Raw genomic sequence first — 144,179 nt, forward strand, 5'->3', positions numbered from 1 at the left:
TTCTTCCTCTATTATATAGGATTTTTTGTTTCTTTGTATCTCTTGTGATATTTTGTTGAACACTGGGCATTTGAAGAAAATAACCCTCTCTCCCAGGGTTTTCACTGCTGCACGCCGGGGAAGACCTTCACTGATGTGTAAGGCGTTTGAGCCTTGGGATCAGCCTGAGGTGGAAATTTCTCTCAGGTGTTTTTCTGAACACATGTCCTGTCTGGGGCTGTGTACCCTTGAGTCCTCCTTATATGTGATTGTTTTTACGTCGTAATTTTTCAGAGTTTCCCTTTAGCTTCTTCTCAGGACCTTAGATACTCTTGTTTTACCTGTAATTTCTCGCCCAGGCATCTCCATGTCTGTAGTCTCACTATAGCCATTCTGTTGTTTTTTAAATACTGGAGTAGAGCACACACACACACACACACCCCTATTCCTTTTCCTACCTAGATTGCTACAGAACATCTAGTGGAGTTCCCTGTGCTATACAGTAGGTCTTTGTTGATTATTTTATATATATTAATGCATATATTCCAATCCCAAACCCCACTCTCCACCTTTATCCTGCCCCACCTTCCCCCTTTCATAACCATAAACTAATTTTTAAGTCTGTGAGTCTGTTTTGTAAGTTTACTTATGTCAGTTTTTTTTAGATTCCACTTAAGTACTATCATATGGTATTTCTCTTATTTAACTTATTAGTATGATAATCTCCAGGCACATCCATGTTTCTGCAAATGGCATTATTTGAACCATTCCATTGTGTATATATACCCATCTTTATCCATTCATTTGTTGGACATTCAGATTGCTTCCATATCTTGGCTATTGTAATCAGGGCTGCAGTGAACGCTGGGGTGCGTGTGCTGTTGAGTTATGGTTTCCTCTGGATATACGCCCAGGAGGAGGATTTCTGGATCATATGGTACTTTTCAGTTTTTTAAGGAACTTCATACTGTTCTCCATAGTGGTTGTACCAATTTACATTCCCTCCAACAGTGTAGAAGAGTTCCCTTTTCTCCATGCCCTCTTCAGCATTTATTATTGTAGACTTTTTGATGGTCTCTCACTGTAATTTTGAGTATGTTTCCATGGGCCTCCTGGAGAAATGTCTAGTTCTTCTGCCCTCTTTTTGACTGGGTTTTGGTTTTTCTACTGAGCTGCATGAGCTGTTTGTAGATTTTGTAGATTAATCCCTTGTTGGTTGTATTATTTGCAAATATTTTTTTCCTCATTCTGTGGACTTTTTCACTTTGTTTATGGTTTCCTTCACTGTGCAAAAGCTTTTGAGTTTACCTAAGTCCTATTTATTTCCATTGCAATGGCAACCCACTCCAGTACTCTTGCTTGGAAAATCCCATGAACAGAGCCTGGTAGGCTGCAGTCCATGGGGTCACGAACAGTCGGACACAACTGAGCAAAACACATTCACTTTTCACTTTCCTGCATTGGAGAAGGAAATGGCAGCCCACTCCAGTGTTCTTGCCTGGAGAATCCCAGGGACGGGGGAGCCTGGTGGGCTGCCATCTACGGGGTCGCACAGAGTCGGACACGACTGAAGCGTCTTAGCAGCAGTATCAGCAGCAGGGGACAGCTTGAAAAAGATACTGTTATAATTTATGTGAGTGTTCTTCCCCAGGTTTTCCTGTTTTATAATTAGGTTCTTACATTTAGATAATTATTGTGTATAATGTTAAAGAATGTCCTAATTTGTTTTACACATAAGATATCTAGTTTTCTCAGCACCATTTATTGAAGAGACTGCCTTTCTTCCATTGTATAGTCTCCCCTCCTTTATCATAGCTCGACCATAGTTGTGTGGGTCATTTCTGGGCTTTCTACCCTGTTCTGATGATCTATATTGCTGTTTTTGTGCTAGTACCACACTATGTGACTGTAGCTATGTAATACAGTTGAAGTCAGGGAACCTGATTCCTCCAGGTCTGTTTTTCTTTCTCAAGCTTTCTTTGGGTGTTCAGAGTATTTTGTGTTTCTATAAAAAACAATAAGTTTTATGAGCAGTGTCTGCCTTTCTTCAGCTTTCCCAGCCTGAGATCCGAGCCATACCACTTTTCTCTAACAAGAGTGAAAAATACTTTTTCTTCAGGTAAGATACATCAGACTGTTGCACGTAAGTCCTATTCTTTTCCCTCCTATTTGAGAGGGGACGCTGAAGTATATGCCCAGTAGTCGGATTGCTGGGTCATGGGGTAATTCTATTTTTAGTATTTTATAAAACCTCTAGACTGTTCCCCATAGTGGCTGTATCAGTTTACAGTCCCACTAACAGTGCAAGGGTCCCCTTTTTTCCAGAGCCTCTCCAGCATTTATTGTTGTAGATTTTTTGATAGGGGCCATTTCTGACATGTCTGCATTTTTGTAATAGTGATGTTGGGCATCTTTTCATGTGCCTCTTGGCCATCTGTTTATGTTTGTTGGAGAAATGTCTATTTAGATCTTCTGTCCATTTGTGATTGAGTTGTTTATATATTCTGGAGATGAATCCTTTGTTTATTGCTTCATTTGCAGCTATTTTCTCCCATTCTGAGGGCTGTCTTTTTGTCTTGTTTATGGTTTCCTTTGCTGTGCAAAAGCTTTTAATTAGGTCCCATTTTTTTTCTTTAAAAATTTTCATTACTCTTAAAGGTGGGTCAAAAACTACAAAGCTACAGTAATTAAGACAGTATGGTTTTGATATAAAAACAAACATGAATCAGTGATATAGGACAAAAAGTCCAGAGCTAAACTCATACAGTTATGGTCACCTACTGAGTGACAAAGGTGGCAAAAACACACAGTGAAGAAAAGACAGCCTCTTCAATAAGTGGTGCTGGGAAACAGGACAGTTCCATGTAAAAGGATGAAATCAGAACACTTCCAAACACAGTACTATTTTTAACATGACTTTTCCATGATTGGGCATGTGTTCAGTGCTGTAGACCAATGACCATTTTCCAGTTTCTCGTTTTTTCTTATTTTAAATGTCTCATGAAGCATCAAGGGGCTTGGTCTTGTGTGTGCTAAAATCAAGTGCACAGTGTAAAGGAGCAGCAGACACATGTAATCACAATCCAACTCAAGTGAAACATGCCATCACTCACTCCAGAGCCTTTTTCTAAAATCATTGTCCCCCAACTCTCCTCCCCCAGAGTTGACCTATAATCCAACTTTGTGAGTAAACCACATCCTGCTTTATAGCTTTAATACTATGTACACATTCCTAAATGATACATAGTTTGCCTGCTTTGAACTGTATATAAATGGAATCGTATAATCTTTTGACTTGTAAACTCAAATTTTTTATGATCATCAATGTTATTCCTTATCAATGTAGTGCACTTTTTCCTTCTATACTGTTCCTTTATAAGAATATGTTACTATCAACTTAGCTACTTTTGACAGACTTTAGAATTGCAGGGATATGGGATATATATCTTCAGTGTGCATCAGCTAACTCCTGAGTCGTCTTAAATTTTAAGTTCCCATCAGCAATGCATATGTTTGTATTTTGGCTAACCTAATGGGTATGTTTCTTTTATTTCTCATTTGGATTTCTTCTGTTAAGGACTAATCAAAAATCATCATCTGTTTTCCCCCTAAGCATTCTTTACAGAGTCTGGACATTAATCCTACATCTGCTGCAGGATGGGCAACAACACGTCCTCGAGGCCTGCAGCCTCGGTCAATATTTAAAGGTCACTGAACAAAGGTAGAGAGCTCACATTACCCAAGTTCAAGACTTACTGAAAAGCTGTAGTTATCAGTGTATCAAGAGTATAACACACAGACTGATGAAACATTAAGAATGTTGGTCAGTTTTCAAGTCTTTTCAACAAATGATGTTGGCTCAACTGAAAAAACTCACACCTCAAGTCATATACAAAAACTAATTCAACAGATCTAAAAGTTAATTCTACGTTGGCCAAAAAGGTACGAAATGGGAGGTTAACTAATGAGTCTGTTTTTCTATTCCTGGACAAAGGCAGCTAAGATAAACTTATCTACCTTCTATACTATCTGTTGCCTCAAATAGCTAGAGCCATAAAAACATTAAAAAATAGATCATATTTATCAAAAGACAAAGAGGATTATATATTTCCTTCAGCAGGGTACAGGCCTGAGCTCTGATTCATGTTAATCTAAGTTTGTCAAAGAACAGATCTTGCTTTATCTATTTGGCCTGTTTGAATAATTACCACAATGTGCTGAGGTTAAGAGAATGCACTGTTATCACAGTCAGTCTGGCTGCCATTGACCTTGAGTTTTCATTCATTCAATCTTGTATCTCCAGCTTTTATTGAAACCCCATTCAACAAAAGTACACAGTTGGTACTCTAATCAAAATGCCTCCAAGATCTTAGAAATAAGACAACTCACCAAGAATATTCCATATTCTCCAAGTAAATAAAGAGCTAGATTTTGTCCCTAATATTCTGCTTCTGACAATAGTGAACTGGGGGAGTTTGGACCAACTCTTTAGCTAAAGCCAAGTAGTAAAGCTAGACAAGGGAAAATTGCTTAATCGTGTCCAACTCTTTGCGATCCCATGGACTATATAGTCCATGGAATTTTCCAGGCCAGAATACTGGAGTGGGTAGCCTTTCCCTTCTCTGGGTGACTCATCCCAACTCAGGGATCGAACCCAGGTCTCCCTTTTTGCAGGTGGATTCTTTACCAGCTGAGCCACCAGGGAAGTGGACAAGAAAATAATATACCTGTTTTAAGACTTCACAGAACCAAGACTGCATCACCACACAGAATCCAGAAGATGGAAATCTTGAGACAGAAGGCCTGGCATTTGAGGCTATTTCCCCCTGGAAACTGGCAGAGACTTCATAGAACTAAGAGGACAAAGGCTGGTATTAAAACCTGCATGGATGAGGTCCTTGCAGGGTTTCTAGTCTGGGAATCATGAACCAGCCCTCAGAGAGATGGCAGGCTAACTCTGTGATTACACAGCATCCCTTGAACTGGATGAATGTGATTACAGCTTGCTATGAATCATGAGGTACCTGGCAGAAACAAAATCTTCTATTAAGGAAAATCTCTTAGACCTAAAGTTACTTGTACAATTTCTTATGTATGTTCAGGGCACACCATCTGCCCCCTCTCCTCCACACATTAAGAGGAAACACACCAGAAACAAGACCCACAAGAACTCCAGTGAATTAATGGGCTAATCAGACACGCTTTATGTTCACTAGATCAAAGACTGTCAGTAGTAAGCTTTTTATAAACCATAAAAAGAAACAGTAGATTTGGCATGAGGAGGAATTCTAAAATTGAAAATAATAACTCAATGGACGGCCAGCCTTAAAACATCAGATTAGTTATAACTGACGAGAGAAGCAAATCAAGAGAAAATACACAGAATGGAGAAGGAAAAGGAGACAGCCAATACAGAAGGCTTAATTATATGTTCAGCTGGAATCTTGGAGAGCAAAGAGAATGGGGCAGAAGCAATATTCCAAGTGATGATTGGGAACTTAAGCCAACAAGCTACAAAGCTAAATGCTGAACAAATCCAGAGTAGGATACATTGAAGGATGAAATACATACATCATGCGGTCATCTGAAGAAAGCTGACATAACAATCAGACAAAATAGGCTTTAACAAAAGGCATTACTGAAAATAAATCCTGGTAGTCCCCAGAAACTGAAGGTTCAATTTACCAATAAAATTGTAAGTGTAAATACACCTAATAATCTGGGTCCAAACATATAAAAAAGGTTCAAATAGGAACAAGCAAACCTGCAACAGTTTACAGTGTCAATATATCCTTCTCAGCAAACCGAACAAGCTTCAAGGAAATTTTATACACACAAATTGGACCACAGAAAAAATTTCAAACATCTTCAAAGGAGTAAAATTTAGAGTATCTGATTACAGTGCAGTTAAGGTAGAAACTGATAATAAAAGGATAACCAGAAAACCACTACATCTGAAAAATCAAGAAATGTACATCTAAATAAACAACCCAAGGTTCAAAGAAGAAAGTACACAAAGTATGCATTAAACTCCATGACAGTTCACATGAAAACTTTGAGAATGAAGCAGACTATGCTTGGAATAAATTTAGAACTTCAAAATCATGTATCACACTAAGATAAAAAGAATACCACTCCTTTAAGGAAACAATTAACACAAATTAATGAAATTAAAACATACTGTAGAAAATGTCAACAAAGCCATAAATAAGCTGGTCTTTGATAAAAACTGAAGGGTAATGAGGGAGAGACAAACGGAGAAGAAAACCAACCTCAGAAATGACAAGGACATCACTATAGAATCTGTGGACAGTAAAATAACTGTTAAAGTGATATTAGCAACAATTTTACATTCACCTATTTGAAAATTTAGACAATGGACAAATTCCTTGAAAACTTTACCAAATCTGACAAAAATTTTAAAAATCCAACTGTGTAATAAGATTATTAAATCTATTCAATTTAATTCAGAATACCAGAGTGGGTAGCCATTCCTTCCCATATTTAGTTTTATATTCAAAGAGAAATATACGCCCAAATGTTTGCACCAGCAAATTCTTTGAAACACTGATTGTTATCCCAGGAAGGCAAATTTAACAATGTTAACAAAAAATCTCTATAATTCATTCACTGTGTTAACAGAATAAAGGAGAAAAACCAAAATCATCTCAATAAACCAAAAAAAACCACACCAACTTCACGTGTAATAAACTCAGGAAACTGGGAAAAATATGTACTCAATCCAAAGATACCAACAGAAAGTCTAGAGTAAACACACTTAAGGGCTTCCCTGACAGCTTAGATGGTAAAGAATCCACCTGCAATGCGAGAGACCAGAGTTCGATCCCTGTGTCGGGAAGATCCCTTGGAGAAGGGAATGGCTACCCACTCTAGTATTCTGGCTGGGAGAATCCCCGTGGACAGAGGAGCCTGGTGGACTACAGTGCATGGGGTCACACAGTTGGACATGACTGAGTGACTAACACTTAACATATTTAAAGAAGAAACACTGATAACTTCCTGTGTGAGACAGGAACAAGATAAAGATGTTACCTGTTCTATGCAATACTAGACTCGTCCTGACCAGTGCAGCAAAAACAAAGTCAAATATATAACCACTACGAGAGAGAGAAAACTGCCGTATATTAACAATCTAAAATTATTACAGTGATTTTTAACAGGTTGTTTAGTATGATTTTAACACATAAAACCACACATTTTATATCCTGACAGTTGGAAAATAAATTTTTAGGACGTACTGCAATACAACTTATGAAAATGAGTAACACCTATTTAAAAATAATACAGAAATTAAAGATGACCTGACTTCTATAAATAGTAGGATATGCCATATTCACAGTTATTAGACTCAATATTAGAAGACTCAAAGGTGCTAATTTTTCCTAATCTATAGTTTCAATGCTCAATGCCCAGTCAAAAGCTCAACAAGTTTTTTCTTTCTTTTCTGCTATCACTTTATAAACTGGTTCTAAAATTTACGTGGAGAAACAAAGGACTGGAAATAGCCAAGCTAGGTCTAAGAAGATGGAGTGGGACTTACATCACCATCTGAAATATGTTAAAGCACATTAAGTCAATACAGAAAACTAAGAACTCTATGGAATACAACAGTTCAGACAGATTCATGTACAGATTTCCTTCAAAAGGAGAACTGCAGAGCTGCAGGAAAAGGATAGTTCTTCAATAAATGCAAAAATTAGACTCACATATGGAGAAAAAACATAACCAACCCAAAACAAAACCCAAACTATTCACACTGCACTCAACTGAATTCCAGGCAGGCTGTAAAGCTAAATATAAAAGATAAAATAATAAATTTCCCAGAAAAGACCACAAGAAACTATCTTCACACCACAGGTAAGGAAAAGATTACTAAATGGCACAGAAAGCTACAGGCAGGTAAGACTGAAAAATACAACATTAGAATACTAACTAGGTGGTTTGTAACACAATGATGAAGAGCTTATATATAGGATATATTAAGAACCCCTGCTAATACAATGAAAAAATAAAAATCAACAGAACACCCAAAACCTTGTAAAAAGCGGATTTCCAAATGACCAACCTCACTAGTAACCTAGAAATGGCAACTAGACAACAAAAAACCGTCATTCACCTACTGGAAAGAAAATTATAAAGCTTGACAAGGGCTGATTAGGATGTGGGAGTAAACAAGAACCTTTATACCTTTCCCAGTAATTCTACTTTATTCTGCTAAGTCACGTCAGTTGTGTCCGACTTTGTGCGACCCCATAGATAGCAGCCTACCAGGCTTCCCCATCCCTGGGATTCTCCAGGCAAGAACCCTGGAGTGGGTTGCCATTTCTTTCTCCAGTGCATGAAAGTGAGAAGTGAAAGTGAAGTCGCTCAGTCGTGTCCGACTCAGCCACCCCATGGAGTGCAGCCCACCAGGCTTCTCCATCCATGGGATTTTCCATTAGGTAAATACAAAAATGTGTGCATACAGTCTCTGAGAGAGAGATAATAGAAACTGCGATAGCCTTAACTATAATATCTTCAAACTGGAAATGCAAATATTCATCAACAATAGAATGGTATGTGAGACAAAAAAATACTATACATCAATGAAAATAAACCCATAGCTGCATGCAACATTCTGAAGTTCATCAAAATTAAGCTAAAGTAGCTATAGATACAAAAAAATATCTATTTTGATTGCATTTTGTGTTCAAAGAATGGGTACAATTAAATATGTTTACAAAGAGTAATTATTATAAAAGCTAGGAGACCAATTACCTTCTGCAGGGGCGAGGGAAACTTCCAAGGCCCCAGCTGTGCTGTGGTCTTGATCTGAATTGTGGTTACAGAGTTGCTCGTCTGGTGGTAACTTGCTAAGGCAGACATTTGTCTTCTCTCTGTTATACTTCACACTAAAAAAGACTTACCTTTTCATTTCAGACACCTGCCATTTCTTACAGGCTGCTGTTTCTACGTTCACTCATGATTCCACCTACCTGGGTAACAAGGTGGAGGTCTGACAGTCCCCACTTCAACAGCGGCTGTTCCAGCAAGAGGACGAGCTTCTGGAGAGGGTCGCACAACAATGTGAACGCACTCAACACAACTCAACTGTAATTTTACAGTGGTCAGGATGTTAAATCTTCTGTTTTATATTTTACTACCATTAAAAAAAATGTGTAGTAGCTCCAGATTTCACAATCCTCTGACCCCTGAGTATAGAAACAGTAACACTCTATAGAATGCTTTTATACTCTTCAGTCCTCTGGCCTTTTGGTCATGGCCTGGGGACTGAGTAAAATTCTACAAATGCACTCTCCAGTAGGTAACAATGTGAGTTTGCAAAAAGAATTTTTATCTTTGGATTTGCAGCCTAATGTGTTTTTTTTACTACAAACCACTCAGTTTGCTCAATTCTAAGATGCTGAATAAAACAAAAGCTATTTAATATATTGATAATTTCACTTTTCTGTTATAATAAAACCACAAGTGTCATTACAATATAGTTTTTACTGAGATAATCCCCTGAACCAGAACTGGAGGTGAGAGGTCATTCCTGCTCTTAATGAGAAAATTAAATAAGACTTCAGTGATGTTTAACTAGAACTTTACAGAGAAGAGCTTTTGTTAAGAGTTCTGCCCTCATTTACGTGGAGATAAACTCCTTTTTGGTTAGGTGTCTTCCCCTCACCCATAAAAAGTCAAAATGAAATTTTCACTCTGGGCGGGGTGGGTGGGGGAAGGCATAACACAATAGTAGGTCTCAGTTGAACTAGTTTTGGGGAACCCCATTTTGGTTCCATGAACTGCATCAGTAAAAGCTATATTGTAATGACACTTGAGGTCTTAATGTAGCAGAAACGTGAAATTAGAGATATATAAAAGTGAAATTATAGTAACTGCCTTTGTTTGTTTGTTTTTGATTCTCCACATGGGTTCTCTCAAACCTTTGTCAACGCGAACAAGAAGACAGCGTGTGCTCAAGACCCTGTAAAGAAAATATCTGTAAAAACACAACACTTAACACAAAATTTGAATTAACTTTATTTTCCCTACAGTCAACAACTTCTCTGCATTAAATTTTAAAGCAACAAAGTAAGATAAAATCCCCCAAATGACAAGGTATCAGAAATCCAGATTCAGTTACACTTCATTTGTGAAAATGTTGGACCATTTTATTTGTCTGTAAAAGAACCATCATCTGGGTCAAAAATGAATTCTATAAATCAAAGAGTATTCTACACTTTGGAAAAAGAAAATTGGCAGTAACATTCTCACTGAATATTGTAAATTACACTTTTCTCCATAAAAGGTACATACTATTCTGCATTTTCCCACCAAAAACAGTGGTGTAAGTTATGCTTGTTTATATTAAAAAAAAAGAAAAAAAAAGGAAAGATATCCTGTGGCAGGAAAAACCTTTCTCTTTCACTTTTACTAAACAGGAGAAAAATTTCAAGTCTATATAAAGTTGCCTATGAGCTGGAAAGTGAACATGTTCAATCTCCATTGACATTTTAGTGCATTTTTTGACAACGGTCACATTTTTAATAAAAGTAAGAAAATGCACATAGCATTAAAGAGTGTTTCATCAAATGCTTAAGGGATTAACAAAATATGGAGCAAAGGACAAAAGTCACTGTGATGGATGAAACTGTTGTAAAAATGAGAGAAAGCCAGAATTTTACAAATCCTTTGTCATTTTGAAGAGTCACACAAAACAAACTCTGGATACCTGTCCACTTTAAGGGTTTCTTCCTTAATCTTTTGTATGTAAACATAGTGCTCAACTCAGGAGTAGGACGCCAAACCCCAGCCTGCTAACAAGCAACATTCTGTGCGTTGCCATGATTGCCAAAGGATATAAATTTAGCCCTTGAATGAACCATGTATGGTATCTGCTCTGTAAGTACCTGGTGAAAACAACTGCTAACAGCAGCAATAATATTTCAACATAAAAAAAAAAACCAACTACTTGAATCAATGAGTTAGAGGTCCATCTTTAAAACAGCAGCTTCTTCTCAGAGCAAACAGTAAGCAATAGAAAATGTACATTTGATGAAACATTCTTTGCACTGGAGAAACATGAAAATAAATACAGTTCAAGGAAGTGTCCTCCTCATACCTCTTGCTCAGACCTGCACTAGCTTTACTGGTTCAAGAAGCTTGCATCACATTGTGTCATTTGTATTTTACATATTGCTATCTGGGTCATTCAAATAAAATGCAGGTCTTGTAAAAGAATAAAAAACCTTGACAAGTATGCATGTGCCAGGGACCAAATTAGAGGGTTCTTTGGTGCGATTTGTCCAAATTTTCAGATTTGAAGGATAATATGTACCAATAAAAAAAAAACCCTGCTGTTAAGACATGTACAGCAGTGCTCTGTCTTGCTTCACATTACAAATCGAAAACAGCTGTTCTCAATAAGCCAATTTTATTTTTTAAATCAGGTGTTGCCAGAGTTTTGTATGTTAACCTGGACCAGTGATGGTTCTGTACCCTCCGCTGCTGTGAAACACGACATGAGCTAAAGGCAAAGACCGGTTCTCACAAAGACATCTGCTTCAAGTTAGGAACCAGAACAGTGTTTTTAAACAGTCTTCTTAGATATTTTCTTGCCTTTCTTAAAAACTAGCTTATTTTTAATGTAGCCACGCTTCCTTTTCGCAGTCTAAAAAGAAAACAGAATACCTAGTGTTAGTGCAGGTTTCTTATGGATTAAAAATACGGATACACACATGGTTTACTGCAGAGTGGTGAAGACTGTCTTAATAAGCACTCAGCTCTTCCTGGGTCCAGTCTCCCTGAATTGTCAACGAGCACTCCCTGCTGCTCTACACCGAGGATGTAGAGACCCAGGATGAGCGGGACAAGGTCCTCAGCTTTATGAGGAAAGGACCACCACAGTGCTCCTCCAAAGCCTGTCATATGTCTTCGTCATCAAGTGAATGGACCCCGACCTGCCTTCTCAACCACGAAATGCTTAGCTATAATGACTCACATTTCTAAGCATGCTACAGTATGCCTAGACTAAGGATTCAGAAACCGTTACTGGTGCTGATTTAGGCTCCAAGAATTAGCTATGTCAGAAATCCTAATGAACTTGGTAACTTTTGGAGCCCCAATTCTCTTATCTGTAAAAATGAAGATGACCTATACCTATCCACAAAAATAGAAGAGAATAAAGTTACCTGGCACATTCTCCAGCACTTAAATATTCAAAACGAAACAAAACGCAAACACCAAGGGGAAAAAAACAAAACCGTAACATCCTTTGAGTTTCATACATGTTTAAAAAAATACTGTCAAACTGATGTCTGTGGTGTAAGAAACAAATTACTGCAAAAATGTTTGCTATCTTAGAGTCTCACAAGATAAATCATATAGGACATGTGTCTGACAGTCTGACATTTTTGTAGACACTGAGAAAAAGCAACACTTTTTATCATAATTCAATTCAACGCACCATCAAAGCACTGGGTTAGCAGTGGGTGAAGATTCAAGAGATTGATCCCTCGATTCAATTCTCATATTTAAATATAACTATGGAGGTGGTTTCAGAAACTTTGGTAGCTCAGATGGTAAAGAATCTGCCTGCAATGTGGGAGACCCGGCTTCAATCCCTGGCTCAGGAAGATCCCCTGGAGAAGGGAATGGCAACCTACTCCAGTGTCTTCTCCGGAAAATCCCCTGGACAGGAAAGCCTGGCAAACTTTAGTCCATGGGGTCGCAAAAGAGTCGGACACAAGTGAGCGACTAACACTTTCATTTTTCAGAAACTTTGGCAAATGCTTATCGTGTACGTACCTATTAGGATGCTCACATTAAAACAATTTAAAATTTTTCCAACCGGAACAAAAATATGGGGCAAAATTCAATCCTTAAGATCACAAAAATTAACTACTGCTAACTTGTCCACAACATATATTACCTTATTATTAGGACAAAAAGTAAAAAAAAAAAAAAAAAATTCAGAGGGTACAATTTGTAAAACTTTAAACCAGGCCAAGAGTTTATTATCATTACCCCCAGATTTCTAACCTGAAACCTCTTCTAGGAGCTCCTGTAAGATGTCCCAGGTCTCTCTCCAAGCGTGAACTAGGCCCTCAGGGTGCTGGCTCTCTCGGAGCACTGAGCAGGCAGTCCTGGACTACCACTCCCAGGGCCTCAGCCCTGCTGGCACGGCAGTGGCCGGACAGCTCTCACAGTGGCTGCTGTACTCACCCCCTCAAAAGCAGAAACTGGGATGGGGACAGGAAAGCATAACAAAAAGCATTCCTGCTGGTACAAACTACTTATAAAGCCATGGAAATCAGAAATACAAGCTTCACATTGGTGGCAACTAGAATACATGTTTGGGGCATACAAGACAGATGGATTTTTATTTATCCATTCACTTGTCTATTTGGGAGAAATGATGGGAAGACAACAGAGGTCAGATTAGGATCAGTAGGACCGCTAGTTCAACGGCTATGTTTCTCAGAAGAGGGGGACCTTAACGGGGCTGAGATGTCTGAGGAGGGACTGACTGCCTTGGGCCCGGCAGCACGCGCTCTGGCCTCTGCACTGATGTGACCCAAGTTTCCCCCACCGTGTGTTCACGAGACACCGATCACTTGACACGACTGACACAGCTGAGTTCCAGCTCTCTGACACTCTTCAATACATTAGTTAAGACACGGTAACCTATTCCTGGCACAGGAAGGATTCATTTAAAGTTTCCATTTACATATCATACAGTTAATAGTTAGCACTTTTATAGTATAAACTGAATTTGTATTCTGAGCATATCTGAAGTATATTTTAAGTAATACAAAGTGAAAAGTGTTAGTTGTTCAGTCATGTCTGACTCTTTGCGACCGCCATTCCCTTCTCCAGGGGATCTTCCTGACCCAGGGATTGAACCCTGGTCTCCTGCATTGGAGGCAGATCCTTTACCGGCTAGGACACCAGGGAAGCCCCTTCAATGATTTAAAATAACTGATCTGGACAATGTAAACACAAGCATCTTTCAAGACTTAAGACTAAAATCAGTCTAATAACAACTAGTATTATTAAGGGTTGTACTTTAAAATACAATCTTCATATTTCATCTGACTGCTCATTATTTTCCATCTCCCACAGAGGGCAAACCATACAAATACTCATTTTCAATAGCTTTTATAGCAAAGATCAGACCTATTTGGTTTAAGTGAGCCATAATGACCTCTAATAAAAGGCTTCATGTCTTATTAAGTATTACAAAAGGACTGCAATGGTCTCATCATCATAATTCTGCCTACAAGCTTTTTCGTGACAATTATACTTAATAATTATCTAAAGATAAATTTTTGGAGGATTCAGGACTCAATTCAACTTGAGCTTTTTTTAAAATTCAATGAATAATATAGTAACATTGTACTGAGACTGGAACGTGAAAATGCTATATAAATTTGCTCTGACCAAACGATCATGAATGAATCACAACTGTTAGTGTTTGGCATTTTTACTTTCACAAAGGTTCAGAAACTGATGGCCACAGACACATCTTACTTTACAAACTAGTCTTTGTAATGGGAATGGCACAAATTAAAGCTAGAATGTCTCCGAAAACTCTTGGCTCAGTTCACGGATAACCATTCTTCCCATGAAGAACTCTCTAGAAGCAGTTGCTTCCTGGGGTAGCTTGAGTGCTCAGTTTGTAAGGACTGCCCTCAGCAGGCTGGCACTTGATATCTACTTTGTATTTAAGCCTTGGTCTTTACAAATCTGGCAAATGAAAACCTATTAGCAATTTTTAATAATTTTTCAGACAAACTGACTGATCTTGAGTTACTCTTTTATAGACCTGACTTCATTTGGTACCCACCTTCTTTGACAAATACTTCTGTTTGGGGAAAATGTTGGTTACTCGAGGTTTGTGGTCTAGTGTCTCCCTGTTATCAGGGGCTTTCACTTTATATATTCTTACAAGCCAGTGCTCTGACGTGAAGGCTTCCTCCAAATGCTTGAATTTAATGTCCTTGTTTCCAATCTCAGCATTACGTGTCCGATCAAAACCTGGAGGTGTACGGAAATCCAGCTGCAAAAGTGACATGAGTACTGGATGTTAAACATACTGGAAACATTCAGAATTAGAAGGGAGTGTTATCAGCAGAGTACAACTCTCCCTTTTAAACTAGGGAAACAGAATCAGAGTGATATACTGTTAACAGTCCTCATATGCTGCTCACCAGACAGGAAGAAATCAGCAAGAGAGAAACTCAATGTAAGAATTAGAATGGACGAGCAGCCTGCAGGCACAAAAAACCCAAAATAGCAAAATGAAATCCATGAAACCCTTCTTACAGGTTTTCAGAGCAAACACACAGAAGGGCCTCCCTGCTTGGACCTTGCACTACCAGATTACTTTGTCAGCCTCAAAGTTCTTCATCTGGCAATTCTGCATGACTGGCTCTTTTCTATTCTCTGGTCTCAGCCCAAATACCACCACTTCAGGGAAATCTTTTCTTTAGATTGATGACTGAGAAGTCTCCTCCACTGATTCTTTTATTCTTTTACTCTATAGTGTTTGTTGCTAAAATTTTTATTTTCAAAATTATCTGCATCCTCCACTAGGCGGTAAGGTGCACGATGACTTTACCTTATTCAGTGTGGCTCTATCTCACCAGTGCTACTTGTGAAATCAGAGCACAAGTAAGCCTGATGCTAACCATCCTGAAAGTGGCAACTAAAAAGGACATTAAACCAAACCAAGGGAAGATTAACCAGGGATGAGAAGAGCAAAAAATGGAGGAAAGGGAGAGGATTTTAACAAATTCTCCGAGTAGGTTTATGCTGTCACACAGAAACTAAGTGAATCCAATTTAAAAATAAGACCAGAAAACAAATCTTGTCCCATGAGGGAATAACTTGTTATTACGCATCTTACAACAGGAAAGGTGTACTTCACATCTTGAACACATTCTTGAGGAGGGGAAGCATCAAAATGAATGCATGCTGGATGCACGGCTTAGAGCTCTTGGTTAGACAGGAACAACAAAGGTCCTTTAATGCTATTACTAGTCAACAGAGAAACTAATCTTCTACCCATTTTCTGGGGCAGCTAATTATTGTGCCCTTAGTGCTTCTCTCTTAGCATAGCATGAGTTTAGAGACCAGGCAGTTTGCCTTCCAAAGAAATCAAAACACAAACAAAAACTTAAACCTAGTAGTAAAATTATTATTTTTTAAAGCTACTTGCAGAGTAATTCCAAATGAGTAATGCAGAAACATTATCTTGATCCATGGTATTTGTACAAAATTAAACAAGCAACTTTCCCTCTGCCTTCTAGTATCAACCAGAAAGCAGCATGGAACCACAAAGTTTTCAATATAACCTTAAGCACAAAGGTGTAACTTGGTATGACAGTCATGCAATATAAAGGTTAGGAAGAACAGCAGAGACCACCAGGAGCCCCATTACATACAGATAAGGAAAAAACCAAGCCCAGGGAGAATGTGACTCATCCAAGGATTACACGACATGATAGAGCCCGATCTGGACCCCAGGTTTGTGATAGTTGCTGTTTGTTCCTTCTGCCACAATGCTTCCCTGTCCATTCATTCCTTTCATTGACTAAATCTTTTGTAGCACATCATTCTAATTTTCTGAGAAACGCTGACCTAGAGAGTCCCAGCTATTTGAGGTAATGGAGAACAGGGATAGTGAAGTGACTAAATAATCCAACCCTTTAATTTCTGGCTTTCCCTCACCAGGCAGTAGATCACACTGCTTCCCAACTGGAAGACCTCTCCCTGGGAGAGCAATGTTTTCCAAAAACATGAAGTCAAAAAAAAAAACAGGATGGCAGGCAAGGGTTGGATTTAAGCCTCTATTAATTAACCTTCTGGAAAGAAACCTCTGCTCTAAAAAATATTTCCTCATTTTTCACACAGAAGTTTCAGAAAGTAAATTTAATAGAGTAGAAAAAATTTTAGATGAGCACATTTTTCTTTAGAGCACAACCAAAATATTATCCTGCTTTTTAGAGTCAAACAAGACTATTGTTAAAATATTCCTGTGAATAAAGATTACAGAAAAAATCTAGAATAAAGCTTATAAAATAAAGATTATAGAAAAAACCAAGGATTATAACTAACCTGCATTTCTCCAAATCTGTAGTATGACATTTTATACATAAGGCAATTCAACAAAGTAGGGGATCCTGCTTTGTCTACGCGGAATTCTCCTTGTGAGGTGAAATAGTCACTTTCCTATAGGAAAGAATCCAGAAGTTTCTGTGTCAGTTTAATATGACATATTCACAATTAGAGGTTCCCCTTTACATTTCCCCATAAGAGCTAGCTTTTGAGGTTATCTTCATAAAGCCGTATTTAGTTAAATCTCAAAAAAAACACAGTATCAGAAGACAAACTTATAAATTTAATGTGATCTCTTAAAAACCCACAAAACTATCATGGGTGTTTAACACTCAGTCCAGAAATTATTTATTAACAGAAAAAAAGTATCCAAGAAAACATAAAGAGAACAATAGTTTGCTGGATGATGGAGAGTAATTAATTTTACCAGATTTTAAACCATGTTATAATAAAACCTCAATAATTATTTAAAAAAGTGGTACCAACACCATGAATTAATACTAGGTATGCTGACTCTCCAATTGTGTCCCCTTCCCCAGCCATTCATTATTCCTTTCCAGAGTTTTCCTAAATTTGTTTTATTTTTCCACATGACCATCAAAACAATTTTTTTAGTTGGGAGAGGAACATTTAGAAAACTCTTACAGCAATTTTTATTGTGAGCTCATCAAATTTATAAATTAACCTCTGAGAGGGCCAATCTGATACTACTGACAGAAATTTCTTTTCTAGGAATTTACCCTACAGAGATACTAAAATGTGGGCAAAATGATGAGAGTTACTTATTGCACCACTGTTTTCAGATTTAAAAACTAGAAAAACCTTAATATCCATTAACGGGGACAGGTTAAATAAATCATAGTGCACACATGCAACGGAACACACTCAGTTCAGTTCAGTTGCTCAGTCGTGTCCAACTCTTTGCGACCCCATGAATCACAGCACACCAGGCCTTACTACACAGGTGTAAAAAAACAGAAATGAAGAAGGATTCCCATATTTTAATATGTGAAGATCTCCACAGAATATTGTGAAGTTAAAAAAAAAAGGCAAGAACAATGTGTATACTTTTCTACTAGTTATCTGCTTCAATTAGAATAAGAAAATAACAAGAGATTACCATGGACTTTTTTCTTTTTTTGGGGGGGGGGGGATAAACTTTTACTGTATGTCCCTATATATTTCATTTTTTGAACCATGTGAATGTATAAATTACCTCACAAAGCACAGAAAACTAGGATTTTTCTCTACACAAATGTTCAAAACATACCTCAATCTATCATGTCACAATTTTAACATTGCTAAAAGCAAATCCACAAGTGAAAACACTCACATACTTGGAAGATTAAGACCAATGTAAATACAAGGAAATACTATTTATTAATGGTAGTTAAGGGATAATGTCGGGTAGTTAAGCATTTATGTTTAAATAGGAAATCTGGGGTTTTACTCAACTTTACCCCTGTCACACAAAACACATTCCCATGTTTTCCCAAAAGGTCCTTTTATTCTGGATCAGCAGTGAATCCTACTCTCCTCTTTTATGCCTTCATCATGTAACCTCACTGCTGGGTGCCCATCCTCTCTGAGCTCATAGCTGAGTGGGAGGATACAACAGAGTCTACCTACAAAACAGGCTGGACATGACCTGATGAGTAGAGACATGGATGTACCGCAGAAGGACCTCTGCCAAGGGGACAGAACTGCTGTAGGGAAGGTACCCCAAGAAGAGAAGATTATAACATGAACGTCAGATGAGCCAAGGAAAGAAAACACAAAGCAAGTTTCATGGGCTAGGGGAGAGTGACAGAGTGGGAAACGCTGCTCGAAGGACAAGGAGCCAGCAAAGGGAAGTATTAAGGGGTTGCATTCTGAGCTGACCGGTTTTGATTTTGTACCAATGTTTTCCTATTTCAATCATCATTCTGATTATTCTAAACGAGTCCATGAGGCTGAGGGTTCATCTACATTACCAGAAAATCTTGTAACAGCACTACAAGTGAATTATTCCTGGCATCTCTATTAGTTATCAACTGAAATGGCCCTAATCACCACCATTAATACTAGAACCTAGAACAAGACCTACTGCTCGAACCATATAATGCTGACTGGCTGAAAAACAACTTCCCCACAGCACCAAGCTGACAGCAGCAGGGTTTAGTTGCAACTCTTATCTGTCTTCTTTTTTTTCCGAGGCTCCTTTCCTTAAACTAATGGAGGCTTAAACAAAAAAAAGCTGTCAAGTAACATGATCAATGTCATGTTAGATTGGGAGAGGAAACAGACTAAGGCAAAGGCAGCAATTTGAAGGCTACTATCCTATTTCAGGTTTATGAGCACTGGGGTCAATACCAGAGTGGAAGCAACAAAAATGAAAGGAAAGGGTAGGCTGCAGGAGTAAAAGCAAGAATCTTGAAAAGAAATTGTTTCCTAGAGGAGAATGGGAGTACCAGATTTCAAAAGTTTTAAACCTGGGAAAATGCTTATGCTGTCTTTAGTAAACAGTAGAGTGAGGGACTGCTCTGGAGACAGGATGATGATAACAAATACAATGCAGTCAGAAAGAGAAGAGGGTTACCTACACTCTGGGAACGGTCCTTCACACACCAAGAACGACCTAATTTCTTACCCGAATATCTTTTGGATGTTCCCCTTCAGCTATCCTAACCATCCAGAGAAACTTGTTGATGTCATCACCAGAATAGCCAATAACCCCTCCAAAAATAATCAAAACATAATCTACGTCCAGACTCCTCATGATTTTATAGGCTGCTGTTTCATTTGAAGACATAGCTTTTCCCACCTAAAGAATAAAAAAAAAGTGAGAATATGTGTTCTTAGTCCCCGAATAACACTACACTACAAACAAACATGAATGCACATTTTTACCTTAAAATAGAATGCATCTCAAAAGTTTGATTTACCTGGAATTCCTTTTATAGAAACAATCTATGAATTCAACAAATTCATGAGATTTATAAGCACCTCCCTTACTATAACCAACTACAGCATAAATGTCAAAATCAGGATATGTGCTCTTATATTTTCCTAATAATTTGGTCGCATTAAATTAACATTTTAATATGAAAGCAAACAAGCTTAAAAGAAGTAGAATTTCTCAAAATCCCAGGCTGGGGATGACCATCCATCTAGCTAGAACAATTATATCCTTTTCTTCAGTCTACCAAACATCTAATCATTAGCCACAACACTAATACAAACAAAAGTCATTTGGCTAACACTTAGCTATCTATTTAAAATCTTTAGAGAACACAGAGGTGATTACTTTAATTAACATAGATTAGTTATTTAATAGCTAGAGAACATAATGTGCATGTTCATAAAACACAGTGCACTTGCCTTACACATCTGGAAATAATTTTAACTTACGAAAAGGAAAATATAAGACAAATACAGTAAGTTTCAGATTTTGCCTCATTCTCCAGCATACAGCCTCTGATTCTGAATGATATGTAAACAAATTCTAGTCTTAAAAACCAAATAAGTAAGCATACCTTGAATCACTTTACTGAACAAATATATAGAGAAGTATGTTGAAAATTCAGCAAACAAAAAGCACTTTCCCCCCCCGTTTTCCTACTTAATCACAAGTGAAGTCTGATGTCTAAGTAGTGAATAAAGGGTTGTAACTTTCGGTCTTTTGCTGGTCAAGCTCTTACCAGTGCTATGTGGCTGTTATTCCAGGTGTTGTTATCCACCAGAGTGGTTCTGTTAGCCATCCCAGCAATCTGATAGCCGTAATCCCACCAGGACATCACTCGGGCATGCTCATCTGTATTCTGCCTTAGCCAAAAGTAAGCTTCTCTGAAATCATCTAAAATATTCCTGGTTCTGAAAAGAATCACAATATTCATTTAAATAAGACCTTGTAAATGTGAAGATGGTTTCTTAAAATCTTGGGGTGCCAGGCCACTAAATAATTTCATATTTTAAGGATGGTAGTTAAAAAGCCTCCAGGGTAGGGAAAAAGGAAAAAAAAAAAAAAGAAGAAGAGCTAGACTAGCGCTGCTTCTACTTTCACAGGCATACAAACCACCAGGCTATCATGTAAAAAAGCAAATTCTGATTTAGTAGTTCTGAAATGGAGCCTGACATTGCACAAGTCGGAAGAACACCCACGTGAAGCAGAAGCTGGGGTGGGAATGTAGGGGCAGTACAGAAACCACCTGTTGTTAAATTTCAGCTACATCAGAATCCCTGGGGCACTCCTTAAAACAGATTTCTGAGTCTCACCCCCAGGTTTCTAACTCTACATGCTTAGGTGGGGTCAAGAATGTACATGTCTAATGGGTTTCCTGGTAATGATGCTGTGTCCAAGCACGACACTTTGAGAAAGACTAATGTGTATGTTATACATGCAAAGATATTCAGATAGACCTCTGAATTCTATCTTTTGAGACAAGAGAAAAGAGCAGGTGTGGAATCCTTTCGTAGTCAAGCCAACTTCTTACCCATCATGATTGTAGGAAGCCAGGACCACGCTTGGGCTGGAGTAAGCATTGCTTGTGACCCAGGTGCAGTGGACTGCAAACATCATCAACAGCATCAGCATCAACATGGTGACAATACTTTTTATATTAGGGCCTAATCCCTCTTCCGTTTTTTCCTGCTCAGTTACATGCTTCCTCACTTTGCCTGCCTGAAAATACAGAAAACTGATGAGACAAATTCATCATCTGACTTGCTTTCATTAAGACATTACATGGAGAAGTTGGGAGAATGTCATCTATCAATTTAATTCTTTTAAGAGGAGAATGTATAACCATTAGGAATTCTTGTGTGGGTCATACAATGTTTTCTAAAAAATTATCAAGGTAGATTTTCAACGAGAAGACTTCCTGGAACTAAACCCAATCCAGGAACTGGTTGCAGAGCAAAATATCTCCAGTAAGAAGTTGCTTCGGAACTCAATTGACCTTATGTTTACACAAATACAAAGGGGAGAACCAAATGGTCTCATCCTGGCAACCTTTCCTTATAAAAAAAATTGAATTCCTCATCCTGAAAAAAGCAAAGTTCAGTTATAATCCAGGACTTTGTAGGACTTTAGTACAGGAAAAAAAAAAAAGTTATCAGAATGAGTTTTCCAATTTCCAAACCCTAAATCAACAGGCTTGTTAAAATCAAGATTGTATTTTTGAAAACAAAACAATAAACCTCATCAAAAACCAGGATAGAACAGGACAGAGTCATAGGGTCTAAACTGCAGGTTAATTATTAAGAAACCACAAAACAAAAATAACCACAACAGCAGGCATGTGCTTTAATAGCACTAATCTGTATGAATGATATTGGACCTATCATAATAAGGAAAGAAAAATTTTAAACTGCTACTTAAACACCTAGTTAATATAGTAAAGTTTGTTGTTCAAGTCTTTCCACACTTCCACCAAATCTAATTCTGCTCTGTTTCCTGAGATCTTAAAAGTGAATTACATTATATGGGCCCAGCACCTAGTACTAATGAACTGGACACTTTTTTTAAAAGGCATTTAATACCCTTCATATGGGGTTTCCTAGGTGGTGCAGTGGGTAAAGAATCCACCTGCCAATGCAGGAGACGTGGGAAGATCCCCTGGAGGAGGAAATGGCGACCTACTCCAGTATTCTTGCCTGAAAAATCCCATGGACAGAGGACCTTGGCGGGCTACAGTCAATGGGGTCACAAAGTGTCAGACAAAACTGAGCATACACAATATCCTTCATTTACTATTCAGTCTACCAAATATTTAAAAAGTTTACACTGAATATGGACTTCAAGGATAAACCCTTGTGCACATGGTTTCAGAAAGAATTATAGTGTTAAATTTTATGTAATTTAGTAAGAACATCAGCTTTTTGCTCTCAAAATAGGGTTTTAGTTTAAAAACCTGACCCAAAAGGTGATTATATACTCTGGTGACATTCTATTTTCTTATTCGGAGTAAAAAGACAAAGTAGAAGTGTCAGTCCATCTAGATTCTTGTTTAACCACACTTAACATGTATGGTTCTTACTATGGTGGAAAAACAAAACACATAAAACTTTTAAAAGCCTTACTTTAGATTTCCCACCTTATCATACAAATTTCCTGGGTTTCTCTTGTCATCCTCATCACTGCTGTCCTCCACAGGCGGGTTTTCCCTTTTCATGTCATCCCCCAAATAGTGCTCAAAAACATTTGAGAAGGCAATTGCAGACAGCATGCAGACGACTGGAGTCAAGGTCAACATCAGCCGCACCATCACGCCCGCAAAGTAGACGGCACTGATGGCATACAGTGCAACTGCAAAGACAAGTTCTCTTGTAATACTTCAGGAAAGAAAGGGTCCCAGGAAGACCCACTGAATATTCAAAACTACTTCAAAGGACAATCGAAACACTGACAAACATCTCACAAAAGGGCTGTTTTTAAACTGATAATCTGAACCAATTTCAAAGTCATATTTAGAGATTATAACTAGTATTGACCAAATAAACACTGCATATCAATAGTTGAGAGAAATGTATCAAGATTCAAATTAATTATAGCTATTATGGGGAATGAGACAATTTGTTATTTGTCAACAGCGTCACATATTAGAAAAATCCATAACAGAAAAATGTGTTTGGTGAATTATATTATTAGGCACAGTAAGTTTATAGAATCAAATAGTCTATGAAAAGCTCATGCCAATATTTGGCATAAAGCCTGCTTTAAAGTAAGAACAGGATGAGAAGAAAATAATTTATTAACCAAAGGAGGAACTTATGAAGCTATTGCCAAGAAACTTTAAAATTCTGGAAGTACTTTCCAACAGTCAAACCGTTCCAGATAATGTGCTCACCATGGGGAAAGGCTCTATTCATTTCTGGCTAGAGGCTGTAACTTTACAAAGTTACTGAGTCATCTGAGTGTCCATCTCACTTGAAACGAATTCATATTTTTTCCTGACTAAAAAATAAATTTACTATACAATATTGTTTATCTCAGTGAATTTTTACATGCACACACCTATGTAATTGCCACCCATACACAAAACATCTGTATCCCTCCTCAGGAGAAGCCCTCATGCCTCTTCCTAGTCAATAACCACTACACTCTCCCATGAAACAGGTAATCACTATTTGAACTTTTAAAGCAATAATTTAACTTTCCTTATTGTTAGTTCAGTTCAGTTGCTCAGTCATGTCCGAATCTTTGTGACCTCATGGACTGCAGCAAGCCAGCCTTCCCTATCCATCACCAACTCCCACAGCTTGCTGAAACTCCTATCCATCAAGTCAGTGACGCCATCCAACCATCTCGTCCTCTGTCATCACCTTCTCTTCCCACCTTCAATCTTTCCCAGCATCAGGTCTTTTCCAATGAGTCAGTCCTTCACATCATGTGGCCAAAGTGCTGGAGCTTAAGCTTCAGCATCAGTCCTTCCAATGAATATTCAAGATTTATTTCCTTTAAGGATTGACTGGTTTGATCTCCTTGCAGTCCAAAGGATTTTCAGGAGTCTTCTCTAACACCACAGCTTGAAAACATCAATTCAACACTCAGCTTTCTTTACGGCCCAACTCTCACATCCATACATGACTACTGGAAGAACCATAGCTTTGACTAGATGGGCCTTTGCCAGCAAAGGAATGTCTCTGCTTTTTAATATGCTGTCTAGGTTTGTCACAGCTTTCCTTCCAAGGAGCAAGTGCCTTTTACAAAACTAACATGGCTGAAGTCACCATCTGCAGAGATTTTGAAGCCAACTGTTTCCCCATCTATTTGACATGAAGTGATGGGACTGGATGCCATGATCTTTGTTTTTTGAATGTTGAGTTTTAAACCAGATTTTTCGCTCTTCTCTTTCACCAAGAGGCTCTTTAGTTCCTTGCTTTCAGCCAAAAGGGTGCTATCATCTGCCTCTCTGAGGTTATTGATATTTCTCCCAGCAATCTTGATTCCAGCTTGCACTTCATCCAGTCTGGCATTTCTCATGATGTACTCTGCATACAAGTTAAATAAGCAAGGTGACAATGTACACCCTGGACGTACTCCTTTCTCAATTTGGAACCAGTCCATTGTTCCACATCTGGTTCTAACTGTTGCTTCTTGACCTGCATACAGATTTCTCAGGAGGCAGGTCAGGTGGTCTGGTATTCCCATCTCTTTAAGAAGTTTCCACAGTTTGTTATAATCCACACAGTCAAAGGCTTGAGCAAAGTCAACGAAGCAGATATTTTTCTGGGATTCTCTTGCTTTTTCTATGATCCAACAAATGTTGGCAATTTGATCTGGTTGTACCTTTTCTAAATTCAGCTTGAACATCTGGAAGTTCTCAGGTCATGTACTGCTGAAGCCTATCTTGGAGAATTTTGAGCATTACTTTGCCAGTGTGTGAGATGAGTGCAACTGTGCAGTAGTCTGAGCATTCTTTGGCATTGCCTTTCTTTGGGACTAGAATGAAAACTGACCTTTTCCAGTCCTGTGGCCACTGCTGGGTTTTCCAAATTTGCTGGCATTCTGAGAGCAGCACTTTAACAGCATCATCTTTTAGGGTTTGAAATAGCTCAGCTAGAATTCCATCACCTCCACAAGCTTTGTTCGTAGTGATGCTTCCTTATTCTTAAACTTTATAGAAATAAAATCATATAAAAATATTCTCTTTTGTACTGTCTTGTTTACCTACGCTACTCTTGTATTAATTGTTGTGCTGTATTCCACTCTAAAATGCATAAGAATCTCTTTTTTCTATTGCTGATAACCTTTGGAATGTTTCTAACTAGGGGCTATTATGGATAAAGCTGCTATGTACTTTGTTAGACATGCCCTTTGTTAGACACACACACTCCCTTCTCTTAATATCTAGGATTGGGACTGCTAAATCATGAACGGGGTAATATGTTAAGCTAATTCTTCTTGAGTGATGTAGTATTAACATGGCTTTCTCCAAAGTCCACTGACCTATATAAACCAGAAAAGAATGAGTGCCATTCTTTGGTTAGCACCTGCTGCTGCTGCTGCTAAGTCGCTTCAGTTGTGTCCAACTCTGTGCGACCCCATAGACAGCAGCCCACCAGGGTGCGTCTATGGTTAGCACCTATGCAGATGCTATTTTCTCTCTCCTGACTTCACTCTGAAACTCTAACTTTTGGGTGTCACCATTTTCAGTTTCAGGTTTTATCTTAAAGAATGGCTTTAAAATAGTTTGCAATTCTAAGTCTTGTTGTTGAAAATTACACAAATCTATCAGCCAAGAGGATATTTACTTACAGGTGATTCTTATTCTATTACAAAATGTACTTTCCACTGAAATTTTTTGGATCATGGATGCCCCTGCAAAAGCCTTCCTACTGAGACAGAATTAACTGAGAAAACACAGCCAAGTCTATTCTGTCAACAAAGTTATAATTTCCAATTCTCAGCCACAGACTATCATTACATTAACCTCTCAGAAAACAGTAAATTGAATGAAAAGCTTACATACTAGTCCAAAATTTAATAATTAAGAGTATATATATATAATGCAAATTCACTTAATTTTTTTTGGTTAAGCACTTACGCAAAGTAAGAGAGGAAAGTTTATCTTCATGCAAAGTCAAGCAACGACAAAACTTTAAGGTAGAATGATAATCTCAATAACAAAAAGAAACCAAAGTATATATTAAAAACCTCTTACCAAATACTCTTTCATCGTTGATATTTTTAATGCAGAACCACAGGCCTGCTGGGAAGGTACACACAAGAATATGTAGATCAAAGAAGAAAGATACCCAAGTTGTAGGTTGATGCTCAGACACTGATGCAATAATTGGAATGTGTATTTTTGCATACCTGGTATTAAAGAAGTTAACGTTATTTAAAATTAAATGATAGAACAGAAGTTCCTTTTAGGTGAATAAACTTTCTTTGATTGTACTAATAGATATGGTTCCCGTCTCTCCCTCTTCTGGCTTAAAAGTACATTCCAATGTTACTTGCTATATCTGACACACACTGGTAAAACCAAAATCAACATACTTCCCCCTAAAATTAGAATTATCTAAAGCCAGTTATAAAAGTGTTGGCTCTGACTTCTACCACAAAAATCCTTGCTCAAATAGGAATTTCTTTGGCACTTGTTCTGATGCTGTAAAGAACAATATTGCATAGGAACCTGGAATGTTAGGTCCATGAATCAAAACAAATTGGAAGTGGTCAAACAGGTGACGGCAAGAGTGAACATCAACATTTTTGGAATCAGTGAACTAAAATGGAATGGAATGGGTGAATTTAACTCAGATGACCATTATATATACTACTGTCGGCAAGAATCCCTAAGAAGAAATGGTGTAGCCATCATAGTCAACAAGAGTCCAAAAATGCTGTACTTGGATGCAATCTCAAAAATGACAGAATGATCTGTTTGTTTCCAAGCCAAACCATTCAACATCACAGTAATCCAAGTCTATGCCTTGACCAGTAATGCTGAAAAAGCTGAAGTTTAATAGATCTATGAAGACCTACAAAACCTTCTAGAACTAACAGCAAAGGACGACATCCTTTTCATTATAGGGGACTGAAACGCAAAAGTAGGAAGTCAAGAACTACCTGGAGTAACAGGCAAATTTGGCCTTGGGAGTATAGAATGAAGCAGGGCAAAGGCTGATAGAGTTTTGCCAAGGGAACACACTGGTCATAGCAAACACCCTCTTCCAACAACACAGGAGAAGACTACACATGGACATCAGCAGATGGTCAACACTGAAATCAGATTGATTATATTCTTTGCAGCCAAAGATGGAGAAGCTCTATACAGTCAGCAAAAACAAGACCGGGAGCTGACTGTGGTTCAGATCATGAACTCCTTATTGCCAAATTCAGACTTAAATTGAAGAAAGTAGGGAAAATCACTAGACCATTCGGGTATGATCTAAATCAAATTCCTTACGATTATACACTGGAAGTGACAAATAGATTCAAGGGATTAGATCGGATATAAAAGAGTGCCTGAAGAACTACGGATGGAGGTTCATGACACTGCAAAGGAGGCAGTGATCAAGATCATTCCCAAGAAAAAGAAATGCAAAATGGCTGTCTGAGGAGGACTTACAAAGAGCTATGAAAAAGTGAAAGGCAAAGGAGAAAAGAAAAGATATACCCTTTCAAATTCAGAGTTTCAAAGAATAGCAGGGAGAGATAAGAAAGCCTTCTTCAGTGATCAATGCAAAGAAATAGAGGGAAATAATAAAATTGTTTTAGGAAAGACTAGAAATCTTTTCAAGAAAATCAGAGATACTAAGGGAACTTTTCATGCAAAGATGGACACAATAAAGGACAAAAATGGTATGGACCTAACAGAAGCAGAAGATATTAAGGACACATGGCAAGAATACACAGAAGAACTATACAAAAGAGATCTTCATGAACCAGATAATCATGATGGTGTGGATCTCTCACCTAGAGCCAGACATCCTGGAATGCAAAGTCAAATGGGCCTTAGGAAGCATCACTATGAACAAAGCTAGTGGAGGTGATGGAATTCCAGTTGAGCTATTTCAAATCCTGAAAGAAGATGATGCTGTGAAAGTGCTGCACTCAATATGCCAGCAAATTTGGAAAACTCAGTAGTGGTCAAAGGACTGGAAAAGGTCAGTTTTCATTCCAATCCCAAAGAAAGGCAATGCCAAAGAATGCTCAAACTACCGCACAATTGCACTCATCTCACACACTAGCTAAGTAATGCTCAAATTTCTCCAAGCCAGGCCTCAACAGTATGCGAACTTCCAGATGTTCAAGCTGGATTTAGAAAAGGCAGAGGAACCAGAGATCAAACTGCCAACATCCACTGGATCATCAAAAAAGCAAGAGAGTTCCAAATCGGGAAAGGAGTATGTCAAGGTTCTATATTGCCACCCTGCTTATTTAACTTATATGCAGAGTACATCATGAGAAACACTGGGCTGGATGAAGCACAAGCTGGCATCAAGACTGCCGGGAGAAATACCACTAACCTCAGATATGGAGATGACACCACCCTTATGGCAGAAAGTAAAGAACTAAAGAGCCTCTTGATGAAAGTGAAAGAGGAGTGTGAAAAAGGTGACTTAAAACTCAACATTCATAAAACTAAGATCATGGCATCTGGTCTCATCATTTCATGGCAAACAGATGGGGAAATAGTGAAAGACTTTATTTTTGGGGGCTCCAAAATCACTGCAGATGGTGACTGCAGCCATGAAATTAAGACGCTTGCTCCCTGGATGAAAAGTTATGACCAACTGAGCACATTAAAAAGCAGAGACATTATGTTGCCAACAAAGGTCCATCTAGTCAAGGCTATGGTTTTTCCAGCAGTCTTGTATAGATGTGAGAGTTGGATTATAAAGAAAGCTGAGCGCCAAAGAACTGATGCTTTTGAACTGTGGTGTTAGAGAAAAGTCTTGAGCATTCCTTGGAGTGCAAGAAGATCCAACCAGTCCATCCAAAAGGAAATCAGTCCTGAATATTCATTGGAAGGACTGATGCTGAAACTGCAATACTCTGGCCACCTGATGCAAAGAGCTGACTCATTTGAAAAGACACTGATGCTGGGTAAGACTGAACGCAGGCAGAGAAGGGGACGACAGAGGATGAGATGGTTGGATGGCATCACCGAATCAATGGACTTGAGTTTGAGTAAACTCTGGGGGTTGGTGATGGACAGGGAAGCCTGACACGCTGCAGTCCATGGGGTCACAAAGATTTGGACACAACTGAGGGACTGAACTGAACAAGCACTTCCTAAGTTTGCACCAATGAGTTCAATGACCTTTTGGATGTGTGACTAGCAGAATAACTCATCCAATAAGATATCCTACTGTGGCAATACCTTTCTTAACACAGAGATGGCACAGAGGTGGTTGGTGAGAGACGTGGAAAGGACAGGACAGATTTTCTCTGAAATGTCCTAAGATTCCAAAGTGGGCAAGTATAAGTTTGAAAACAAGAGTAGTATGACTAATAAAATTTTAACCTAGAATTTTTAACCTAGTCAGACACCTGGGAATTTTCCCTCAAACTCTCTGGTGATGCAAAGGCTGATCTCTGGGAGTATGTGTCTGTTAGCTTCAGCCACCCATACATCATTTGCGTATGCCCTTTAATTAGGCTTGACTTGGGGCCTTTTTGGTATTATATCAAAGGGCAGGCCTGATCAATAAAATGTGGTAGGTTTTTTATTGGGCCACATGGAGTAACAGAATAGCAGAATCAAGGGAGAGAGATCAATATCACCAAGAGATATTTTCTTATCCTTAAGAAAACATTTTTAGAGTTAAAAAAAGTATTGAGCTAATGTAAAATTATTTTTTTTATTAACTCATCTCATAAAAGCACTCTTAAAAAATGCAACAAATATCCTCTAGTATATCTGATGGTTAAAAAACACCAAGAAACTTAGATAAAATTAAATTTTTTCTCATATCTACAGCATATGGATTTATAACAAAGAATCTATCCTTAAGGGTTAAAAATTAAATATTACTAACAGATGGAAACTTTGAATACACTGGTAAAACAAACAAAAAAAATCAATCATTAAAACGGCATGTGATACCTGACATGTTTTAATAAACAAAAATAAGGAGCTGCCTATAAAGAACAGAAATATGACTTACATATCAAACTACAGGTGAACTCCAAACAGATATTATAACAAAGACAAAATACAACATTTACTAAACTGGTATATGCTAAATATTTTAGAATGTGGCCTGGTATTGACAGTAGATATTAACAGTAAAGAAGACAAAAGAATATTTAAATAACATGAGGGCAAATAACTTATCTGCACTTACCCAGTGTCCCACAATGAGTAAAACCTGCCACTCCATGGTGCAATGTAACCTTGGAAGGAAAAATGCAAAGGAAATTCATTGCCCTTTCATTGTTTTTATTGGTTTTATGTTTACTGATTATTTGGACTAATTTTAAGCTAATGTTAAAAGAACTGCCTTAAAAAAAAAAATAAAGGTTATACTGTATTTCACACAGCTGGTCATCAGATATAGTAGTAGTAACGTTAAGCCACTCAGTCATGTCCAACTCTTTGTGATCCTACAGATCCTTTGTGATCCTCTGTCCATGGAATTCTCAGGCAAGAATACTGGAGTGGGTTGCCATTCCCTTCTCCAGGGGGTCTTTCTGACCCAGGGATTGAACCCGGGTCTTCTGCATTGCTGGCAGATTCTTTACTGTCTGAGCCTTAGGGATCAAATTTTAAAAATACCCATGGACATTGTATTTCCAAAGAAATACAACAAGCTGACTGAAAACACTGTAGACAGCTTTCCGATTCCTTTAAACCTCTGACTGACTAGTAAAATAAAGATATTAAGAAAGCACTGGATAATTTTTAAAAGTGAGAGGTGTCCAGCATGCCAAATTTAGATCAATTACAAAGGTGATTTTAAACATTTGTGCCTTTTACTCCTGTCAATTAATTCTTAATGATTTTACGAGCTAAGCTGGTACATTAATTTGACATACCTTCAGAAAGAATCTGATTTGTTTCTAGTGACTAGTAAAGTCAGGAAAAGAAAGTAACTTAGAATCCAGCTGACTGAAAACTGATCTGGTTGGCTATTTAGAAGCAGGAGACAGGGTATGTAACACACTAGGGAGGGTAAACCGACGCTGTTAACACTGGAAACTTTGAATTTTACACATTTTGGGCCTACTCATCTATCAAGAGGATGCTAGAAGGTGGATTTAACAGAACCTGAAGCAACAAATATATCGTTTAAAAAAAGAAATTTGTAGTGCTGTTCAGATTTTAGAACCTTTGACTTATTTTCATACTGTTTCTAAGGAAACAATAGCTGACCTACTAGGATAAATGGAACATGTACAAAACTTGCAAAAGAATTAACCTTTTGCAATGACATAGACACAATATTCACGTCCAACAGGTGATGACACCTACCTGTATAAGTCAAATAGATGACACTAAGGAACACAGCACCTGCAGCTAGTGACACGCCCAAAAAGAACAGGGTTTGGAACTCTTGTTTTGTTAACCGGTCTCTCAGATACTGCAAGAAAGCATAAGCTTGCAGCAATGCAAAGACACCTAATTAAAGAGAAGGTTCATGTAAGTAATCAATGAAGCATTTTTCCAAGAACACTGAGAAACATTAATTTGGAAAACTGAGAATTCCCTGTACAATTCAGTGATCTGACATTTCTTTTGTCAAATGACAGGTAACCAATTAATACATCCAAAAAATTCTGTTACATATTTTTTTTTTCTAATATATGAACAGAGAAGTCTGGTGTGCTGTAGTCCACAGGGACATGACTCAGGGCCTGAACAACAATATATGGTTATTGTTCATAGTTGGGGTGGGTATGTGTGGTTCAAGATTCTCACTGAAAATCTGATGATAAAAGCTATGGATCATCATCATCTCAGAAAGTTAAATACACTGATATTTATAAAATGCTACAAACAAAATGACTACCCACGGGTTTTCTATGGGTCATGGACCTTGTGTGGAAATCTCTGATGAAGTTTTATTCACAGATCTCTCATTATATCTTGTTCTCTGTGACCCAGATTAATGACGGCAAAATGCACTGCTTTAGGGAGAATTATGTGACTTTATAATCAATATAAAAGCCCTTAATTCCAGTTAGTAGGGATGGATAACATATTTTGGTAAGATGTAAAGAATATAAAAATGAAATGTTCCATTCCACCTAAATTTGGTAAAATGACAACTCAGTGGTATAATAACTCAGTATACAGATACATTACTATTTAATATTTGTTTATACAAAGCAAATGTTATTTAGTGTTGGCAAAAAAGGATGTTTTACCTTCTCAAAACAGCCATACCTGGGAAGACAGGCACTTTCAGAAGCCCAATACCAGAAAGTCTCAATAAATTCTCCGGTCATATTTTACAGTGGTGATGTTTTAGAACTAATACAATGAAAATTAGAAACAGCAACAAAACCCCAAAAGAACCCTTCATTCTACTGAAGATCAGTCAGTCACACATTCACGGATTCTTTAGAAGAACACAGGTATTTTTCCTACCTGCAGCTGCCATGTGTTCACTTGTTCTGATTGGCTGGAATCCCACAAAAGGTATCTGCATGGATAATATTAGGCCCACAATATAGAAAGTGCTATATGCTATAAAGACAAAATAGGAAACAAGGACAATTCACTATTACCATTAAGGACTTCAAACATAGATATATGCATGATTCATATATTTTTTTAGCAAAGTTTTAACTGAACTTATTTTAATAGAATTTTGAAGGGACTATTCTATTTGATACATATTTGATGATTAATCAATCATACATTATAAAACATATAATTATTTTGTGCCATTTAAAAAAAGTATTATTTTAAGGAGACTGGTGCTGTTTTCTTCTTCTGAAAATGGAATCAAATTTTTTCAATCTATCATTAACAATTGTTGACACGACCCAAGAAGCATGTAAACACCATTCCTATTAGCATTAACACAAAGTATGCATGACCAAATGAAAGCTTATCATTATCCTATATAAGCAGCTTGCAGTCTGAAAAGCTTTTAAGTATTTCACAACCTTTTTATAATCTCCTAATATTTTTGTACAGTAATGTAACCAATTTAAATACTAGGTTTTCTATGATTAAAGAACAAAAGAACTAAGTGCACAGAGGTCAAGTCATAAAACAGATTAGTTACAGATTTATTAGGATCTAATAAAGGAAACTTATTTGCTTTCTGCACTGAATATACTATGTAGTATTCTTGGCTTATATAAACCTAAGTGTATAGGCAAACTGGGGAGCGGTTACAGCTTGTATGAAGGACTTGTTTTTGCATTAAGGTGTTCACAGATCATTACAGTGAAAGTATTTGGAACAGTCGTAATTAAAACTTACTTTGAAAAAAAGTTAAAACTCTTCTGAAATAAGTAAATGTGAAAAATATTCCATTTATAAAGCTTATTATACACATCACCTTATGAAGGATAGTCAATATTTAGTGCTTGGCAAATAAAGTACTCTACTAGGAAAAAAAGACTGCAGGAGAACGGTTCAGCAGACACATCTGTATGCCACACACTGTGCAGCACAGCACACGCTTCTCTCTACCCAATGCAGCTGAGAGAGAATGCTTATCCACTGCTGAAAGAAACCCATCCATATGAGGTAAATGATAGGCTAATATTTCAAATGTTAAGGTGCCTTCCAAGCTGTCTGATCAGAGATGACTACAGTATTAGGAAAAGGCTAAGAAGCTTAAGTAAATGTAATAGGAAGGACTGATGTATAAAGTTTCTGATGACCTCAAGCTAACAGAGAACTGGTCGAGAGGGTCCTGAGGAACAAACTCATCAAACAATCTACTTTCCAGACACATTAGTGTTGGACTAGAACTACTCTCAATCAGATACGTGAATGCAAATGCAATAAAAGTAAATATGAACAAGAAATTCTTGACTGTGTGGATCACAATAAACTGTGGAAAATTCTGAGAGAGATGGGAATACCAGACCACCTGATCTGCCTCTTGAGAAACCTATATGCAGGTCAGGAAGCAACAGTTAGAACTGGACATGGAACAACAGACTGGTTCCAAATAGGAAAAGGAGTACGTCAAGGCTGTATATTGTAACTCTGCTTATTTAACTTCTATGCAGAGTACATCGTGAGAAACACTGGGCTGGAGGAAGCACAAGCTGGAATCACGATTGCCACGAGAAATATCAATAACTTCAGATATGCAGATGACCCCATCCTTATGCCAGAAAGAGAAGAACTAAAAAGCCTCTTGATGAAAGTGAAAGTGGAGAGTGAAAAAGTTGGCTTAAAGCTCAACATTCAGAAAACAAAGATCATGGCATCCGGTCCCATCACTTCATGGGAAATAGATGGGAAAACAGTGGAAACAGTGTCAGACTTTATTTTTGGGGGCTCCAAAATCACTGCAGATGGTGACTGCAGCCATGAAGTTAAAAGACACTTACTCCTTAGAAGAAAAGTTACGACCAACCTAGACAGCATATTAAAAAGCAGAGACGTTACTTTGAAAACAAAGGTCTGTCTAGTCAAGACTATGGTTTTTCCAGTGGTCATGTATGGACGTGAGAGTTGGACTGTGAAGAAAGCTGAGTGCTGAAGAATTGATGCTTTTGAACTGTGGTGTTGGAGAAGACTCTTGAGAGTCCCTTGGACTGCAAGGAGATCCAACCAGTCCATTCTGAAGGAGATCAGTCCTGGGTGTTCTTTGGAAGGAATGATGCTAAAGCTGAAACTCCAGTACTTTGGCCACCTCATGAGAAGAGCTGACTCACTGGAAAAGACTCTGATGCTGGGAGGGATTGGGGGCAGGAGGAGAAGGGGACGACAGAGGATGAGATGGCTGGATGGTATTACTGACTCGATGGATGTGAGACTGGAGTTGGTGATGGACAGGGAGGCCTGGTGTGCTGCGACTCACGGGGTCACGAGTCGGACACGACTGAGCGACTGAACTGATGTCACATGTATTTGAACTGCCAACCATTTTGGTTGATGGTGTTCAAATAGCAGTATGTTTCTCTTACAAATCAGCCTGTGTAGATGCACAAAGAGTCAAGCAGGCAGAATTAGGGAAAAAAATGGGAACATCATCATTTTGTGACCTTGAAGAACTGTTGTTGTTATTCAGTCACTAAGTCCTATCAACTCTTTGTGACTCCATGGACTACAATGCGTCAGGCTTCCCTGTTCTTCACTATCTCCTTAAGTTTGCTCAAATTCATGTCCATTGAGTTGGTGAAGCTATTCAACCATCTCACCCTCTGCTGCCCTCTTCTCCTTTTGCCTTCAATCTTTCCCAGCATCAGGGTCTTTTCCAGTGAGTTGGCTCTTCACATCAGGTGGCAAAATTACTGAAGCTTCAGCTTCAATATCAGTCCCTCCAATGAATATTCAGGATTGATTTTCTTTTAGGATTGACTGTTTGCTCTCCTTGCAGTCCAAGGGACTCTCAAGAGTCTTCTCCAACACCACAACTCAAAAGCATTGTTTCTTCAGTGCTCAGCCTTCTTTATGGTCCAACTCTCACATCCACACATGACTACTGGAAAAACCATAGCTCTGACCAGACAGACTTTTGTCAGCAAAGTGAACTACCTTCACTTCACCAACTATCTCTGCTTCTTAATACACTGTCTAGGTTTGTCATAGCTTTCCTTCCAAAGAACAAGTGTCTTTCATTTCATGGCTGCAGTAACTATCCACAGTGAGTTTGAAGCCCAAGAAAATCTGTTACTGTTTCCACTTTTCCGGGTATATTCAAAAAGAGACTAAATCTGCTAATATTTTCATTTCAGTGGTTTCATGCAGCTACAGAGGCATTCACTGCATTAGGTAAAGAAAACTTTATAAAAAAGTGGTACACTAGAGTTCAAGTTAATAAAAAAAAGTGATGGAGATGGGTTCAAGAAAAAGAAACTCAATCTCAAGAAATATAAAAAAGGCCAGGTGGGACTTTAACTTGCAAACACATTACTTTGTAAATATGAGTTAGTGTTAAACAAATTTCAACTAATAGAAACAGACATGTTCTCAACAATATTTTACCTATAAATATTCCTCTATCCAAACTAACCTCATTTATACCTACTTATTTATACCTACATTGATGATTCAAAGCTAATAAATGTGATAAATGCAGTAATCCGAAGATAACCATTTTCTTTTAGAAGAACTTGATTCATGTCTTCCCTATTTTTATCTTTTTTGGATCAGTGATACTGAGATGCTTACATAGAGGGCTGTATGTTCTACTTCATAGTACTCTTTAATACACAAATATTTCCATTGTTAAAGGCCCCAAATGGAGTCAGCAGTGCTGAAATTCAAGACTCAATACCCAATCCTAACTGCAGTCACAACCTTCCCCAGGAATACTATTCTACTAGGTCGGCATGGAATGTTCTGTCAGCACAAATCAGGTAATTCTTTCTAACCCCCACTGCCCAAAGAAAGAGGAGGGAATCTGCCACAAAGACCCTTTCCCTCCCCCACCACAGGTAGGTTACCTAAGCCTGAAAGGCTTTTTTGGTTATGAATTCCTTGTCTTGCCTATAAAAATCTTTCCCTTACTGTGGTTCTTTGGAGCTCCTTTCTACTTGGCTAGATTAGTGATGCTGCCCAACTTATGAATCATTAATAAAGCCAATTAGATACTTAAAATTCAGTCAGTTGAATTTTGTTTAAAAAAAAAAAAAATTCCAAGTTCATCTTGCTTAATACTGCCCTTCTTCTTGAACCTGTAAAATTAGACCTGCATCATACCTCAATTTAAATACCATTTACAAACCCATGTTTTTAAACACAGAAAATAAGAATTAACAATACGTATTAACAAACAGTGAAACTAGAAGAAATAGTGAAGTAACCCTCAATTCTTAAACCATTCTCCAATGCAAAATGAAAACGTGTTTTTCTCTAGTCTTTGTACCATATGATTTAAAAATTATCTCTTTAATTCATTCAAATATTAAGTTATGGTCTATTACGGTCAAGACATTCTAAAAATACAATCTGACCTTCTAAGAATCAGATATCCAATTTGGAAAACCACGCATGTACGCAAATTACCGCAATACAATGGAGCAAATACATGCGACATTGGTGGAAAAAACCCTGGCTCTGTAAGAACTTAAAGGAGGGCGAGAGCTCTGCTTCCTGACCTGGATGTTGAAGACGCACGAAACACTGCCGGCACCATTCTCCGACACTCTCAGAACCCTCCACAGCACACGCACAAAGCAATCGTTCTCCACCAGTTCTTCCTCCAGACTCTGAAACTTGACCAAACTATGGTCTATATCTTCACAACCTTCTGTCCATCTATCTTAGCCTACATTTTTTTACCCTTTAAACCAGAAGAATAAAGCTTTCTTTCTATCAAAGTAGTGAGTTCTAAGGAAACAAACAAGACCAATAGTGTGGTAAATCATTCATTACATCATGACGTTACCACACTGCCATCCTGTGGAAGTAGTTACTGGCAATTTACTCCTGCAGATCCAACTTCCAATGTGTTAGAATTCCCCTCAAATTATCATTAGGAAGATATATACAAAGTCTGTTAGCTTATTTGTAAGCAAAGAAAATCTCTTTAATTTGGGACAAATAGTAATCTTCTAAAACAGAACCTAAACATCTTTTCACTTTTACAGTACTTTTTTCAAGGGTATTGGGTGGGACTAGATTGATACAGAAAAGAAACAAACCACTGTTCTTGGCTTAAGGTGCACAAATGAGTTGGTTTGTAAAATAAAAGGCACCAAAAGGCCTGATTCGAGCACCAAAGAAATGCCCAGTTTTCAAGAAGCTCTTGCTGTTCCCCAAAGTAACCTTTAAGTACTTTCTTTCTCCCTGACAAAGCATCACAATTTAAGTTGACAGCACCCTTCATGCTTTTAAAATACTATTGTACATCCCTTTATGTAAATAAAGTTAGAAAAGGTTTTGTGAATATTATATTCCAGTTAACTCTAATCTACCATGAAATCACCTTAGGATTCGCTCTATCTCCTGGGTGATATTTAATAGAAAGGGCTGGCAAAACATTTTCTCTCTCAACCACAACAGCACTAACCAAAAGAAACAGAAAATAACTTTAAAACTCAACCAGTTTTGCTTTATTATTAATAAATATGATTAAAGGTTTACAAGACTGTTGAAATCTTTGATTAATAAAGATATTTTACTGTTTGGTTACTGTGAATGCTGATAAAGGGAGTGAAAGATGGTAAGAAACATACATGAAATTACAGCTTACAAGACTCCCCCAAAAAAACACAAAACAAACAAACAAAAACCCTCCACAGATTCTTCTTGACCAGCAGAGAGAAATATAATGACTAACAGATACACAAGAGAAAAAATAATTTTTCTTTCTCAAGGATGTGGTTCATTATAAACTGTATTGAATGAATCTTTTAAACTATTTTACAAGCTCTATTTTAAAAGCAGGAAGAACTGACTTGTGCAAAACATCTGAATGGAGACACAATGACAATTTTTAAAATAGTAAATATACCTAGTACTGATACTTAAAATGAAATCAAGCATAGGATAGCAGAAAGAACAACAAAGAAATATAATTTAAAAATGTAAGATGATGCTCCTTGGTAACTTCTAGAGCTGAATAGAAATGAGGAGGGTAGGGAAGTTAGATTTTGCTAATCTAACTTCACTTCCTTTAGCTCTTCTTCCTCTTTCTGATTCAGGGGCATTTCACAAAGGTCTATCCCTCAATCTTCTCCCTAACTCTGTCCTCCTGACCATTACAATTTTAGGGCCCTACATTTTAAAAATTAAACAAAGAAACTCTCAGTTCTTCCCCATAACCATTTAATTTAAAAACATTTTTTCCTTATACCGTTCCAAAACAAAAAGCTCAGAGTTATTGTTTAATCCATCATCTTCTTTTCTGGATTCCAATGCTGGCTTACAGTGTTTTCAGGGTAACGAGATATATAATCACATGTTGATATATTTCTACAATAAGGTAGTTATTTATATGGTAGGCAACACAGTTACAATGATTTTTTGCATCACAGAGTATTGAGCCAAAATATCTACATTTAGGCTTCGGCTCCATTACTAGCTACATGATCCTGAGCAAACTGTCTTCTCTTGTTTAACAGGACCTATCCTCAATGCGAGGTTGTAAAGAGTAAATGAGTTCAATACATGCAAAGAACTTAGGACAGCTCATGGTGTATAAGAACCACCTGATATATATATGTACTATTTCAGTAGTGATTGTTATAAAGTATGCTGAAGTGGGTATAAACCTAATTAGCAGATTATAACTTTTTAAAAATACTGATATAACACATAAAAAAAAAAACCCCACCCTTTTAAAATGTACCACCAAGTGGTTATTATAGTCACAAAGTTGTGTGACTATCACCACTATTTAATTCTAGAACATCCCCCACCCCCTGCCCGCAAGAAACCCCGTATCTATAAGCTGTCACTCTAGTCCCCAAACTCTTGGCAACATCTGAACCAACTTTCTGTCTCTAACCTGCTTGCTGTCTTTATAGATTTGCCACCTCTGGACATTTTATACAGAAAGAATCCTACAATATATGGCCTTTTGTGTCTGGTTTATTTTACTTAGCACAATGTTTTCAAGGTTCACGATATAGCATGTATCACCTTTATTCCTTTTCACTGCCGAACACCATTCCACTGTACGGATACACCATATTTTATCCATTCATCAGTTAATGGACAGTGGGTTGTCTTTAGTTTTTGGCTATTATGAACAATGAATGCTGCTATGAACATTACAAGTTTCAGTGTAAGTATGTAATTTTCAATTCTCTTGGGTATATACCAAGGAGTGGATTTGTGGGTCACAGTAACTTTTAAGTTTTTGATAAACTGCCAAACTACTATGGTTTTTAATCAAGTAAACAGCTTTATTATTTTTGTTAATGTTTTCCAACATTATTATAATAGAATTGTATTACTTCATTATAAAGACACTGGTTCAGATGACAACTTCTATGTGATTAATACAACCTACAACCTATAAAAGTTCTGTCTCTATCACAGAAAGTGAGTTCTAAGATTCAAGACACCATCTATTACTAAGCATCTTATTCTAAAGATGTGTTCTAAAACCTGCAGAGCAAATTAAAATCTTGCAGACAAAAACCCTCAGTCTACACTATGGTCTGAATGTTTATAAACCCAATACCCGAGGAAAGGGTGTTAGGAGGTAGCCTTTGGGAAGTGATTAAATAATGAGGTCACTGGGGAACAAGCACCTTTTTAAAAGCGGCCGAGAGAGCTGGCTCGTTCCTTCTACCATATGGGGACAGAGACGGTATCAAGCTAAGAAACAGGAGAAGAGCCCTCAGAAGAATGTAAGCATTCTGGTGCTTTCTAGCTTCCAAATTGAGAAATTTCTCTTGTTTATAAACTACCCAGTCTGTGGCATTTTTGTTATAGCAGCTTGAATGGATTAAGACAGTGTGCTGTATGTTATTCAGAAAGGGCTTTCAAAAGCTTATTAAACTGTTAAGATGCTCAGTCTCTTGCAAGTAAGGTGAATTAGAATAGTGTGTATATATAATGTAATAGTGTGTTTATAGTGTGTATGTATCATTTCCCCAAATTAAAAAAAAAAAAAAGGCTGGTAAATATTAAATTGAGACTTATTTTGCAAAAACAAAACAAACTGATTAAGGAAAAATTGATAATAACACACTTCAGTAAAAATGCCTAACCCTCCTTATGAATACAAAAAGGCAAAACACTGTAAAGTTAGCTTTATTACTCATGGGTAATACCAACCAAACAGAAATGTCTGACAATGAAAGAATGTATACGAAACACCTCTTAGAAGTTGACAGATAGCAGAAGTCTAATCACTTACCTATGTAGACTCTTTTGCTGTATCTCTGCATCAGTAACAACACAAATACATGCAGTGGAATAAGGTTGATAATAAACACATAACCACCCCAAGCAGAGACCTATGAGTAAAGAAATGCTAAGTTAAATAATTTACATATTTGCTTCTTAAAGTAGATAAATGCTGCCACAAAAGTCTAAACATAAACACTAGGATTTTCAGCAATTTTGAGATGCTTCAAAATAACCTATTTTTTCTATAACATATAAATAACCTACTTTTTGTTTTTTATTGATAATTAAAACAACACAATCCCATAATTCCAATACACTTTTCTATATCCACTGATATCCACTAGAGGAATGGTCAAATTAAACTTATTAAGAACACTGAGAACAGTTTGTGAATTGGCAAGAAAAACACTGTCACAGAGATACAGACTTTAGAATACATATCATAAACTTTTAAAAGCAAAAACCCCTTTGCTCTCCCCCATTTTTTATGATAAATACATTACAAGAGACTTCACAGAGAGTAAGAACAATGGATGTTAACATCAGTCAACACCTCAACTAAAAGGAATACTCTGATGATCTGGATATGCTTTGTGATCCTCAAGATAAAAGGTGCTACCTTGGGTATAAATTTCTTCCTACTAATGGATACAAACCAGGATCCCAGTTTAATGTTTAGCCTGTATCACAAAGCTAGAAAAATTCTATTTATCAGTATGTTCTGGTCTAAATTAATAAAGATCCTAAAGATTATGCTTATTCCAGACCAAAAGAACTTATTATTTTTTAAGAACATTCAATTCAGTAACAATAATAAGGTCTGTCAAGATCAAGTTCTTACATGTGCTCTAATAATGAAAAGCTTGATAGAACCATTTGAATCAACAGTCACCTTAGGAGACTATATGTTAACATACATTCTAACAATGTTTCAGTCATGTGCTATTTTTTTCACCAAAGACAACATTCCTCTGGTTGAGCTCCAGTTCTACCTGAAGGACTTCTGGTTATTTCTAAAATTTAAGTCTAAACTTCGAAGAGAGTAAGTTTGCTATTACTGAGCACAACGTGCCTAGGACACATTAATTAGGCACATAATATGTCCTAACCTTTAACCACTTTAAAAGGGCCATGGATAATTTGGAAACACAAATTCCATGACATTTGTTTAACAACCAAAAAAAAGTCACTTAAGATTATCATTAGTTTTCAGCATAAGAAAACCATATAGGCTGTAGTGTGAAAAGAAAGGAAGGAGATTAAAGAGGTGATACTGAACTCCAATCTTAAGTAACCTGTTGAAAAAATTAGACAAGCAGTTCACAGGTTAACCCATTATTTACAAAACGTTGAACAGCTGAAAGAAAATTTTTGTGTTCACCTGCTTGCAAATATTATGTTTTGGGAGGTTGAGTATTAGTCCTCCATCACCCGTAAAGCAGAAGTCCATACAAGACCCTGAAGATAGGAGTAGGGAAGAAAACGGTAGTAAGGAAAGAGAATGCATGAAATAAGATCTTAAAGACTTCAGGAGAAAGGAAGTGAAGAACTGCCCTGACTAAGGCACTGGTCTAGTTGCCAAAGACTTAGACCTCATGTATTCAGTTTCAAGTATGAAATCTTACCATATAGAAATACGACAAGCAGCAGCACATCGTCCAAAAAACTGACCCAGTTTTTACAGATTTTACCTAAAAAACAAACAAGCAACTGATATAAAAATGTTTATAAATGTTCCTGTTAATTGAAAAAAGGTTAAGTGTTTAGTAAACTTGTATTATAAAAAGCGAAAATTATTCTTTAAAAAGGGTAATGAGATTACACAGATACTTAGATTCACTTACTAACACTGGATAGTAGTCAGACATTTTAGGAGTAGCTTTGATTTTTTTAGTTAAGTAGTTTTTAGTAAAAAGAATCATATCAAAAGAAACAATGTATATTTTTCCATTTGTTCTATTTTCTATCTCAAAATGATTAATATCAACAAATTAAGATTTTAAACTAAAGAATAAATTTGTTTAGTAACTCTATATTTTTATATGGCAGGTTTGCTTAGACCTAACACCTTAATCTGTGGTTTTTCTTCATCTGAATGTGACCACCTATATATCAATATTAATTATGAACATTCATTTCTGAAAACAAATTAAGCTGGAAATTTTATGATACTACAATCAACATCTTCATTAAGTTTATATTCTTAAATTTCTAGAAGACCTAATGTCAGTAAAATTCTCAATTACTCTCAAGACAATAGTCTGTAAACAAAGGTTTAAAAAGTTGACAAATGTCTATGGTCTAAAAAGAAACTAATCAAAGAGTTTATATGTTCACCTGAAAGAGCAAAATACATCAGCACCTTCAGAAACAGAATTTAAAATTTTAAAAGAATAAGCTCTGAATACTTCTGCCAAGAGCAATGAATCAAGTGAGGGTCCTAAAGAAATGATAGACATAAGGCCCATTATAAGCAATCCTGTATTAAGAGCTATCTTTATGTCCTGATATGATAGGAAGTTCAACTTAACGGTATTATACAGAGTTTATTTCAAGGAATTCTTATTTTCAAAATGGTCTTCTATTAGTATATTAAAACAAACCACAGGTGACATCAACCTTTGGGGAAATTGTAACAAAAAAGGAAGGGAAAGAGGAAGAAAAGAGAAAACATTCCTAATTCACAGCACTTTGAGCTGCCTGAGACTTCTAAAAGACTATGAAACACTGCTCGGAATTCAGAATTCAGTGTTCCAAAACACTGCTCGGAATACAGTGCACGTGTATGCCAAAATATACTCTGGTCTTCTCCCCCAAACCATGCCAACTTTGAAAAGGTTTCCCTTTGGACAGGGTAAAATAACGGGTCCTATGGGGAGGGGATATGTTAAAATATTTAAATTTTTTAAAGCAAGAAAATTATAATCTGGAAGTTTGTTTTATAACTTTATTCATATACTGAAAGCCACTGAACTGTATACTTTGAAAGACTAAATTCTATAGTATGTAAATTATTTCTCAAAAAAAGTTTGTGCAGTGAAGTTAAAATAGTCCATAATGGGAAACTGCTTATATTAGAAGTGTATGAGTGCTCAACTGTGCCTGATTCTTTGCAGCCCTATGGACTGTAGCCTGCCAGGCTTCACTATCCGTGGGATTTTCCAGGCAAGAACACTGGAGTGGGTTGCCATTTCCACTTTCCAGCCCAGGGATCAAATCCGCATCTCCTGAGTCTCCTGCACTGGCAGGTGATTCTTTATCACTGAGCCACCACCCAGGAAGATTCCTTCCATTAGAAGAGATGATCTCAAATGACTAATATAATGATCTAGAAAAATTTAAGCAAAAACTGAGAAATAAAATAATAAAAAGAGATACCATGTTCTGAGATGACTCTCAGAAGTATTATGCTGTATGAAGTAAGGCAGACATAAAGGGCCACCCCAAACTGTCTGTTTCTATAACATGGCATTCCGGAAAAGAAACTCCCAGAGATAATACAGACAGAAATCAGATCTGTGATTGCAAGTAATACAGTTTAAGGACAAGGCTGATTACAAAGGCACAGGAAGAAACTTAAAATCCCACAACTATAGGATGCAATGTGGTGAGAAGTATTGTTGTAAGTACTATTCTATCTACATTAGCTCTATTTTTGGTGATAGTAACAATGGAAACAAACATTTACTCATCCCTTTCTGTGTTCTTACAATGTTCTGTACCTTTACATGAATTAGCTTATTTAAACCATATGAGGTAAATTTCTTTTTTCACTTTGCAACAGGATTTTATTTTTCCTTTATATCCATTACAGTGTTTGAAACCTAAAGAAATCATTTTTTCCCTCAAATTTGGATGGGTATAAAAGTATCACTTGTCTTTCATTTTATAACTGATGAAATAGACATGGAGGAGGTTTAAACAACTCCAAGTGATAGAACTGGAATTCAAACAAAGAGGAAGATGATCCAAAAAAACAAACAGTGAAACAAACTATACTTGAAACTATAATCAAAGACAGCTTTCCAGAAATAAAAATTAACAATATACTGTGTTGAAAGGGTTTACCATTTCCAGGAGTACCAACTTTGGTACATATCTTAGGAAATCTATTAGATTTCAATGCTATATAGGTAAAAAACAAAACATAAAAAACTCATTATTTCTTCAGGAAAAAAAAAAAGACATTTCTTATGAAACACATAAAATTAGGTTAACAGTAAGAAGCAAAATGATGGTAGTACAAAAATTTCAAGTAAAGAACAAATGACCTAGACCTTTCTATCTAGCCAAACTCACATATGAGACCAGCAATACCATGTATATAAAAATGTGTAAATGACATTAAAATACAAAATACTATATACTAGTTTATAAAATATATTACATACTTAATAATATGTAACACATAACAAAAGCCATATATGAAAATTACAGTAAATATACTCAGTGGTGAAAGACTGAAGTTTTTCCTCTATGACCAGGAAGACAAACATGCCTACTTTCACCACCTCTATTCAACACAGTACTTAAGTCCTACCCAGAGCAATTAGACAAGAAAAATAAATAAAAGGAATCCAAATTGGTTGGAAAGAAGTAAAATCACCCTTGTTCACAGATATGATCTCATATGAAAAAAGCTCCCCCATACAAAACCTGCTAGAGCTAATAAATGAACTCAGCAAAACAGCAAGATACAAGTCAACACAGAAAAAATAAATAAATAAACCCCACTGCATTTCTATATACTAACCAGTAGCAATGCAAGAAGGATATTACAAAAAATTTCCAACAGCATCAAAAAGAATAAAATCAAACTAATGAAGTAAAAGACTTGCATGATAAAAACTGTAAAACACTGTTTAAAGAAAACAGAAATGGAAACACCCCATGATTATTCATGGACTGGAAGATGACAATACTACCCAAAGTAATCTACAGAGTCAATATGATCCATATCAAAATTCAATGATTTTTTCTTTCCAGAAGTAAAAATCCACCCTAAAATTCATATGGAAACTCAAAGGACCCCTAGTAGCCAAAGGAATCCTGAAAAAGAACAAAGAGGACAAACACCTCCCGATTTTAAAACTTACTCCACAGCTAAAGAAATCAGTGTGGTGTTGGCATGAAGACGCATATATACTGAGAAGTCAATGGAACAAAATAAAAAACTCACAGACTTTTGTATATGTGGTCAATTAATTTTCAATAAGGGTGCCAAGTGTTTTCAATGGGGAACCACAGTCCCTTCAGTACACAGTGCTGAGCAAACTGGACATCAATATGCAAAATAATGAAGTTGGACCCTTACCAGCATATACAAAAACTAACTCAAACAGACCTACTGCTAGTAGGAACGTAAAATAGTACAGTTGCTACAGAAAACAATATGGTGGCTTCTCAAAAAACTGCAATAGGACTCACCCATGACCCAGCAATTTCACTTCTGGGTATATACCCAAAATAACTGAAAGCAAGGTCTGTAAGAGATATTTGTATACCCATGTTAGCTAAAACATGGAGGCAACCAAATTGTCCACTGACGAATGGATAAACAAAAGGTGGTATATAGATACAACGGAATATTATTTTCAGCCATAAAAAAGGAAATTCTGACATATGCCACAGCATAGATGAATCTTGAGGACATTACACTAAGTGAAATAAGCAAGCCAGCCAAAAAGAGACAAAAATGTACAATTCCACTTACATGAAATACTTAGGAGCTGTCAAAATCATAGAGACAGAAGGAGAATGGTGGTGGGTCAGGGGCTGGGGAAGATTAAAATGGGCAGTTATGGAACACGATGGCGATGGACGGTGGTGACGACTGTGTAACATTATAAATCTACTGAATGCTAAACACTACTGAACTCTACATTTACAAATAGTTAAGATAGTATATTTTATGTTACATATATTTTACCACAATTTAAAAACACACACAAAAAACCCAAAGCAACAACCATGAGATACCACTTCATACCAACAGTCAAGTAAAACAAACGAAAAAAACTAGGGCGGGAGGGAGTTTTGGTGAGGATCAGGAGAAATTAAAATCCTCATACACTACCAGTGGAAATGTAAAAGGGGGAAACCACTGTGGGAAATAGTCTGGCAAATCCCCCAATTCCACTCTTACATTACATGGAAGAGAAAAGAAAACATATGCATGTCCACACAAAAATGAGTACACAAATGTGCACTGGCAGTATTACCCCTAATAAATAATACTTGAAAACAACTCAATGTCCATCAGCTAATGGATTTTAAACATGTGGTATATATACAATGGGTTGAAAGGGAAAGTGTTACTTCCTCAATCATGTCCAACTCTTTTGAGACCCTATGGACTGTAGCCTGCCAGGCCCCTCTGTCTATGGAATTCTCCAGGCAAGAATACTGGCGTGGGTTGCCATTCCCTTCTCCAGAGGATCTTCCCAACCTGGGGATCAAAGCCAGGTCTCCCGTATTGGAAGCAGATTCTTTACCATCTGAGCCATTAGGGAAGCCATACAATACAATACAATGCAATGCAATGGGTTATTCAACCGCAAAAAAGAAATACTGATACATGTCAAAAATACCAAAGATTATGCTAAGTGAATGCACTGTTTATGTGGGTTTTACCTACGTGAAATGTCCAGAATAATAAGTCTTCAAACAGAAATTAAAAAATAAGGAATGGGGAGGTTCAAGATTTCCTTAGGGGGTATAAAATGTTCTGCAAGTAAACAGAGGATACCAAAAGCCACTGAACTGTGTATGCGAAACAGCAAAAGAGACACACATGTACAGAACGGACTTTTGGACTCTGTGGGAGAGGGAGAGGGTGCGATGATTTGGGAGCATGGCACTGAAACATGTATACTATCATGTAAGAAAAAAATTGCCAGTCTAGGTTTGATACAGGATACAGGATGCTTGGGGCTGGTGCACGGGGATGATCCAGAGAGATGATATGGGGTAGGAGGTGGGAGGGGGGTTCAGGATTGGGAACTCATACACCTGTGGTGGATTCATGTCAATGTATGGCAAAACCAATACAGTGTTGTAAAGCAAAATTAAAAAAAAAAAAAAAAAGGTTGAAAGTGAATTTATGTCATGAATTTTGTCTCAATTTCTTAAATTTTTAAATGATGAAAGGTAATTAACATGCCAGTTAAGGCACTACTGCAATGGTTCAGACTCATGTTATTTTTTTAAAGAATAAAAAAACTATTTAAACAGTAACACTTCTGCATTTCATAAAGCATGAAAAAATTTTAAACTATGACAAAATGCAAATGACAGTAATACCTGGGTGATGGTTTCTTTAGTTTTCTATGTTTTTAAATTCCCAACAGATAGAATATATTATTTTAAAATTTTATTACAAAAAGTTTCAAACATACAGAAGAGTAGAGAATAATAGCCATCCCGACTTCCAAATGCAAATAAAACATATTTGCTCTAGATGATCTTATTAAAAAAAAGTTTTTAACAGACATAGTTGAACCTCCCCCTTCGTACTTCCTTAGTATCACTCACCCATACTCAAGAGTAACCACTATCATAAAGTTGGTATATATGATGGATAAATGCCATATTTTTATACTTCCATTATAAATAAGTATAAACTGACAATATACAATATAGTCTGTACTACTTAAAATTACTGTATGTATTCTACCTCAACTTATTTTTCCACTTGGCTTTATACTATCAAGATCCAGCCATACATATTGTCAAAATATATACTTAATATATGTTAAATACTATGTATTGGTTAAAGACTTCAAAAGATATAGCATACATGTAATAAAAGTACCAGGAGAGGAGAGAAAGAATATTTGAAACAATAACTGATAATTTCCCCTAAATAAAGTCAGAAACCAACAGATTCAGAAAGCTCAAATGTTAAGCAATAAATAAGAACCAACCACACCTAGGCATATCTTTTTCAAACTACAGAAAATCAATAATGAAAAAACCCTAAAAGAAGCCAGAGGTAAAGACACCTTACCTCTAGAAGGACAAGGATAATGATCACATGACCTCTATTCAGAAATCAGGCAAGCAAGATGAGATTAGAGTGAAATATGTAAGAACTGAGAAAGGAAAAAAAGAAAAAATAATCTAGAGATTTGGGCCTGGTGAAATTATGCTTCAAGACTTTCTCAGATAAATGAAACTTGAGGAAATTTGTTGACAGCAGACTTGTCTTGCAATAAAAGCTAGAAGTTCTTTAACAAGAAGGAAAACAACATAGATCTGAATCTAAACAAAGGAATAGCATCAAAGTCAGAATAAGTGAAGGGAAATTAAAAACTTTTAGTTTTCTTATTCTTAATTGATTCAACAGATAAGTTTATTGAAAATAATACCAACAATGTAATCTATGTATGTATTACATATGAAAGTAATGACAGTAATGATACAAGGATTGTTTTGATACTATAAAGTACTCACACTGCCTATAAAGTGGTACATGCAGAGTTCAGATATATAGCAGGTTTAGTTCCAGACCACTACAATAAACTGAATATTGTAGTAAAGCCAGTCATACAAATTTGTTTCCCAAGGAATATAAAAGATATGTTTACACTAAGCTGGAGTCTATTATGAGTTGTTGTTTAGTTGCTAAGTCATGTTTCTTTTGCTATCCCCATGTACTGTAGCCCACCAGGCTCCTCTGTCCATGGGATTTCCCACACAAGAACACTGGAGTGGGTTGCCATTTTCCTTCTTCAGGGGATCTTCCCAACCCAGGGGTCGAACCTGCAACTCCTGCACTGGCAGATGGATTCTTTAGCACTGAGCCACTTGGAAAGTCCCCAATATTAAGAGTACATTATGTGTACTAAAACAACACATAATACTTTAAAGAATACTTTATCGCTAAAAAATGCTAACCATCATCTGAACCTTTAGACGGTTATAATCGTTTTGCCAGAGTAACATCAAAAATCTGATTACAGATCACTGTAACAAATATAATAATGAAAAAGTTTGAAATATTGTGAGAAAAACCAAAATATGACAGACATGAAGTGAGCAAATGTCTAGTGCTGACAGACTCACTTGATGCAGGGTTGCCACAAACCTTCAGTTTGTAAAAATGCAGTATTTGTGAAGTGCATTAAAACGAGGTATGCCTGTATAGTATTCTTTGAAAGTGAACTTCAATCAGCTGTGTATGTCTGCTGCAAACTCTATGGCAACCACTATAAACAGTTTAAAAAAGCATAACTGATGTGCCAGAAAGAGAGAAAGCAGAACACAAGAAATGCACAGTTCAAACCACAAAAGGCAGAAAAAGAACAGAGAACAAGAGTACCAAACAGAAAACAGTAACATGTGTGGTAAATATTAAAACAATTATAGTCAAGAATCACTTTGAACGTCAATGGTCAAAATGCACAAATTAAAAAACAAATTGTCAGGGTGCATCAAAAACCAAGACCCAACTATATGCTGTCTACAAGAAACCCACTTTGAATATAAAGATACAGGGCCTCACCTGGTTGCCCAGTGGTTAAAAATTCACCTGTCAATGCAGGGGACATGGGTTCGACCCCTGGTTTGGGAACTAAGATCCCACTGAACCCAAGTGGCACGACTACTGAAGCCTGCCCGTCCTGGATCTCGTGCTCTGCAAGAAGTCCACGCACAACTGAAGAAAGCTCACATGCAGCAATGAAGGAGTACTGTGTGCCACAATGGAGATTCAGTGCAGCCAGAAATAAATATTTTTTTTTAAAGATTTAAAAAAATTTGAAGTATATATAAAGATACTTATACGCAGAGCACATCATGCAAAATGTCAGGCTGAATGAAGCACAAGCTGGAATCAAGATTGCCAGGAGAAATTTCACTAACCTCAGATGTGTGGATGACACCACCCTTATGGCAAAAAGCAAAGAACTAAAGAGCCTCTTGATGAAAGGCAAAGAGGAGAGTGAAAAAGCTGGCTTAAAACTCAACATTCAAAAAATGAAGATCATGGCATCCAGTCCCATCACTTCATGGCAAATAGATGGGAAAACAATGGAAACAGTGACAGACTTCATTTTTTTAGGCTCCAAAATCAGTGTAGATGGTGACTGCAGCCATGAAATTAAGACACTTGCTCTGTGGAAGAAAAGCTATGACCAATCTAGACAGCATATTAGAAAGCAGAGACATTACTTTGCTGACAAAGGTCCATCTAGTCAAAGCTATGGTTTTTCCAGTAGTCATTATGGATGTGAGAGTTGGACTATAAAGAAAGCTGAGCACCAAAGAATTGATGCATTTGAACTGTGGTGTTGGAGAAGATTCTTGACAGTCCATTGGACTGCAAGGAGATCAAACCAGTCAATCCTAAAGGAAATCAGTCCTAAATAGTCATTAGAAAAAATGATGCTGAAGCTGAAGCTCCAATCCTTTGGCCACCTGACGCAAAAGAACTGACTCATTAGAAAAGACCCTGATGCTGGGTAAGATTAAAGGCAGGAGGAGAAGGGGACGACAGAGGACAAGATGGTTGGATGGCATCACCAACTCGATGGGCATGAATTTGAGCAAGCTCTGGGAGTTGGTGATGGACAGGGAGGCCTGGTGTACTGCAGTCCATGGTGTTACAAAGAGTTGGTCATGATTGAGTGAACTGAACTGATAAAGATACATATAATAAAGCCTACCTCAAAGCAAGGAAAGCTATCAGAGATCAAGAAGTGCATTATATAATGAAAAAGGGATTAATTCTCAAAGACAGCAAAACAATCCTTCAAGTGTACATGTCTAACAACAGAGTGTCAAACTACATGAGGAAAAACTGATAGACCCACAAGCATAAATGGGTAAATCCACTATCATAATTGGAGACTTAAAACCCTTCTCTCAGACAGATGGATCTAGCAGGTAGAAAATCAGTAAGGATAAAGCTAAAACTCAACACCACCACCAATCAACTGGATACTGGCTATGGTGGACATCTAAAGACAAATTCATCCAGTAACAGAAGAATACATATTCTTCTCAAGTCAGCATGGAATATTCACCAAGATAAACAACATCTGGGCCATAAAACACATTGTAACAAATTTAATAGAATAAAAGTCATATAATATGTATTCTCAGCCCACAATGAAATCAAACAAAAAATCACTAATAGAAAAATAACTAGAAAGTCTCAAAATATATGGAAGTTAAACATACCTTTAAATAAGCACATTCAAAAGTCAAAACCTCAAGAGAAATTTCAAAATAGTGCTAAATAAAAATGAAAACACAACTGATCAAAATTTATGGGATGCAGCAAAAAGCAGTGCTAGTATGGACATTTACAGCACTGAATGTAAACAATAGAAAAGATAGATCTAAGACGATTATCTAAGTTTCCGCCTTAGGAACCTAGAAAAAGAAGGGTAATTTAAATCCAAAGTAAGCAGAATTAAGAACCAGGGCAGAAATCAATGAAATTGAAAACAGCAAATTTATAAAGAAAAATCAACAAAACCAAAAACTGGTTCTTTGAAAGCTGAACAAAAACCAATAAACCTCTAGGCCAGGCTAATACCAAAAAAAGAAGACACAAATACTAATATTGGAAATGGAAGAAGGAACATCACTACAGATCCCATGGACATTCATTGAAAGGATAATGAAGAAATACAATGAACTCTATGTCCAAAAACCTGATAACCTAAACGAAATGAACCAATTTCTTGAAAGGAAATATCTGCTAATACTCAAACAAAAAGAAACAGAAAATCTGACTAGATCTCTATCTATTAAAGAAATGGAATAAATAAATAATAACATTCCAAAACAGAAAGCACCAGGCCAAGGGGGAGTTCACTCGTGAATTCTACCAAATGATTAAAAAAGAATAAATAAAAATAACAACAATTCTCTGCAATATCTTTCTGGAAACAGAAGCAGAGGAAATACTTCCTAACTCATTCTACAAGGCCAGTACTGAACCAATAGTAAAACCAAAGACATTACAAGAAAAGAAAACTACAGACCATTATCTCTCTCATTAGATACAAAATCCTCAACAAGATATTAGGAAATCAAGTCTAACAAGATATTTTAAGAATTATATAGCATGACCAAGTGAGATTTATCCCAAGTATGAAATACTGGTTCAACATTTGAAAATAAGGTATTCATGACATCAAAAAGTCAAAGAATTTACATATAGTTACAACTATGTGTAACTACAATTGACCCTTGAACAAGGCAGAGGTTGCAACAGTGACTACCTCCTTGGCATAAGAAAATCCACATATAACTTTTTAGTAGGGCCCTTATATAATCCTTGGGTCCAGATCTATGGATTCAACCAAATTGTGAAGTACTGTAGTATGTATGTAATAGAAAACAATATATATATATAAATGGATCTGCACAGTTCAAACCTGTGTTGTTCAAGGATCAATCATGTATCAGTAGAGAAAAAGCATTTGACAAAATCCAACATCCACTCATGATAAACTCTCTCAACAAACTAAAGTGTATCTTCTTTAACTTGATAAATAAGATCTATCAAAAAAAACCTATAACCAACATGTTTAATAGTGAGAAACTCAAAGCTTTCCCACTAAGAAAAGGAACAAGGCGAGGATCATCTTACTACACCTCTTCAACATCATACTGGAAGTACTAGTTAATACAGCAAGACAAGAAAAAGAAACAGAAGGTATACAGACAGGGAAAGAAGAAATAACTTGGCAACAGTAAAATAATGCAAATTTCACACACAGAATTCAACATCCTAAGCCAATGAACCACACTTCAACTTTCTTAAGTAATTTTAACCTCTCTCCCCACTAGTAAAGAAACAACAAAAAAATCAACAGCTTACTTTCTGATAGCCTCTTTTATTAGAACTGTGACTTATTTGTCATGAACAGTAACAGTTTTCTGCATGCAACTATAATGACAACTTTCAGTAGAAAGTTCATGAGTATTAATGATAACAAAACATCAAGTGTTACTTACCCACAAGTAATATGTGAACTGAAGTGCAAAAATAGCGATGCCTTCATTATCAAAGGACCCAGCTACTGACCGAGAAATGTAGCCTGGCACAATGGCAATGAAGCAAGCGGCTAACAGCCCTGCACCTTGGTTCCACAGTTCTCTGGTAAGCAGGAAAGTAGATATAGACGTAAGGCCGCTGAAAGTTGGTGCAAGGAACACACATACATCTCTGATGTGAACTGTTATGTTCAACGTATTTAAAATCCAATGGATAAGGCCAGCTGTTATCATCAACCCTGGGTAAACCTATGGAAAAAAAAAAAAAAGGAAAATTTAATTACAAATATAAGGAGGTAGCTGAAAACACTAAGCTCTTTATTATTAAATAATTAGGTTGAGAATAAGCTCACACAACAGTTTGCATTCTTTACATACTACAAAATTAAATGTTCTTTTTCAACTGGACACAAAAAATTCTCATATGTAGAAATACATATTTAAGCAAAAGAAGAAAGATCAGATTGAATGAAGTATTAAAAGTAAAGATGTTTAATGATGGAACACTGGGTAACTTTATAATTGTCCCCACTAACTCTATCTTTCACTATAAACAGGATTCTAACACATCCTTAAGTATGAGGTTTTAACAATTTTGCCCATACTCGTGTTTAAGGAATTGAGAAACAAACAAGATGAAAAAAATTTATGTGCAGTTATTATTTAAGTGATATTTATAAATGATTTCTTCCTCCCTTCAAAGTCAAGATCTGAAAAGTGAACAATTCTAGCTAGGAAAAGGAGGACTAGTCAGTGAATTCAAATATAGTATTTTGGAACTCCTTGAAGGTTGACATTTTTACACTTCTTAAAATACTTAACAATGGAAGGCAAATCAACTAGAATAGGCCCAGTTAACAGCTGTACTCCAACCTCTCCCCAAAGGAGGAACACGAAACATTTACGATTCAACGAACAATAAACAGGACATTAATTCTGAGCTATTTGTGATTAAACTGTGTATTTACACAGCTCTTCCATCCATGGGATTTTCCAGGCAAAAGTGCTGGAGTAGGGTGCCATTGCCTTCTCCGTTTCATCCTTAGCTACATCCTAAAAGATTTTTTCTTTCTCCATCACTGAAACTACAAAGAATGTTATAAATTTACTTCCTGAACCATACTATTTGCAAACTGTCCATGGTCTTTAAACCCACTCCTTTGCTTTTTCTCCATAGCACTTATCACCATTTCACATAGTATTTATTTTACTTATTTACTTACTGTCTATTAAGTAAATACCCTTGGGGACTTTCCTGGTGATCCAGTGATTAAGAGTTCGCACTTCCAATGCAGGGAGCATGGGTTCAATCCCTGGTAGGGCAACTAAGATCCCACATGCTGCACAGCACGTCCAAAAATAAATAAATAAATAAACACTCTCACAGAATACAAGCTCCAGGATAACATGAAAAATTTCCCCAGCATCCAAATAATAATGATAGGCATAAAATAGATGCACAATATCTATTGAATGCATGGAAGGAGAGTGGGGTAAGGCAAGGGGAAAAAGTATGGCAATCATCACCATTCTTAAAAATTAAAATTTCATTCCATTACATATACAATACCAGGTCCCAAGTAAATAGTTTTACTGACAATATTTTTTTAATGGAAATAAATCTGAAAATATCTAAACATGGTAGATTGAACTGACATACAAAATAATACATAAAAGTATTAGATGAAAAGATCAAGGTATTCTAGACAGACAAAACCACTCAACAACAAAAAAGGCATGTTTAACCTTAAAAGAAAGAGAACCCGGAAGGGAATCCTTCAGGTTCTAAACATAAGAAGCATTTCAAACTAGGCACTGATACCACGGAAGTCTTAAAAAAAAAAAAAAAAAAAAAAAACACTCGAGGCCCTAATATATACTTTAGGTACTTGAGGTGGTTGGGGGATAGTTATTGCTCACCACTGAGATTAAAAAAAAGGCTTAATTCCCAGCACAAACCCAGGGCCTGTTTATGAAACTAGATGAATTCTACCCATCCATCAAATGAAATAGTAAGCAACTTCTGCCTTACTTCCAAACCTTTAAATAGAAACAAAACAAGAAATAACTCATTCACCACATGGTTGAGTATGGGTTCCACATTTATACATGCAAGCTCAGTCACTAAGTCATGTCTGACTCTTTGCAACCCCATAGACTGTAGCCAACCAGGCTCCTCTGTCCATGGGATCCTTCAGACAAGAATACTAGAGTGGGTTCCCATTTGCTCCTCTAGGGGACCTTCCCGACCCAGGGATCCAACCTGTATCTCCTATACCGGCTCTTTACCACTGAGTCAGCAGGGAAGCCCTCTCCACATTTAAAACAACTTCACATATAAGAAACGTAGACTGAGAAACAACCCCTAAAAACAGTCCTAAACTTCTGAGGACTCCAGCAAAAGGAAGTGAAAAAGATTATTGTAAGGATGGTTCCAAATACCAGGACACTAGGAATCTCAGAAAACCAGCCTTCACTGAGGGTGAATTCAAGATAAAAAGTTATAAACATACCAGGAAACAAACTATAGTAATCAAAGATTAGTACAATAAAATATATGACAGCATTCACACCACAAGCAGTACAGATAATAGTCATCTACCGCACCTTTCACCATTCAATACCTTTCTATCAACCTCAGAGGCTATCATGACTATTCTTCTGTATCACTATTCCTATTTACAAAGATAAAAAGATGTCCCGGATTTTATAAATATAACATCTCACTATCATGGAGAACATATTCCTTCCAAATGAAGAGGGAACATTTATAAAACCTGGCTATATCTTGGGGCCACAAATCATGACTCAATAAATTTCAAAGGATTAAAATTATAGAATTTGTTTTCTAACATTAATATATTTGAAGTAAAAAGCAAAATAAGATGATGAGGAAATTGTCTTATGTTTAAAAGTTAAATACAGTCCTAAGTAACTCATGAATCAGAGAAAATTATAACAGAGATTAAAATACATTTTGACTTGAATGATAATGAAAACACTACATATCCAAACTTGAGCAATGTAGCTAAAACAGTAATCATGAGGCAATTTGAAGCTTCAAAACAAATACATTAGTAACAAAGGAAAGTTGAAAATTATTGAGCAAACTATATCAGCAAACTAGATAACAACATCAAACTCAAGAAAGTAGGAGGAAGGAAACAAACGGAAGGTAACACAAGACAAATATTTAATAATCAACAAAGTTTAATGGGTTAAAGAATCTACTAAAATTGATAAACCTCTAACAAAAGTGATCAAGAAAAAAATATTAAATGTATATGTTTCTCCAGTAGGTGCCTTGTCTTTCATTTTCTCTCAAACCATTCTCCTTACATCCCAAATCCTAAAAACATTTTCCTTTCTATCATCCTCTGGATATTATAATTTCCCATAAATTATGAACAATACCTAATCCACCTGGAGTAATTTGAGACAGATTTAGGACCTGGAAAATTAGAATTATCTGACTGTTCTACATTTCTATTTCCTTCCAAATGTTTTTTTTTTTCAATAAAGCTTCTATAGAACAAAACAAAAACACAAGTAACCTGAATTTAAGAGTGTGACAAGAGCTTCTCCTCCTAACCTTCACCACCTGTCAGAAATAATGGCTAGCATGAGATTACCCCAAAACAGGCTGGGGGGTTGGGGGGGTGTGAAGAAGAGTATCAAGAAAAGAGATTTAACAAATTAAATAACAGATAATTAGCCACAGAAAACGTATCAGTTAACTATAAAAAAACTTTTAAGAACTGCCATCACCTTAGTGATGAATGATTTACTCAAATCACTGAAAAAATTTAAGATTAACATGAATAACTGCATTTATACTTACAGTACCACCTACTATTCTTCCTAGTGGATACCATGCTCTTTCATCAAACCAATTTAAAAATTCATAAAACCCATGTGACGCAAGATGATGTGTTGATCTATAGTTAAACCTAGAGAAAATAGGAAAAAAAGAAATGTTATAAAACTTGGTTTACTAGAAAGAAATAGCTCTAGCTTTCTAATACTATACTTTATATTTAACTCTTTATATATAAATCTATGGCTATATATCTTTCATAACAATTTTCCTCAAACCTGAACAACAGATTATTTTCTAAGAAATTGGCTTATACCTCTAAAAATAACTAAAAACAAAGCCCATTCTCCCCCAAAAAAACAAGTCTACAAAACTAGTAATGATCAAATTAACATTTGGCCATTGCTTGGGGTACAGATGGTACATAGCTATGCATCTGAACAAAAAATGTGACGGTACATAAAATTTACCAAATCTTCAAAGATGTCAATGACTCTCAAAAGATTAAAAACCACTAACAGAATACAGCACCAAAATGAAGCTTGTACATTCAATGTAATTGCTTTCAATTCCTGCTTATTTAACTTATATGCAGAATACAGCATGCAAAATGCTTGGCTGGATGAATCACAAGCTGGAATCAAGATTGCCAGAAGGATCAACAACTTCAGATATGCAGATGACACCACTCTAATGGAAGAAGAGGAACTAAAAAGTCTCTTGATGAGGGTGAAAGAGGAGAGTGGAAAAAGCTGGCTTAAAACTCTACATTCAAAAAACTAACATCATGGCATATGGCCCCATGGCAAATGAAAGGGGGAAAAAGTGATTACAGTGACGGATTTTATTTTCTCGGGCTCCAAAATAATTGTGGACGGTGACTGCAGTCACAAAACTAAAAGATGCAAGCCTGCTCCTTGGAAGGAAAGCTATGACAAATCCAGACAGGTATTAAAAGAGCAGAGACAGTACTTTATCGACAAAGGTCTATATGGTCAACGCTATGGTTTTTCCAGGTAGTCAGGTACGAATGTATATGAGAACTGAATCATAAAGAAGGCTGAGCACCAAAGAATTGGTGCTTTTGATTTGTGGTGCTGGAGAAGACTCTTGAGAGTTTCTTGGGATCAAATCAGTCAATACTAAAGGAAATTAACCCTGAATATTTATTGGAAGAACAGACGTTGAAGCTCCAATTCCTTGGCCACCTGATGTGAAGAACTGACTCACTGGGAAAGACCTTGCTGCTGGGAAAGACTGAAAGCAAAAGGAGAAAGGCGGCAGAGGATGAGATGGTTACATAGCATCACCAAATCAATGCACATGAATGCGAGTAAATTCCAGCAGATGGTGAAGGACAGGGAAGCCTGGCATGCTGCAGTCCACAGGGTTGCAACGAGCTGGACACGAGTTAGCGACTGAACAACTATAACTCTAAAAATCACAGAAATAAAGAGTTAAGTTATAAATAACCATGGGAGATGAACTGTAACTTTACTGTAGAATAAGAACATGACCTTAACGAATGAGAATTTTGATCAATGAAAGATAAAATAACAAATAGGAAGAAATGAGATGGAAGAAGCCACAGTCCAAACTGCAACCTGAAGTAACTGCAAACTATGGTGTGTGTGTGCACGTGTGTGCATGCTTGGGTGTTGGAAGGGGGAGAGATGAAGAGGCAATATTCAGGATGGTTCATGTTTAATATAAAGTTGCTGAGGGTGTGAGAGAGGCAAGAGAAAATCCTGCATCAACCTCAGGGTAATGAGCAATAGGAACTGCTAGGCAGGTGGATCCCCTTAGACGACCATTGCCAAGCAAGGAAGTGGGCCTCATGGGTATCTGCAAAACACACAGCCAAGCAATTCAAAGAGTGGAACAATGCTTTCCAGATGAATAGGAAATCCTCATATCCAAAATCAGCTTGCTATATCCTTCCCAAACAGCAAGTCATGACTTTCCAACGCATGATCACTAGAAACAAAATGCTGTAACAGACTTGATCTAATACAAAATAAGCACACATCCAAAAATCAAACATGAGAAAAATAAGCAATATGAAAACTAAGCATCGAAATCAACCAACGAAATAAATAACTTCAGAAGTAAGATAAGCCACACAGGCTGAAAGGGAGGTTTAGAGTACAAGTTTTAGAATCATACTGCCTGGGTTTGGATATCCTGTTTCCACACTTACTAGCTATGTGACCTTGGCTAGTCCATTCTCTGTGGTCTAGTTTCTTCCTCTGTAAAGAAGGAGTAACAGTTGTACCCATGTCAATAAGGTGGCTTTGATAAATAAACAATATAATGTCCCTAAAGCACCCAGAGGCTACTGTTACTCTTACTGTGAAATAAAGTATGGTAAAAGCACTATTTGAGTTTTTGAATGTCAAATTAAAAATAAGCTAAATATTAAAAAGGTTAAAGATGCAAAGCAAATTAGTAACAAGACAAAAAGTGTCTTGAGAGGCGGCATTTGAAAAGATGGCACAGTAGGTGACAGCAGCCTTCATGACCCCAATAAAAAGTAACAGACAGCTATCCACAAAGGAAAACATTTACAGGAAGGTCAAGTAGAACTGAGATCCTATAGCAACACAATGAAGCAAAGGATGGAGAGCAACCACACAGATGGAAGGAGGATCACTAGGGTGACAGGCTTAGCTGAAGCATCTGGAGACAACCAGGATCAGCCACGTGGCAGGCACCCCTGCACTCCCCATGGTCTGCTCTGTGGTGGACCTAGGCAGGACAACAACACCCATGAGAGCTTTCACAAAGGGGGACCCCGTGAGTATTCATCAGAGCAGACCCCAGTAGCCTGCTCTACAGAGGACAACAGGTTTCAGCAAAAGTCATCACTGCCACAGGGCCCCTGGAGAGGGAGACGCTGCCATGCCCTCAACAAGAAAGACTTGCTGCTGCACTGCCCCAGGACTCAGGCTACCACGGTCCCACAAATACTACTGAACCCCAGAACCACTGTAAGTGCTTACACTTCAGATTCCAGCTCTGCAGCCTCCTGAGCTCCAGATCCCAGCTCCATGGTTGGCTCGACAAGTGCCTATGCTCTGGGCCCCAGATCTGCAGCTGAGCCACCACTGCCTGGGCTCTAGCTCACAGCTCCATGGTGACTCCATGGGCATTAGCCAGTAACACCACAATTAGGAGAACACCGGTGAGCAGAGCCGGGTGCCAAGAAAGATTTCCTTGGCCACAACAACTCGCCATGGGAGAAAAAAAGATCAGAAGGTCCCCCGTAGCCCTTACAGCCCTCATAGACACTTGCAGCCTTGGCCATTGAGAACCTCTGCAGTGTGCACTCTCCACTTAAACTCGGCTGTTAGAAATGCACGAAGACTACACCCCTGGATCTTACCCGGGGTAAGAACTGCCAGTCTATCCAGCTGTCACTCTTGCACTTACCCACAGGTAAGGTCTTTCCCCACCAAAATTATTCCATAAAATGGGTAGACGTAAAGGTGGCTCAGACGGTAAAGAATCTGCCTGCAATACAGGAGACACAGGTTCAATCGCTGGGTTGGGAAGATCCCCTGGAGAAGTGAATGGCAACCCACTGCAGTATTCTCGCCTGGAGAATTCCATGGACAGAGGAGCCTGGTAGGCTACAGTCCATGGGGTCAAAAAGAGTTGGACACGACTGAGTGACTAACACACTATACAAAGTAAGGCTACAAGAAATGTTTAAAAAAAAAAAAATCAAGAAAACATGACAACACCAAAGGAACACAATTATTTTTCAGTAACTGACCACAGAGAAATAAATCTATTTCTCAATGAAGATTTCAAAGTAATTGTTTCAAGGAAGCTCAGCAAGCTACAAGAGAACCCAGATAGACAACAAATCAGGAAAATACCACATGAACATGAACAAAATAAGAAGTTCAACACAGACAGAAATTACACTTAAAAAAAGAAGAACACCAAAGAGAAATATTGGAGCTAATTAAATTAATAAAATGAAAACGAAAATGCAGTAGAGAACATTAATAGTAGACTTGAACTAGCAGAAGAATCTGAAAACCAGAAGAAAGGTTACTTGAAATTATCAAAGCAAAGCAAAGTAAGTAAAAAATAGCCTATACCAACTGTAGGCCATCATCAAGAGTAATGATTGCATTATAGGAGTTCTAGAAGGAGAGACAGGGGTAGGTAGGTTATTTAAAGAAATAATGGCTTAAACCTTCCCAAATCTGGGGAGAGAAACTGAGTCATCCTGGAATGTGGTGTTCACATGCCCCAATACATATTCAACTCACACAGGACTTCACTGAGAGATAATCTAATAAAACTACCAAAAATCAAAGACAAAGAGAGAACTCAGAAAGCAAGAGGAAAGAAACTCATACATGAGACCCCACATAAGGCTATCAGATTTCTCAGTAGACACCTTGCACCGGAATAAGGTATATAGATTCAAAGTGCTAGAAGAAAAAAACTGTCAACTAATACTCAGCAAAGCTAACCATCAGAAAAAGACATTCCCAAACTAAAAAAAGAGAGCGAGAAAGAAAATTTGCAAGAGTTCATCACTACCAGACCTGCTTTATAAGAAGATAAAGGGAGTTTCATTTCAGTTCTACAAGCTGAAATGAAAGGACAGTAATTAGTAACTTAAAAACATATACAGTATAAACTCACTGGTAAGATATGCACATGAGCAAATTCAGAATATTCTAGTATTGTAATGGTGTGTAAATCACTAACTAGTATAAAGGCTGAAAGACAAAAATAAAAATATCTGCATTCAGTAATTTGTTAAATATAAAACATAAAAAGACTGACATAATGGCTTAAAGTTGACTGTTATAAAACGTTTTGTTTAAACCTCAGGGGAGTCACAAAGCAAAAACTTATAGTAGATGCAAAAAGAAAGAATACCATGAAGGAAAACTATCAAATCACAGAGGAAGATAGCGAGAGGAACAAAAGAACTACAAAACAATCATAAACAATTAACAAGATGGCAGTAGTTAAGTCTTTCAGTCAGTCAGTTCAGTTGCATCTGACTCTTTGCAACCCCCTGGACAGCAGCACGCCAGGTTTCCCTGTTTATCACCAACTCCCAGAACCTACTCAAACTCATGTCCATTGCATCAGTAATGCATCCAACCATCTCTACCTATCAATAATTACTTTCAATGTAAACAGATTAAATTCACTAATCATAGAGTAAGTAAATATATTAAAAATGCAATACCCAAACATATGCTAACAGAAACTCACTTCAGCTTTAAGGACACACACAGCCTGAAAGTGAAGAGAGGGAAAACGATATTCTATACAAATGGAAAGTAGAAGAGACCAAGATTGGCTACATTTTTATCAGACCAAAAAAGAACCCCAAAATTGTAACAGAGATAAAAGGTCATTCATTATATAATGATAAAGGAATCAATTCATCAAGATACAACAACTGAAATAGATAGCAATGCAATAATAATAGTGGGCTTTAATACCCTACTTTCAAAGAATAGATGAGAAGGAGAATATAAAGAAGGAAATAGTGGACTTGAACTACACTTTAGACCAAATGAAATCTAACAGAAAACATTCCATTTAACCGTAGAACATACAGTCCTCTCAAGTGCACAGAGAATATTCTCCAGGATACTTCGTATCAGTTCCGTTCAGTCGCTCAGTCGTGTCTGACTCTTTGCGACCCCATGGACTACAGCACACCAGGCCTCCCTGCCCATCGCCAACTCCTAGTTTACTCAAACTCATATCCATTGAGTCGATGGTGTCATCCAACCATTTCATCCTCTGTTATCCCCTTCTCCTCCTGCCTTCAATCTTTCCATGCATCAAGGTCTTTACAAATGAGTCAGCTCTTCACATCACGTGGCCAAAGGATTGGAGTTTCAGCTTCAGCGTCAGTCCTTCCAATGAATATTCAGGACTGATTTTCTTTAGGATGGACTGCTTGGATCTCCTTGCAGTCCAAGGGACTCACAAGAGTCTTTTCCAACACAATTCAAAAGCATCAATTCTTAGGCACTCAGCTTTCTTTTATAGTCCAACTCTCACATCCATACTTCGTATGTTAGGTCACAAAACAAGTCTTAACAAATTTAAGAATGAAATTATATTGAGTATCTTTTCTGAGCACAACGGTATGAAATTAGTGATCAATAAGAAAGCTAGGAAATTCACTAATATGTGGAAATTGAACAATATTTTCCTTAATCAATGGGTCCAAAAAAGGAGACAGACCCAAATGGAAACACAGCAAAATGTAGCAAAAGCAATCTGAGAAGTTTATAGCCATAAATATCAACATTAGTAGAAAACAGATCTCAAATAAACAGTCTAACTTTATACCTCAAGGAACCAGAAAAAGAATAAATTATGCCCAAAGACCAGATGTAAAGAAATAAGGATCAGAGCATAAATGAATGAAATAGAGACTAAAAAAAAAAAAAGAGAAAGAAAGTTTTATTCCACTTTTTAAGATAAGCAAAACTGACAAACTTTTGGCTAGATTAAGAAAAAAGAAGACAAAATCAGAAAGGAAAGAGGAGAGGACTTACCCAGTGGTCTAGTTCTTAAGACTCTGAGCTTCCAATACAGGGGGCACAAGACTGATCCTTGGCTGGGGAACTAAGATCCCACACGCCACATGCTAAGGCAAAAAAATTTAAAAAGAAAAAAACTAAGAGGAGAGATTACAACTACTACCAAAAATACACAAAGGATCATAAAAGATTATTATTAACAATTATATACCAACCTATTGGATAACCCAGAAGAAATGGACAGATTCTTAGAAACAACCTATATCAAAGACTGAACCAGGAAGAAATTTAAAAAATCTGAACAGACCAATAACAAGAAAGGTGACTGTTGGGGGCTTTTGATTACTAATCTGAAGAAATGTCTAGGACCAGATGGCTTCACTGGCAAATTCTACCAAACATTTAAAGAATTAATGCCAATCCATCTCAAACTCTTTTAAAAAAATTAAAGAAAAAGCACTTCCAAAATCATTTTACAAGGCCATTATTACCTTGATACCCAAGTCAGACAACACAACAAGGAAACTACAGGCCAGTGCCCCTGATGAACAAAGATACAAAAATCCTTAAGAAAATACTAGCAAATTGAAATCAACAGCACATTAAGAGGATCATGCACCATTATTAGGGGCTGCCATTTAAAATGGATTTTAAATGGTACTAGTGGTAAAGAACCTGCCTGCCAGTGCAGGAGACCTAAGAGATGCAGGTTCAATCCCTGGGCTAGGAGGGCATGTCAACCCACTCAAGTATCCCTGCCTGGAGAATTGCATGGACAGAGGAGCCTCGCAGGCTACAGTTCACAGAGTTACAAAGAGTCAGACACAACTGAAGCAACTTAGCCACAGCACACCACAATTAACTGGAATTTATCCCTGGGAGTCAGGAATGGTTCAACATATGAGAATAAATAAATGTGATCCCATATAACAGAATGAAGGATTAAAATCATCTAATCATCTCAACAGATGCAAAAAAGGCATTTGATAAAATTCAACATTCTTTCACAACAAAAACTAAAAAAGTAGGTATAGAAGAAATTTACCTCAACATAATAAACGCCATATACGACAAGTCCATAGCTAGCATCATACTCAATGGTGAAATGGTGAAAGCTTTTTAAAATCAAGAACAAAACAAGAATGCCCACTCTCACCCTTCTATTCAACACAGTACTGAAAGTCCTAGCTTTACCAATTAGATAAGAAAAAGAAATAAAGGGCTTCCAAATTGGGAAGGAAGAATTTAAATTGTTTGCAAATGACATGATCTTATATACAGAAAACTCTAAAAACTTTACCAAGGAGTCAAGAAAAACATTAAAAAAGCAGTTGCATTTCTATATATTAAATATGAATTATCTGAAAATAATTAAGAAAGCAATACCATCTACAGTAGTATGTTTTTTTTTTTAAAAAGTCAGTAAAATACTTAGGAATACATTTAACCCAGGAGGTGAAAGACCTGTACACTGAAAAGTATACGACACTGATAAATGAAGACAAAAGCAAATGGAAAGATACTCCACGCTTATGGATTGGAAAAATCAGTATCATTAAAATGTCCACATATACAACATTGTAAATCAGCCATACTCCAAGAAAAAAAATTTTTTGAAGTCCATATTGCCCAGAGCAATCTACATATTCAATGCAATACCTATAAAAATTCCAATACTATTTTTCACAGAAACAGAAAAATAACCCAAAATTTGCATGGAATCCCCAAAGACCCTGAATAGCTAAAGCAAACTTGAGAAAGAACAACAAAACTGAAAGCATCTAAGTCCCTGATTCCAAACCATGTTACAAAACTATAGTAACCAAAACAGTATGTTACTACCAAAAAAAAAAAAAAAAGAGCAAGAGAGAGAGAGAGAACACTGGAACAGAATCCAGAGCCCAGAAAAAAACTACTTTTACAGTCAACTAACCTTTGGCAAGGGCATCAAGGACAATGATGGAAGCCTAGTCTCTTCAACAAATGGTGTTAGAAAACCGGATATTACATGAATGAAACTGGACCCTTATCTTACACCATACAAAAAAATTAACTCAAAATAGATTACTGACGTCAATGTATGATGTGAAACCATAAAATCCCTAGAGGAAAACATAGAGGGAAAAAAAAAGCTCCCTGACATTGGCATTGATTTTTTCAGATATGATGCCAAAAACACAGGCAAAAAAAAAGTAAAGAATAAATAAGCAGGAGTATATATTAGAAGGCTTGTGTACAACAAAGCAAAGAATACACAATATGAAAAGGTAACCTGTGGAATTAAAGAAAATGTTCACAAACCATATATCTAATAAGGGGTTATTATCTATAATATATAAGGAATTCATACCACTCAAAAGCAAACAAAAAATCCAAAAACCCATACAAAATATGACTTAAAAAAAGGTTCAAAGAACCTGAAAAGGTATTTTCCCAGAGACATGCAAATTGCCAATAGGAAAAAGAAAAGGTGTTCAACATCACTATTCAGAGAAACGCAACTCAAAACCACAATGAGATAGATATACCCTTCACATCTGTTAGGATGGCTATTATCAAAAGGATGAGGTAAAAAATGCTGTCAAAGATGTGGAGAAAAGGGAACCCTTGGTATACTGTTGGTGAGAATGTAAATTCATACAGCCATTATGGAAAATAGTGTGGAGATTCCTTTAAAAATATTAAAAGACAACTAGTATGTGATCCAGAGATCCTATTTCTGGGTACACTGTAGACCTATGAACAATATGGGGGTTACGGCATCAAGCCTCTGCAGCTGAAAAATAAGTCGGCTCTCTGAAATACTTGGTTCCTCCACATCTTTAGTTTCTCTGCACCTATGGATTCAACCAGCTGCAGACTGTATTTATCAATGAAAAAAATTTTGTGTATCAGTACACTTGTGCAATTTAAACCTGCAATGTTCAAGGGTCTACTGTATATCCACAGGAGACAAAAGTAGTATACAGAAGGTGTACCGGCACTTACTTCCATGTTCACTGCAGCATTATTTCTAATATCCAAGATATGTAAACAACCTAAGGGTCTGTTGATAATGAATAATGGATAATGAAAATGTAGTTATAACATAAATAACATGTATATATACACACATTTTATAATTATGTATTTATATAATGAAACATTTGGCCACAAACAGAAGGAAACCTAGCCATTGGTGATTTGTGACCCATGTACAAACTTGAAAGGCATTTATGCTAAGTGAAATAGGCCAGACAGAAAATGAAAAATACTGTATAGTATCACTTACACATGAACTAAAAAAAAAGTTTAACTCAGAAAGAGAGTAGAATGATGAATGTCAGAGGATGAGGGATGGAACAAATGGGGAGACACAGGTCAAAGGTTGCAAACTTCAATTAAAACATAAGTTCTAAGGCTCTATTGTACAGCAAGATGATTACATTAAGTAATACTGTATTATATACTTGAAATTTGCTAAGAGAAGATGGGATCTTAAAAGTTCTCACCAAAAAGAAAAGAACTATGTGAGGTGATTATGTGAAATGTGTTGATTGTGATAACCATTTCACAATGTGCATGTATATCTCAAATCATTATGTACATTAAATACATACAACTTTGTCAACTGTATCTCAATAAAGCTGGAAAAAAGCATGAAGGAAAAATTTAAGAAATCATAAGAAGTAAATCCAGTTTTTACATTTAATCATTAAAAAAAAGAATCACTATGTTTCACAGATGATTATGAAAAAACACTAATTTCAAAACACTAATGATAAGGAGATCAAACCAGTCAATCCTAAAGGAAATCAGTCCTGAATATTCACTGGAAGGACTGATGCTGAAGCTGAAGCTACAATACACTTTGGCCACCTGATGTGAAGAGTTGATTTATTAGAAACGACCCTGATCTGATGCTGGTAAAGACTGAAGGCAAGAGGAAAAGGGGATGACAGAAGGCAAGATGGTTGGATGGCAGCACCAACTTGAAGGACATAAATTTGAGCAAGCTCCAGGAGATGGTGAAGGACAGGGAAGCCTGGCATGCTGTAGTCCATGGGGTCACAAAGAGTAGGACATGACTGAGAGACTGAACAACAAGCTTAAAGTCTAACTTAAAATCATTCACAGAAAATAAACATTTTCGCTGAAGGAGTATCAATTAATTGCCATCACTGAATGCTACAAAGGCAATGAAATTTCGGACTATAGGAAAAGGATTTTAAAACCAGAACTTAAAGTAAAACAACATTTATTTTCCAGCAACAATTCTGGAAATCTAAGCTAGTGCTAGAAATGCTACACATGCTCCAAAAGAAAATATGGGAGGTAATTTTAAAAGAGAAATCCCCCAATACTAGAAACAAAATATTTATTGTACTTAAAGGTGGGACCCTGGAAAGACTACCACCTTAGAGATGAAAAACAAGGTAGCCACCAGAATAGAAATGGCTAAATCTTTCTCTTTCCAAGGGAAGAAAGACTCCCATAAAAAAGGTAAAGTCTTAACCTTCCTACCATGAATGACAGTCTAAATTTACCAGGAATCTCCAAATCAAGATATTAACACTGAAACCAAGGTCCCAAAACTTAAATTAACAGTTTAAGCAAAAACCAAAAATAACTTTAGAAAAAATGAGCTCATAAACAACAGTAACAAAGTATAAGAGGTAGAGAATCACTATTAGAAAGTACACAAGTAACAGCCCCAAAACTGGTCAAAGTATTTCAATGACAAAAGGCCTAGTATTTTAGCAAGAACCAGGGCTTTAAATTTTAAATGCAATTTTTCAGATTAAAAAACAAAAAAGGACTCCAAGGGATAACGAACATGTTTTGAAAACTAAGAAACATGGGGCTCCAACTCTATAAAGTTGTTCTGCATGATATATTTTAACTTTTCATTTTACATAATTCTTGACCTCTCCTCCCTCTTTGCTGAATCATTCTCTTTCTTTGGCTTTTAAAACTACAATAGTCTCCTGATTTTTACCCTACATCTCCAGTCCTCTTCTCTGCTTTCTGTACAGGCAGACTCCTCCACCCAAGATTCTCTTACCAACTCTTAACTCTTCCCCAAGGGATGTCAGTAATACCTGGGTATGATTGTATGCCAGTATGCCCACAATCCGCCAATGTTATTTCCCTATCTACATGTTTTCCCCCCCTTCAATGTCACAAAGGCATCTCAAAGTCAACATTCAACTAGACTCATGATTGGACACCTCCTCTCCAACTTCAAAACAAGCACATATACTGTCTCCTTTTAGTGTTTCCTACCTACCACCTAAATTGAAAAATCCAAAAATCTAGGTGTCATCCCGGAGTGTTCCTTCTATTTAAATACCTTTGAAATTTGTCTAATCTTTTCCTACTCTGATACTAGCACTGAAATCTAAGCTATCATTTTTAAACTACACTACTTACTACAATAGCCCCTAACTCAAACCCCTACATCCATTTTGCCTATCTCATTCCCCAATTTGTAAATACTGTTTCTCAACAAAGAATGTTGTTTCAAAATGCAAATGTAATTACATTGCAATCCTCTGCTGAACTATTCAAGGGCTTCATCTCTTAAAATTAAATGGAAGGAACTTTAACATAAAGCCACACGTACTCTAGCTCTTACGTAACTCTAGTCTTGTCTCACATTTTACCATCTCCCTACTTTTCCATATACCTATCTTTCAGTCCTCCAGACTCAGCTTGTCCCCTCCAACCTCAGCATCTTCAGACTGCCAGTTCCCTACCTGTGTATCACTGCTATCTCCCCTCTTAGCCTAAATAATTCATCCTTCAAACTTCAGCACATTTCTAGGGGATGCTGTTCTGAGGGGAAAAAATAAAGGTTCAGTGTACTTTTTTCTCCCTAGCACTTGCCACAGATGCAATTTCACATTAGTTTACCAGATTAATATTTACCGCACTAGGTAAATACTTCCACAAGGAAACCGCATGTCTCCAACACCTAGCATAGCACCTGGTACATGCTGCTGCTAAGTCGCTTCAGTCGTGTCTGATTCTGTGCGACCCTATAGACGGCAGCCCACCAGGCTCCCCCATCCCTGGGATTCTCCAGGTAAGAACAATGGAGTGGGTTGCCATTTCCTTCTCCAAGCATGAAAGTGAAAGTGAAGTCGCTCAGTGTCAGACTCTTCGTGACCCCATGGACTGCAGCCTACCAGGCTCCTCCCGTCCATGGGATTTTCCAGGCAAGGGTACTGGAGTGGGGTACCATCGCCTTCTCCAACCTGGTACATAGTAGCCCTAAAATATTCGTTGAATAAATAACTGATTTCATAAATATGTTTTAAATAGAGGAAATACAATCTAGACAGCTTCCCAGAGAGCTTCCTAGTGTCAACTTTAAGTGGTATCCCCAAAGTTAAAGACCAGTTTAACTATACCTCCTGTGATTCAAAACTGAAGGCAGAATTACAGAGTTCAAACAAACAAACAAGTTCATTAAGATTCTATTGAAAACCTACTCAAAGAATAAAAAAACTAAACATGAATGAAGAATGCTTTTTGCCCTATTTTATCCCCAGGGTCAAGTCAATCCTGATACGCAAGGCTCCCCAAACTCCCTTAACTCTTTCTTATATACCTATTTTTGACTTTCAGTTCACTTCCTCCTTCTGATTTGCCATTCATTTTTCTATCCTATTTTCTGGCCCAGTTTCTAACCCACCACTATGAATAGTTTGCTGAATGTGCTTATGGGTTTCCCCTCTTATCTACTATAAAGCACAGCACTCTTACTTCACTGAGCACTTTCAAGTAATAGCAGTCACTTCTCTTCTTTTGGGCACATAATACATTACTGCCCTTGTGTGTTAGTCATTCAATCGTGTTCAACTCTTTGCAACCCCATGAACTATAGCCCGCCAGGCTCTTCTGTCCATGGAATTCTCCAGGCAAGAATATTGGTATGGGTTGCCATTTTCTCCTCCAGAGGATCTTCCTGAGCCAAGGATTGAACCTAGGTCTCCTGCATTGTAGGTAGATTCTTTGCCACTTGAACCACCATGGAAGCCCTATCTTCCCCCATACAACGCACCACTACCACTAATCAGTCCTGTCAGCTAAATAAACTAACTACAGAGATATATAAATGGTGGACACCTTATCTAAGAGTTCTTGCTGCTTAGTAACATTACCAACACTTAGGACTACCAAAGGCTTTTGCCAACAAAAGTAACTGAATTTCCATGATGCCTTCTGAGGTTGAACACTTTTCATATATTTATTGGTCTTTAACCTTCCTCTTAAGTGTGTGCTGAAGTACTTTATGCTGTTCTTTTGTCAGTTATATGAGTTTATAAACTGCTGTCATTCCACAGCTTCTTTTCACTCATAATGGTATTTTTTAAATAGAAATTCTTGACATAAACCTAATCCATCAATTCTTTGCTATGGGTTAGTGTACTTTTTCTAGTTAAAAAAAAGTCTTTTGGTGCCCCAAGGTCATAAAGGTATTGTGTTCTTCTTCATGACAATTAACAACTTAAACAATTATTTAGGTATGTAATACACCGGGAATCAACTATTTTATATAATGAGAAATAAGGGTTCAACTTTATTTCCTCTGTATTAATATAAATAATTGTTCCCTACCATTTATCGAAACAACTAGTTTTCAACTAGCTTTCCTTTCTCCACTGCTGTACAGTTCCACCTCTACCATAAGCTAAGGATTCATTAGTGCAGATCTGCTTCTGGACTCTATTCTGCTTGAGTAATCTTTATGTCCTCCCATAATATGCAAACTTTATAAGTAGAGCTTCAAATAAAATCTTGAGTTCAAAGAACATTCTAAAACTGTGCCTTTTATAATTTGCCCTTCTGCATATTCACATAAATTTTAAAATAAGCTTGCCAATTTCACCAAGAAACTCATGTTGGGTTTTGACTGAAAGTCCATTAATTCCACACATTAATTTGGGATAATTAATATATTTACAATGCTGACCCATCCAATCCATAAATACACTTTAACTCTTTCATTTAGGTCTTCTTTAATATCTCTCCAGAAAATATATAATTTCACCTCAGAGGTCTTACACATTGTTTGCTTAGATCTATTCCCATTTTTAATAGAATCATTTATTTTTTAAAAATTCTGCTTGACATAGTGACAGGTACCTCGTGATATTTTACATTGATTTTATAACTAGAAACGTGTTACTAGATTCCTTCAGGCTTTAAATCTGAAAATCAATAAACACCCCTATGACTCTGTTAAAAGAGAGCGATGTCTCAAAGACTACTACTTGAAAAGTTTCAAGTTTTTAAAACCCTGTTATAAGAGGTAATATTGTCTTCCCAAATCACTTCATTCTTTCTTATAACTACCAATCTTTTCAATTAGCAGAAAATACAGATAAACATTAATTTCATTCAAAGTAAAGATATTTAATTGAAATAGTTAATTAAATATGAAATATGAAATTTCAAAATGGAATAAGCTACATTCTCAAACTATAAAGATCTTGAACCTTTACTCAAATAAAATCTTAAAAATAAAGGAAAAATAAAAGTAGTCTTTAAAATAGAAATTTAAGCTTAAATTTAAAACGTTTACTAGTAAGTCAATCATTAAGAACAATTAGGTTCTTTCAGAAACAGAATCTTAAACTTGAGGTTACATATCATAGTTGCAAAGATGCTAACCATCTCATCAAATCTGTTATTTTCTTTTGGTCACAAAACTGTAAAAAATTTTTACTTAGATGTACCTGTCAAACAGTAATCATTTTTAAAAAAGTATTCCTTGCTGTTAAAGATACCCTTCAATTAAATGATGTGAAAAGTTTAGACCCTAATAGAAAAGTTCAGTTCAAGATTAAGTAACTATTATGTAACAATGCTTGTATTTCTCATTATATGTATACACACACATACAAATTAGAGTAAACCAGAAGTACCCAAATTTTAATTTGTATCACTGTGTTATAGATTCAGTTGTTACTACAAGTAGAGTCTGGTTATTTGCTTCTATGTGAATTCCCAGGAAACCCAATCCAAACTGATTAGACATTTTTCCAAAGAAAACATATAAATACTAACAGTTAGATGAAAAGGTGTTAAATATCTTAATCACCAGGGAAATGCAAGTCAAAATCACAAGAGATAACACTACACACCTGTCAGAAAGCCTATTACCAAAAAGACAAGAAATGTATGCTGGTGAGAATGTGAAAAAAGAGAACCCATGCTCACTGACTGGAGACATAAATTGTTGCAGCTGCTATGGAAAACAGTATAGAGGTGCTTCAGAAAATAAAAATAGGACAATCACATGACCCAGCAATTACACTCCTGGGCGTTAATCCAAACTACTATCCTTAATAGGTATCTGTACTCCCATGTTTGTTGTAGCAAAGGCAAAGTATAGAAACAAACCAAGTATCCACTAACAAATGAACAGATAAAAGAAAATGCGGTGTACACATGTACAAGTACACACCCACAAAGGAATATAGTTCAATCATAAAAGGATACGGAATCGGACATGATAGAGCACATACACACACATAAAAAAGAAGGAATCCTGTCATTTGAAACAATAAGGACGGACCTTGAGGGCATTATGCTAAGTGAAATAAGTCAGAGAAAAAGACATACACGAGATCTCATTTATGTGGAATTTAACCCTCTCTCCCAAACAAAACAAATAAAAAATCCCAAAGCACTCAGATACAGAGAACACACTGCTAGCTGTCAGAGGTGGAGTGGGGGAAATGGATGAAGGTAGTCCAAAGGTTCAAATTTACGGTTTTAACAATACTGTATTATATATTTGAAAGTTATGTAGATCTTAAAAGTTCTCATCACAAGGAAAAAACTCTAACTAGGTGCGGTAACTAACATTCAGTAAACTTACTGTGGTACTCATTTCACAACATATACATATATGAAATCATTATGATGTATACTACATTGTTATATAATAGTCATACCTCAACTAGAAAAAAAAGAATCCGGGTGGGAGGGTTAATAACGGGCGGAAAAAATTCAAAACAAATATAAAAGGCGTTTGGATTAATCATACAACTATTCTTTTCCATTACAGTAAATAACCAAAAAAAGAATACGTCTATCACTCATTTGTTTTGCCTTTTTATGGAGCAATTTTAGCATGATCTTTTTAAGCTCTTTTTTCCATCCACATAGAAACCACCACAGCCATGCATTTTATTCCTCTTTCTTCATGCAAGTCTCCTCAAGTCTGAAATTCATTCTTGAAGAAGCATTTTCTAATACTGTATCCTCCCTTTCCCAATCCACTTGAATCTGTGCTTTGAAAGCATCAAGTTGGAACCTTTACTCTAGTTCACCTGGCAATGGAATATTTTTTTCTTAGTGACTTTTGTATCCTTGGAGGCATCATATAGTTCCCGGCACTTCGCTTATGAGGGTCAGTTAATTCTCCTTTTTAGCATACTAGTAGTGAGTGTTAACACTGACTTCAATCTTAGCTATTTTCTTCTTCATTAAATGCAAGCTATCACGTGCACAAAAGTAGTCTTCAATTTTAGTATGTCCAATTTACATATTCAAAAAACATTTAAATAGCTGGGGAGGCTGTTATAGGCGAAAAAAGATGGACCGTAAATTGAAAACTGTTGAAGCTGGGTGATATATAAAAGTTCATTACAGTAATAGCTCTTTTATGTCTGAAATTTTCCACAATATTGTGCATGTGTATATGTGTTTGTGTATATATAAAACATACATTATATATGCAATTACATAGATATATGGTCTACATAATCATATATGTGAGTAATGTAACACATATTGTTAAAAATTAATAAACTCCGATTAAATAGAGTAGGAAGACCAGAAAAGGGAGCTCTCATGCCCTGCAAGGAGAGCACAGCCCAACAGGAAAAAGGTTCCTCTTCTTCCTTGGTGAGGGCTCAGTAGCCAATGAAAAACCACGGATTCTGTTTACTACAGCCGCTCTAACTTCCTTTTCCTCTCTATAAAATGGCGTGCTGGGACCTGCACAGGGCCTATGTGCTGCAGACCCCAAATTGCAATTCTCTGCTGATCCCAAATAATCCACTTTTGCTGAAGGAGTATCTGGCAGTCTACTTGTTTCAAGTCAATTGTCAGAAAACTTCACACACATATAACACACACAAATACACATATATGCCATACATATAACTTAGTTTCCCACAAGTAAAACTAGGTGAATTGACTGAGAAATGATGTATTAAAGGTTAGGAGACACCAAAATAAAACTGCAATAAAAGAGAAAGATAAGCAGTAAAATAATATCTAACTTAAAATAGTCTGAGTAAACCATCACATTTTACATACACTTTTATCAATATTGTAAGAGCAACTTTCGGTATTTTAAGCTCAATAAAATAATGTGTTTTGAAACAAGTGTGACAAAAAGATAATTACTGAATACAGATAGTAGATATATGTGGTTCATTACAGTCTCTACTTAACATTCATTTGACATTTTCATAAAAGTTCTTTTAAAAAATAAATGAATGCCTTCTCCCAAATTCTCTTAACCCAATCTCTAGAGCCACCCTGAAATTCCAATAAAGTGTGGGATAATGATTTATTAAGACAGACAAAATTATTCTCACATTAACTTTTTCATTCTGAAAGGGGCATATAAATAATCTGGCTACTTCTGAGTAACAAACTATTTTATGATGTAAGAGGAAACTGGGTATGAAAATGAAATATGAGTTTTAAATCTGATAAAAGAGAAACAGCCACATGACAAATTAAAAGAGGTCTTAGAGACCCAACTTCACAAAGAAGCTAAGATATATAAACTTTATTTCCTTCTTCAACATATTCCTAAAAGACCTAAGGTGTCCTTTGGCTATTCAAAGACACCACATTTTATAATGGCCTTTCCCTCTATCTATAGGGAACAAATGCAAAGGAAGAAGATAGTAATAAAAAACTTGCTTCTGAAAGCCACATATTCATTTTAAATCTTTGTGAATGCCGTAGTATTAACTCTTCATCCCAAGAAATTCTTCAAAAGCTAAGAAAAGTTTGTGCTTAAAGACTACAGTAGCAAGATGAAATTAAATTATGGAAGCCCATTTATGGAAAAATGGGTTATACTTCCTGGATTCTAGTAGAGATTAGTCTAGTACTTATATTGAAAACATAGCTTAAATAGAATTTCAGAAACTGATTTAAGGCTTATCAACATATACCATATTGTCTCCTGAGGAGAACACTCAGTACCAATCCATTCGGAAACTAGGGCTGCTCTTAGGAACAACCACATTTTCCTCTATAGGTCTTGCTGATGACCTAACCACTTGATACATTTCATCTTAGGTTTGTTATTTCATTTTATGCTATTTTGAACCACTAACATACATTCAAAACCAAACACAGAATCTCACAATTATGTACTAAAATAAAATACGACAATATACCCTTAATCTTGAAGGTTAAAAAAATATATACCTTAGTCCTAATATTAATCAAAGGCTTCTCTGTCTTCAAGAGGAAACTTCTGAGATGGCAAAGGGTTTTGTATGTTTAACATTTCCAGTCCTCTATAAAAACATGGCACTTGATCATACATATATACACAAAACTACTATAATTGGAAAATGTCTAAGAATAAGCAGAACAGTATATTCTTAGCCTTAAAGTTGTGACCGACCTGAAGTCATCTGAGACCGCTGTGACTAGCTTTTGTAACAGAATATACAGTATACGTAGAACTTGAGCTGGACAAGCTGAGAAATAAAGGTCTCAATTTATAGCTATGCACGCAAAAGACAGAAAAGGTTCTAGGCCAAAGAAATGGGCTACGGGCAGTGCTATGAAAGTAAAACACAAGCCAAGTTTCCCAAGGGCCAGTTCTGTCCTCCTTTTCCCTAAACCATTACTTCTCTAAAACTATCTACCAAATGCACATAAATAAAATTAAACTCTTAACTACAGTTTGCTACTTGACATTTTCCAGGGGCTATGTCATTGCTTTTTTGCAAGACTGGCATCAAAATGACTGTCTCAAAATAAGTGCCTTCTGTAATAACCCCTACTCTTTTCACGTCTATATTAGATTCTTATATAGATCCAATATTAACACACTTTTAGAGGAATAAAGTAAAAACCTCAGAAGTGCAGAAACCAGGCTTTACAGAAACAGATGCAAATTAGGAAGTAACTAAGAAACAACAGAAAAAGAATGTTTTTGGCAATGAAACAGCAAGATAAACTCGGAGAGGATGGAAGACAAACATGTCCCACACCCACAAATGGTCAGCGCACAAATCTGACTTTCATACAACAACGCAAGTCTAGTTTAGCTTAGTTTCTGCAAATAAAACCTAAAAAACAGAAGAACCAACCAGAAACAGTGGAGGAAACAAAGGCAAGGCAAGCAGCTCTGCTCCAAGATGATGAAGACGACCAAGTGAAAGCAGCAAAGGGCATGGGAGGAAGGAGATGCGACAGCAGGGAGGGGCGCAGAGCTCGCACCAGGCGCCGGCACCAACAGTCTCCTCTCCAAGACACAGCCTGCACTCGCGCCCCATTTTAATCTGCTCTGCACTGAAATGCCAGGTCAACTACACTTCAGTTTCTACCAAAAATACGGATACATGGCTCAAGAGTTGTCTACAGCTCCTATGTCAACTTGACAGCACGTTTTTCAAAGTCTTCCTCAAAGTTTCTTTTAAAATTAATTTTACTCTGGCTGACAGAGATCCCAATAATACTATTAAGAAAATAAATTAAAAGTAACCCTCCTTTTAGAGTACATGAAGCAACACAAATTCAGTCACTTTGGTGACTCTAATCCAATTTTGGCATTTACTTGCATAATTCCACTAGTTTTATAATTTATCATGTACACCCTACTTTTTTCTTTACTTATGCACTTAAGTGTGATTAATTTATTTTCTTATTTTTTAATATTTTTAATTAAGGATTGCCTCACAATATTGGTTTGATTTCTGCCATACATCAACATGAATAACTCCCGCAAATTTTTGTCTGTCAAGGTATTATAATATGTGCCTCTAAGGACTGCTATTCTACATTGAACATTAGTGTGGTTTTCATTTTTAAAAGTAATAATCATTTATTATTGTCATTTTTTAAAATTCTAAGCAAAGAATGTGTCACAGATATCTGTTCAGCACTAGAACAGAGCAGTGAAAAAGAGGCAGTATCTCTCTCCTGGAGCCTTAGTACAATAAACACAAACCAGATAATTATAGGTTGAAGCAAGAGCTTTGGAAGACACTAAAGGGACAGGATAAAAGAGTGAAATGGGAAGACGGGTAAAGGTGCCTTTGCTGCTGCTACTGCTAAGTCGCTTCAGTCGTGTCTGACTCTGTGCGACCCCATAGATGGCAGCCCACCAGGCTCTGCCGCCCCTGGGATTCCCCAGGCAAGAACACTGGAGTGGGCTTTAAGTGGGTATAAATGCAGTCTTCTAATATCTGTGAGACCTTAATGATGGGAGAGTAGGGGAGAGCCATCTCCAGTGCATAGACCTTGAGACGGGAGAGGTTAGTGTATTTAAGGACAGAAAAGAATCCAAGAGGAGGAGAGGTAAAGAAATGCACTTTCAGCACTATTTATTTACAATCAGGGCTTCCCTGGTGGCTCAGTCCAGTAAAGAATATCCTGTAATGCGGAAGACCTGGGTTTGATCCCTGGGTTGGGAAGATCCCTGGAGAAGGGCATGGAAACCCACTCCACTAGTCTTGCCTGGAGAATCCCCATGGACAAAGGAGCCTGGCAGGCTACAGCCTAAGGGGTCGCAAAAAGTCGGACATGACTGAGAGACTAAGCACATTCTCTTAAAAACCATCAACAACTGTCAGGTACTGTGGTAAGAACAGCTTTCTTCACAAAAAACACAAACCATTGACGTAGGATACTATCCCCAATCTATCAGAGACACTAAATTACTTATCCAAAGTCATACAGCCATTAACTGGTCAAGATGGAATGTGAATGAAGCAGCTTGGATTCCAGAGCCCACATTCTTGAGCATGATGATTCCAAAGAGTAAGAGTCATAAATCCAAATAATAATTTGTATCACCTTCCAGGCACGGTGAATCTTAAAAGTGAACCTTAAATAGTTCCCCGTACCTCAGATTCCAAAGAACCCCTACCACTCTAACAGGAGTGGGGTACACATTTTGAAGCGAATGGAATATATAGTTTTCAAGGGAATAGGGAACCATCCCGTTTTAATCATACTTATCTGTTTATATATTAATTAGGCTCTTGTATAAACTCTCATTTAAAGGGTTCAAGAGCTAAAAACAAGTGTCTGAAAAACACTGGCATTTATTTAAAATTATATAAGCAAAATCATTAGCCAAGTTCTCAAGATTAAGATGCAGCTTTGAACCATGAAGCTTTTGCTCTCAGACAACTTTGGAAACAAACAGACGGGGAGAAGCCCACTACATCTCTAACTGTATCATTTCACGTTTTACCTCTCTGGTACAGACACTACCTTTTAAACTATCATGGTCTGAACAGCTACTACCTTGAATGTTGCCATCATTCCGCCTGAGAGAGGAGAACTTTGAAGGCTCAGGCACAACAAATTTTCAGGTGGAAGGAAATGCACATCATTTACAGTCTTGATTCACCACTAGTACTAGTCACATGGCCCAACTCGCGTGCTGAGAAAAGAGGGAAACCAGATACTGGTGAAAAGCACAAGAGATACCGTATGTGTGTGCACGCTCAGTCATGTCTGACTCTCTGCAACTCCAGGGACTGTGGCCCACCAGGCTCCTCTGTTCATGGGATTTTTCAGGCAAGGATACTGGAGTCGGCTGCTATTTCCATATCTCACGCTATTTTCTTCCCTGGTGGCTCAGATGGTAAAGAATCTGCCTGCAGTGCAGGAGATTCGGGTTCAATCCCTGGGTCGGGAATATCTCCTGGAAAAGGAAATGGAAACCCTATCCAGTATTCCTGCCTGGGAAATCCTATAGAGGAGCCTGGCAGACCGCAGGACATGGGGTCGCAAGAGCCGGACAACACTTAGCTACTAAGCTGCCACCACCACCATTAACAAGTTTGTCCTGCATTCTTTTCATGAGAACTGACACTGAGTTTTCTATCAGATAAGCTTTTCACCCATGTGTAATAGAAATATTATAAAAGTGAACTGGCCTTTTTAGATGAAATAGGAATCCTCCAATAAGTACAGTTGTTTCTCCTCTTTTAATGAATTTTAAAATCACAGTTTACTCCTTATCCCATTTTACCCATAAATCTGTAAATAGTCTTGTTACTGACAAGTGAGAAGATTATTCATATAACCCATTTCAGAAATGAAGTCTGCGACTTACTTAGTCTCTCTTTAAAAGTCATTCTCCCTCTCTTTCCAAGGAAAAATGTCAAAAATGTGCAAGAGTGGGCAATTTTAGCTCCCTTTGACTTGCACTCTTTTCAAGTAAAATATTACACTACCAAAAAGGAGAGTCTACCCTAAACGAAACAACGGAAAGTCACCTTCTCCATTGTTGTTGCCATTGTTTAGTCTCAGTCATTTCTGACTCATTTGCAACCCCACGGACTATAGTCTGCCAGGCTCCTCCGTACGTGAGATTTCCCAAGCAAGAATACTGGAGTGGGTAGCCATTTCCTTCTCTAGGGGATCTTCCCAACCAAGGGACTGAACCAGGCCTCCTGAATTGGCAGGCAGATTCATTACCACTAAGCCATCAGGGAAGCCCCACCTTTTCCTTTATATACTTATAATACTTAACTATTTCAGTTAGTGTCTTCTCTTGCTTGCATTACTCTAGCTATTTTGTAAGAGAAAAGGAACTTTCCTATTTCTTCAAATATAGCAGTAAAAACTATAATATGAAAACACAAGAAGAAAAAGCACTGTCTTCTAAAAAAGACTGGTTTTATGGAAAAGATCTAGTTTTCTAATTTCAGAGTTCTATGTTGCTTCCTAAAGAACCCTGTTTAATCATCATCAGCTTTGTTACAGTAAGAAAATCTATGCTAAGCTCTATCAAAGCTAGATCTGTCCTGAGAGAGACCATCTATATATCGAAATTCCAAATGAGACATCCCTCACCAAATGCAAGCATCTCAACGTTTATATTGTGATTTTTGTCTGTAAAACTGACCTCTGACCATTTTTTTTCTCATTTAATACTGATTTTTCTGCTCTATTTCATGCTTTAAAATTAGTAGGATAGTCAATGTTTTTTATACTTACTCTCACAAATATCTCAGGATATATATTAGCTTTTTCAAATTAAATTTGCTACATTCAATCTGTTCAATTATGATCCAGCAAATAAATTTCCAAAAACTCAACAGGTTTTTTAAAAAATGTATTATTTATTTATTTTCGTGGCAAGCGGGGTCTAGCTCCCTGAACAGGAAGCCAGGCCCCCTGCGTGGGGAGTGTGGAGTCTTGGCCCGTGGACCATCAGGGAAGTCCCTGTAACAGAGATCTTACGTGCTCTCTTTGACAGAAAGGAGAGTATCTCCACACCAACAGTCTACTGTGCCTTCACCTGGAACCCTCAGAGATTTTTATAGCTCAGGGCAACATACAGGGACACATGAGTGGGATGCTTTCCTTTTGGAAAATGGGAGATGGATAACTGTGCAATGGGAGATGGGGAATGAGAATCTCCATGTGGCCTGGACCTCAGTTTTAAGAAAAAGTACATAAAGAAGCAGGGCTTCCCTGGTGGCTCAGCACTGAAGAATCCGCCTGCCAATGCAAGAAACATGAGTTCAATACTTGGGTCAGGAAGATTCCCCTGGAGGAAGAAATGCCAATCCACCCCAGTATTCTTGCCTGGGAAATCCCATGGATGGACTGGGAGGCTACAGTCCATTGGGGCACAAAGGAGTCAGACATGACTCAGAGACAGACAACAACATAAAGAAGAACCTGCAGAGTCTCTTCCAAGTGCCCATTCCCCTGAGTCGCTTAAATGAAAAACAATTTTGTGTATCATGTGCACAAATTTCCTTAGTCACTCTGCTTCAAAGATTGATGTAAAGAGCCTGACTGATGCCAGACTCTCTTCACTGCTACCTCTCCTCTTTCCTTGTCCATCTGACTACCATGGATGATTCCTAAGAATTCCTCTGCCTAAATTCTCCATCCTCATATAGAGCAGCCCACCAGAACAGCTGCTGAGACAGCTTCACATTGGAAATGATGGCACATTATACTCAACATACTTAAAACTGAACTCCTACTTACTCTGCTCTCCACTAGTTAAAAAGGCTCTCTTCTTAGTTAAAAAGGCTACCATTATTACAGAGGTATCGGGATCATCTTATACTCATTTCCTAAATCCAGCTCTTAAAATCCCCCAATAAAAAGTCCTCTTCAGGGACTTCCCTGGCTGTCTAGTGGTTAAGACTCTGTGCTCCCAATGCAGCTGGCACAGGGTCAACCCCTGGTCAGGGAAAGAAGACCCAGCATGCCTCGAGGAGCGGCCGAAAAAAATAAACAAACAAACAAACACCTCTTCATATTCTATTTCACGTGCCTCTTTATTAACTTCCTGCCTCCCAATTCATCCCCCACAAATTCCTTCTGAGATGAAACACACTAGTCCTTCACTATTTCCCCAAATCTACAGGACAAAGTCCTAATGTTTTTAGACTCCCGTCCCTATCGCCACCCTGAAATGGCTCCCTACTACCTCTTTCTTACTTCATGGATCCAAACTTGTTTTTCCCTAAACATATACTGTTCATGCTTTCTCATACAGCTATACCTTTGCACAAGCTGTTCTTATTTCCTCAAGAGCAAATCCTCCTCCAAATTCTCCCACACTTATCTTTCAAGACCTAACTCAAAAGACACCTGCTACTAAGTCATAGCCAAGGGGTGGAAACCCTCCTTTATGCCTCTAGTGGATCTGGAACTCTACATTTTACTCTTTCCAATCTCCATACTAAAACAGCGTAAATTGACCTATTTGCTTTCATCGTAAGTTAATTGGTTGGTTGGTCAGTCACCAAGTCGTGTCCAACTCTCTGTGACCCCATGGACTGCAGCCTGCCAGGCTCCTCTGTCCATGTAATTTTCCAGGCAAGAATACTGAAGTGGGCTGCCGTTTCCTTCTCCTAGAGATCTCCCACACCCAAGGATCAAACCTGTGTCTCCTGCATTAGCAGGCAGATTCTTTACCACTCAGCCACCTGGAAAGCCCCTGTAAGTGAACAGTACAAAATTAACAAATAGTGAACATTAATGAGTACCTTTTATGAATTATATACTGTTCTAAGTACTTTTATTTGTATGAGTGCATTCCATCTTTATGGTAATTCACTGAGATGGGTACTAGTGTCAATCCCAATTTTTAAAATTTATTTTCATTGGAGACTACATTGACAGGAATCAACCATGTCAATCCCAATTTATAGATGAGAAATGAAATGCAAATAGTTAGCTTGGCTCAAGGTCACTCAACAAACAGCAAAGCCAAAAAAAAAAAAACCAAAAACAAACAGCAAAGCCAGGAGTCACACGATATGATGTACAAAGATGAATGACTTGATCTTACTATCCCCCTTATCACCAAGCACCCTGAATATAATAATTTCAGTAAATGTTAAAGCGCTTCTGAACACTTTATATATGATCCAATTTTTAAATATTTTCCCACAGATGTTCCCTGAGTAAGGTTATATAACACTAATGTGAGTTATGAGTTGTGTAATGTTTTAACTCCCACTCTAAGGTAAACTACTCTTCTATAGAAATAGAATTCAGGTAGAAGGCAATAAAAATACTATAACTGGTTTAATCAAATTTCCACCGTGTAAGAGACTCACAAACTTAGAGAATGAACTTATGGTTATCAGGGGAGAAGAATGGAGAGAAGGGATAGTTAGGGACTTCGGGATGGACATGTAATACTGCTATATTTAAAACAGATAACCAACAAGGAACTACCGTATAGCACATAACTCTGCTCAATGTTACTGGCAACTTGCATGGGAGGGGGATTTTGGGGGAGAATGGATCCATGTATATGTTTGGCTGAGTCCCTTTGCTGTACACCTGAAACCATCACAACATTGTTAGTCAGCTATACCCAATACAAAATAAAAAGTTTTAAAAGGTCTTTAAAGAATTTCTGTTGTGCTGAAGATGAAACACCAATACTTTGGCCACCTGATGCGAAAAACTGACTCATTGGAAAAGACCCTGATGCTGGGAAAGACTGAAGGCAGGAGCAGAAGGGATGACAGAGGATGAGATGGTTGGATGGCATCACCAACTTGATGGACATGAGTCTGAGCAAGCTCTGGGAGTTGGTGATGGACAGGAAAGCCTGGCGTGCTACGGTCCATGGGGTCGCAAAGAGTCGGACACGACTGAGCGACTGAACTGAACACTCCGTATGGTCAGTGCTATCTGGTTACCTCTTCAGGTTCTGGCCTCTTAAGTCTTTCATCCATCCTGTGTGTCACCCACAAAACCACTCGGTATTATACACACAAATGAAAAACATCTGTTACAAATTAATTTCTGTTCCACTTATTTTTTCAAACTAGTCTGCATTCAGAGTTTAACCCCCACAATCCCCAATCTCCTATCCTATCCCCATCCACACTATATCCTTTCTCACTATATCCTGGCCACAGGGGCCTTATCTTCCTTCAGCATGCCAAATTTGTTTCTGCTTGCAGAGATAGCCTTTAACCCAGATCTTCACAGAGCTAGCTAACTCCTTGTCATCTTCACAGGCTAGCTAACATCTTAGGTCAAATACTGCCTCAAAAGGGCCGCATTCGCTTCCTTCTCTATAGTGGTAGCCCCACAGCAACATCCCAGACACTAGCTAGCATATTATTTTTTCACAGCTTTTATCATTAACTAAAATGATCTAGGTCTTTTGTTTATATTTTCCTTGCCAGAAAATAAGCTCCATTACAACAGAGACCACATATATATTCCAAACATTCAGCACAGCGCCTGGCCTATGATTATTGCTCTTTAGTCGCTAAGTCATGCTGGCTCTTTGTGACCCCATGGACTGCAGTCTACCTGGTTTCTCTGTCCATGGGATCCTCCAGGCAAGAATACTGGAGTGGAAATGGAGTCCATTTCCTTCTCCAGGGGATCTTCGCGACCCAGGGATTGAACCTGCATCTTCTGCACTGGCAGGCAGGTTCTTTACCACTGAGCCACTAGGCAAGCTACACAGTAAATATTTGTTATCTGACTTGAATGTTAAAGGTAAATTAGAATGAAAAGCATTTACTCTACTATAGTTCAGATATGCAATCAAGGCCTGTGGGGGGAGGAAGGAAATCAATGCTTTTCCAAATTCTAAATTCTATCAGCTGTCTTATTAATTTATTACCTTCTGGTTCCACAATAATATCTAATAAAAGATAAAGAACAAGAGAAATATACATATACAAAAATTCAAGACTAGGTAAAAACACACCAAATAAGTCAAAAGAGCCTATGAATTAAACTTTAAATCTGACTTCATTTCCCAGCAATCAAGGCAAAACAGGAGAGGCATGAGTAACATAACTCAACAGAAAGCACAAAAAATGTCATTTCCACAATTAAACTTTGATTTATCTCAATATGACAGTCTTTTAAACTCAAATATAGATATCAAAATGCAGCAACTCTAATATGAATTTTCTTAAAATATGAAGCTTATCCTAAATAGTTTTTTGCAGGAATCATGCTATTTCATCTTTTTACAGGTTATTATAGCTAGGTACCACCTCAAGGAAAGAGTGGCAAGATTTAGAAATGGGACAGAATAAACTAACAGATGACAGAATATGCATGTAGCCACAGTTTCAGACTTTGACATTTTTAAACATCTTGCCAGAAAGTATTATTTTCCTCCAAAAAAACTGGTATCATAATTGAGAACAAGCATTTCTGACCAGAGATTCCCTAACAAAAATCAGGTTTACTTATGGAAGTATTTTTCCACCATTCTTATACCTATGTCTATAATGGTTTGGAATGCAGAAGCAAAGAGAACAGCCCGTGGAACTCAGTAATTCTGATTTAGCTGTGCAACCCAAAAGGTCAGAAAAACAGTGAAAAAAACAATGAAGAAATATAGGGAACCAACTGAAACAAACACTACACTTTCAAACTGTTCAGTACAGGTGAACACAGTACAGAGTAATTTCCTGCCTACTGAGAGCTGGTTATGTTTCTGAAAAGTTGGCAACCCATCAGCTGGCAATAAAAAAATCCTAAGAGAAAAAAGGAGGGACAGGCGGGATTTTTAATCTTTCTAGATGAGGGCCTCTGAGAATCTGATGAAAATATGAATTCTCTCATCAGAAGACTATGCAAAAAAAAAATCTGCAGAATTGTTCATTTATTTTTAGAGACCCCCAACATATAAGTCACAATAGAAAGGCATTTTTTTCCGGCACTGAAAAACCTATTCTGAGTTATCTTTTTCAACAGTTCAGAAAAACTACACCTGTGATCTACCAGTTCCAGAGTATACTTATTTTTCAAGTTTTCATTAAATCATTTAAATTTTACTGTTATTTTCATCAGAGGAAAAAATAACACCATGACTACAAGGGATAGCACCAGTTAGGCAAAGTACTATGGAGCCATCTTGTTCTTTTTCAAATTACTGTGGTACTTGAGGGCTTTTTGTATCAAAACTGTAAAACAAGAGTGTCTCCATTCTTTGCTCCCCATCAAAAAATTAGAGATGGCAGAAAGAGGAGCAATATCTAGTTTTCACTTAAGAGGAATATAATAAACTTTTTAAAAAAAAATCTGATTTTTAAGTTTGGGTATATAAATATAGCACGGTGTTATCTCAAACTGGCTGGCAAAGATGAAAAGAGCAAGATTACCAACACTTAAACAGAAGTGACATAAACACTGATTACAAAATTCTGAAACAATACAAATATTTTTCTTGAAACACACACCCGTGAAATATGGCTACCAACTTATGAATAAATTATAGTTGACAAATAACTTTTCCCTCAGAGGAAATAAGCCTGGGCACTATGCATACAAGCACACAATTCTAAGTAACAACCAGAGGCAAACTCAGTCCCTGACCTCATGAAGCGCACAATCTTGGACAATCTTACAGGAGGGATAGTCAACAAGAAAATACAACCAGAGAAAAGAATCCACTAAAGGATACTAAATCCACTAAAAGATACATATCTAACTTTTTTTATTTTTAAAATTTGAAGTATAATTTACATGCATTAAAACACACTGATGTTTTATGTTTGATTCAATGAATTTTGACAATTTTATACGTATCATCAATCATAACTATCACCCAAAACCATCACTAAAGAAAGTTCCTACATCACCTTTTGAGTCATTTCCCCCTCCCATTTTCTGAGTTCTTTCATCACAGACTGATTTTGTTTGTTCTCAGATGTCCTATAAATGGATCACAGATTTTATTCTCTGTTGGTGTCTGGCTTTTTTCACTCAACATACTGTTTCTGAGACTGATTCATGTAGCAGCAGTTTGCTCCTTTTTCTCTTGCCGACTAGTATTCCATTTATAAACACTACAGTTCATTCTCTTATTGAGGAATAATTAATTTGAGGCAATAATAAGGCTGTAATATAGTTTTCATAATGCTAATAGAAAATAAAGCTAGATCAAGTTTTGTGATGTTAGAATATACTGCCAGTAGTAAAGACAGAGAGACAGTGGTGGAGTGGGGGTGGGGGGGAGGCAACCTAGGAAGAGTATTTTTAAAAGCAGAATAAGTCCTAAAGAGACACTCATGTTTCATTAAGTCTATTAGATGCTCTTGTGGTATGGCCTTCACACCATTTGTCATTCTTAATTGTTTCAAGTCTATGTCCCCGACTAGACTAGAATCATATCTGTCTGGGTTCACACCACTGGATCCAAATACCTGGCAAATACATAACATTCAGAGATGGGAAAGGTTTATCAAGGGTACTTGTATTCGTTTTCTACGGCTGTGTAACAAATTACAACAAGCTCAACTGGCTTAGAACAACATATATTCATTATCTCATGGTTTTGTGGGTCAGGAATCCAGGCCCAGCTTAACTGCACCCCTGTACAGTCTCAGAAGGTTGCGATCAAGGTGTGACCAGGGCTGGGCTGTCATTGGGACTCAATTAGAGAAAGAATTTACTTCCAAGCTCATTTAGATTACTGGGAGAATTCATTTCCTTGAGGACCCTGGTTTCTTGACAAGAGGCCGCCCACAGTTCCTTGCCACATGGACTTCTCCAACATGGCCACTTAGCACTTGATAACGCCAGCAAGGGGAGTTGCTGATGTAAGTCCAATACTAAGACAGAATCTCACATAATGTTAAGATGGAAGCTACGTACCACCACCCTAGCCTCTATCCACCACTCCATTCTCTAAAGACTATCAACAGACAAGCTCTTTCAAAAATAATTCATTCTGTGAAAAGATTCACAGTCAATTATAACTGAGGTGTTTTTTTTTTTAAAAAAACAAAGTATAGCACAAGATCTTACAAAATTAGCTGGGTTAATATGTATTCATCTGGTAGATGAGAAGGCAACTAGCTATCACCAACAAAAATGACCAACTACAGATACCAATGTAAACGTAAGAGAATCAATAAAATAAAGGAAAGGAATGGAATTTCACAGAGATAATCAAAGTGAAACCCAAAGTGTTAGAACACCAGTGATTACATCCAGGATTAAATGTTTTTTGTTTCCCTCTCTTCTCTTTTACCTTGTCTCGGAATGGAGAGACTACGCAAGGTACCAGATCTACATATAAACAAGACTATATATATATATATATATCCCCCCCCAAATTCAGCACTAATGGGAACAGAAAACAACCAGGCCACGGGAAAATATTAATACAAAGTAGCTAAGGCTACCAGTTCATATCAGCATTTCAATATACCTTTTTTTTAAATTCTTGCAATCTAGTGGCAGTATCAAAAACAAAAGTATGCCACACTCACTGAAATGCTGAGAAGAAAAAAATCCTCAATTTACTAAAACTACTAAAAGGAACAATCTAATCCTAACATGTTATACATATGAACACTTTAGCCAACTGGAAACTATGAAAACTTGTATGTAGAGATATATTAAAGCCTAACACAATTACAGAGATCCATACCAATATTAAGTGACAACAGCAAAACAAAATTTCAAAGGATTACTAATGGTACAGAATAAAGAAGTCTTTTTTTTTTTTTTAACCTGTTTTATTAGGTCAATCTTGAAGTCTGAAAAGACCCACAAATGCAGACTAACCGCTAGCACCCCATCAATGACAACTCTTTTAGGAAAAGTAATTGCTACTGGGTCTAAGACTACTCTCAATAACCTCCCTGGTTCTTGCACATGATGTGTGTGGGTCGTTTTGCCTCAAGGTCTTCTGTAAGCAGAAAGCGTGCTCTATGTTCCACATGGACAGACAGTCTGCTTCTCTACTCCCGAGCAACACATGGCGGGGGGGAGACACGGACTGTGCAAAAGCTGGTGGTGTCCCACAGAGCTTCTCTGTGCCATCCCACAAAGGTAGGATGCATTAAAGACAAAAGATATTAGATCTCACAAAAACACAGAGCGAAAATATTATTACTTCTCTCTCAATTTTTGCCCTGACTGATAATGACAGCTATCAATTTTCATAAGTAACCATTTGAAAAAGGAGTGTGTTCTGCTTTATAAAGGACACTTAAAAAACTGAAAAAAGGAAATGATGATAGGCCAGCACCAAAAACTTCTACCAAAATAAGTGTCTTAATGTCATACAGAAGGGTCATACATAAAATAGTGTATTTGATACATTAAGAGTATACATGATACTTTTTGCTCAGTTAAATGCAATGCAGACTGAAATCTTAAAAAACCTACACAAGAGACAGTTACACACACTTGCATGTATTCTTTCTCCCTACAAAGCACACACATGTTTATGTCATACACATGTTAGTCAGGCACACATCCATACATAAAAGCAACAAGATCTCCAATAAATGTTACACATAAAAACATGCTGTACATTCTAAGTCACTTCAGTCACGTCCAGCTCTATGCAACCTCATGGACTGTATAGCCCGCCAGGCTCCTCTGTCCATGGGATTTTTCCAGGCAAGAATACTGGAGTGGGTTGCCATTTCCGTCTCCAGGAAATCTTCCCAACCCAGGCACTGAATCCAGGTCTCTTGCATCTGCTGCACTGGCAGGCGGACTCTTTACCACTAGCACCTGGGAAGCCCATTTATCTAACACTGCCATTACATAATTATATGCACTATACTGTGATATACAATTTAATTAATTTCCAACTAACTAGCACTTGATATATAAACATGTATTATAATACATGTATTTAACCCAAGACATGTTATATACTACAGAAATAAGATTTCCAACTAACAAGGTGGTTAGATGGTAAAGAATCTGCCTGCAATGCAGGAGACTCAGGTTTAATCCCTGGGTTGGGAAGATCCTCTGGAGAAGGGAATGGCAACCCCTTTCAATAATATTCCTGCCTGGAGAATCCCATGAACAAAGGAGCCTGACGGACTACAGTCCATGGGGTTGCAGAGAGTTGGACAAGACTGAGCAATTAAGCATGCACGCACATGTACGGTATTAATATCCCCTGATCCACAATTTGCTGAGATTAAAGAACCAAAGTGGGTAATTCAAAAGCGAAGTGAACAACATTCAGGGGAAAAGCAATATCGAGAGAGAAACTGAAACAGCCACTTAAATAGCAATGTATATAGGCCCTCATATTCATAAGCCAGAGTGCAATGTTAAAATCTGACAAACTACCAAGTACTGAAGAGTGTCAAAACACCCAACTTTGTCACCAAGACGAATGGGGTGATGGTATAAGCGAGCAGATACCTGTTTCATTATGAAAAAATATACATGCTCCCATTATAAGGTAGATACACTTGATGTTCACAATGCAGTAATTCAAACTAAAAAATAAAGATGGAAAGATTTCAAACCTGCAAGGCTGTCAGTCCTAGCTGTAGCTCTATGAAGTTACTTAGTATCATCAGGCCTCAGATTCCTCATCTATTAAATAAAGCATCCAGATCAGTCTTTCCCAAACTGCATTGTACAGAAAATTAGGAAAAAAAAAAAAAAAAAAAAGCTACAGAGATTCTCTAATATGTAGACACCAATACTAAATAAAATCAATACTACGGTCAAAAATGTCTCAGCCTTTAACATGTTTATGTGTACTGTAATAAACAGCACAGGGTATTCAGGTTTTTCCAAATTTAAATTATAATAGGTTATTTTTTAGTTTTGAACTATAATTCCTGTGATACGTGTTCTGCACAACATTTTGGTAAGCACTCTAACAAATAATGACCTTCCCAAGTGGCTCAGTGTTAAAGAACCCGACTGCCAATGCAGGAGACTTGGGTTCGATCCCCGGGAAGGGAAGATCCCCTGGAGGAGGAAATGGCAACCTCCGCCAGTATTCTTGCCTGGAGAATCCCACGTACAGAGGAGCCTGGTGGGCTACAGTCCACAGGGTCGCAAAGAGTCAGACACGACTGAGCATGTGTGCATGCTAACAAATAATTGCTATGTTCTCTTCCAGGTATGAAGTTCATTCTACATTCCAGGGGTGGGGGGAAAGTGATCCAGTTTACCTAGTTTTAATCACCCCATTTTCAAAGTATCAGCAAATATACTCAAAAGAGTATTGAAAGAGTAAAAGGAGAGTGATTCCATTTTCTCCTCCCTTTTGACCCACATTTCAGGCTCGAGGAAAAGATGACAGGAAACAGTGATTTATAAGAAAACTTTGGTGTCCTTCACATAGCAAAGGTAATTTTGTTAATTTCTATAAACTAATAACATGTATTAAACACGTCAGAGACTCAAGAGAATAGCATATTTTTGGTATACTCTATTTTAAAAGTGTTTATTCTAAGAATTACAAATGTTAAGTGCATTTACTGAATTTTTAAAGGAACTTAATTTTTTCCTTTAAAAAAAAATAGTATTGTTCTATACTCACCTGGGCTATCTAGTGTTAAGCTTTTTGCCACATGACCTGACAGCTATACTTTATCATGCAAACAGTATAGCAAATACGTTCTATCTAAGCTTACTTCCTGAGGAAGGGTAACTAATCTTCATATGCAGGACACTGGAAATGGAAGAATATGGGGCTGGGAAAAATAAAAATGAATGAGAGGCTCAGTCCTGCAATGGCTGTTATCACTGGGAAAAACATTCTTAAGTCAAAGCCCAAATTCTGAATTCCACTATTCGTCAAAACTCCTCCAGTAAGTACAATTACTATTATCACCTTTGTTTCTGCCTTTGAATCTTGGACCCAAGAAATCCTGAAGTGACATGAAAGTAAGTCATCCTGCTTGAAGCATTGCTTTTACACTGGAGAACTGTACTGAGGTGTCTGAATTTAACATATATTAACAGAATTGTAATGATCAGAAACTATACTTACACAAAGAACGATTTTCCTAAATTTGAGGGTTGGGAAATGTCCACACCCTTATTTCTATATACTCTGAATTTGCTCAGGCATGAGAGAAAGCTGCTTCATTTTAAAGTCTTGCTCTGTGCCATTTTCAGTTTTAAAGCAACTCAGCTGAGCTTGATGCAAGCCTACAGTGTTCTTTTTAAAGTACATACATATGGCAGATACTTGAATATCAGTTGTGAATCTCTAGGCTTACTAGAATTCTGACCACAACACTTATGCATCTTAATTTCCAATACACAGTTTGTAAGCAAGGTTAGTCAAGGAAATCTCCAATCTCAGCCAATTCCTTTCCACTGTGTTCTGAGAACTTCAGCAAATCTTCAAAGTGGGAGGCTGAGAGGAGAACTAGTTTGGCTATCAAAAACACAAGTGTCTGAAATGTACTAGCAGATCCTACTGATGATCCAACTGAAGAATTTAGAGGAAAAAAAGTGAGGATGGGGGGAAGGCAGGAAGACTATGGAGAACTTGGACCTGAAGGTACTGGCTCCAGCTCTGTCACTCTGGCATCACCAAGCCTCAGCTTACTAACGAAAGCCACACTTCACCCTAAACACTGAAACTGACCATAAATGAATGAAGAGAAACTTGTAAACTTTTCCAAGCTTCAGTCTTCTGGTGCGGGGTGGTGGCAGGCAGATTGATGGAAGCATGTCATTTCGTAATTGTTCATGTTTACATATGCTATTGTTTATACCAAAAATATCCCGAGGCTGGCTGACTTTTTAAGACCTACTTTGACATACTAAGCAGCACTGATTTTACCTGTAAAATGAATGTAATAAAATATCTGTCTCACAGGACTGCTTTTAAGGACCAATATGCCAAAATATGCAGTAAAATTTGCAACGAATTTAACCTAGACTTAGTATCAGCACCACCACGCCCCCTCCACACACAACAAAATACAAAACCCAGCTTAAAAAACTGACCAAAAACTTAACAGTTATTTCACAGAGGAGATAAAAGTGATACACTGTGGCAGTCAGTCTCCAAAGATGTCTAAAACAATTCTGTCCCTATCGGTATATGCATCTTCTCCCTTAACTCCAAGACTAGCCTGGCAACTTGCTCTCTCTCCGGAGGCTCTTTCTCAGAACCCAACCACCATGCTGTGAGGCAGTCCTTGTAGCCCACATGAGTGAAAGTGAAGTGAAGTTGCTCAGTTGTGTCTGACTCTTTGCCATCCCATGGACTGTAGCCTACTAGGCTCCTCTGTCCATGGGATTTTCCAGGCAATAGTACTGGAGTGGATTGCCATTTCCTTCTCCAGGGGATCTTCCTGACCAGGGATCGAACCTGGGTCTCCCACATTGTAGACAGACGCTTAACCGTCTGAGCCAGCAGGGAAGTCAGCCCACGTGAAGGAGCCAAAAAAAAAAAAAAAAAAGACCCTGGCTGAGCTCCCAATCAAGAATCCAGATGACTCTCAGCTGTCCACACTGCAGCCATTCTAGCCCCTGCAGACTGCAGCCTGTTGACTATAATCATCCCAGCACCACAGCTGATACCATGAAGCAAAAGAACCTCCCACTCAAGACACAGATTGCAAAATAATGAAATGCTGTTTTGTCACTAAGTTTATAGTGGTTTGTTTCTACCAACAATCAAAACACATGACAAAATTCCCAGGTATACACTCTAGCAAACATGGACACATATGCATCAGAAATTATAGTTTCTAATGTTCAAAGTAGCATTACTCATAAAAAATGAGGAAACCCAAATGTTCACCTAAAAAAATATATATATATAAATCCAAGACAGAGACCCTTTATATAGGATATATTTTTTAAAGCTCCAAACTAAGCAAAATTAGCAATATACTGTCTAGAAACATATACATGAGCTTTTTGCCCTCAGTATTTCAAAGGAAATGTTAAACTGGTTTTCTAGGGTGAAAAGGCAAACAATGAGGATAGGCTTGGGAAGGAACGCAGATAACGTGAAGTTGGTAACGTTCCAGTTCTCTAGCTGTGTAGGAGTTTCACAGGTGTTTATCACGTTCCTAACTATATATATGGGTTTATACATTCTTTTATACGCAAGTTGCATTCTCAATATAGTTTGACTTATAAAAATTTTATTTAGAACATTATAAGGCAATTCACAACCAACAATTATGACCTCCAACACTAATTACACACTTATTATAAGTCCAAAACGATTCTTATTTCAGAAAGAAAATCTTTTTTGTTGCTTTAAATTGTTTATATCAGACACTTCATTTAAATGCAGCAAATTATTTTAACAACCAAAATAAGTATCTTAAACAGCAGAAAAGATCTCCCTTTCTAAGTAAGTGACTAACTCATTTTTAACCATCTTCAAAAAAAAAAACAAAAAAACTCTTATATTTAATAAGATTTTAGTCACTCCTCAAGCTCATTCTTCTGTTTTGAACAAATGACCAGACTTGACAGTTTTAAGATTACAGTTCATCTGCTGCACATTGTTTCATTATCCTGTTCCTTCAAATGCCAGAAAGCTGCTTAGTATATTAAAACAAAACTCTTTTTTAGCTAACTAGAATAAAAATATTATTAGGACTAAAATTAAACTTCCATGAAGCAAATTCATTAAATTTTTTAATTTAAGAACATATTCAATGTCTTAATTGTCAATATATTCAACAAACTTTACTCACTATAATAGATTTTTTTTTAAAGGCACCCTGAGGTATGAAAGTTAAAAAAAAATCAGTTTTAAGCAAAAATGTCACTACAGCACATCAGGTTTAGGACTCACAAGAATGTTGTTATTATTACATGAATAATAGTATAATTAAAGAGCAGATCAATCATTTTGTTAGAGTCCAACACACAGTAAAAGAAGATAAAGAGTTTATATCTTGGTTTACTTTACTCTTAAAATCTACAATATTCAATGATTCTCCCAGTGATTAGACATAGACAAAACTATTTCCACTGTGGACACTTTAAAGAAGACAAACAACTTATTTCATCCCTAACGAGTATTTTTATTTAGTATCCTTTAACAGTAAAGCTTAAAAATTTCGATCAAACAGATATTGGAATGCTTCCTAAAGTGTTGCTTAATTTCCATATTAATTACCTGTTACCATAAAGCTAAGTCACGAAGAGAGAAACCAAAGGGATCATTAATTAATCTAACCACATCCAAACCTATTTTTATGAATTTAGTATATTCTAACTAGTGCCTGTGTATATAATGATCATTCCTATTCTTCCACATCAAGATATTATTTCTCAAGTTCAAACAAAATGCCAGCTTGTGAATTTTACTTCTATAGCTGATATCTTTCTTCATTTATCATCTCAAAAGAACACAGCACTGAAACTTTATCATTCATGATTTTTAGATATTAACTTACCTGTCTTTTCTTATTCAATGTTCCTTAACTAGGAAAACGTGAGACAAAACTTTTACTTAAGAGTTGCTGGTATTTGGAAGAAATATTTACTCATGTAACTAAAATCTCCCTCCCTTAAAATTATTCCTAAGGTATCCATCCATCCAACTAGCCATCTCTCAATTGCTGATGGCAATTCCTGATGCTCAGGTAGATTACTTCTACAAACATTATCATCTACTTTCTTCAACTCTTTCTTTCTTAACATTAAAATGACATCTTTATTGAGAGTAAGATCTTGATGTTCACTATAAGCAGTTCACCACAGCATTCCAGTGTGTGACGGGGGCAGGGAATGGGGGCGTTTTCCCACACCACCAAGAAATTTTCCAACACCAGCCGCGTGTCCTACAACTCAACTGACATTATCTGCCTGGAGACAGCATCAGATCCCACAGGTGAAGGGCTCACACCTGCAAAACTGAGCACCTCATCAACTTCAGATGCCAATCACAAGTCCAGGTTCACCTGTGCTTCTAACCAACCATGACCCCTTGAACTAGCTCACAGAACTCAAGTATCTCATTAAGTAGATCACTGGTTTAATATAAAAGGAGAGAAGTCAGGAACAGCCAGATAATGAGCTGGTGTGCCGGATGGGGCACGGAGCTTCCACGCTCTCTCCGAACCCATCGCTCCATCTCCACAAGGTTCTAGAAGTTCTCCAAACTCCCACTATTTTGGTTTTTATGGAGACTGTTACATAGGAATGACTGGTTCAATTATTGGCCACTGGTGATTCTCCAGTGATTAGATCACTCCAGCTCCTCTCCCTTTCCTGGAGGTCAGGGGGTGGAATTAAAAGACCCACTGGCAACCATCTCCCATCCTCAGGTGAGCCAGGGGCTTCCCAACTTCACTCATTAACACATAAATGACACATTCAAAGCTCTCAACATTTAGGAAACTGCAAGGGGATTTAAGGTTTCCGAGGTGGCACAGTGAAGAATCCGGTTGCCAATGTAGGAGACACAGGAGACAAGGTTCAATCCCTGGGTCGGGAAGATCCCTTGCAGGAGGAAATGGCAACCCACTTCAGTATTCTTGCCTGGAAAATTCCACGGGCAGAGGAGCATGGCAGGCTATAGCCCATGGGGTCACAAAGAATCAGACATGACTGAGTACACACAGAAGAGGATTTAGACCAAATATGACTTATTATCACTTTATCCCAACTACACGTGATTTTCCTGACAGCACGGTCAAAGCCAAACTTTATCAAAGTATTACACAATAAGCACTTCTTGTTCCATCACTGTCATGACCAACACTGTCATGACCAAAACATAAAATGTGGTTATCATCATTGATCGTTCACTACGCTCCCAATATAATGTAGATATTCTAGGAAGATTATGTTCTTAAGGATCTTCCTTTGTCTTTGTATAGTAATAACAATAAATTATAAAAAATTATAAATCTTCTTCAAAATGGCTCTGACCCATTTGGTTAAATGAACAGTCATAAAATTTAACTGAAGTCTGCTTTATAGTGGGATTAAGAAAACTTGTACCTAAATCTCTCACATAAAACAGATAAACTATATTGGATTGTTATTTCTGAAAGAAGTATGCTGGGCATTTCCTAATAGTTAATACATTTTTTTTAGAAAAACAGCCCTACTTCCCTGAAGAATTCACACGAAAAACACTGAAGGTGTTAAAATAGCTTAAATCATTAAGTTGGACCATTATACAAATAGAGCCTAATTCAAAGTTTCTCTCTGGCATGCATTACATGGGATTTGGAGAAAAAAGGATAATAAATACATCTTCCTTATGAATACTGGTTAGCTCAATTTGAAGTCTGAAGAAAGAACGTCCGAGATTAATATTCTTCAACTGTTAATGATAACTATATAGTCTTTTTTGTTTACAAAAGAAACCAACTGTTATCCATTCAAGTAGCATGGGTTCCATACTGCTGCTGCTGCTAAGTCGCTTCAGTCGTGTCTGACTCTGTGTGATCCCATAGATGGCAGTCCACCAGGCTCCCCCGTCCCTGGGATTCTCCAGGCAAGAATACTGGAGTGGGTTGCCATTTCCTTCTCCAATGCATGAAAGTGAAAAGTGAAAGTGAAGTCGCTCAGTCGGGTCCGACTCTTAGCAACCCCATGGACTGCAGCCTACCAGGCTCCTCCATCCATGGGATCTTCCAGGCAAGAGTACTGGAGTGGGGTGCCATTGCCTTCTCCGGGGTTCCATACTAATGCACAGCAGAAAAATACCACTAAATTTGATCAAAATCATTCTGACCAATAAACATAAATGCATTAGAAGCATTCATATGTGTGTTTCACTTAAGAACTGCTAATTAGAAGCTCATAATCTGGAATAACATCTCCAATAGTATCTTTAAATCACTTCCTAATACATGACAAATTCTCACACCCCAATAAATACTAAGTTCCTACATAAAAATCAATGACCTCTTCTTTACCTCTCTATGAAAAAAATTTTTTATCCCCTCAAGAAGCTTTTGAAAGGATTCTACCATCACCCCTCTCACATTTTTCTTGAAGACCAAGATAACTACTAAATCAATAAAGAAAAAAAGATATTGAAACTGGCTGGGACCTGGGACCATTTCCTACCACACTTGTACATGGACAAACATCTCCCTGAGCAACAGAATACAAAGAAACTATAAGGGACTAAAAATAACTCTGTGCATGTGCAGGTTGGGGCAAATTATGCAAAAAGGCCAAAAAACTGCTACTTCTGAGGTGCCAGGACCAAAAGCAAGTTGCACATTATCCCTGCACACAGCATCAACGGGGTAGAAAGACTACCTGACCCGCCCCTCCAATCCTACCATCATCCCTAAGGGACCAGCTCACCTCTCTGCAAGGTGCAAGCAAGGGACCCCGTTACTTATTTCTGTTCCCTCCTGCTGCAGGAGTCCTTTTATCAATATATATTGATTAAAGAGGCCTCTTATCAATTTCTATTGACTGAAGAACCCAGAGTGAAAGTCGATCAGTCGTGTCCGACTCTTTGTGGCCCCATGGACTATACAGTCCATGGAATTCTCCAGGCCAGAATACTGGAGTGGGTAGCCTTTCCCTTCTCCAGGCGATCTTCCCAACCCAGGGATTGAACGTGGGTCTCCCTCGTTGCAGATTCTTTACCAGCTGAGCCACAAGGGAAGCCCGAAGAACCCAGGTGGGTAACAATATGGGAAAAGAATAAAAGTGGTGCCCATGGAAGGCTGGAAGAAAGCAACAAGAAAGCAACACTCAGAGAAAAGAAAGCTATTCAAGAGCCATAATATCTCCACGAAATCACAAGCAACCTGGAGTCAACAATCCTCTACAAAAATATTAATGCATTAAACAGTTCAGTCTTAGGGTTTTCCTAAATTCCTATAGTTCAGATTCCCTTTCAACATTCTCTTTCAAGAACTACAGCAACTTTTTCTTATGTAAATTTTAGTGTATATACTTTAAAAAGAACAACACTTGGCAAAAGCTACAGTTTAAAAAGCCAATAATTTTGCATTTATCTGATTATCATTTGTCTCCTGAAAGTGATGTCTCCTCCCCAACCTCTTGTAGTCTTACTGTCTGAAAAGACTAAATCTCTCCATACCTTTAAAAAACTTGTCTTACAGATACTTCTGATGCAAAAGAGCAGGCAACCTCCCAGGTGGTTGAAAAGTATGGTGAATCAAATTATTGTCAAACCTTATTTCTGACATACTCTCAACACTCTTCAAGCACTGAAAATTAATCTTACAGTGATGAACAACAACAAAAAAGCAAGACACAAAAGCCACAAGTTCATTTTTCTAAAGTTCTAAGATAGGCAAAACTGTATTATTTAGGAATGCACTCAGAATTATACCACCTAGGAGAAAAAGCAGAATGTAATTACTATCACGTGTGTCGTGGGGAGGGGGATGGATTGAGAAAGCACACAACAAGAATTCTGCTACTGCTAAGTCATGTCAGTCGTGTCCGACTCTGTGCGACCCCACAGAAGGCAGCCCACCAGGCTCCTGTCCCTGGGATTCTCCAGGCAAGAATAGTGGAGTGGGTTGCCATTTTCTTCTCCAGTGCATGAAAGTGAAAAGTGAAAGTGAAGTCGCTCAGTCGTGTGTCCAACTCTTCGTGACCCCATGGACTGTAGCCCACCAGGCTCCTCCGTCCATGGGATTTCCCCGGCAAGAGTACTGGAGTGGGTTCCCATTGCCTTCTCCACAAGAATTCTGAGGTGGCAGCAATTTTTTTTCCTTAAAAAATATTTATTTGACTGCACTGGGCCTTAGTTGCAGCACATGGGATCTAGTTTCCTGACCAGGGATCAAACCCGTGCCCCTTGCATTACAAGCTCTGAGTCTTAGGAGTGGACCACCCAGGGGACATCCGCTGATGGCATTTCTTTTGATGATGTAGGTGATGGTCACATTGGTGTTTATTTTATAATCAGTCATTACACTGCACATTAGGTTTATATACTTTTCAGAATGTGTTTCACTGTAAGGGAAAAATTTTTAACAGACTGAAGCTGAATATCTTCTCACTGACAGAATATGATTCTTTTATGTAAATATTTAAGACATTTTCAGAATATCTCAAAAACTAAAAGAATGCCACCTTCCAGTAATTCTGTACTCCATTATTTTTTCTATGAATTACACAGGTAAGACGGTCCGATAACTAGTTTAATAATAAAAACTACTTAAACAGGTTGCATTCTACTTAACAGGAGTTACTGGTGTTTTAAGAATAAGCATGAATTGCTAAAAGAGTAGATCTATAAAGTTCTCATCACAGTAAAAAAGTGGGGAGGGTAACTACATAAGGTGATAGATGTTAGGTAGAGTTCCCCTGGTGATTATTTCAAAATGTATACAAATATTAAATCATATGTTGTATATCTGAAACTAATGTTATATGTCCATTTTACTTCAATTAAAAGAATTAAAAAGGCATGATAGTCACAAGTAAGTTTCCAGGTTTTGGCCAGCATCATATTTAAGGTATGCATATACTGGCATTTTAGAAATTAATTATGAATTACTAATTTTAATTTTTAAAATAGTATGAAAAAGTATATGCTGTAATATTATCTACCATCTACCTAAAAAAACAGAATCCAATAATTTAAATTTAAAAACCAAATTCAGTCCAAGTCATCTGTAGGTTGCAGAGACTGCAAGATATCACTAAAGAAAAGAAAATCCACAGTATGAAGAAAAATCTTTAACTACTTGAGAATAGCTAATAAACCTGCACGGCATGAAAAAGAAATTAAAAGGAAATTCCAAAAGAAACCTTACCAACTTGGTTATCAGCAAATCGCTAGTACTTTACTAACAGAAACATAGAATTTCTTTATGTTTTTCTGTGGTAATATTTCCCTTGAGATAAGAATAAAGAAAAAAAATCAAAAATAGAAGCTTGAAAAGTTGAACTATGGAAACTAGTAACTTATAGAAATTACAGATAACTGATGGGAGTTTTGAAAATCACTAGTTCTAAAGAGTCAAACTTCACATAAAAGCCATTTCCATAGCTAAACTTGAACTACGAACATCTCCCAGACAGATTTAAGTGAAGGTAGACACTTTCATGCATTGGAGAAGGAAATGGCAACCCACTCCAGTGTTCTGGTCTGGAGAATCCCAGGGACGGGGCAGCCTGGTGGGCTGCTATCTACGGGGTTGCAGAGTCGGACATGACTGAAGCGACTTAGCAGCAGCAGCAGCAGCAGACACTAACTTCCCCTCATCTTTTGAAGTAATAATCTCCAAACAACTTCTCAAAAAACTTCTAATGCAAACACAGATGCAAAGAAAATACAAAAGAATTTGGCCAACCCACAACTATACTACCTTAGAAAGAGTACTCCAGTCCTCTGGCAGTCAGGAAACAAGCTGATTCTTTGTCCTGAAAACAAGACAAGCTGACCAACATTAACTCTCTAAAAAGTCCTTTAGACTATAGAATTCCAAGACCAAAGAATCAGACACTACTTAGCCACTGAACAGTAACAACCATAATTTCCTTAACTGGAATGGCTTAATACTTCCAACTTCATTTCTCTCAACTTTTTATAGACAAATCTAAATGAAAACATTGAGTTGAATTCAATCATTTTCCCCTCTCATCCAGCTATTCCCTTAAAAGCCCCTCTCTGAAAATTGCCTAGTCATTCGGGTATAACAACTTTAAGCCACCATCGACTCTTATCTCTTCCCTACATCAAAACAAAAAAGTAATTAGCCATCATCCAACTAGTGAGTGTGTAGTTAGTCAGAACAGGAACTGTGTGTGCCCAGGCATTTTGATAGGCCAGCGTGTTAAGACTTAAATCAGGGCGGCTGATTAAAAAACATAAATTAAATGGAGGACGCTGTCATTTAATCCTGCCTTGGAGGCAAAAGATGTAATAAAAAGGACAGATTTTGGAGAACAGGCAGACCTGTATTATTCAGTTTCTGAGAGTAATATTGCATTGAAATATTTTTTATCTACTGAAATAAAAGATGTTACCTTATCTCTTCAATTCTAAGATCTAAAATCAAGTTATAAGACCATGTAAAAACTAAGCATTTACCACTTTTTAGAACATACATTCAAGTTACCCTGCAGTATTAAGTTCCAAAGAAAGTCACAGATGACATGTATACCAGTCACAATTTCCTAGAAATTTGCTTTTCTAAAATTAGTACAAACTTGAACAACATAAAGATATTTACCAACTTAAATACAGGTTATATTCCAAAATGTTTGTTTAAATGTCTTTCATTTAAAACTATGAAAGTCCTTTTCCAAAAAAATAAGGCTCCAAACAGTAGTTCAGTTTCCTGGCAAGTCTACAAATGCCAGTTAACCTACATTTACCTAAGATATGAGAGCCTTGAGTAGTTGCTGTTTCTTCCAGCCCTGCTGCTGCTGCCACTGCTAAGTTACATCAGTTGTGTCCGACTCTGTGTGACCCCACAGATAAGCCCACCAGGCTCCTCTGTCCCTGGGATTCTCCAGGCAAGAATACTGGAGTGGGTTGCCATTTCCTTCTCCACTTCCAGCCTGACTCTCCCCTAACAGATTTTTCTTTTAATCTGATAGTATTGCCTGGTAGCTCAGCTGATGAAAAATCCACCCTCTATACAGGAGACCCTGGTTCAATCGCTGGGTCTCCCTGGGTCAGGAAGATCCCCTGGAGAAGGGATAGGCTACCTACTCCAGTATCCTTAGGCTTCCCTGGTGCCTCAGACTGTAAAGAATCCATCTGCAATGCTGGAGGACCTGGGTTTGATCCCTAGGTCGCGAAGATCCCCTGGAGGAAGGCATGGCAGTCCACGCCAGTATCCCTGACTGAAGAATCCCCATAGACAGAGGAGCCTGGTAGGGTCCATCGGGTCGCAAAGAGTTGGACACAACTGAGCGACTAAGCACACACTTTCTATCAATTTCTAAATTCCTGGAAATTATCTTTTTATGTAAGAAAATAAAGTAAGGTCATAGAAACCCTCTCAGAAAAAGAGCAAGAGGTTTAAAAACAAAAAAGCCACCAGAATCAAGATTAAGCAAATAAAGGAGTAAAAATGGAATAGCAGGTTAACTATTTATATATTATTTTTCCCTTTCAGAATTATTAATTTTGCCCATGTGTTACAACTGTGGGTCCTACATTGTTTGAAAATGTTTTCCTTTCTTCCCATTTATTGCAGGGACTGAGAGAAGCCACTTTTGGAATCATACATAATACTCAATTACACATTCCATGTGGATAAAACATGGCAAAAAAAGCACGAATAAGACTCATCAGAAGACTCCTTAGTGGTCCAGTGGTTAAGAAGCCACCAATCAATGCAGGGGACAGGGGTTCAATCTCTGGTCAGGAAGATTCCATGGGCCAAGGAGCAACTAAGCCCATGTACAACTACAGAGCCCTTGCGCCCTAGAGGCTGCGGTCTGCAAGTCACCACAATGAGAAGCCCAACTAGACAAAGTCTGTGCACAGCAATGGAGCACAGCCAAAACGCTAAAAAAGAAAGAAAGAAAGAAAGAAACTCATAATAAGCACAGGCTCACCAATAAAAGGCTTCTAATAATTCAAACGAGTTTAGTGGTTCCACAAAAACTAAATCTAATAAAACCTTCAGAATTTCTCCTGAGACACAGGATTCAACTTTGGAGAAGGGAATGGCAACCCGCTCCAGTACTCTTGCCTGGAAAATGGACGGAGAAGACTGGTAGGCTACAGTCCATGGGGTCACAAAGGGTCGGACACAACTGAGTGACTTCACTTTCTTTTCACTTTTAAGTCGTTTAACAGACTTGGGCTAAAAGCACTGACTTAAAATGTACTCAGGTGAGTTACTAACCAAAACCCAGAATGACTGAATCTGATTCTAACCTGCAGTTCAATTTGAAGATGATATATAAACTGTATTTATGCTCATTATATTCAAGTATTATAGAAAATAAATGCTACCTAGAGATAAGAGCTCCTCTTTATCACAGAGTTGAGGAACAAAGATAACATTCTTCACATTACAGTGTACTATTAGTATCCTACAAGCAGGATTTAAAAGCAGTAATGGACAGATAGAAAGACATGATAAAGCAAATTAAGTAAATACTAACTGGTGAAGGAAATGGCAACCCACTCCAGTATTCTTGCCTAGAAAATCCCACAGAGAGGAGCCTGGCGGGCTACAGTCCATGGGGTCACAAGAGAGTCGGACACGACTTAGCAACTAACACAACAAAGTGCAGTATGAGTGCTCACTGTAAAAATCTTTCAACTTTTCTGTATGCTTGAAAATTTTCATAATATGACAATCAAGCAATATACCGAGCTGCTGAACTGTACAGTGCTTTATAATACAGGTTAACTGCAGTACTGTCTTTCCCTAACAGCATTAAGTTTTCAAAGTAAACAAAATGATGGGAAAAAATGTTTCAGTCACTTGAGAATATCCATCATTTCATTATTTCTGAGAGCATGTATGCACTGATTCATAGTAAGATACTACGATGAAGACAACTTTTAACACTTTCTCATACCACACAAAGCACCCAAAACTTACTGAAAGCATAAAAATCAGAGAAGACAAAGCATGGACAGGCTAGTAAGTCTGCCCATATTCATAATAACTGGGTCAGAACCTAGATGCAATTCCTTAATCAAAGTTCCTCAGACCAACACTGTGCAAACTGCTTATGGCAGTAAGGGGTGTGCAGTCTTATTCAAGTTGGCCCTCAATACACGAATAAAGAGAAAAAAAGTTCCAGAGTGGTTGTTGACAGAGCCTAACTTCCCCAGCACCTATGAGACGCCTCAGGAAACCTGTGATTATGACCTACAGGAGCCACCACACTCAGCCAGTGGGAGCAGGTCCAATCCCCTCATTCAACCCAGGAGCTCCACACACTTCTGCGCCTCCTCCCTAAGTGTTCTTAGAAGTGGAAAGATCTCCAGGGCTCAAGGCTTGAGAAATTTTAAATTACAATGAAATCAGTGACAGTATACCTGTTCTGAAGGGCCTCTGGATTGCTGTTGCTAATGATTCTGTAAAGAGACTTAAGATTTTGTGACATTCCGGCTCTAAAATTGGTTTTGTTACCCATTTTGTCATGTTCAGAACTGAGGTCAACAGCCTCTTTTGTCATTTGTCAAGTGAAGAAAAACATGGAGACTTCAAAGTACAGGAAGTAGTCCCCAACTTACAAACAGCTTACGCTATGTTCCAAAGGTTTATCACTCCTCTGAAAACATGTTTGTACTAATTAACCTATTTATACCAAAGTTTCTATGAAAAATTGCCTCCCAAGTTTCAACTCCATAAACTGCAGCTTTCTGCCCTGCTACCCTTTTATAGTTAACTGCAGTTAACTCAAGGCTGAGAGAATTCTCCTTCCAGGGCTCCAGGGAGAACCCTTCTCCAACCTTGCAGGCAGGGGAGAAGAGCAACTCCTCTTTTATAGGGAGCTTTTCCACTGCATTGTGGGAAAAGCTACCACAATTTAACAAGATAATAGTTATGGGAAAAGCACTTGGTTAATATAAAAGTATTAACAGCTACAACAAAAATAAGTAGAAACTACATTCTGCGCCAGATAAAAAGATAAAATTAGGTGCTGTTAAACAAGTTGGTCAACCAAATGTTTGCCAAGTACAAACAACAAATTCTCAAACTGTGTCCTCATGTATGATCAACTCAACTGATAAGGGGGAAAATTACTAAAGTGAAGTGGGGAACAGATCATTACCCAAAATGCAGTGAAGTTCTAAAAAAGTGCAGTGTACTTTAAAATTCAATAAATACTAATGAACATCACATACCACACCTTCTAACAACTGGTAAGCTTTATAAAATAACTTAAATGACAAACTTTTTAAAAAACAAGTATAACTTTGTGACAATCAGTCACCTTTGGCAGCTAACTAGAGTCTTACACAATATAAGTACTACTATTAAAATTTATAGAAATAACTTACAACCAAACAGAGGAAGTAAACTTTTCACTAAAAAGACCTCAGAAGTGAAGCCAGTATACAGAAACATGAAAAAAAAAAAAAAAAAGGATCAGGGAAGGTCAGAGAAAAACTGGTTTGTGGGTTCAGAACCTGAGAGGAACATTCAAATATTATTAAAGGTTCATGTCACTACTACATGTTAAAACAGTAATCTGAGAGACTCCCAAGACAGTATAATATCTGAGTGTTTGTAGAATCAAAGTGCTGGTAATATTAGCAGCTTTGAAGAAAAACTACTTTTAAAATTTAAATTTTTCAGTAAGAATGGGTTTTAAAAATAAGATACCCGAATTCTTTGAAAGACATGACAAGAAAAACATAAATGAGCAAAAAAGGAAATTTTTTTTTTTTGACTGAAAATTCTAAGTCATCTGAATTCTATTTAAGATTTACACTGGCAAATCTCCATTCACAATAAAAGATAGGGAAAATTCCTTTATTATAAAAAGCTATTTACTACTAGTCAGAATTATCTAACATTATGAATATAAATGTTTAACCAAGAATATAACAAAACATAAATATTAAAACTATCAGTAAGCTGAACAGCTACATCAAATAGATCTTTAAGACTTCTGAGGTTTATATACCTTTAGAGTATATGAATCAAAGTCAAACGTTATATATTCCACTCAAGGATGCTTCTAAAATGTGTCTTATACATAGAAAAAGGGGCACAAAACACATTTTCGTGTGAGAAAAAAGGATTTTGTTCTCCAAAAACCCTTGGAGTATATTTTCAAAACTAGAGAAGAAATCAACTTTTAATTTTTTGCCATACTAAAAAAAAAACTTATCTGTGAAGCAATCCAGTAAGACTTTTCATGACTATAATATTCAATTTTAGTAGAAACTCTTTGGCTGGCTTGATGCACAGGTCTAACCTTCCTTCAAAATAAGGAAAAATACCAATGCAGCTGTTAATTTCTCTGCAATCTTTAAGCCTCAATGTTACTATTAAAAATTGTGCTTTTAAAAATTATACTCTCCAGAAACAGAATTCACGAATTTTGTTACCCGAAACGTTTGGTCAACCATGCACTTCTGCTCTTGTAATCTGAAAAAACAGAACTTTCTCTTTTCACACTGTTCAGCAACATATTAGCAGTTTTCATTTTCTGGTTCCAATTTCATTTTTATCTCACTTGCTTATGTGTTTAAAAGCTAGGACTAAGAATACTCTGGTTCATAAGGCTTCACAGGAATTTATTTTCTTCTGTGATTCCAAGTAACACAAAAGTTATTTTTAAAAAGAAAAAAAAAACACACCTCTAAAATGCTTTTGAAAACGTTTCATGGAAGCATGTCACAGCTGTTAATTGTCTATGTAAATTGAATTCTCCAAGAGTGGACCCTTCTGGTGTTCAACAGACGATGCACTACCAATTTTTCTATCTGTGACAGAACTTCAATTGGTGTTTCTACATCACTCCCCCAAATATTTATTAGTCATATATTTAGTAACTCTCAAGAAGATTTTCTCTCTCTTTAATCCCAGCGATAAATACCAGTTTAGTCGGGTCTGATTATAAGGAAGTAAGATTAACTCAACGGTGATGGGTCAAGATGAATTAAGTTAGTTAAAAGGCATAGATTCAGACTAAAATAAAACCCACAAGAAACTTAACCTAGGCTGGGCAAGTTGCAAAAAATATTAAAGCACTCTTCCTATCACAGACCAATGAATTAAATTAATTAGCCAGTGCTCTTAATGGGGTTATTTCCTAAAACCTGAGGTCAGTCCCTGATGCCATGTGCAAATTCAGTATTAAAATCCAAGGCTCCCCTCCACTATGCTACTGTTTGTTCTCTAATCCACAAACCTTCCTACAGAGACCAATAAAGGAACTAATGTAACGCTTTCGGATATTGTGCATAACATAGAGGGTGACAGTTTGGCTAAGTCATGAGCCAAGGTAATTGTGGACCGGTGAGGTGCGGAATGCACGTAAGGGCCGTGAAAAAAAAGCCACTCTTGACAATATCTCACGTTAAATAAATTAGCGTCCCTAGCTTTCAGATCACTTTCAGGGATATTATTTCCTTTGCTCCAACACCTCGCTCGCTCGCTTTTTCCCTTCCCGTCTGAGAGCCCAGAGAGACAACGTAAAAGCGTGCAACTGCGAGTCTGAGCAGACGAGGCTCCGGCACATCGGGACTCACCTCCAACTGCAACGGGGCACCCCCCACCCCCCGGGCGATCCCACCCCAGCCAGCCGAGAAGGCGCCCGAGAAGCTGAGAGCCCCGGGCAGTGGGGAGGCGGGGAGTCCGCCGTCCGGCAGCCCGCGAGGCGGGTAGGGCTCCGGGGGCCGAGCCGGCCGCGAAGAGCCACGTTCGCCCTCCCGGGAGTCGGCAGGCTCGCCCGGCCCGGGGTCAAGGTCCCGGTCGGGCCCCGACGCCCCGCCTCGAGCCGCGCGGAGAAACTTCGCCGCGGACGGGGGCGCGCCCGAGCTCCCCGGACCCACGGCCGGTCCGGGCAGAGCGGGCGGTGGGGGTGGGGGGGGGGGTAACGGCGGCGGGGGAGGGGCGGCGGGCACTCACCACGGGTCGAACTCGTGGATGATGCTTTCGAAGCGGATGACCGCGAAGAGGCGCGAGCTGAAGCCGGCGAGCCAGGCCAGGAAGAGGATGGTGAAGGAAAGCAGAGACTGCCAGCCGGCCGGCTGCGACAGCCCCCCGGACAGCCCCGCGGGGGCCGGCTTAGGCGCCGCGCCGCCCGCCGCCTTGTGCGCACACTGGGCTCCGGGCCCGTGCCGGCTGTTCCCCAGGGCCATGAGGCCGCTCCACGGGGACGAGTTGAGGGACGACTTGTGCTTGCTCTCCGGGGCCGAGGGCTCCGCCATGTTGTGCCCCGGCGGCGGGTCTCGCTCCGCGCCGCCGCCGCCGCCTGGTGCGAGGGGTGCTGGGCGGGGACCCAGAGGAGGAGGAGGAGGAGGAGGAGGAAGAATGAGGAGAGGGAGGAGGGAAGAGCGCGGCGCGCGCCCGCCCTCAGCGCCGCGAGGCCAGAAAACTGGGGGTGGAGGCGGCGGCGGGGAGTCTCCGCCTCAGCAGTGGTCGCGACCGCCGCTCTCTCAACTCGGATGGCCCTTGCGCCCCTCTAGCCATCCGTCTCCTCTGTGCAGCTGCGGCAACGGCGAAAGCTGACGGGACGAGGGCGCCAGAGAAAGAGCAGGAGCAGTCGGAGGCGGCACCACCTCTCGGAGCGGCAGTGACATTCCCCTCACAACCGCCGCCCGCCGCGCCGTGAGGAACAGGAGGAGGAGCCCCCGGGCGTCCGGGCGGAGCTCAGGCTACCCCTGACTCCGCCCCCGACCCAACAGGAACTGGCCCCTCCGCCTGTCACAATGCGACAGGTCCGTAAGGGGGCGGGCCCAGAGCCCTAGTGCCGGCCAATAGGAGTGCGAGCTGGGGCGGGGCTTGGCCCAACCGTTCTCCTCTCCCCTCCCCATCCCCCTCCCGGCCTCGCGCCCGTTGGCCCGCAGCGGCCGTGGTGCGCGGCTTCGGCTTCATTGTCAGTTGAAAGAGGCGGTTTCACGCGCCTGTGTAAGCGGAGAGGAAGTGTGCTAGGCGTTGCGTGGAGCTGAGCCGGGCCGAGAGGGCGGGAAGTGATAGAGGAGAGCCGGACGGCCTCCCTTAGAACCGGCTTAGGGGACTCGAGGAGCGCCGCGCGGACCGGCGAGGCGCTCACGGGCTCTCCGCGGTCGTCACTTTTAACCCGCTTTGCGCTGAGCGCCCAACACGTGACTGGGCGCGCAGGCGCTCTGCCCTAGTGCCCGGCGCGTAGGTCGGGCGCGCAGAACTCGGCCGCCCCTAGGCGCCCGCACTTGGCGCGTCAAGTGAACCGCCCGCGGCAGCGCTCAGATTCCGTTCTGCGAGCTGCGACCGCCGCCTGCCTTAGAGGTCGCGCGCGAGGACGCGTTTGCGGGCGCTGGAAATTCGTTGGAACCGGCGGAGAAGCCCCTAGCGCGGAAAGGACCACGTGGGGCAAGTGAAGTGCGACTTTCTCCGGCTTTTTTCACTTCTTGTATTTTCCTGAATGCAGAGATAACGTTGATTCTCTGGAAATGTGGGCAAACGTAGGAAATCGTTGTTAACGGTTGCGTATATTCCATCAGTCGAGTGAAACTTTCTGTGGACTTTCAGCTATTACCCAGTCCTGTTTTTAGCAGGTGATAGCGAATTACGGATTCCTGTATACGAATTTTTGCACGTCTAGGTTGTATTTTTACATCTTTCTCCCCATTTACCCACGCCCCTGCCCCCCAAAAGAAAGTGCTACCAGGTAGACTAAACTCAAAGCAAAATGAGTTTAAATATAAGTGAGGTAATCAAGTTTTATTGAAACTATATGTCAATAAAAATTTGCGTAAAGACTAGAAGTGCTCTGATATGAGCTAAATGAACAAGTATCGTTAGAGGCTGCTCTTTATTTTTTTTTTAGACGCTGCTCTTTAAAACAACTGGATCCAGCTACGTAATCTTAGCCCACTAAGTGATGAACTTTTCTCTCCTTTCCTTACAATAATAAATAAATAAATAGTCTCATTAAAGAACGAAAAGGTTTCCAGAAATAAACTTTCCCACCAACGACTTAACGGCCATTTATTAAACATCCAAATTTTAATGAAAATTATGATAGACTATTAACTGAGTCCTGTTGTACCAGACTTCTAGGTGACATGCTCTTTGTCAGAGCTCTAACCTATGCAAACATGCCAGCATTTAGAGAACTTGAGCCTACAATGAACCCAGGTTCTATCAGCCTAAATTAAATTGTTTTTATTTTAATTTATTTGGATAATCTCTATTTATTGCCTTTTGTGTAGATGCTGCCTATTCAGTTGTGCATTTTCTTCTTTTGCTTTCTTTTTGTTGTTTAATGGCCAGAGCCCTGGTCTGAAAAGTAACAAGTCTTGGTTCTGGTCCCACTTTGTTGCTTACTAGCCATGTAACACTGGACAAGTCATATGCAAGTGGTTGCCCTTTCTACTCTTCAAGTCAATTGTTAATATCAAATTAGACCACTTCCCTGGAAATATTTTGAAAATTTATTAAGGTACATACACAAATACAGAGTATCCGTGAGGGTAAAAGCAGTAGGGAAAACTGTTATTCTTGATCTTCACTCACTCACTCACAGACTCCCTTATTCATTCAACGAGTCTGCGACACTCTTTGTCAAAGCCCAAATCTGAAAGAGATGGGAATACCAGACCACCTGACCTGCCTCTTGAGAAATCTGTATGCAGGTCAGGAAGCAACAGTTAGAACTGGACATGGAACAACAGACTGGCTCCAAATAGGAAAAGGAGTACATCAAGGCTGTATATTGTCACCCTGCTTATTTAACTTCTATGCAGAGTACATCATGAGAAACGCTGGACTGGAAGAAACACAAGCTGGAATCAAGATTGCTGGGAGAAATATCAATCACCTCAGATATGCAGATCACACCACCCTTATGGCAGAAAGTGAAAAGGAACTAAAAAGCCTCTTGATGAAAGTGAAAGTGGAGAGTGAAAAAGTTGGCTTAAAGCTCAACATTCAGAAAACGAAGATCATGGCATCCGGTCCCATCACTTCATGGGAAATAGATGGGGAAACTGTGGAAACAGTGTCAGACTTTATTTCTTGGGGCTCCAAAATCACTGCAGATGGTGACTGCAGCCATGAAATGAAAAGACGCTTACTCCTTGGAAGAAAAGTTATGACCCTACCTAGATAGCATATTCAAAAGCAGAGACATTACTTTGCTGACTAAGGTTCGTCTAGTCAAGGCTATGGTTTTTCCTATGGTCATGTATGGATGAGACAGTTGGACTGTGAAGAAGGCTGAATGCCGAAGAATTGATGCTTTTGAACTGTGATGTTGGAGAAGACTCTTGAGAGTCCCTTGGACTGCAAGGAGATCCAACCAGTCCATTCTGAAGGAGATCAGCCCTGGGATTTCTTTGGAAGGAATGATGGTAAAGCTGAAACTCCAGTACTTTGGCCACCTCATGTGAAGAGTTGACTCATTGGAAAAGACTCTGATGCTGGGAGGGATTGGGGGCAGGAAGAGAAGGGGACGACCCAGGATGAGATGGCTGGATGGTATCACGGACTCGATGGACGTGAGTCTGAGTGAACTCCGGGAGTTGGTGATGGACAGGGAGGCCTGGCGTGCTGCGATTCATGGGGTTGCAGAGAGTCGGGCACGACTGAGCGACTGAACTGAAACCTTCTATGCTAACTTGTTGTTCAGTCTCTTAAGTTGTGTCCAACGCTTTGCAACCCCGTGAACTGAAGCACACCAGGCTTCCCTGTCCTTCACTATCTCTCTGAGTTTTCTCAAACTCATATCCATTGAGTCAGTGATGCCATCCTACCATCTCATCCTCTGTTGCTCCCTTCTCCTCTTGCCCTCAATATGTTCCAGCATTAGAGTCTTTTCCAATAGCTTAGCTCTTCGCGTCAGGTGGCAAAGTATTGGAGCTTCAGCGCCAGTCCTTCCAATGAATATTCAGGGTTGATTTCCTTCAGGTTGGTTGACTGGTTGATATCCTTGCTGTCTGAGGGATTCTCAAGAGTCTTCTCCAGCACCACTGTTTAAAAGCATCAATTCTTTGGTGTTCAGCCTTCTTTATGATCCAATTTTAACATCTGTACTTGACTACTGAAAAAACCATAGCTTTGATTATATGGACCTTTTGTCAACAAAGTGATGTCTCTGCTTTTTAATACACTGTCTAGGTTTGTAATAGCTATTCTTCCAAGGAGCAAGCATCTTTTAATTTCTTCGCTGCACTCACCATCCACATCGTCTTTGAAGCCCAGGAAACCAATTTTATATAAATCTTAATTTACTTGAAAAATTAATCAAGTGTTTACTTACTGAGCATTGATTATACTGAAAGCTTCATGCCCTTCCTGGGGCTTATATCAGAACACCTTTATGCCAAGCTTTATGTGGACCATGGGACGTAAGAGGGAACATGAGGGATGTGGTTCCAGCCCTAGGGATGTGGACATTGACTAAACCATCACATTACTAAGTACCAAAAATGGAGTGTGACAAATACAGTGGAAGGGAGATACAGGGGGGATTTGATCCACACAAGATGAAAACCTTACCCTGAGGAGGCAGCACTAGAGCTGAGGTCTGGAGGTAAGAGTGGATGGACCAGGGGAAGAAGGATGGAAAGAATTATCCAGAGAAGCACAGGCAGAGAAGCCCTCAGTGAGGCTAGGGAGACAAGTACAAGGAACCCAGAAAAGGACCAGTATGGCCACAACACAGATAGTAGACAGGAGCTGAAGAAAAGGCCAGATGGTGTGGATTATGGTAAGAGGTGTTTTTTTCTTTTGTTGTAGCCAAAGAGTAATAGGAAGCCATGAAGAGCTTTAAGTAGGATGTAGTATGTGTGAAATGGGGTGAGAAAGATGATCAGGTGTGTGTTTTGAAACGATTACTGGTATGCAATGTGGAAAGAACTTTGGAAGGGAGAACCAGTGAGAAATCTCATCAAGCTACATGTGCCAACATCTGATATTTCAGAGGTTACTTCTGAAAGGAATGCATTACTGAAGAACCACGAAGGAACCCATAGAAATAAATTGCAATAAGGTTAATTCTCAGTTTCCAGCTCACCAACATAGAAAAATAGTTTCCAGTTTGTGCATGAAGCTTGGGTGTATTGTTTTGTCTCTCTGCACTTCTTGATCTTACTAGGTGCTTATAATGTCTTCACTGAGTTCAAATCTCTGAGGAGTTAGACAGTCAAATGTAAGCCATGCAGTGTGATTAGTGGAGTGGTGATACATCTGGAGCAGAGAGTGCCCAGTTCCACCGCAGGGCTTCTGAGGAGAGCAAATGTTTGAGATGAAACTTGAGTAAAAATTCACTAGACACACCAGGAAGAGGGATGGGGGAGGGCAGGATTTCAAACAGGAGCAAGGAAGTCCTTGGAAGGAATACTCGAAGCTCAGTGTTAATGAAGGTGTGTTGGAAGATGAGGCTGCAAAGGAAGTAAGAACCATATTATCAAGGGTTTGTCTGCCTTGTTGAGGAGTTGAGGTGTTAACTTTCAAGCAGCTGGGAGTCATCAAAGCATTGAGGACAACAGTAAAACCATCAGACTTGGTTGATGAAAAAAAAAAAAAAAGGTTTGATGTGAACAGTATACTGGAAAGGGTGAGAGTTGAGGGTGGGATCCAAAGAGCTAGATTAGAGAGGTGTCAAGAGAGCAGAATCCAGAAACTGATGGTGGAAGTCAGAGTTAAGATGAGTCTAAGGTGGAGGCAGTGTCACAGAAACGGGGAGCACAAGAGACAAGGCACAGATTTGGAGGGAAGATGATCAGATCAGCTTTGGACATGTTATCAGACTCTTGAGGACATCCTAAATGTAGACAAAGAGATCCATCCAGGCACATGGATAAAGAGATCTGGGGACTTCCCTGGTGGTGCAGTGGCTAAGACTCCCTGCTTCTAATGCATGGGGCCCAGGTTCAATCCCTGGTCAGGGACTAGGTCCTGCGTGCCACAACTAAAGGTCCTGCGTGCCGCAGCTAAGACCCGGCACAGGACTTCCCTGGTTGTCTGGTGGTTAAGAATTCGCTGCCAAGGCACGGTACATGGGTTCAATCCCTGTTCTGGGAAAATTCCACATGCCGGGGGGCAACTAAGCCCATGCACCACAACTACTGAAGCCTGGACACCCTAGAGCCTGTGCTTTTCAACAAGAGAAGACATATCAATGAGAAGCCAGCACTTAACCACAACTAGAGAGTAGCCCCCACTTACCACAACTGGAGAAAGCCCATGTGCAGCAAAGACCCAGCGCAGCCAAAAAATAATAATATATTTTAAACAAAGACCCAGCACAACCAAATATTTTTTTAAAAAAGAGGAAGAGAGATTTGTTGCTCAAGAAGAAGAGGTTATCTAGGGATAAATGTTGGGCCATTGATAAAATGTTGGTGGAACCAAGTTTAGAAAGAATGAGAAAGGGATTAAGGACAGAACCCTAAGGAACTCCCAAATTAAGATGAAAACTGAGCCTGCAAGGGAGGTGAGACAGGAGCCAAGGAGATGGAAGAATGAGCAGAGAGGGTGATGTCCCAGCAGCTCCACGGAGAAAGAGGAACAGAGGGAGGCCGGCGCTGGCAGAGAGGGTAGAGCCGTGCAGTGTGGCCCCACGGGAAAGTGTGCCATGTTTGAGCTGGTCAGTTACCTTTCACAAGGCTGGTGTGGGGAAGCGGTGAGGAGCAGGAACCAGATGGCAGTGGATGAAGTGGGGAGGGAAGCAAAGCGTACAGGGGCAGGGCCTGTAAACTACCCTTTTCTAGAAGTCTGGCTTAGAAAGCACACGGAGGATCAAGTCAGGCCAAGAAAAGACAAAGTGACTAATCCTCAGCGCCTGGCACTTTCGCTCTAGGCAAGATTTAAGTGATGATTCTGTGTCTCATGAGAGGCCCAGGTCTCAGAGAAGGTTTCCTCCTTTCTAGAGGAACAGAACCAGCACGACCAACACTCCTCTACTGGACACACCACAGTCTGGCATTGAATTGGCATTTATAAATCTTTGTTGACTGAGGAACTCTTGACTCTTACATCATCCCATGTTGATAAGTATCAGTCAGAGGACCTGATGGTGACCTGTAGCCCCAGAGAGGAGAGGGAAGCAGAGAGGGAGAGATGTGGGAGAAAAGTGATGAGTTTGTGAACTCCCAGAAGCAGAGATAACTGGTGGTGTAGAGCACAGGCTCTGGAGACAGCCTGCTGGAGATCAAACCCCGGCTCGACTTCTGAGTCATGCGGCTTTCGGCCCATTTCTTCACCCCGTGTGCCTTGGTCTCCTCCTCCTCAAAGCGTGGATAAGGGTTAGCACCTTCCACTTAGAGTCCTGTGCTGTGCGCTTAGTCGCTCAGTCATGTCCAACTCTGCGACCCTATAGACTGTAGCCCGCCAGGCTCCTCTGTCCATGGGATTCTCCAGGCAAGCATACTGGAGTGGGTTGCCGTTTCCTTCTCCAGGGGAAATTCCTGACCCAGGGATTGAACCCAGGTCTCCTGCATTGCAGTCAGACTCTTAACCAACTGAGCTACGAGGGAAGCCCCCACTTAGGGTCCTACTGAGGAATAAAGGTGGAGAAGGCGATGGCACCCCACTCCAGTACTCATGCCTGTAAAATCCCATGGACGGAGGAGCCTGGTAGGCTGCAGTCCATGGGGTCGCTGAGTCAGACACGACTGAGCGACTTCATTTTCACTTTTCACTTCCATGCTTATTGGAGAAGGAAATGGCAACCCACTCCAGTGGGCTGCCGTCTGAGGGTCACACAGAGTCGGACATGACTGAAGCGACTTAGCAGCAGCAGAGGAATAAAGGAAACAATCCAGGACAACTTGGACCAACACCTGGCACAACGGAAGCATACAACCCACGTTGGTTTTTGGCACTCTTACCGGGACTATTGTGTCTAGAATGATGACAGATAGACTGTGAGACTTACTTCTGTGGATCTCCTAAAAAGAATCCCCAATGACCTGGGTCCATCTGAACACTTCTCCATTTCTTTAAACTAGAAAGTGCCTGCCTCAAATCAACCACCACCTACGAATGCTGTTTCACGGAAATATCTCCTGGATAAACTAGCGGGCACCAAGGTGGCAAGAAAATCTCAGAGACTGGGTGTAGTAGACAACCTCTAGTGATCCTTGATGTCTGGTGTTCATACCCTGTGATCCCCTCCACTAGGTGTGGGCTGGATTGAGTGACTCACTTCTAAGCAACCGAATACAGCAAAAGTAATGGGTTGTCACTTCCAAACTAGGTTATAGGGCTTCTCGGGTGGCCCAGTGATTAAGAATCTGCCTGCCAATGCAGGGGATGTGATCCAGGAAGATCTCACATAGAACTAAACCCGCACGCCACAATTATTAAACCTGTGCTCGAGACCAGGAGCTTTCCTTGGTGGCTCAGACAGTAAAGAATCTGCCGCAATGTGGGAGACCTGGGTTCGATCCCTGGCTTGGAAAGATCCCCTGGAGAAGGGAATGGCTACCTACTCTAGTATTCTTGCCTGGAAAATTCCGTGGACAGAGGAGCCTGGCAAGATACAGTCCATGGGATCACAAAGAGTCAGACACGACTGAGCGACTAACACTGGAGCCCGAGGCTATTGAAGCCTGAGAGCCCTAGAGCCCATGCTCTGCAACAGGAGAAGGCACCGCAATGAGAAGCCTGTGAACCACAACTAGAGCGTAGCCCCCGCCTGCCGTAACTAGAGAAAAGCCCGCACAGTAACAAAGACCCAGCACAGCCAAAAATAAACATTAATTGTAAAAATCAGGTTATAAATAACTAGTCTCGTCTCCTTCGCCTCCTCCTCCCTTCCCCCTCCCCTCTGCTCTCTGCCTCCCCGCCCCCCCAACCTTTCCTCCTCTTCTTTTTCCATCTCCTCCTTCTTCTCTCCCCTCCCAGGAAACTGAACAATGATATTATGAGGAGTCCCGTAAAGGGCCCCTGTGTAGCGTGGAACTATTTTCTCTGACCTGCAGCCTGTGAGGACCTGAGGCTGCCAACAGCCACAAGAGTTTGCTTAGCAGCAGATACCTTCACAGCCCAGGCCTGAGATGACTGCAGCCTATGGAGGCATCCTGAGCCAGATTCCTGATTCACAGAAACTGTGAGATAATACATGTGTATTGTTTTAAGCCTTGTGTAATTTGCTACACAGCTATGGATAAACTAACCCAGAGGAAATACAGAGTGACAAGGTTATCAGGATTTTTCTCATAAGTTTTCTAACAATGTACCTAAATAACCTGCAAATATGAAAAGAAAACATTTGATCACCCAAACAATTTCTAAGGCACATTTATCCCATAAGGTTCTTTGGGAGAAAACAAAAAAGGTTTCCTAGTCGAAAAAATAGACATGAGGACTTCCCTGGTGGTTCAGTGGTTAAGAATCCACCTGCCAGTGCAGGGGAACCAGTTCGTTCCATCCCTGGTCTGGGAAAAGCCCATGTGCTGCAAAGAGTAACTAAGCCCGTGCGCTGCAACAAGAGAAGCCACAGCAATGGGAAGCCCATGCACCGCAATGAAGAGTAGTCCTCACTTGCTGCAATAGAGAAAGCCTGCGAGCAGCAACAGAGACCCAGTGCAGCACCCCCCGCCCCCCAGGAAAAAACCAACAGCATTTATTTTCCCCTTGGGAATTTGTGATCAATACTGCCACACTCAATGCTCTGGAAATTTTGCAATAACTTGAGTTTATCCTGCACTGCCTAAGCCTATTTGACCCTAGGACCTCTTTGCCTCATGATACCCATTAAAAGGCTGTGAAACACCTAGTCCTCAGACATAGTTCGGGGAACAGCATGAGATTAAAGTTGACATTTCAACTTCGGCTCTAGAATTTGAAGAGCCTTCCATGTGGAAGAGCCCTGGACGGGCAGCTGAGAGCTGGATCCTGGATCAGGTCTTGACAGTAAGTCAAGTGACCTTAGCAGCTCCCTGAAGCTGCCCACAGTTCAGTTCAGTTGCTCAGTCGTGTCCGACTCTTTGTGACCCCATGAACCACAGTATGCCAGGCCTCCCTGTCCACCAATTCCTGGAGTTCACCCAAACCCATGTCCATTGAGTTGGTGATGCCATCCAGCCATCTCATCCTCTGTCATTGCCTTCTCCTCCTGCCACAATCTTTCCCAGCATCAGGGTCTTTTCCAATGAGTCAGCTCTTCGCATCAGGTGGCCAAAGTACTGGAGTTTCAGCTTCAACATCAGTCCTTCCAATGAACACCCAGGACTGATCTCCTTTAGGATTGACTGGTTGGATCTCCTTGCAGTCCAAGGGACTCTCAAGAGTCTTCTCCAACACCACAGTTCAAAAGCATCAATTCTCTGATGCTCAGCTTTCTTTATAGTTCAACTCTCACATCCATACATAACCACTGGAAAAACTATAGCCTTGACTAGACAGACCTTTGCTGACAAAGAAATGTCTCTACTGTTCAATATGCTGTCTAGGTTGGTCATAACTTTTCTTCCAAGAAGTAAGTGTCTTTTAATTTCATGGCTGCAGTCAATATCTGCAGTGATTTTGGAGCCCCCCAAAATAAAGTCACACTGTTTCCACTGTTTCCCCATCTATTTCCCATGAAGTGATGGGACCGGATGCCATGATCTTCGTTTTCTGAATGCTGAGCTTTAAGCCAACTTTTTCACTCTCCTCTTCCACTTTCATCAAGAGGCTCTTTAGTTCTTCTTCACTTTCTGCCATAAGGGTGGTGTCATCTGCATATCTGAGATTATTGATATTTCTCCTGGCAATCATGATTCCAGCTTGTGCTTCCTCCAGCCCAGCATTTCTTATGATGTACTCTGCATAGAAGTTAAATAAACAGGGTGACAATATACAGCCTTGACATACTCCTTTTCCTATTTGGAACCAGTCTGTTGTTCCATGTCCAGTTCTAACTGTTGCTTCTTGACCTGCATACAGGTTTCTCAAGAGGCATGTCAGCCGCCCACAGGAACCTGTCAAATAACTAGAGCAGCAGAATTTTTAACTCTCCACAGCCCTGCAAGGTTGGTTTTTATTCTCTTGACTGCTGCTTCACCATTGTAAAATAGCTGCTGCAGCTCCAGACATCGTGTCAGCATTTGAAGCAGAATGTTAAGGGAACAGGAAGTGTCAATCATGTGTGTCTTCCCTTTTTAAGGAAAACAAAGTTCTCCCAGATATTATCTTAACTTACCTTCTCTTAGGTCATTGGCAAGAACCCACTACCCGCCCCACCACCGCGCTGTGATCACCTTGATTTTCTATTGCCCCAGGGCCACTGTGTCACTTCTTTAGGCATATCTGGTCTTGTGGAGAGTTCAAGCAAAAATCCTAAAATTGGGTTTTAGTGAGTCCGATTGGCCTGTCTTTGATCAAGTGCCAATTCCTGACCAAATACCTTGGCTAAGAGGATAAGAAATACTCTGTGATACACAGTGAGGTGGCTGTGTTCCAATAAAACAATTTATCAAAACCTGTTGGGTCAGATTTGGCCTGCACGTTGTAGTTTGCCATCTCCTGAACTACAGTATTCCTCATCCCCGAAATGATGGACACTGGAGAGCCTGATTTATCACTACTGCTACTATTATTACTATCATTACTATTACTGAACGCTTTACAGAGGTAATAGAGTTACGTGAAGACTCTGCCTCCCTTCCTTTGTCCTGAAGCCAAATTCCTTCACTTTTCTCCCTGTAGGTAATCATTTTTATTATTTCCTTTTGTATTCTTTCAGCATTCTTTATGAAAAGGCAAGCACATATGTTTTCTTATTTTTCCATCCTTTTTACATGCTTGACACACTTTTCTCTATCTTAATTATTTTTTCTAAATATTTATCTTCACGATCTTTCCACATCAGTTCATAGAGAAAATTTTCATTCCTTTTTACAGCTGCATGATATTCCATAGAATGGATGTAGCATATTAATTTAATCAGTAACTCACTGGTGGGTGTTTGAGTTGCTTTCAATTTTATGCCACTACAAACAAGGACAAAATGAATAGATTATAAAGAAGTAATTTTTCCCAAGTATGTTGATTGGATAAACTTACGGAAATTTGTAATATCTATAATTTCAGTAGATAAATTGTGCATTATATCGGCTCGAATCAATTGCCTTACCAGAGTGTGAGAGACCCACCTTCCAGGACTCATCAACAATGTACACTGAGAAAGGGTTGGCTTGGGAACTTCCCTGGTGGTCCAGTGGCTAAGACGGCATGCTGCCAATGCAGGGGACCTGAATTTGACCCCTGGTTGGGGAACTAGATCCTGAATGCTGCAAATAAAGATCCTTCATGCCACAACTAAGACCCAGCACAACCAAATAAATAAAAGAAACAGTTGTCTTTTTGCCAACTAGTGAGATGCAAACTCATGCTTTTAATTTGTATTTCCCTTATGCGTAAAGCTTAAGGGTACCTGATTTTATGCTTAAGGCAATCTTTTCACATCCTCAATGAGGCAGAGTTGCCAGCATTGATTGTGTATCTTTAAGCATACTTTTCAGGGTAGTAGCTCCAATATTATGGAAACCATTAACATGTATAGTTTTATTTGCTGGTTGCTCAGAAAATGAGGTCATATACATTGAATTCATGCAAATCTGTTCCTAAAAAAATTCCCAAACTCTTTTACTGTTTAATTTAGCATATCCTGTAGATTATCTACTCTAGATCATGTACTGTATGAAAGTACCTTTGAAGTAATGAAGGGATTTTTTTATGGTGCATTAAGAAATTCAGGTAGAATATTTCTAAAGATAAAGTAACTGCTAGAAAATGCCTCCTCTGATAGAAAGATGGTTGTTTCATTTTATTTTAATGTCAGGAAGTTTTGTGCTTTCCTGATATGTAGCTAAATTGTGCACCTCTTCCTGAGAGCCTTATAGGAGCAGACAAGTAAATAGGTTACTTTCAGTTCAGTTCAGTTCAGTCGCTCAGTCATGTCCAACTCTTTGCAACCCCATGGACTGCAGCATGCCAGGCCTCCCTGTCCATCACCAGCTCCCAGAGTTTACTCAAACTCATATCCGTTGAGTTGGTGATGCCATCCAGCCATCTCATCCTCTGTCGTCCCATTCTCTGCCTGCTTTCAATCTTTCCCAGCATCAGGGTCTTTTCAAATGAGTCAGCTCTTCACATCAGGTGGCCAAAGGACTGGAGTTTCAGCTTCAGCATCAGTCCTTCCGATGAATATTCAGGACTGATTTTCTTTAGGATGGACTGGTTGGATCTCCTTACAGTCCAAGAGACTCTCAAGAGTCTTCAACACCACAGTTCAAAAGCATCAGTTCTTTGGTGCTCACCTTTCTTTATGGTCCAGCTCTTATATCCATACATGACTACTGGAAAAACCATTAACTTGACTAGACAGACCTTTGTTGGCAAAGTAATGTCTCTGCTTTTAAATATGCTGTCTAGGTTAGTAAATCATTTTAAATATATTTCAGTTACAGTCATAGTGATCTAATGTACTGCAATCGCCCGTTCCTATACACTGAGGATTTTTTAATATAGATTGTAAAGTGATCACAGAATCAATAACTGCATTATTTGTAAAAGATTGTGTTAAATTATATTCTAATGTTAAAAAAGTTTGGGCTTCCCAAGTGGCGCAGTGGTAAAGAATCTGTCTGCAAATGCAAGGGACACAGGAGAGGTGGGTCCAACCCCTGGGTTGGGAAGATCCTCTGAAGGAAGAAGTGGCAATGCATTCCAGTATTCTTGCCTAGGAAATTCCATGGACAGAGGAGCCTGGCAGGCTACAGTCCATGGGGTCACAAAAGAGTCGGACATGGCGGAATGACTGAACACCACAAACACACACTCACAGACACACACACGCATGCATAAAATAAGTCAGAGTGAAGTTCAGAATTTATATAATATGAAAATACTGTTTATTTCATCCTATAGGTATCCAGAAAGCAGGAAAACTTGACATAAGGGCTTTTTTCTTACTGAACCAGAGAATTTAATATATATTAGAGAATTTAATATATATTGAGCTTTAGAATTTATGTATTCAGTTTTTAAAATCTCCCCACTTCTTTCTACTGTAAATTGTTCATGTCTCAAATATTTAATTTTAAAGTTAGATACAATAACTATTTTGCTAAAGAAATATCTTCTCCTTAATAACTATACAAAACAAACTCATTTACTAAGAAATTAGAAGAGATTTTGTTGGTTATTAAATTAGTGACATAATGAAGAATGGAAGGCACATTAGCTGGAAGTTGTAAAATTGAAAACTATGTTATAATTTGGATAATAAAAATAAAATTAAAAGGAGCTGAAGGGATATATTAATTGTAAAAATATTCTGAATACCTAAAGCATTATACATGCATGTACGATTGGGGTGTTCATTTTATTTCTGATAGTGTGGATTTCTTAGCCTCTTTTAGTTTTCAAAGAACAGATGTATTTGGGTTCCGGGTAATGGAATTTATTGAAAGGATGCACAGAGGAAGAAAAGAGAGACAGGAAGACCCCTCCACAGCTGCACAGCCAGACTGCAAAGAAAACAATAAGTTGTTTTGGGCTGCACAGCAATTCTGGTGTCTCAACACAGCTCCGCTGGGCCAGTTGCATGACTTGTCATCTTCCTTGCACCCTGTCCATGTGCTGACGCCATTATTCTGTCTCGGTTCCCATTGTAACTGCTTTCCTGTCTTCACCCTTTAACACACTCACTGTTCTTGTTCTCAAAGCCTCTTCCTCAGGCTCCCTTGTGGTTCCCGTTCCTCTGGGGCTTACTGCCCTCTCTCTCTCTCTCTCTTTTTAATTTCTTTTTTAATTGAAGGATAATTGCTTCACAGAATTGTGTTGGTTTCTGCCATACATCAACAGGAATCAACCATACACAAAACCATACGTCCCCTCCCTCTTGAACCGCCCTCCTGCCTCCCACCCCGTCCCACCCCTCTAGGTTGTTACACAGCCCCGGTTTGAGCTCCCCGAGTCATACAGCAAATTCCCATTGCAGTGCCCTCTCTTGAACATCTTTCTGCTTTTCATGAAATCTTTGCACATCCATTTTAGATTCGTTTTCCCAGAAAAAGCCCCTGAGATGAGCTTGTGTGTGACTTACTGAGGAAGTGCCCTCAGGAGAAATTGTCAAGGGAGAGAGAGGTCAAGGAAAGGGAAAAACCCCAATAAGGATGCAGCTAGGATAAAAAAAAAAAAAAAAAGACCTGAATGCACAGGCAGCAGGCATTAAAGCTGTAAGCTAAAGGTGAAGCGCTGGTGGAAGGATGTCACCAAGAGACTGACGGTCAGCAACTGTGTTCCAGACAAAGTGAGTGTGTGTTTGATGAAACACCAAGAACGTCAGCACTTTATCCTTGGGCCATGTGGTAGGGCCAGGAATGCTGTCCTTGATTTAGGATAACCTGAACATGTCCATGGAGTTTTGAAGTACGACTTTTGATCCAAATAAGAATGCAGGAATTGGATGGGGCCCACATGCTGTCATGGGCTTCCCTGGTGGCTCAGCAGTAAAGAATCTGCCTGTCAATGCAGGAAATGCGGGTTTGATCCCTGGGTTGGGAAGATCCCCTGGAGAAGGAAATGGCAACCCACTCCAGTATGCTTGCCTGGAGAATCCCATGGACAGAGGAGCCTGGCGGGCTACAGTCCACGGGGTCGCAGAGTTGGACATGACTGAGCGACTAAGCACACAGCACAGGACTCTAAGTGGAAGGTGCTAACCCTTATCCACGCTTTCAAGAGGAGGAGACCAAGGCACACGGGGTGAAGAAATGGGCCAAAGGCCACATGACTCAGAAGTCGAGCCGGGGTTTGATCTCCAGCAGGCTGTCTCCAGTCCATTCTAGAGGAAATCAGTCCTGAATATTCACTGGAAGGACTGATGCTGAAGCTGAAACTCCAATCCTTTGGCCACCTGATGTGAAGAATTGACTCGTTTGAAAATTCAGACCCTGATGCTGGGAAAGATTGAAGGCAGGAGGAGAAGGGGATGACAGAGGATGAGATGGCTGGATGGCATCACCAACATGATGGACGTGAGTTTGAGTGAACTCCGGGAGATGGTGACGGACAGGGAGGCCTGGTGTGCTGCAGTTATGGGGTCGCAAAGAGTCGGACACAACTGAGCAACTGAAATGAACTGAACTGAACTGATGGTCTGCAAGACATTCGTCTATAGAAAACAGCTTAGACACTCCAGTAGGCAGAAAAGTCTGACAGTAACCTTGCATATTTGAAGACACAGCCTGTGTTCCTCCTGCTGAGTCCCTGTGTCATTGCACGTGTCATTACGGACTGAACTACATCTCCGCAAGTCACACATTGAAGCCCTCATCCCCCATGCGACTGTGTCTGCAGACAGGGCCTTTAAGGAAGTGATCAAGATTACATGACAGCCCAAGGGTAGGAATTAACTCCAGTATGACCAGTGGCCTTACAAGAAGGGGGAGAGACACCAGTACTGTCTTTCTCTCTGTCCTTTGCACTCAGAGGAAAGGCCATGTGAGGACGCAGCGAGAAAGCAGCCTCTGCCACCCAAAGAGAGCAATCTCACCAAAACCAGCCCCTCTGTCACCTTGATCTTAGATTTCCAATCTCCAGAACCATGAGAAAATAAATGGAAGTTGTTTTTTTAGCTACCCAGTTTGTGATACTCTATTTGGGAAGCCAGAGTTGATCACAACCTAGCTGATCAATATATTTTTCCTTAAGTGACTTTCTCTCCTCTAGCATATTCACATAAAAAACCTAAAATTACAGGATCTTAAACTTAGAACACAACTAAGGTGTATTCCTCACTCATAGTTCACAGCCCAATGGGCTCGTGGAGGGTCATGTGATTACTCACAGATGGGCTAACTGAGGCTTTACCAACCTTTAGCAACAGCATCTAGACCACAGTGGTTTCCTCCATCACCATGGAGGTGAACAGAGACCCAAAGGACCACCATAGGACTGAAGAATTAAAATTTTCCATCCAGAGATAGCCTGCATCACTTGTACTTTCCACCTATGCCAGAACTAACCACATGGCTTTAAATGTTACCAGAGGCTTAGAACATTCAGGGGAACCCTTGGTTATCCAATGAGCAGCAAACTGCACGACTAGAGAAAATCAAAACTCTTCCTGACTATAAAATAGGTAATCTGTCCATTAGACCCTAATGTTTTGGGGGTCTGGGGAGATGTTTTGTCTTGATATCTTATTTCACTGTTTTTTATTTCTTGTTTTTCTTTAATTGCCAAGTCCTTTCTCTTTAAATTTCATTTTTATTTACTTATTCGGCTGGGCCTAGTCTTAGCTGTGGCATGCAGGATCTTTAGTTGAGACATGTGAACTCTTAGCGGCAGCATGGCAGATCTAGTTCCCTGCTCAGGGATCAAACCCAGGCCCCCTGCATTGGGAGCTCAGTCTTAGCCACTGGACCACCAAAGTAGTCCCTTGCCAATTCCTTATTTTATTTTTTGACCATGACATGGGTCTTGTGCAATTTAGTTCCCCAACTAGGGACTGAACCTGAGCCCTTGGCAGTGAGAATGCAGAGTCCTAGCTGCTGGACCACCAAGGAATCCTCTTATTTTACTGTTCTAATGTACTAGTTGCAAATGATTTCTCTTCTAGTAATGGAGTGATTAAGAGTGGGGGCCTTAGAACCAGACTTCCTGAGTTCGTATCCTGGCTCTTTTTATGGGCTGTGTACCCTTGCGTGAATTACTCAGTCTCTCTGTGTATCCATTTTGTCCATTTATTAAAGGGAATAATAATGGTATTAATAATAGGGTCTATATAACAAGGTTGTCAAGATTAAATGAGTTTGTTGAAGTGAAGCCTGAGGACTGAGCTTCATACAGTGGGTGCTCAATAAACCTTGTCATTATTTTTACTGAACCACTTTGCTTTTCACTGAAGAAAACTATTCTTCAGCTGTAGCATCTAACTTCAGCCAGGGCTTGTGGACACATGTACACTGGGTCACAAAGGGAAACCACATAAGAGGGAATAACAGCTCAAACCTCAAACCACTCTTGGAAAAACAGCTCAAAGGTCATGTTCAGTTGAAAGTGGTTGGGCTGTGTGGTCTTCAGCAGCAAAAGCAAGGGTGTGTGCGTGCAAAGTACAAAATGTCAAGCAGAGAGATACTGGACAAACCACACATGAAATTCAGTCTTGAGAGTCCATTTTCATGTAGCCTTTACATAACATAATGTGCTCAGACAGGGTCTTGTTATTTAAAAAAAATTTTTTTATCTATATTTTGAAGTATAGTTGATTTACAATCTTAGTTTCTGCTGTACAGCAAAGTGATTTAACTATATATAAATATATACATTCTTTTTAATGTTCTTTCCGATTATGATTTATCACAGGATACTGAAGATAGTTCCCTGTGCTATACAGTAGGACCTTGTTGTTCATCCATTCAAATATAATGGTTTGCATCTGTTAATCCCAAACTACCAACCCATCCCTTCGCTCTCGGTGAGTCTGTTTCTGTTTTGTACGGAAGTTCACTTGTCGTAGTTTAGATTCCACAGAGACGTGATATCACACGGCATTTGTCTGGCTTACTTCACTTGGTATGATCATCTCTAGCTCCGTCTATATTGCTGCTAGGCAGCATTTCATTCTTTTTCACGGCAGGGTAATGTTTCATAAATAGTGCTGTTATGACATTGGGGTGCATGTATCATTTTGAATTATAGTTTTAAACAGAGTCTTACATATACATGAATCAAGAATTAAAAATAGACTAAAAAACAGATTTCATTTAACTTACTCTCATTTCACACACACACATGAAATCTATTCAGTCTCTCCTTGGCTACTGAGACTAGATAACATTCCAGAAAACCCCAGTACTTCTTGAACTTGTCTTTCTTCTTTTCTGGACAGTCTCTGTGGGGAATGTGATTTCCCAGGGACTCTGTGCAGGATTCACCAGCACGATTACATCTTCCAGCCCTCACCAGGGACATGAGACTAAAATCCGGCTCCCAGGAGTTTGCCTGACCTGCCAGTGCAGCCTTCTCTCATCTGCCAGTGTCTCCTGGATGCACTTAGCTCCCTTTCATTTCACCACTGAGAACCCAGACATTTTTGAGAATGAAATCTTATTCAGGTATACCAAGAAATCGGAAGCCTTAACTTTAAAACTAAATTGATTTCTGCTTGAATTCACGTTTTTCTTTCCCTACCTCGAGAGCACTCATTAAGTGTCTGCAAACTTACTGTGTCACATAGATAAGGAAAACACTCAAGACTCTAAGTGCACTTTAAAATTTACTTTAAAAAAGTAAGCAGTTTTGAAAGAAGACATTTAAGTCTCCTTCACTGTACATTATTTAACAAAAATCATGGACTGCTATTAGTAACTTCTGTGAGTATACTGAGGATGTTAATTTAGTTCTTTCCTATTTCCCCCTACTCATCTTTGTGCGCTTCGAATAAAAGACATTTATTTTATACTCTACATATAATTATGGTTTTGTGCCCCTGCATTAGTAGTAGGGAATGCCTTGTTCCACTTCAACTTCAAAAGAAGAGGTTTTATAGTTTTAGAGAAATAAATAAGCATCTTAAAGGCAGAGCATGTCAGCCCAGTTTACACAGTAAACACTGACCGGATTTTGTTGCGATTAAGATCTACACAGGATAGAGAATGAAGTAAGTCAGAAAGAGAAAAAAACAAATATCATACATTAACACATATGAATGAAATCTAGAAAAATGGTATAGATGATCTTGTATGCAAAGTAGAAAGAGAGACATTGACATAGAGAACAAATGTATGAAGACCAAGGGGGAAAGAGAGGATGGGAAGAATTGGGAGGTTGAGACACTATACACTATTGACATATATTCTATATAGAGTATATATATATACACTATTGATGCTATGTGTAAAATAGATAACTAATGAGAGCCTACATATAGCACAGGGAACTCTGCTGAAGCTCTGTGGTGACCTAAATGGGGAAGAAATCCAAAACAGAAGGGATATAGGTATATGTATAGCTGATTCACTTTGATATACAATAGAAACTAACACAACAGTGTAAAGCAACTACAAGCCAATAAAAGTTAGTTAAAAAAAAGACCTACACAGGAATTCAGAACACTCAGAGAAAGTGGCAAGAAATAGCCCTGAGAGGTCTCAATAAGTTTAAGAGATTTTTAACTTTGCAGGCCAAGATAAATGTAAGGAACATATTCAATGAATATTTATGCTCCTCTCCACCAGGTACAAGACATTTCCACCAAGTCAATGGCACATTTATTATTCTTGTTTTGTTTGGGTTCAGGTTGAGCTATTTATTTTCCAAACAATTGGCTGTAAGAATGAATTCTGTTCTCTCTTTCTTTCTTCTGTTTTTTTTAATAACTGTTTCTGGTTCTCCACATTAATTCCCTTTGCCAAGTGTATACATGATCTATATTTTTAAAAGTGACTTGCTTTCTGAAAACCACAAAAACACTAATTCAAAAAGATACATGCCTCCCAATGTTCATTGCAGCACCATTTACAATCGCCATGATGTGGAAGCAACCTAAGTGTCCACCAACAGATGAAGGGATAAGAAAGATGTGGTATGTATCTACAATGGAATATTAGCCTTGAAAAGAATGAAATTTTGCCATTTGTAGCAACATGGATGGACCTGGAGGGCATTATGCGAAGTGAATTAAGTCAGATAAAGACAAATACTGTATGATATTTTGCACTTGTGTGCAGAATCTAAAAAATACAACACAGTGAATATAATAAAACAGAAGCAGACTCATAGATACAGAGTGCAAATTAGTGGTTACCAGTGGGAAGGGAGGAGAGATACTACAGGGGTGGGGAAATGGGAGGCACAAACTATTGGTGTAGCATAAGCCCAAGGATGTATTGTACAACATGGGGAATGTAGCCAATATTTTGTAATAATTATAAATGGAAAGTAACCTTTAAAAATTGTATGCATGAGTGCTAAGTCTCTTAAGTCATGTCCAACTCTGTGTGACCCCATGGACTGTAGCGCACCAGGCTCCTCTGTCCATGGGACTCTCCAGGCAAGAATATTGGAGTGGGTTGCCATGGCCTCCTCCAGGGGATCTTCCGAACCCAGGGATCAAACCAGCATCTCTCACATCTCCTGGACTGACAGGCTGGTTCTTTACCACTAAAGCCACAAAAAGAATTACTAAAAAATTTAAATCACTTCCTCTGAAGTAATAAAACATGATTGAGGTCAAGAAAGTAAAACATCTTGGGCACATTTTACCCTAGGCTGAGATGCCATTGTACAGATTTAAGTAGAGGAAAGTGATGAATTCTGGATTGACTCTGAGCACTGTACAACTAAAAAAGAAGTGGAGCTGGGTTTTGTGTTTAAAATTTAAAAACACATCAGGTACCTTTGTTTCTCTTATCTTGGTATTTCCTTTTAACCTTCCTTAGAAATTCCAAACCATGTGAGAAAGAGAGGTGAAGAGAGAGCAAAGAGGTGAAGAAAGGAAAGAAAAGAAGTGATGTAGTTATGGAAAGACAGAAGCAAGAGAGGCTTCTCGGGAGCGGGGAGAGTAGGGGAAGGATCTCATATAAATGTTGTTTTCAAATAATCATAGTAACTAAGAATAAAAGCAAAGCTAACTCTAGCTGTGATACATCAACTGACTGAAAGTAAGAGGTCTGCGTGCTGAGGGAAGCAAAGCAGCTCAGCTGTTGACGCAGCCGACAAGCCTGTGCAGCAGGGGAAGCTGAGCATCAGATGGGGAACCATTGTATCCCATTGTCCATAGCTTTCTTTTCCACCTTGGTCAACATTTTGTTATTTTTCTACTACTGCTAATAGGCAGAATCAAAGCTTGTTTTTCAAAAATGTGCACAATAAAGGACAGAAACGATATGAACCTAACAGAAGCAGAAGATATTAAGAAGAGGTGGCAAGAATACACAGAATAACTATATAAAAAAGATCTTCATGACCCAGATAATCATGATGGTATGATCACACACCTAGAGCCAGACACCCTGGAATGCAAAGTCAAGTGGGCCTTAGGAAGCATCACTATGCACAAAGCTAGTGGAGGTGATGGAATTCCAGTTGAGCTATTTCAAATCCTAAAACATGATGCTGTGAAAGTGCTGCACTCAATATGCCAGCAAATTTGGAAAACTCAGCAGTGGCCCCAGGACTGGAAAAGGTCGGTTTTCATTCCAATCCCAAAGAAAGGCAATGCCAAAGAATGTTCAAACTACCAAACGATTGCACTGATCTCACACGCTAGCAAAGTAATGCTCAAAATTCTCCAAGCCAGGCTTCAACAGTATGTGAACCATGAACTTCCAGATGTTCAAGCTGGATTTAGAAAAGGCAGAGGAACCAAAGATCAAATTGCCTACATCCATTGGATCATGGAATAAGCAAGAGAGTTCCAGAAGAACATCTATTTCTGCTTTATTGACTATGCCAAAGCCTTTGACTGTGTGGATCACAACAAACTCTGGAAAATTCTTCAAGAGATGGGAATACCAGACTACCTGACCTGCCTTTTGAGAAATCTGTATGCAGGTCAGGAAACAACATTTAGAACTGGACATGGAACAACAGACTGGTTCCAAATAGGGAAAGGAGTATGTCAAGGCTGTATATTCTCACCCTGCTTATTTAACTTCTATGCAGAGTACATCATGAGAAACGCTGGACTGGATGAAGCACAAGCTGGAATCAAGATTGCCGGGAGGAATATCAATAACCTCAGATATGCAGATGACACGACCCTTATAGCAGAAAGTGAAGAGGAGCTAAAAAGCCTCTTGATGAAAGTGAAAGAAGAGAGTGAAAAAGTTGGCTTAAAGCTCAACATTCAGAAAACAAAGATCATGGCATCTGGTCCCATCACTTCATGGCAAATAGATGGGGAAACAGTGACACACTTTAGTTTTTTGGGGCTCCAAAATCACTGCAGATGGTGACTGCAGCCATGAAATTAAAAGACGTTTGCTCTTTGGAAGAAAAGCTATGACCAACCTAGACAGCATATTAAAAAGCAGAGACATTACTTTGTCAACAAAGGTCCGTCTAGTCAAGGCTATGGTTTTTCCAGTGGTCATGTATGGATGTGAGAGTTGGACTGTGAAGAAAGCTGAGCACTGAAGAATTGATGCTTTTGAACTGTGTTGTTGGAGAAGACTCTTGAGAGTCCCTTGGACTGCAAGGAAATCCAACCAGTCCATCCTAAAGGAAATCAGTCCTGAATGTTCATCAGGATTGATACTGAAGCTGAAACTCTAGTCTTTTGGCCACCTGATGTGAAGAGCTGACTCATTTGAAAAGACCCTGATGCTGGGAAGGATTGAGGGCAGGAGGAGAAGGGGACGACAGAGGATGAGATGGTTGGATGGCATCACCGACTCAACGGATATGAGTTTGAGTAAATTCCGGGATTTGGAGATGGACAGTGAGGCCTGGCATGCTGCAGTCCATGGGTTGCAATGAGTCAGACACGGCTGAGCAACTGAACTGAACTGATTAGTGTACTTCTAAATTTATTTGTATGTATTTATTTCAAATTATAGTTGACTGACAATATCATGTTAGTTTCAGTATACAGTCAAGTGTTTCAGTAATATACACGCTCACATCTATTCATTTTCAGATTCTTTTCTCTTACAGGTTATTACAGAATATTGAGTATAGTTACCCATGTATTTGTCTATATTTTAAAATTTTTTATCTGGAGATTCCAGAAGTGTACCAAACAGAGTTCCTATATGCTCTTTATTCAGCTTCCCCTATTGCTAGCATCTTACATAATCATAGTGCAATGATTAAAACTGAGAAATAAGCTCATTTGTACCATTTTTAAAGATTTCAGATATAAGTGGTATGATATTTGTTTTTCTCTGACTTATTTCACTAAGTGTGACAATCGCTAGGAACATCCATGTTGCTGCAAATGATATTATTTTTTCTTTTTTTTGGCAGAGTGGTATTCTCTGATGGAGAAGGAAATGGCAACCCACGCCAGTATTCTTGCCTAGAGAATCCTGTGGGCAGAGGAGCTTGGTGGGCTGCCGTCCATAGCGTCGCAGTCGGACATGACTAAAGCGATGTGGAATGCGTGCATGCATTGAAGAAGGAAATGGCAACCCACGCCAGTCTTCCTGTCTGGAGAATCCCAGGGACGGGGGAGCCTGGTGGGCTGCCGTCTGTGGGGTCACACATGACTGAAGCACCTTAGCAGCAGCAGCAGCATTCTCTTATATGTACATTTACCTGCTGCATAGCACAGGGAACTCTTCTCTCGGTACTCGGTAGGGACCTATATGGGAAAAGAATTTTGGAAAGAACAGATATACGTATACATACAACTGATTCACTTTGATAAACAGCAGAACTTAACATTTTAAATCAACTATAGTCCAATAAAAGTTAAAAAAAAAAAGAACAACATTGGTGCTTGATTATTACTGCTGCTGTTAAGGTGCTTCAGTCATGTCTGACTCTGCAACCCCATAGACGGCAGCCCACCAGGCTCCCCCGTCCCTGGGATTCTTCAGGCAAGAACACTGGAGTGAGTTGCCATTTCCTTCTCCAATGCAGGAAAGTGAAAAGGGAAAGTGAAGTCGCTCAGTCGTATCTGACTCTTAGCGACCCCATGGACTGCAGCCCACCAGGCCCCTCTGTCCATGGGATTTTCCACGCAAGAGTACTAGAGACTTTGAATTTCACCAGTTTTTCTATTACTGTTCTTGGTCTGTTTTAGTATCCTGTGTTGCATTTAGTTGTTGTATTAGTCAGTGTTGTGTACTGAATATGTCTCCTTACTCCAAATCCATATAGTGAAACCCTAATCCCCATTATGATGGAATTTGGAAATAGGGCCTTTGGGATGTGCTTAGATCATGGTGGGTAGAGCCCGAGGTAGGATTATGTAAGAAGAGACAAGGGACTAAGCTTTCCTTCTACATGAGAGAATGTAGTGAGAAGTGAGCCATCTGCCGCTTGAGGGTCCTCACTAGAATCCAACCATGATGGCACTATGCTTGGGACTTCCAGACCTGACAACTGTGAGAAATAAATTTCTGTTGTTAATAAGTTGCCCAGTTATGGTATTTTGTTATTGCAGCTTGAGCTGATTAAGATAGCTATCTAATGTGGCAGAACAAATTGCCATAAACTCAGCAGCTAAAAACAATACATTAATTATTTCATAGTTTTTGTGGGTTATGGTTTCAGGCATAGATTCACTGGGTTCTCTGCGAAGGGTCTCACAAAGCTGTGATCCAGGTGTGAGCTGGGCTGACGTTTGAAGGCTAGAATGGGAAGAATCTGCTTCCGAGCTCACTCAGGTGTTGGCAGAATTCATTTCCCTGAGACTGTAGGACTGGGGGCCCTGGCTTCTTGCTGGCTGACGGCTACTCTCAGCCTGTGGGTGGGTCTCCCAAATGGCCACTTGCTTCTCCAAAGGTGGCTGGAAGAACTCTCTCGAGCGGGTCTGCCAGCAGCATGGAGCCTTATCTAACATGACACCATCACAGGGACAATGACATCCATCACCACTGCCAGATTCTGTTGTCAGAAACAGCCAAGGTGGGGGGCGGGGTGGTGCCACAGTTACCGCTGGGGGTGGGGATCATGATTATTCACACGGACTCGGTCCTCCATGGTGGTCACACCTCTTATCTGTGGCAATTACACAGTCCTCTTGTCCTTCAGAACCTTGGCACTTTAGAATACTGAGCTGCTTTTATTGATGTGTGTACTTTTGACCATTGTGGGATTTTTTTTTACTTTTTATTAAAATTTATTTATTTATTTTAATTGGAGGCTAATTACTTTACAATATAGTAGTGGTTTTTGCCATACATTGACATGAATCAGCCAAGATGGTAAAGATGACCCTATATGCGAGACCATTGTGTTTTTAACAATTACTAAAATATTTTTCTTAGATAACTGGGGACAGACATATACATGTCATTTACCCTCCCTGCAAACTTTAGCCTATGAATCATCACGTGTGTCTTGTCTCTGCCCCTCTGTTTTCATTTCCTGAGAGATGCTGGAGAAGAGACATAGCAAGCATAAGAGACCAGCTCAAGAAATCATGGGCAGACAGAGAAAAACAAGCATCATATGATATTGCTTTTATGTGGAATCTAAAAAAAAATGGTACAAATGAACTTAGGAGCTTAATTACAAAACAGAAATGAGTCACAGATGTAGAAAACAAGTTTATGGCAGGGGGGATAAATTGGGAGATTGGGATTGACACATACACAGTGCTGCTGCTGCTGCTGCTAAGTCGCTTCAGTCGTGCCCGACTCTGTGCGACCCCATAGACGCCCACCAGGCTTCCCCGTCCCTGGGATTCTCCAGGCAAGAACACTGGAGTGGGTTGCCGTTTCCTTCTCCAATGCATGAAAGTGAAGAGTGAAAGTGAAGTCGCTTAGTCGTGTCCAACTCTTAGCGACCCCATGGACTGCAGCCTACCAGGCTCCTGCATCCATGGGATTGTCCAGGCAAGAGTACTGGAATGGGGTGCCATTGCCGTCTCTGATACACAGTGCTACATTTACATAAAATAGATAACTAAAAAGGACCTACTATATAGCACAGGAAACTCTGTTCAATATTCTGTAATAACCTATATGGGAAAAGAATCTAAAAAAGAAATGTATATGTGTATAGATATAACTGATTCACTTAGCTGTATACCTGAAACTAACACAATGTTGTAAGTCAACTATAATCCAATAAAATAAAAATAAATAATGAAAACTTAAAAAAATAATGGGGAGGCATAAATTAGGAGTTTGGGATTAACATATATACACTACTATATATAAAATAGATAATTAATAAATATCCACTGTAGAGCACAGGGAACTCTACTCAATGTTCTGTAATAACCTATAAGGGGAAAGAACCTGAATAAAAATAAATATGTAAATATAAGTGAATCACTTTGCTGTATACCTGAAACTAACACAACGTTGTAGATCAACTATATTTCAATTAAAAAAAAAAAAGAGGTAACAGATTAGCTATAAAAGGTTGTGAGCTTAGAGGAATGATCACATCTTTGATAGAAATCAGAAAATTAAGGGGAAGATTCTGGGTTAGGAAGCATGCTGCTGCTGCTGCTGCTGCTGCTGCTGCTGCTGCTAAACCCCTTCAGTCGTGTCTGACTCTGTGTGACCCCATAGACAGCAGCCCACCAGGCTCCCCCAACCCTGGGATTCTCCAGGCAAGAACACTGGAGTGGATTGCCATTTCCTTCTCCAGTGCATGAAAGTGAAAAGTGAAAGTGAATACGCTCAGTCGTGTCTGACTCTTAGCAACCCCATGGACTGCAGCCTACCAGGCTCCTCCATCCATGGGAGTCTCCAGACAAGAGTACTGGAGTGGGGTGCCATTATACTGAACATTTATTGCTTGCCCTCTGGAAAGCTTGATGAATCTTAGCCAAAGTGATACAGATGGAGAGAACGGCCAACTTTAGTGGCGGGTGTGGCTGCGAAACCTTTCAGAGCCCTGGGTCTCAGTGATCAGCTCAGGAATTGGCCCATCCTGATCAGAGCCATGGAGATGCTCAGTTGCATCTTCTTAGAGCTTTCGAGGAAGAGGCAGTATTCTGCAGAGTATCCTGCAGAGCTTTACCCCACGGGAGATAAGCCTGGATCTGTGGTAAGCATTCTGCCATGCATGTTACTTAATATTAGGTTTTGCTCAGAGACAGAACCCTCACATTTACAATAATTTAAATAAAATACAGGTGTATTTTTTCTTACATGAATGAAGTTTGCAGTAAGCAATTCAGGGAGGCTGTGTGGTGGCTCCATGGCCAGCAGAGTGTGGTTTCTCTCTTGCTCTGTCATTCCTGATAACACGGATGGTTCCAGACAGATGCTTGAGTTTTCAGGCTGTAGGGAAAAGGGAGATGGTGAAGAGGGATCCATCAAGGACAACTTTCTGAAAATTGCTCATGACGCTTCTTCCACTTGTATGCCATTGGCCACACTACCATGCTTAACTGCAACAGAGGTTTGGAAATGTGGTCTTTACCTCAGGAGGCTGTTCCCAGCCACAGGTGAGAGGTTTTATGATAAAGGAAGCAAAGGGGAAACAGCTGTGGGTTGACAATGAGCTTTCTCTGCTGCTCCCTCCGCCAGTGGAGAGACTGACTGTAAATAGAGTCTGCTCTGAAGGAGCAGAGTTGAAAGATGAGACTAAATCAATCTTGTCCCAGTGATAGCTTTGAATCCCTGGATCAAGCTGTACCTGAAGCCAAAATACCCCTGCTACTTAAGCTAATAACTCTCCCTTCTGTTCTTATTCCCTCACTTCTTCATTCCTTCATTTCTGTTTTTCTTCCTTCTTTCTCATTCTCTGTTTTAACTGAAAAAAATCTCAACTGGTACAGAAAGGAGGATTTCCCCCAAACAGCACATAAGATCACCTTATTTCTTTGTTCTCTCAAGCTCTCTGTTCCCCTCACAGTTACTCAGAAAGGCAACTGAATTTTCCCTTGTGTCTCCTAAGGGTCAAATTATGCATCTCATGCTCTATTTCCTTTCAACCTAAAGGAAAGGGAGCTGCTGATGTTTCTTAGAACTTGCCTTTTTTGGGATTGGATTAAAAATTTAAAAATATGTTGGCTTGTAAATCTCTACTAAGACTCATAAGCTGTAAATCTCAGCTCAACCTATTCTAGGTATTTTTACTTATTTTTAGCAAATGTTCCTTGGAATTCTTTCCCTATTTAGTAAAAACTCCTCTGTCCAATATCTTGGCTGCATACCCATGTCCTCTTCCTCAGTTCTGACTTTTATTAACATTAATAGCATCTGTGAGAATTAGAGCTTAATGGATTGCTTTCTGTTGATCTGAGAACCCTGCCATAATAGATCTTGTTTTAAAGGATTCCCAACAGTTACTTGGTCAGCAATCCAGCCTTTTTTTTTAAACTAACTTTGCTGCTGCTGCTGCTAAGTCGTGTCAGTCGTGTCCGACTCTGTGCGACCTCACAGACAGCAGCCCACCAGGCTCCCCCGTCCCTGGGATTCTCCAGGCAAGAACACTGGAGTGGGTTGCCATTTCCTTCTCCAATGCGCGCCAAGTGAAGTCGCTCAGTCGTGTCCGACTCTTAGCGACCCCATGGACTGTAGCCTACCAGGCTCCTCTGTCCATGGGATTCTCTAGGCAAGAGTACTGGAGTGGGTTGTCATTGCCTTCTCCGAAACTAACTTTGCTAGTAGAATCAACTTGCCCAGCCTGTTCCCTTGGCATCTCTTTTTCTGGGTCTTTCCTTTGAAGCAGTCAATCCAAAACATTAGGTTTGGAGGTTTTTTCCTATCAGATTCTGAAAGCACGGTTTTCACTTAAATTATTATGCGTCTCTGTCCTTACTTATATCAGTAGAGTGATTAGGAGTGTCTACCAACTGCAATTCTCAGGCTATGAAATCTGGATTTTTGAATTTAAATTATACCACAGCGCCATATGGCTGAGGAGAGAGGAGCGCTCAATTTCTTATCTAACAGAGAGTTCCTCTCAAGCAAGGGCAATGGCCGTCACAGTCCAAGTTTCCCCAGGTCTCAAAGCGCGTGCGCCTAGGATTTTCTGAAGCGGCTCCGAGAAACGTTGCTACAAAACACAGCGACGAGGAGCGCTCCCGCGAGTCCGCCGTCGCCCGTCTTCTCACTGATGCCGACGAGGCCACGAGGCCAAGTTCCGGAAATGGGGGCACTCTGGGTGTCCTTCACTTACGAGCATTAAAAAAATGTATTCAGCTTGAGGCGTGTTCAGAACTTCATTCCTTTCCGCGAGGCCATGGTGAGCAGGGGCTCCCAGGCTAATGCAGCTCTGTGCGGGAGCACCACGGAGACCCCTACAGCTTCGGAAGCACAAGGGCAAATGCTCCGACAGTCTAGGTGTGTCGGGGGATGCGGCTGATTTAGGATTATGAGGACTCTTCTCTCTGAATCTGTCATGAATTAATGGGACTCGGGAGCTACACATCCTCTTTAGGGTTATAAATGGCATCCTGACGTTTTAGACTCGGCCACCTTTCTCTCACACCCGATATGAGGGGACACTTGACTGCCTACCGAGACGGTGACCTTGTGCTTGCCTTCCCGCAGGTTAGCGTCAGGACTATTGCAGACAGCTCAGGGGTAATCGCTCTTATTTACCGGGCACAGGAACCGAGCCGGGTCCTTTTGTGCGCCAGCGGCACTGGATACCTCCTCCCGTCCTCCGAGCCGGCCCTCCACGGGCCCTTCGCTCCTGGTGGCCGACCTGGCTGGCCGCCGCCCCCGTGGCCCCTGCGCTCTGCCTGCTAGCTGGGGTTGTCCGTCGGTGAGTGCAGGCAGGAAGGCGGGGGGTCTGTCTCCGTGGCCTCCTTTGGTCAGCAGTGCTGACACCTACGCAGCTCCCGCCATGTGGCCTTCTCCCCTCTGATCTCGGGTGACATCTCATTCCCTGTGCCTCTGGATTCTGAACCTCCTCCCTGCCGTCGCGGGCCCTGAATATTACACCGCCCAACGGTGGTTTCCCTGTACCTGCCCACACTTATGTAAATAATATATTTCTTAGACTCTCTCCGCATTTCTGCTTCAGTGTGCCCTGCGTTTCTTGCTGGAAGCCTGTGTGTTAAAACAGCATTGTCTTGATTTGTCTGATCTCCCTTCTGCCTCTTCCACCTGCTCTGACTCGGTCTTTCCTCTTAAGTGTCTGTAAAAGGCCACCATCTATGTTTGTTTGTGCTTATTTGCTTAATGCAGTTGCTTCAGCTCATTTTCAGAAGGATGTGATTATGCATGTTGGTTGGTCATGCCTCTGCACTGCCTAGCATCTGCCCACTTAAAATGCACTGTATCTTTAGGTCACCCACACAACCTTTTAAGAAATCGGGGGGAACCTTCAGTCTGGCTCTTCCCTGACATGAAGACAACCTCTAAAGATACATCTTATTGAAGTCAGTCCTTTAAAATAGAATTTAACTGAACCTTTTTGGCATGACTATAACCTCAGAAATATAATATGTACTTGCCTGGAGACACTGAAGTGTCTACTATTTTGGTTAGTACAGATTTCACTTTGATTTTTTTGAGATAATTGTCTTTTTAAGATGGAAATTTCTTTTTTTCTCTTTTTTAAAAAAACATGTATTTGTTTGGCTGCATTAGGTCTTGGTTGCAGCACGCAGGCTCTTCACTGGAGTGAGGGGGCTCCTCATCATGGTAGAGGGGGCTTCTCTCTCTAGCTTTGGCACGCATGCTCCAGAGTGCACAGGTTCAGTAGTTGCCCCACAGGATGTGGGATCTTAGTTCCCCAACCAGGGATGGAACCTGGGTCCCATGCATTGCAAGGCAGCTTCTTAACCACTGGACCACCAGGGAAGTCTCTAAGGTGAACATTTCTTAGGTAGCCATTGTCCTATCAGAAAAAAATGCCAGCAAGAAAAATGCCAATGTACCACACTTGTGATAAAAAAAAATCCAGCTATGAGTACTAATTTTTAGGCTATTCAACATCGGGAAAGATTATTCAGGACTCAAGTAGATACAGCATAGTTTTTAGTACAAGAGAAGTATAGGGTGTCTTCAGATAATGTTAGAATGTCTTGAATCCTTGGTATTCTGATGATGGCTTTGGTCCAGAACTAACTTTTACCCCAATGAGAAAAGGAGGTGTGGCAGGTGTCCTAAATGGCCCACTCACTTCCCTGTCCCCCCGCCCCTTCCCCTCCCACAGAGGTGGTCTGCTGCCCATGGAGAACCCCTCTACTCGCACGAAGTTCCCCCTTGCCTGCATCTCTCTGCCAGGGGCATCTGTGGGGCCTGGTGAGGCGGGCGCCCCGATAGCCACCTTCACCCCTACAGGGACAGGAGCTGGAGGATGAATGTCCACATCTCTTTATCCCTTTGGGAGAACGGGCAGTTCTGCGACGTGTGCTGTGCAGGCACCAGTGGTTCCCCAGAAGGACTGAAACTCAGTTGCCAGCAGCAGTCACATCCTTGTGAGCAGACGCTTCATTGGCTTTCCTCCTTTCACTGTCTCACTTCCCACCTCTTTCTGTGCTTCTGTGATTGCCTCCCGAATAAACGGCTTGTACCCAAAATCTTGTCTCAGGCACTGACTTTTGGGAGCATACATTTAGGACAGGATGCTCCAGAAGGACAACGAGAGAGGAGACCCACAGAAGAAGAGACCAGGCCATTCCTAGCTTCAAGAGAATTGTGCCTTTTCCATTCTTCTGAATGATCTCTTATGAACTATTGAGAACACTGGCTGTTTCTAATCAACTCTATAAATCTCTACCATCTACACATGCAGAGAAGGAAGACTTGATAAATATTTGATAATAATGACAGTTCTAAGATTATGCTATTTATGGTAACCATTACCCTAGTGAAGGGATATAATTATTGCAAAAGAGCAAATCAAGTTCTGCATTTTGTGAAAGGTAAGTGCCATCAGTCCTCTTTGAGTCATCTCTAAAGGCTAAAAAAAACAGCATCTTCCTCAGATGAGCACTGTTAGGGGGTGGTAAGGTTATGCAATTGTGTTCAAAGCAAACTGAATTTCTTCTCAGGTGACATGGCAGTTTTTCACATTCCTCCACTCATGTTGAGGGCCTAAGTAGATTGATTGTAATATCTCTGTGTATTTCCATAGGCAACAAGACTGTTTCACCAAATGTATGCTGAAGGTCTATCTTTGCATGTACAGCTCAGTCTTAGCATTTTAAAAAATATTTTTTCTTTCTTTAAATTTAGCTTTGCCAGGTCTTAGTTGTGGCATGCGGGATCTTTAGTTGCAGCATGAGGGATCTAGTTCCTTGGCCAGGGATCAACCCCAGGGCCCCTGCATTGGGAGCTCAGAGTCTTAGCCACTGGACCACCAGGAAAGTTCCCAGACTTAGCCTTTAGAACTGGCTGCAGACCTTTCTAAACCTTATTGGAAGGAGTCCAAACCAAACATAAATGGTGGAGAATTCAGTGTAGAAAACAATGATGAAACAAAAAATATGTGCATTATTTTGCTCTTAGAAACCTTCCAAATTCTGGCCTTTATTCTTTGATTTATCATCTGCCCACTCTTTGAGGAGATGAATAGTTTTCTGCATATTATTTTAGGAATTTTTTTCACCCATGAATTACTCACTAGCATTCATCATATAGTAGAAGAGTGAAAAGTCACACCCAGGATAATATCAGACAATTTCTTCGTCTAGCTAATATTAATGAAATTGAATAGACTTGCTCCAAAATTCATTGGGAATCATTATTCACTGTCCTGTGATGCCTTTAATCAGATCCAGTTGTGCAAAGATTATGTTACACATCTCCTCAGGAGGAAAGTTATGATAGAAAGACAATCTTCCAGGCTGTACACAATAGGACAAAATATGTGATAAGGGCTCTTGGAAACCCAAACAGGTTGGCTTCATTTAAAAACTTCAAGCTTCATTTAAAAACATCAGGCTAGAATGTAGCCCATCTTTGCAAAACATGGTAAAGTGCTCTTTCCAATGATCACACATTTCATCCTTCAAAATGTATTTTTTGGTACATTCTTTTTCATATTCTTTTCCATTATAGTTTATCCTAGGATATTGAATATAGTTCCCTGTGCTATACAGTAGGTCTTTGTTGTCTGTGCATGCTAAATGTCAGTTTGTGTCTACCAACCCCAAACTCCCAGCCCATCCCTCTCCTTCCCCCAAAATGTATTCTTGATTTATTTTTGAAACCGTCATCCTAAGTATATTTAGTTAGGCATTACTTGCAAATAAGCTAATGGGGTAGCGGCACAAAATGCTGAGACAACTACAATTATCTCTTAATTACACACAGCAGGCTCCCAACGTGTGTCACCCTTCTGAGGATACTTAACAAGAAACAGAGAAAGTCAAGCTAGCCAGTTAGAGAGCCCACGCAGGCTGCCTGATGACAGGTTTCCTCTGAGACGCTGTGGGGCAGGACATAGCCGCAGCAACTGTCACCTGGAAGAGCTTGCCCAGATTGAGAAAATAACCCGACCAAATCTGATGATTCTATTCACATGGATGGACATGAGGAACTAGGAAACGAGATGATGAGATAATCCCATCGGCAAATCAATGGTTTTCCCAGGAGCTCTAGCCCTCTACATATGAATAAGGGAATTTCAGACAACCCACCTTGGGTTGTGTCACTCAGGGCGGTGTTATATCTTCCTTGAGCAAGAATCAATATCTCCTTGTTACTATGAGATCCTATATTCAGGAGGGGAAATGGTCTAAGACCAGAAATATGTCAAACAAAGTCCATTTCATCTCCGGGGGATATTGATGAAATGGGGAAAAGCCTATCCATGAATT

General features: G+C 39.0%; 1 protein-coding gene across 1 annotated transcript; it reads right to left on the reverse strand.

The window, feature by feature from the left end:
- Positions 1-10,005: 10,005 nt before the first annotated feature.
- Positions 10,006-110,487, reverse strand: STT3B (STT3 oligosaccharyltransferase complex catalytic subunit B). The gene is made up of 16 exons (XM_052650035.1): positions 109,802-110,487; positions 58,345-58,453; positions 54,465-54,752; positions 43,115-43,180; positions 41,497-41,596; positions 33,132-33,230; positions 32,013-32,159; positions 30,886-30,934; positions 26,748-26,902; positions 23,178-23,389; positions 21,576-21,763; positions 20,784-20,955; positions 19,733-19,906; positions 17,104-17,217; positions 14,831-15,043; positions 10,006-11,653 (listed from the first exon to the last, which is right to left on the reverse strand). Exons 1-16 carry the CDS (start codon positions 110,101-110,103, stop codon positions 11,573-11,575), a joined length of 2,469 nt encoding a protein of 822 aa, XP_052505995.1. The 5' UTR covers positions 110,104-110,487; the 3' UTR covers positions 10,006-11,572.
- Positions 110,488-144,179: the final 33,692 nt, after the last annotated feature.

Source organism: Budorcas taxicolor, chromosome 1 (assembly GCF_023091745.1).
Source record: "Budorcas taxicolor isolate Tak-1 chromosome 1, Takin1.1, whole genome shotgun sequence".
Lineage (NCBI taxonomy): Eukaryota > Metazoa > Chordata > Mammalia > Artiodactyla > Bovidae > Budorcas > Budorcas taxicolor.

What these genes read in the sequence shown, in the direction of transcription:
- STT3B (XM_052650035.1), bottom strand. Translation starts at nt 110,103, where the DNA reads ATGGCGGAGCCCTCGGCCCCGGAGAGCAAGCACAAGTCGTCCCTCAAC. An exon ending in GAAGAATAGTAGGTGGTACT is followed by an intron (nt 54,753 to 58,344) that starts GTAAGTATAAAT and finishes TTTTTTCCATAG; the next exon opens with GTTTACCCAGGGTTGATGAT. An exon ending in CAGCAAAAGAGTCTACATAG is followed by an intron (nt 33,231 to 41,496) that starts GTAAGTGATTAG and finishes TTGTCTTTATAG; the next exon opens with CATATAGCACTTTCTATATT.